This window comes from Sus scrofa, chromosome 8 (assembly GCF_000003025.6).
Source record: "Sus scrofa isolate TJ Tabasco breed Duroc chromosome 8, Sscrofa11.1, whole genome shotgun sequence".
Classification (NCBI taxonomy): Eukaryota; Metazoa; Chordata; class Mammalia; order Artiodactyla; family Suidae; genus Sus; species Sus scrofa.
The window spans coordinates 7,336,000-7,447,232 of NC_010450.4; the positions used below are offsets into that span (position 1 = coordinate 7,336,000).

General features: G+C 44.7%; 1 protein-coding gene and 1 long non-coding RNA gene across 2 annotated transcripts; both read right to left on the reverse strand.

The window, feature by feature from the left end:
• On the reverse strand, nt 16,208-39,950 carry LOC102164544. Its single transcript, XR_002346559.1, has 4 exons — nt 39,825-39,950; nt 36,780-36,819; nt 17,371-19,966; nt 16,208-17,260 (listed from the first exon to the last, which is right to left on the reverse strand). It is a non-coding gene; the product is annotated as an uncharacterized LOC102164544 (long non-coding RNA).
• On the reverse strand, nt 53,775-88,559 carry HS3ST1 (heparan sulfate-glucosamine 3-sulfotransferase 1). The gene is made up of 2 exons (XM_021101019.1): nt 86,989-88,559; nt 53,775-55,151 (listed from the first exon to the last, which is right to left on the reverse strand). Exon 2 carries the CDS (start codon nt 55,041-55,043, stop codon nt 54,108-54,110), a length of 936 nt encoding a protein of 311 aa, XP_020956678.1. The 5' UTR covers nt 55,044-55,151; nt 86,989-88,559; the 3' UTR covers nt 53,775-54,107.

Genomic DNA, 111,233 nt, shown 5'->3' on the forward strand with positions numbered 1-111,233 from the left:
TATTGCAGTAGGTGGCTTCTAAATTGACTCTCAGTGGTCCCCACCTTCCTGGTTTTCACTCTGTGTCTCGTCTCCCTTGAGCATGCTCTGCACTTGACCCAGTGACTCACTTCTAACCAATACAAGATGGCGACAGAGATGGGATGCCACTTCCCAGATGAAGGTATAAAAAAGCTGTCTTCCAACCTGCTGGCTTTCGCTATCCCTCTATGGATATTCTCATTCTTAGGAAGCAAGCTTTCCATGGAAAGGTCCAGGTTGCAACACACTGAGGGTAGCCACTACTTAACAGCCAGCAAGTGACTGAGGCCTTCAACCCAGCAGCCCACTGAGAAGAGAATCTTGACCAAAACCAAATGAGAGAGTCTAGAAAAGCTTCATCCTCCTGTCAAGCCTTAAGATGACTTAGACTGTCTTACCCAACATTTTGATATCATTCTGTGAGGGATTATAAGCCAGAAGACCCAACTCACCAAAAATGTGAGATAATAAATGTTGTCTAAAGCTACTCAGTTGGGGCTAGTTTGGCTAGTCAGCAAAAGATAATGAATATAGGAGTTCCCGTCGTGGCGCAGTGGTTAACGAATCCGACTAGGAACCATGAGGTTGCGGGTTAAGTCCCTGCCCTTGCTCAGTGGGTTAAGGATCCAGCATTGCCGTGAGCTGTGGTGTAGGTTGCAGACGCGGCTCGGATCCCGCGTTGCTGTGGCTCTGGCGTAGGCTGGCAGCTACAGCTCCGATTAGACCCCTAGCCTGGGAACCTCCATATGCTGCGGGAGCGGCCCAAGAAATGGCAAAAAAACACACACACACACACACACACACAAAAAAAAAAAAAAAAAAAAGGTAATGAATGTAGGCACTTTTGCCCAAAAGAATCACCTAAAGAATTCTTTATCAATGAAGAATTCAGCTGAAAGACTTAAATATATGACAGAACACCATCAAACTCCTAGAAGAAAACATAGGCAAAACACTCTCTGACATCAACATCATGAATATTTTCTCAGGTCAGTCTCCCAAAGCAATAGGAATTAGAGCAAAAATAAACCCATGGGACCTCATCAAACTGAAAAGCTTTTGCACGGCAAAGGAAACCAAAAAGAAAACAAAAAGACAACTTACAGAATGGGAGAAAATAGTTTCAAATGATGCAACCGACAAGGGCTTAATCTCTAGAATATATAACAACTTATACAACCCAACAGCAAAAAAGCCAATCAATCAATGGAAAAATGGGCAAAAGACCTGAATAGACATTTCTCCAAAGAAGATATACAGATGGCCAGCAAACACATGAAAAAATGCCCAATATTGCTGATTATAAGAGAAATGCAAATCAAAACTACCATGAGATACCACCTCACACCAGTCAGAACGGCCATCCTTCATAAATCCACAAATAACAAGTGCTGGAGGGGCTGTGGAGAAAAGGGAGCCCTCCTACACTGTTGGTGGGAATGTAAACTGGTACAGCCACTATGGAGAACAGTTTGTAGATAGATACCTTAGAAATCTATACATAGAACTTCCATATGACCCTGCAATCCCACTCTTGGGCATCTATCCGGACAAAACTCTACTTAAAAGAGACACATGCACCGCATGTTCATAGCAGCACTATTCACAATAGCCAGGACGTGGAAACAACCCAAATGTCCATCGACAGATGATTGGATTCGGAAGAAGTGGTATATATACACAAAGGAATACTACTCAGCCATAAAAAAGAATGACATAATGCCATTTGCAGCAACATGGATGGAACTAGAGACTCTCATGCTGAGTGAAATGAGCCAGAAAGACAAAGACAAATACCATATGATATCACTTATAACTGGAATCTAATATCCAGCACAAATGAACATCTCCTCAGAAAAGAAAATCATGGATTTGGAGAAAAGACTTATGGTTGCCTGATGGGAGGGGGAGGGAGTGGGAGGGATCGGGAGCTTGGGCTTATCAGACACAACGTAGAATAGATTTAAAAGGAGATCCTGCTGAATAGCATTGAGAACTATGTCTAGATACTCATGTTGCAACAGAAGAAAGGGTGGGGAAAAAATGTAATTGTAATGTATACATGTAAGGATAACTTGATCCCCTTGCTGTACAGTGGGAAAATAATAAAATTAAAAATAAATAAATAAATAAATGAAGAGTTCAGTAAACTGAATACCTGGTAAACATGTATTTGGCAAAAAAAATGGATTTAAAAATATTTAATCAGAAAATATCTCATTAACCATAGCCAAAGGAAAAAAATAATTCGAAGTAATTTCAGTAAGAAATACTCAGGGATATTTGTGACAAACAACAAAATATTATTGAAAACTATAAAATAATACTTGTGTCATCAGCAAATTGATTATATTTCTGGGTGATAAAACCAAAGATTCTAAACTACTATTTATTTTCAAGTAGCTTTAAAGTAGAAGGTATTTTCCATCGAAAGTCACGGCAGATTTCTACTTAACTAAGAAAAAGTACTCCAAATTTGTCTGGTAAAAATAAGTTTGTAAAAATAGCTGATAATTATTTTAGAAACAGAATCCCATTGTGGGAGAATTAATCTAATCAGAAACTAAAATTCTAAAAAGCTAAAAAAACTGGAAGAATGTGATTTTGACCCAGGCTTAATCAAATAAAATGAGGAAAAAATATTCATACCAGACACAAAATTCCAAATCATGATAATTTTGTAGTTATTAGATAAATTTATCTGAAAGATCAGATTGGAGTGCATATTAGTGAAACAGATTAATGAACAAATAAACTTAATGTATATAAAAAAACACTGTAAATTTATTACTGATAAATCACATTTTTAGGAAACAAGGAATAGTGTTGTTATCAATAATGAAGAGATAGCCCAAACAAATCAGTAAGAAAAGTACTTAGAAGTCTATAGATAAATGAGGAAATAATCTCTCTCCCTTAGTGGAAATCCATTTGTTTAAAAAGCAGTGGGAAATGTTCAAACTCACCAGTCAACCAAGTCATGCAAAATTGAAATTATATGAAATCCCATTGCTTAAATACCAAAATTGTAAAGATTTTTTTTCAAAATGACAAAATAGAATGCCTTAAGTGTATTAAAAGGAAGAAAAAGACGAGATCCCGTCGTGGTGCAGCAGAAATGAATCTGACTAGGAACCATGAGGTTGCGGGTTTGATCCCTGGCCTCACTCAGTGGGTTAAGGATGCAGCGTTGCCATGAGCTGTGGTGTAGGTAGAAGACGCGCCTGGGATCTGGCATTGCTGTGGCTCTGGAGTAGGTCAGCAGGCATAGCTCCAATTAGACCCTTAGCCTGGGAACCTCCATATGCCACAGTTGCAGCCCTAAGACAAAAGGCAAAAAGGAAAAAAAAAAAAAAGGTAGAAAAAGAAAACCTCATGCATTACTAATTTTGTGTAAATTAGTACAACACCTGGGAGAACAATCCAGGAAGATGTGTCATAAGTTTTACAAATATCCCTTGTATTTGATATGATAGTTCCATTTCTGAACTATATCCTTAAAAAGACTATACATATATTCATCACAGCATTATTTGTAATTGCAAAAATTTTGAAAGAACTTAAATGTCAACAAAGAGAGTTGTTTACACATATACTTTATTTTAAGCTAGAAAATGATATTTGAATGTGAGTTATATCATGGAAATTTCTTATCATAAATGGAAGCTTAAAGTAGAACATGCATCTACCCAAATTTGTTAGACATACATATTATTAAGATATAGATATTAACATATGCTATACTTTCAAACATAGATGTAAAGCAGATATTAAAATAGCAATAACTAGGAGCTCTACATGCTTGGCTCCTGGAATGGACCAAGGCTTCATGATTAAATACTCACAACCCCATATGGCAGGTGCCATAGATAGAGAAACCCCCATAAAGACATCAGAACACAGATCAAGGTCAGACAGCTGCTAGACAGAAGACTAGAGTTGCAGCTTATTCCCTCAAAGGAAAGCCAATAGTTTTAATTTATATCTTTGAATCTACATCTTCAGAAGAAACAAAAGAAAATACACACCCAAGTAATGATTATGTTTATCTTCAGGTGATAGGACTAGGAATGATTTTATTATTGCCGTTAATAATATCACTGTCATCGTTATCATTATCAGTGTACCATCACCACCTTAACATCATCCCATCCTGTTGTATCTTCTAAGTTGTATTTCATGACTATACATTCATCATTAACTGTTTTGTATTATGGGGAAATAAGAAAAAGTGAGTCTCATGGGATTATTTCTGGAGTGGATTTCCTTTCTACACATATGAGGAGATGTAACAAGAATGGATAATTTGCTTTAACAAGCTCATAGAAGAGGGGCAGGATCAGAGGTGGCGCAATAACTCTCTTTACACAGACTTCTCTTGCCTTTTCCATAAGTGTAAAATGAAGTGGTTGAATTGGATAATTTCTAGGCTACCTTCCAACTGCATTATTCCAGAATTCATATGTTGTCATTTAAACAGTAATATCTACCTTCCTTAATAGAAGCTCATTTTGTGCCTCAATAATCATGCATCTATTTTTCTACAACAAAAGTATACATTTTTAGAAAATATCTAGGTCTCCTATGCAAAAATATTTTCCCTTATGGTTCCTGTAAATTAAAAATTCCATCTAAGGAGTTCCCGTCGTGGTCAGTGGGAATTAATCTGACTAGTATCCATGAGGATGCAGGTTGGAGATCCTTGGCCTCACTCAGTGGGTTAAGGATCTGGCATTGCCATGAGCTGTGGTGTAGGTCGCAAACACAGCTCGGATCTGACCTTGCTGTGGCTCTGGTGTAGGCCAGTGTCTACAGCTCCAATTCGAAAGCAAAAAGTAAATAAATAAACTCCATCACCGAAAGAGCTGTACCGAGAGCTAATTCCTCTTTTCCTCCATCTCAAGTGCCAATCCAGAAGCTACCTTCAGGATCCTCCCTTTCTAGCCTCACTGATGGACTTCTGAGGCAGGGGCTTCCTATTTGGTCAATACACAAGCACTTAGCTCCTACGAAGGACCACATTCTGCTCTAGGTGCATGAGCTGGAGAACTTTTTCAAGTATCGGTTAGACATTTCTGTGAATTTTATGTTTCTGAAACTCCCTCACTTGTTTTGTTTGGCTTTGTTTCAGATACATCTCCCTTGTAATTGAATAGAGAGAGCTTTAAATCCCACTTTTGTTACATTATTAGCTGTTGCTTTATGTCCCTCAGCATCCCTGAGCATTCAGGAGCAATCTTCATTTATATAAGAATTTTCATAAAAACTTACATAGACAATATGTAAACACCTAGACTTCACATTTTCTATATTCACTTACGCTATCAGGCAACAACTCAACTTTGGAGAAACTAATCCACGTTAATCGCCTTAAATTAACTGTCTCTTTGACATTTGATAGGATCGTTTCCACTAAATTATTCCTGTGAGTTCAAGAAATTCCCTTATTTCTTTCTAGAATTACTATAAATGGAGCTTTCAATAAAATAGAAACCCTTATGTGGTCAGTTATGCTGGGTTATGCCTGTTTCTGAAGAGAGTGTACACAAAAATACCAAATGGTAGAATAATAGCTCAGAAGCCAATTTAAAAGGGAAGTTTTTGTGTTCTGCTTTGGACATGTTTAGTTCAAGATTCTTGGGAGAAAATCCAATGTAGAGTTTGAGTGGACATCTGGAGCTCTAGATATAAGTCTGAAGTCCACAGTTTATGGCTTTACAAACAATAGATGGGATCCCTAGAAGAAAATACACAAAGATAAAAGTACCCAGAAGAAAAGGCATGAAAAACTCTGATATTCAACTATGGAATGATGGAGGAGAATGCATAGAACACAGGCACAGAAAGGACAATGACAGAGTGAAAATGAAATGTGTTACGGTTTCCGAGAAAAGACAGTCTTTTGAGGGCATTTGGTTACTTGGGTCCACTACTGAGAAATCAAGCACAATGAAGACTAAAAACTGTTTCTTGGAGTTCCCGTGGTGGCGCAGTGGTTAACGAATCCGACTAGGAACCATGAGGTTGCGGGTTCGGTCCCTGCCCTTGCTCAGTGGGTTAACGATCCGGCGTTGCTGTGAGCTGTGGTGTAGATTGCAGACGCGGCTCGGATCCCGCGTTGCTGTGGCTCTGGCGTAGGCTGGTGGCTACAGCTCCGATTAGACCCCTAGCCTGGGAACCTCCATATGCCTCGGGAGCGGCCCAAGAAACAGCTAAAAAGACAAAATAAATAAATAAATAAAATTAAAAAAAAAAAGCCAAAAAAAAAAAAAACCATAAAAAAAAGGAGTAACTGCAAAAAAAAATCAAGGGAACAATAGGATAAATACTAAAAATTATAAAAAAAAAACCTGTTTCTTAGATTTTGGCACAAAGTTATTATCAGAGTCTAGTGTAGAAAACTACTGTTCTTTTCCTTACACTATACTCCGCTTTACTGGGAAATTCTCTTTACTGTTGCCCCTTTGCAAAAAATCTCCTTTCCTCCGCATTCAACCACCTGTAGTGGTTACTACAGGAGATGCCCACTGGCATAACTTCACCCCATCTCTTGACCATAGTCGCTTGAGTCAAGGATGGGCACCCGGCTCAAAACATGCCAATAAGAATACTCAGCAGACAACTGGGAATTAATATTCAAGCCAAGTATGACTGATATCTTAAATTGAGGAGAAGGAAACCAAGAGAATATTGACTGTGGCTTCTTTCGCTTCATCTGGACATAGACAAGAGAAATCTTTCTACAGCAAGACTGTAGGATGATATATGGCTTTATGTGTCCAACTTTTCCAAATTTCTAGCTTTATTCTGGCTTTAGTTTCCACATATTTATGTCATTTTTGCCTCAGTTATTTAAGCATGACTTTGTTATCTATGAAAGTAATAGTTCAAGCAAATAAGTGAATTTACACTGTGATAGTTAACACATATTATAAAAGGTCACACAGTATCTACGCTGCTTAAATCCTCACAATAACCCTGTTATCCACTTATCGTAACTGGGAAATTGGGGCATAGAAAGATCAAGTGATCAGTCTAAAGTCATGTAGCCAGGGGATCACAGAGCTAGGACCTACCCTGTACAGTCTATATCCACATTTCCTACTCTTAACCACGATATTATCCATTCACCACATGCAGTGTAATAAGTATCAGATGCTCATAACTGGCAGGGTAACGGGTAGTGACAACAAATTCCTTCTGGACTAGGAAGATGCCATTCTTAGGCTGTAGCAAACTAATTAGATAAACTATTACCTGATGATATTTGGTCTTGGATTGTGACTAAAGCTTAAAAGCATTTTATCAGGTCAGTGTACTGTGTGTGTGTGCGTGTGTAGTTATCGATGGTGTTCTGTAAGATACTGCAAGAGAAATATTCTCTGGTCCAAGCCGGTCCCACTTAAAGCCAAAAAAAAAAAAAAAAAAAAAAAAACAAGTATTAGGTCAGGAACATACTTTCATTAAGAAAAAGATTTTTCTACGCCTATAGATCTGAGACCCCAAGTAACTCTGTATGATAACGGAAACATATATTAGGGATATCTGGGAGGAGTCAAATGGCTTGAGACAACCTGAACCAGCATGCCTCACCAAAGAACTTCTGCTTCTGGCCTTCCTCCTGTGGAACTTATGTGTTAAAATCGTCTTTCTAAGTATGCTAAATACTCGGAATGTGGTTCAAAGAAGGGGCAACATTCCACAGCAGTTCATAAAGATTTCTAATAAAGGTTTATATGCAAAAGAAATCCTCCCAGTGGACAGAACTGGATGCAGCCATATGGCTGACCGTGAAGCTCACTTCTTAATCAAAGAGGTAACTCAGAAAATTAATCTCCGTGAGCTCCATTCATCGTCTCACTGACCCTACTATATTTGTCCAACAGAATGTGATTTATGGTCTGGATCAATGATCAGCATATGCTCCATCAACTTTCCTCCTTGTTTTTCCTGATGAATTTTATTGCCATTATCTATCCTTTTTTTCCCCTCCACTGCTGTTTATCAGTACGTTTGAGAGTCCATAGAGCAGAATGGGTAAAAGTGTGGATTCTGAAGCAGAGATGTAGAAACCAAAGTCTAGGGTCTACCACACATTAGCTGCATGAACTTAGGTGAATTTTCTAACATTCTGATGTCTTATTTTGCTCACCTGGCAATCAGGGTAACAAACATGCTGTGGACCAGAACAGAGTAGCCCATGACGTTATTTCTAGACATCAGATCTAAAAATTTATTGGTGTTTACTGAGTCATTCACAAACATCATGTTCCTACCATGGGCTAGACCCTGAGCTAAACAGCAAACTGGAACCTCCTTTAAGGCAGAAATAAGCTAGTGGGGAAGATGGATATGAATCCAATCATTGTACCGAAAAACAAAACAAAACAGCTACGAGTCTGAGAGCTTCTATTAAGACCATGGTGACAAGATTTTTGACATTGAAATAGTGTCTAGTATGATGATACAAAAATAACTTATTTAAAAAACAGAATCATCTGAGTTCTCATTGTGGCTCAGTGGGTTAAGAACCCGACTAGTGTCCATGAAGATGCAGGTTCAATCCCTGGCCTCGCTCAGTGGGTTAAGGATCGGGCATTGCCACAAATTTCAGTGGCGTTAACAGATGTGGCTCAGATCCTGCGTTGCTGTGGCTGGGGTGTAGGCTGGTAGCTGCAGATTTGATTTGACCCCTGGCCCTGGGAACTCCCATATGTGGCAGGTGAGGCCCTAAAAAATAAATTAAATAAATAAATAACCTAAACTATCTTACAGATTTCAAAACCAATCCAATGGTTATCATAGATGAAGCCATTGAGGGGAGGGAAGAATTTGGAGGGTGGGAATAACACTTCTCACTACTGTATGAAATAGGTGATTAATGAGAACCTACGGCATAGCACAGGAAAATCTACTCAGTAATTGTAATAACCTATATCTCTTGAAGGGGAGGGACATGCCCCAGAGGATTTTGTCTGCTACCATTTTTTGGTTTGTTTTGTTTCTTCTGTTTTACAGATTCAGGAGCAGAGACAATCACCTTGTGACAAGAGGGAAGAAAGTAAGAAACATGTGGAGACACACAAAGGTGAGACCCAAAAGAGCAAGATGTGGTTCTAGTGGTAGCTGAGGCATTGGTGGACTCCATTCTTAGGTTTTCTATATCCTAATATACTATATATCCTAATCACAACCTTCCATTCTAGTTCATGAGTGATTCAACTTGGGTTTCTATCGCCAGTCACTAAATTATACAGTCCTAACCAAATCCTTGGTAAGAATCATTTCAATGAAGTGGTAGGGGTGGAAGTCAGGCTGAAGTGAATGAAGAGTAACCTGAAAATGAAGAAGAATAACATAAGTAGGTCAAACAGTGAAGGACAAACATCAAATGATAGCACTTAAATGTGGAATCTAAAACATGCATACAAATGAACTTACTTGCAGAACAGAAATAGAGTCACAGGCTTTCAAAAACTTATGGTTACCAAAGGAACAGGTGCAGGCAGGGGGTGGGGATGGACTGGGGGTTTGGGGTTGGTATATGCACACTATTCTATACGGAATGACTGGCCAATGGGGACCTGCTGTGTAGCACAGAGAGCTCTTACCCAATATCCTGTGATCATCTATGTTGGAAAAGAATCTGAAACAGAATGGATGTGTGTATATGTCTAACTGAGTCACTTTGTTGTGCAGCAGAAGTCATCACAACCTTGTAAATCAACCATACATCAATAAAACTAAAAAAATGAAAAAAAAAAAGATTTAAAAAATAATATAAGTAGGCAACCTCTTCAAGAAATGTGCAAGTGAAGCTGTGCGAATGAAGGAAGGGCAGAGTCTTCCTGTAATAGAGTCAGCCAGTGACCCCTAAACATTCTGTTGCCTTTCAGTGGTGTACATTTGTTGCTGTAAAGTAGCTGCCTTGCAAGGATGAGCTGTGGGTTTGCTTTCCTTTGCTTATATTCTTTTATTGTCTTAATTTTAATAATGAAGACCCAAGAGCATGCTTGAATAGTGAAGAAAAGTGTATTAGTTTTGCTTTGCTGCATAACAAGCTGATCTCAAACTTAGTGGCTTAGAGAAATTTTTTTTTTTCATTCCTGATTCTGCAGATTGGCACTTTGGGTTGGGTTCAATCAGGGGATTCTGCTAGACTGGCCTGTCTTACTCGTATATCAATGGTCAGCAGCCAGCTGGGGTCCTTATAGTGGCCATGTTTTATGTGGGCCAGTGGCTTGCTGCCACCTAGGTTGATAAGACAATGGGACCACATGGCTTTTATCATCTATTAGGCTTGTCCAAGCTTGTCACATTGAGGATTCTAAGCAAGGGAAGAGGGCAAGCCCTAATGTACAAGCACCTTTCAAGTCTTGCCTCGTGTTTGCAACTACATTTGACCAAAGCAAGGCACATGGCCAAGACTGGAGTCAGAGTTGATGCTGAGGGCATTACCATGGGGTGTGCTCTCAGAGAGGCTCGAACAAATCAGACCATTATCGACCAATCCACCACAAGAGGAACGGAGAATAAATGTAGAAGAAGGAAATGGGATAACTGTTTGCCATGACTATACGTAGTCTTCAGGTCAATTATAGCCTTAAAATCGCAAGCAGTTTTGCTGGGTGTTACAATTTTAAAAGAATCATTTGGGGGATATTTCGAATGCAATGTTGGTGGCTGATGCAGTATTTCATTTTCTTGCACTTCAATCATGTATTTCTGGTGGAAGGATAATAGAGTTGCAAAAAGAGGACTTTCCCTTCAGAAATCAGGACAGCCCGCTGCCAGCAATGTGCTCTGCCCAGCTCTCTAATTACTGTCATGCTGACGGAGGTTAAATATTTATGAAGGATGTGCTTTTTATCGCCCCATCTAATTTTTAAACTCAGATTCTCTGATCTTGTGGAGATGTTAATAACCCGTGTTTCCTCCCTCTCCTTTAGGTTTTTTTGGCAGGAGCTAAAGGTCTCTCTGTTCTCATTTATTTGGTAAAGAATGACATATTGGTGGGTGTGTTAAGGGCATTGCCAAGAACGGGGAGTGAAAGAAATTGACAAAAAGCGGCTCTCAATTCAGGCAAAACACAGGTTTGTGCAGAGTAAGTGCCACTGGAGAGTGAATTTTGCAGTTTAAATAGGACACTAATTTTGCCTTTGCTTGGCCTTGTAACATTGGACAAATTAACCCTCTGAGTCATAGTTTCCTCCTCACTAAAATGAAGATGTCTTTTTTAATACCTGACTCCATGTATAAGCTTCCTACGGCTGCTGTAACAAATGACCATAAACTTCGTGGCTTAAAATAGCACAATTTTTTTATCTTATAGTTCCAGAGGTCAGAGGTCTAAAATGGATTGGCAGAGGGGGTTCTGAGATTCTAGGGGATAATCCATTTCCCTTCCTTTTCTGGCTTCTAGAGGCTTCCCACCTCCTTCGGCTCATGGCCACACTTCACTTCAGCCTGTTCCCATCATCATTTCTCCTTCTCTCTGACCCTCCTGCCGCCTAAGAACAATTGCCATTAGAGTGGACCCCCCTGGATAATCCAGAAAATATTCCTATCTTAAAATCTTTCACTTAATCACATCTGCAAAGCCCCTTTGGCCACATAGGTTAACATTCATAAATTTCAAGGATTAAGAAATAAACATCTTTAGAGGGCATTGTTCTGTCTGCCAGGCTCCATATGGCTGTTGTAAAGATGGCATAACCCTTATGAAAGACTTAAAACAAGTTCTTGGCACATGGTCAGTTTGAGGAGATGCTGCTTTTTCTGACTTGTCTCACTGCTGTTTACTGAATCCTTCTTTATCTGCAGCAAAAGGTCCCAGTTTCCTAGCACGGCCCAGAAAGTGCCTAGAGGCTTATTCTCACACTTTATGTCTTGAGTTAATGCTCCAGCCACTGAAAATTAACTATGTCTGATCCTACCTTCTTCCTTATGCACAAGACCTCCACACTTTTGTTCAAACTACCTCTCACCTCCATCCACAGAATAATCATTCTGCCCTTACTAGATGATTTAATTCCATTAATTCTATAAAACTCAATCCAGGCATTACCTTTTTGGTTTGTTTGTTTTATGGCCCAACCCACCCCATACGGAAATTACCGGGTCCAGGGCTTAAATCCAATCCTCAGCTGTGACCCAACCCTTTAACCCACTGCGCTGGGCTGGGGCTTAAACCTACCCCTACACAAAGACCCAAGACACTACGCCACAGCGGGAACTCCTAGGCATTACCTTCTTTAGAAAGTCACCCCTGAGCCCATGCCTGGCCTGTTTCCTCATCTCCAGTCTGGCTAGATGCTTCTTCTTTTCTCTACCAACTTTGATGCCTCCTGCTCTTCTCTTTATCATGGGACTTACCACACTGTCCTCTGACTATTTTATAGGTATTGATTTCCTCTCTGGACTGCATTTTGTTGAGGGCAAGGCCATCTCTGCAGCCTAGGAGCATTTCAATGTTTGGTGCACCGATTTGTGCTCAAGTTTGTTACTATAAACACCCTCCAGGCAGTGGATGAGCTGTGTTGCTCTCTAAGCTGCTGTTCTAGACAAGCAAACAGTAGCGATTCTTCAGGCTAATGGCAGAGACCACATCAGGGACCTATACTGACTTGCTGAGCTCTTTAGTATTGAGACAAAAAAAAACTGAACAGCTAAAATCAGCAATATATGATGTAGGGATCACAAGGAAGCTGGTTTAGAGGCAAACTCACCTTCAGAATCATCGTGACAATCAGGAGGGGGGATGACGGTTTCAAGACATAGTTTAAGTCAAAGTCAGAATTTTCCACAGGCAAAGCTTCCTCTGCAGACCAGCAGACTTTGCCTTCCAAATGCCTATAGCCCCATCGGGAAAAATAAATATGCACACATTAAAATGGCAAGGAATTGTCAAAGTGTATAAATTATACGGAATTGATGATCAATCATTGAGTCCCCAAGAGGAAAGCAAACACAGGGCTCAGCAGCGCCACTCAGCTTCCGAGTCTGAATCGTATTTCCACCACTTGCTCAGTATATGAGTTGAAACAAGTCTCTCTCTCTGTCTGAGCCATAGTGTAGCATTTTTGAATTGCTCACTTTCCATGTGCCAGGCACCACGGTAACCACCTCACCAGGGTTGATTTCCTTAATTCTCACTTCCACTCTATGGCTTCATATTCCTCTTCATTTATAGAAGAGGAAACTGAGGCACAACATAACTCAATTCATGTTCTCGAAGGGACAACACAAGGACAAGAGGAGCGGGGTTGTAACCTAAGCGCCCTGCGCCAGCCCCAGCCCTCTGCATTTGCATCTGCGCCCTGCTCATCTGACAACCTCTCAGAGCTGTTGCAGAGGCTAGGTGGTAAAATGGATGTGGGGGAATTTGGGAGTTCGGGACCCTCCCCAAGGCCGAGATTGACTCTGGTTCCCTCCCTCCACCCCTTACTCTCAACTTCACTTAGCTGGCTAGGCAGCTAACCTTGGGATTTGGTCTGATCTGAAGTAGACAGAATGATGTGGTGCACTATTTGTCAGCTTCCAAGAGTGGCTGTAAGAAATCAAGTGCCTCTGTTTCTGTTCTGCGTGTGAGTTTATCGTATCCTTGACTGTTTAGATTCTACTTATAAGTGGTATCATAGGATGTTTGTCTTTCACTGTCTGACTCACTTCACTTAGTACAGTGATCCCTAGGTCCATCCCATGTTGCTGCAAATGGCATTATTTCACTCTTTTTTATGGCTGAGTAATATTCCATTGTATATCTGTACCGTATCGTCTTTACCCATTCCTCTGTTGATGGACATTTAGGTTGCTTCCATGTCTTGGCTATTGTGAATCGTGCTGCAATGAACATGGTTTCTGAAGGTGACAGGTGCGGGGAGGGATGGACTGGGGTTTGGGACTGGCATATGCACACTAAGGTATATAGAATGATTGGCCAGCAGGGACCTGCTGTATAGCACAGAGAATTCTACCTAATATTTCTGTGATACTCTATGTGGAAAAAGAATCTGAAAGAGAATGGGTGTGTGTGTATGTATGACTGAATCACTTTGTTGTACCGCAGAAATTATCGCGACCTTGTCAATCAACACTATTTCTTTTTTTTTATTTTTTTTTGTTTTTTCTTTTTTTTTTTTTTTTGTCTTTTTGCCATTTCTTGGGCTGCTCCCACGGCACACGGAGGTTCCCAGGCTAGGGGTCAAATCGGAGCTGTAGCTGCCAGCCTACACCAGAGCCACAGCAACGCGGGATCCGAGCCGCATCTGCAACCTACACCACAGCTCACGGCAACGCCGGATCCTTAACCCACTGAGCAAGGGCAGGGACTGAACCTGCAATCTCATGGTTCCTAGTCGGATTCGCTAACCACTGCGCCACGACGGGAACTCCAATTTCAATAAAACTTAAAAAAAGAAATCAAGTGGGATCACAAAGATTAAATGACTCAGTTGTAGCAGCTGAACATGTTTTATGTACATAGTCAGCCATTTATGTTTGCACCAGTATTCTAGCTTCTCTTCTTTTATAAAGGCTCCCCAGATTTTTCCAGGCCATTCCAAAATCTTGTAGAACTGCTGAGTTATTTCACTCACTCATTCATTCACTCCACACGTGTTTATTGCCTACCTTCTGTGTTTCAGTCGCCGAGGATTTGGTGGAAATAAGACAGACGAGGTTCTGGTCCTCACAGAGCCTCCTTTATGATAGGGTGTCCACAGACAATATACAAGTTAGCACATAGAGAAACAGCGTGAGTCCAGATAGAGCCAATTGCTGGGAGGACAATACAATAAAGAAATGAGACAGAAAATGGCCTATGGGAGCTTCTTGATGTTAGATGCAGGGGCGAGCCCAGGTCTGTCGTGAGAAGTGACTCTGGAGTTGAAATCCAGATATTGAGAAAGATGCCTAAGGTCAGGGTATTTCAGGCACAGAGGAAAATTAAGGGGCCAGGGAGAGGGAGGTCATCGTAAGGTCAGCGAGGAGGGCAGGACCCAGATTAAGGAGGGCTTTGTGGCCAGGTCAGCGGAGGAGTGGGGGTGTGATCTGATGCGAAAGTTTACAAGCTCCCTCTGGCTGCTGCATAGATGGTGCATGAGGGCAATAGAGTAGGGGGAAGGGAGATGAAAGTGGTAAGACCAATTAGGAGGCTGTTTTTTTGATTTGGGTGTTTTTTTGTTTTTTTTTTTGGCTTCACCCAGGGCACATGGAAGTTCCAGGGCCAGGAATCAAACCCGACCCACAGCTATGACCTATGCCTCAGCTGCAGCAACGCCAGATTCTTAATGCACTGTGCCACAGCAGGACCTCCAGAAGGCTGTTCTTGTGCCCACATGATAAGTGAGTATAGCTAGGACAGCAACGCCTTCCACACACAGCATGGAGCTTTTGCAGGTGGTGATCTTTGGCTGTGTGGCCTGAGTCCCCACCAGGAGTATTGCGTCTGTACCATCCGAAACCACATCAGGTACTTCCTTTTGCCCTTCATACGAGCATGTGAGCCTCAGTCAAGAGTGAAAACTAAACATTTATTTCCAGGTGGATTTCATATTCCCACCCCAAAAGCTCAGCTTACTGCTTCAGACGTGTCAATGTTAGGCTTTGCCAGAGGCGCAAAAGCAGAAGCAAAAATGAACAAATCTAGTGTAAAATGGTTCTCCTTTCTCAGCTGAGCAGTTCATGCCACCCTCACTTTGGAGACGACCGGTTCATTTTTGGTGATTTTACCAAAGTGCATTAATTATTACAATTATCTCTCTCCCATCCATGGAAATAACTTGTAATGTGACATTTGGAGATCAGCTTCGCCCTCCCTTCCTAAATTATCTGCTACCCCTCTGTGCCTGTTATTGAAGCCCTGGGTATCACTGTGTAATTTGGCTATGTCATTCCTTCTGTGTGTTTCACCTCATTCCAAAATATGTTGGTCATTCCAGCTTTTACTTCGAGAGGCAAAGAAGGCAGATGTCCCTCTTTGATTTTTTTTTTTTTTTTTTTTTTTGGCATAATTCTCAACCTGCAGGCTCTGGGGATGGAGGCACAGAGTGACTGCAAGAGCTCTGAACCCTGTGTAGGCACCCTGCTTTATCTCTAGCCCCAGTAACATGCCCTGCCCTTTATAAGTTCTAAGATTTTTCCAAATGCATATTAAAGATGTTTTGTGGATTAAAATTCAGACACATTTTAAATTTTTATTAATACCCAACAGTCTTGTATTCTTTTCAATACTTGGATACTAAATAACAGACTTTTGAAAACACCCTTCACACTCGAAAAGGTGACTCTGCTCTGAGATACAGGCTGGGGAGTCAGGCACATGGCTTCTTGTGCCCAAGAATGGACCCCACAAGGACGGGGCTGTCCCTACTGCTGCTTCTTCATCCTTGAGCACTAGCTCTGGGACCCGTCCCCCCAGGAATGAATACACAATCACGTTGTTGAGTGTCCGAAAGCTGTTTGCACTAGACTCAGGTGCCGCCACACTGCATCCTCAGTAGAAGCCTGTAAAGGAGGTATTTTCAGGAGGATGCTGACATGACGATCTTCATTTTAGGGATGAAGAAACAGGTCCAGAGGAACCAGGAGCTCAGAGGGATGAAGGAACCTCCCCAGGTTCACAGCGACTAGGAGGCAGAGCCCAGACTTGAGCTCCAAAATGGGAGTCCAGAGCTCTCAGTAAAACCTCATGCTGTTTCAAAGAGTAATGTGTCGAATCAGTGAATGCGTGACTCATCTTACAAAACTGAGTCTCAGACATTTCAAAGATCTCTCCTTTCAGAGCTGGGATCCTGGGCCGCTGTGCAGGGCTCCACGCCAGCCTGAAGAAAGATGGAGATGCTGGAGGAGGGGGTGGCCATGAAGGGTGCGATGCTCTTTGTTGCTCTTATAGCCCTGTGACACCAATAGTTAATTTTCTCACTGAGGATATTTCCCATTATGTCAGCAGAGCCAAGGAAATTGCTCACGGCAGAGAAGGGCCATATTTACGCTTCTATTAGTGGAAGAGCAGAGCGATGTTATTCCCTGATAACTGTGAGGGCCCCTCTGCCAACAGCCAGCAGCGCGAATGTCAAGTGTCCACTCCCTCGTACACTGTCTGCCACCCTGCAGGTCAGGCAGCAGGTACTCCCCTGGCCCTGCTCTAACGGAGGCGCACAGAGCTAGTGATCCTGCACCTCCTCCTGTGTGTCCTTGTGCAAGTCACCTTCCTTCTCTGAGCTCCTTTTTCTTCCACCTGTTAAATAAGAAAAAAAAAGTAATCTTGTGGAACATGATAGTTTTGAGGATTAAATAAGGTGACAGGTAAAAATGTCAGGGAGAAAGGTTACCACACTAGGGCCGTACCTTGTCAATAGGACTGATTTTGTCATAGGCGTTGGTACATGGTGACAGGAAAGAAAAGGCTTGGAGCCAGTTCTGCCCAAGATCAAGTCCTGGATCTGGCCTTTACCAGATTTGTGACACTGTCAGGTCTCTGAAATGTCTCGTTGTCCCCTGGGGAGCCACTTCATGGACACTTCTCTTGCCTAGCGCCCTCCACGTCCTACTGTGAGAATTCCTCGTCTCTCCACCTGCAGGGCCAGCTCCCGGCGAGGTCACTACTTGGGGTTCAGCCTTAAGTCAGCCGGATGTGGGCCCGCTCAAGCTATGGGTCATTAGTCGGCGGAGTTGCTGCATTTTCTGTTTTGGTTGAGCCTCTGTCAAGCACAGCAGCCCCTGCCGCAGAGGTACTGACTGAGTGGCTAATGGGTACCAGTCACTGGGGGCACAAAGGCAGACAACACCCAGTGCCTGTCCTTGAGAAGATCGGACTTTACGGGAAAGTAAAAGAAAGGGAAATGGCAGCCACTTATTGGATGTTTACTGCAGGCCTGGGGCATCGAGTGCTTTCCTCACTGCCAGTTCTGATGCAAGACTTATTTTTACCACACGAATGTCTTCCAGCACAGTCGATAGATCACGGAACAGCTCGAGCATAACAGAGATTCTGGGTTTGCTTAGCGGAATTGTGTCCACAGGAAAGGCCATATAAACAAAGGAAACTGCATCCACATGAACAGAGATATACAGAAATATGCAAAATGCAATGAAACACACCTTAGGCATCTACCAGCTACCCAGCCCATGACCTGTGTCATGAGCCATACGCTCCCATCCACATGCTGCATTAGGACTTTGCATCCTGAACCCGCCTCTTGTTCCCCAGTTCTCCATCCCTCAGGATATACAAAATTCAGGTTTTTTTCAAGGTCAAAAGCCAGATGTATTAAAGTCCTTTATTTCTGAGTCACATTCGATGTGTAAAACTGCGCCACCGTTTTTATTAAGTTCCTATCTGTTTTTCTCTAAATGCGTCAGTGACGAAGGGTTTGAGGGTTGTACCAATAACTCTGTTTTTCCCTTGAGCTCTGTGGTTCTTATTACATGATTGTTCATAGCGTCATAATCTTTTAGGGACTCACATGTCACAGGAGAGAAAAATTGGGTGTACACAATCTCATGTCATTGAGCTTAATAATAGCAGGTGGGTATTATGTCAGTATTTGCAGGTGGATGTTACTTTCACCAATAACAGATGTGAGAGCCGGGCTCCTCTCCTTTGTCTAGGTCACCATCAACTACTTGGAGGAGCTGAGGTTAAAACCTTCTCCTCTGATTCCCAAGCGTGGCTCTTAGCCATGGCGCTTCCAGAATTGACGAAATCTACTTCCTATTACTCAGGAGAGTCACAGAACCAGGATCCGCTTTTCACAAAGCATTTTGAAGATTTCCAACTAAAATTTTAAGAGCTTGGATGCTGTCCAGGGGAATTTAAGGCATGACACAGTCCCCTGCTTCTGTTCAAAACGTTATCGCCTCTCAGAGAATGGAATCCAGGTCTTCCACCTGGAAGAATCTAGGTGTTCACTCGTTCCTTCCTCCAGGGGGTTTCACTATGATTCAGACACTGCCAGGTGCCATGAGTATTGAATGAAGACTGTTCTTCCTTGCTTCATGCAGCTGCAGGGTCTGATGGAGGGGGCTGCAGGGTCTGATGGAGGGGGCAGGCCCCAGAGGCAAGTATCACAGATGTTAAGAAAGTGAGCATTCTAAACTGGAAATATGGTGGGTAAGGTCAAAGACTGTGGGCACCTCCGGTAAGATATAGGTGTCAAAAAGCAGCAACCATGAAGGGGCGTGGGCTGGGGATAGAACCCAGGTATATTGTGAATTGAAGAAATAGAGGCAGGCGGTCCCAGGAAATCCTTTGGAAAAGTTTCACTGCAAAGCAAAGAAATGTTAAGAGGTGGGGGCATGAGATAACAGCATCTTTTATTAAAATGAAGATAAATGAGTCTGTGTAAAATCACAGCAAAGGAGAAGAGATTGAAGTCTACACTGTGGGAGGTGATGGCTGATACAGCCGAGTCCCCACACCCAGGAGCTCCCTTCCTATCCTCCTGTCCTTCCTGGGAGAGGGGCTTTGGGAGCAACTTCCCTCTGTACATGATGTGGCCAGCGCCCAGCAGCCAGCATCCTTTGGAATTAAGGGGCTTATCGGTGTGTGCACTGTGATTCCAGCAATCTGGTTGCCTGACCAGCCAGCTACGACTGGTCCACAGAAAGCCACTGGCCTCATACTTTCTTCCTTATCTATAATCTGCCTGACAATTATCCATCAGCACTTGAGACTGTGAAGGGCTGTCTGCACAGGCGACAACTGCTGCTGGAAGCCCTGTGTGCTATGCTGAATGTGCTGATGGTGCACATGACCTGTGGCTCTAGCAGGAGGCCAGCTTCCCTCGACTGGAACCAATTCTCCTTCTTTCTTTTCCCTCTCGATCGTCCATCTCTCTTCTTCTACACTTGTGGAAGCTGATGTCTGCAAACATTCCTCTGAGGTAAAAGCTGGGATTCCATCCAATCAGCTGGTGATGACATCAGGCAAATTGTGGCAAAGCTTTGGAGACAAAAACAAAAGTTTGAATCCTAGTTGCCCTGCATTGAGAGCAAAGAAAAGGACATGAAGCCTGTGTTTCCCAAAATATTTGCTTAATGCCTATGTGGATACAACTGGCAATTTTATAACACAGATATGACTTTTTTTTTTTTGTAGAAGCTGAAAATCACATAGTTAACCCTATTAAACAAATCAGTAGTTTTTAGTATATTAATCATGTTTCACCCTCTCTCTCTAGTTGCAAAATTTACATCATCACATAAAAACATGCTGTACCTGGCAAATAATCATTCCTCTTTCCTTCCATCCTCTGGTAAATACCTATCCATCTTCCGTCTCCATGGATTTGCTTCTTCTGGATGATTCATAGAAAAGGCATCACACAATATGTGACTTATCCTGGCCAGCTTCTTTTACTTAGCATAGTGTTTTAAGGTCCACCCAAGTTATAAAACATATCAGTTCTTCTTTTTGTGGCCTAATAACATTTCCTTTTATACATATGCCATGTGTTATTTATCCATTTATCACGGATGGGCATTTGAGTTGTTTCCATTTGTGGGCTATTACGAATAACGATGCCCTGAACATTCATATACAAGTATCTGCAGGGATGTATATTTTCATTCTTTTGGAGGGAATATACCTATGAGTGGAATCTGGGGCAATGATTTCATTTTTAATAATTACATACTTATTTTGATGTGCATTTTTGAATACACACTCATATATATACTATGCAGTCATATGTACTATATAATAGTATATATATACAACTATGTATATAAAGTAGAGGAGTTCCCATTGTGGCTCAGCTGAAATGAACCCAACTAGTATCCATGAGGATGTGGGTAAAATAATCCCTGGCCCCACTCAGTGGGTAAAGGATCCAGCATTGCTGTGAGCTGCGGTGTAGGTCACAGACATGGCTTGGAGCCTGCATTGCTATGGCTGTGGCGTCGGCCGGCAGCTGCAGCTCTGATTTGACCTCTAGCCTGGGAACTTCCATATGCTCTGACTGCAGCCCTAAAAAGATAAAAATAAAATAATAAAATAAAATAGATACAATATTATATATATTACACATATATACTAGTAAACCCTTGATTCTTGCTTCTCAAGACAACTCTAAGTAACATAAAATTAATTTAAAGAACATGTCAAGCACAAAAGAAGTATAAGTAGTGAGTACATGTGATCCAGAATGTATAGATGATGCAGGAATTATTTGGAAGATACTTAGATAGACAAATAGCTTATCCAAAGAGGGTGGGTATCTTCATTCTTAAAATGAGCACATAGTGACTACCCCAGGGTTCTTATAAGGTTGAAATTAGATAACAAATATGAAACTGCCCCACTCTTCCCAGCTAGGGGTACAGATGGAAGCCCATAAGCACATTGACCCGTAATCATATGCTCTCAGTTCCCTTCGAAGTGCCCCCTCCACTGCAGTGTCATGTATGATAATTTGTTGAGCTGCTGACATCCAGGATGGAAGTCACCCATGCCCACTCCTTCTTGGGTGTGTTCTACGGGACCTCACCCTGCTGACCCTGCAGGTAAAGCCTGCCCACCTCCGGAGACATCAACCAGGGCATCTCAAACATACAAAACCCTCAGGTGCCCAGGTGGGTTGGATGCAGACATCTGGAGCCCAGCACACTTCCAGACTCTTAAGAGTCCCCTTAGCTTCTGCTCCAGATTCTGCCATTTCTAAGGCTGTGACCATGACTGTGGTGAAGACCCCCCCAGTGCACACTCTTCTCCTCAGATTTAAGCCAAGAGAAGGAACAGTCCAATGTAAGTGAATCAGTGCTTGCAGCTCAGCCCTCTCAGCCCTTCTTGGACAGAGCCAGGCAAACCTGAATTCCCCGTAGGCAAACTAGAGTCAACCTGGCATAGAGTAAGGGCTTATCAGAAGTTGTTCACTTCCCTTACTAGGATTTAGAATGCAGGTGCCCTGACAATTCCCCCAGGCTCTCACAGGCATGTCCCACCACAGCCTGCTGACACCTCCCTGGTCTGATACCCATGGATAGCACTCGGCCAGTCAAAAACACCCTTCCATTTATCATCAGAAATTCTCACGTACTTCCTGGGAGGTGTGCAGTTTTTGCTTCCTCTCACAGTTGGGGCAACTGAGACTGAAGAAAGGTCAAACGGCTTTCCTAGAACCAGATCTAGTCACTGGAAATGCCAGATGTTATAAGCTGAACTGCGTCTCTCTTCCCCATAATTCCTATGTTGAAGCCCTGACTTTCAACATGTCAGAATGTGACTATACTTGGAAATAGAGTCTTCAGAGAGGTAGTTGGGTTAAAATGAGGTCATTAGAGTGGCTCTGATCCAATGGAACAGGTATCTTTATAAGAAGAAGAGATTTGGAGACAGGTATGCATGCAGAAAAAATGCCACATCAACGAACATAAAGACAGAGGTCAGGGTGATGCGTCCATAAGCCATGAGATGGAAAAGCCCCAGAAGCAGGAGTGGCCTTGGAACAGACTCTTTCTTATAATCCTCAGATGGAAGCAACCCTGCTGATGCCTTGATCTCGGCCTTCTGGCCTCCAGAACTGTGAGACAATACATTTCTGTTAAGTTACTTAGGTTGTAGGATTTTTGTTATGGACGCCCCAGCGAACTGATACAGCAGGATTCAATCCCAGGTCTCTCTTGAAGCATAACACTCATCATCCACCAGCAAGTAGACTGAAAATCAAGAAGGACACATGCACACACACAGAGACACACACATAGATGCACACACAAACACACACAAACAGCAGACAGACACACCCATACACACACACAAGCTTGAAACTGCCAGGAAATTTCAGAAAATAAGGCCCATGTAAAATTTTAAAAGACTACTACTCAGGCCATCATGTACCACTTGAGTTTTATTTTATTCAAAGTTCTAACTAGTTTGACAACGTATTTTCCAATCAGTTAGGAAAACGGTGAGCTAACATGTACCAGATAGTGTGATTGTAATTTATGATGACTATAGACCATTTGTAACTAACAAGACTCCTCTGATTTAAAATGTTTATTCCAATATATATGGCCTCTTCACTAACATAAGCTTCCTCTAATAAGCAATAGAAATGCCAAAAGAAAAAAAATACAAATGAACTTATTCACCAAACATAGAAAATAAACTTATGGTTACGAAAGAGGAAAGCAGGGTGAGGGATAAGTTAGGAGATTGGGATTAAAATATACACAGTACAGGAGGTCCCATCATGGCTCAGTGGAAACATATCTGACCAGCATCCATGAGGACACAGGTCCATCCCTGTGCTCGCTCAGTGGGTTAAGGATCTGGCATTGCTATGAGCTGTGGTGTAGGTCGCAGACGTAGCTCAGATCTGACACTGTTATGGCTGTGGCTTAGGCCAGTGGTTACACCTCCAATTTGACCCCTAGCCTGAGAATCTCCATATGCCATGGGTATGGCCCTAAAAAGACAAAACAAAAACAAAAACAAAAACAAAACAGCATATACACAGTACTATGAATAAAATAGATAAAACAACAAGAACCTACTGTATAGCACAGGGAAACTATACACAATATTTTATAATAACCTATAAAGGAAAATAATCTAAAAAATATTTTATATGTAAATATATGAATCACTGTGTTGAACACCTGAAGCCAAACACGTGACTTTGTAAATCAACTGTAATTCAATTAAAAATAAGTAAACATGATTTTTAGAAGAATAGCACCCCAGAGCAGTCAAAGGTAAGATCTTAATCACCAAAATACATCATGTATATCTCTGGGGAACCACCACATTTCAATGGCACTTAGTGATACATAGGATGATCTCACAAGTTATCTTGAACATGAAAATAATTTTCCAGAAAAGAGGTTTTCTGTCTTAGAATGCAGGAAAAAGTGCTCCATCGCTATGAAAGAATCCGTCAAGAAGAATATCATTCTTTTTTCTTTTTTTTTTTTTTTTTTTTTTATCTTTTTGTCTTTTCAGGGCTGTACCCACAGCATATGGAGGTTGCCGGACTAGGGGTCTAACAGAGCTACAGCTGCCAGCCTACACCAGGGCCACAGCAAGGCCAGATCGGAGCCACATCTGTGACCTACACCACAGCTCACGGCAACCCCGGATCCTTAACCCACTGAGAAAGGCCAGGGATTGAACCGCAAGGTTCCTGGTCAGATTCGTTTCCACTGTGCCATGATGGGAACTCCAAGAAGGGTATCATTCTAAATGTAAAAGTTTAAATGAGCTAAGTATTACCAATTCCCTCCCCCCCCCCAAAAAAAAATAAAATAAAAATAAAAAATCGGCCATTCTAGCAAAATAGTTCCCTGAGATTCAAGAAGGTGCGCCTTGTATGGACTCACCCCACCGTGCTCGCTCATACAAGTTTACTCAGACACAGACTCCTGGAGAACCGGGCCAAGTCTACAGCCAAACCACCCTGAACGTGCCCGATCTTGTCTGGAGAACAGGGCCAAGATCATTAGTTACGGTGGCGCAAGCAGTGCTCCCAGGAAGGTCTCATGTTCCAAGGTCTCCAAGAAACCAGAGAAGATGTTTCCAGCCCAGCTTGGTATTTGCAAGTAACATATAATCCCTGCAATCGTATTTCACAAATGTTCTCCATTTGAGGAATTATCAAGAACCAGTAGCAAATGCAAAATAAAATAGCAATGCCCATGTTGATGACTTTCCCCGGAGCTGCTTCTGATACTGCTCATAGGATGCAGAAGAGCTTATCCTATGCTGCTCCTGAGCAAACACACCCTTCTGAAGTGTGCTTTAGGCAGGGCCAGTTGACCTTTCCATGACTTTCTTGATTCCCTGCTCCCATCTGCACTCTTTGCAAGTGAAATCCATTTCCTAAGTATTTACTAAAAGCCTCCCTGGGGGCAAATGTTGTGCTGGGAGTGGCTGGCAGTGAGAGGCAGAGGACAAGGCCCATCGTGGGATAAACCTGGTGATTTGGCTTAGAGGAGGAGGAGGCTGGATCAGTGCAGAGAAGGATGGGCTGGGACAAGATACATAAGCTCTGCTGTATGAGTTTGCTAAGGCTTCTGTAAAAAAAGCACCACAAACTGAGTGCCAAAAGAGAACATTTTTGAGGCCAGAAGTCCAAAAGCAAGGTGTCAGCTGGGCTGGTTACTTCTGAGGGCTGAGCAGGAAGGGTCTGTTCCAGACCTTTCGCCTTGGCTTGCAGATAGGCCTCAACTACCGACATCTCCTCATGCAGCCTTTTCTCTATGCCTGCCTGACCCCAAACTTCCCCTCCCTATAAGGATTCCAGTCATATTGGGTCAGGCTCCCCCAGGGAACTCACTTTATCTTGATTTCTTCTATAATGACCCCTATTTCCCAGTGAGGTCACATCTCGAGGCAACGGGGGTTAGGACTTAAAAACAGTAATTTGAGGGACACAATTCAACCTATGACACATATTAAGGGGGGCAGAATTTGATGTAGGCTTGGCGGGGAGGCACTAATGAGTTGGAGCATATAATCACGTACCTGTCACTCAGGCTGAGGTGTGCAGGGCCCACAGGAGGACATACAGGAAGATGAGTGAAGAAAGGGGTGGGACTTCAAGGCCTCTTCAAGGAGATAGAACTCAAAGCCTCTGCCAGGACAGGAGTTGCCAGACCCTTATCATCATTCCAATGAGTCATCATCTCATTGTGATGCCCCCTCCCCCACCTTGAGCAACAGACACACGACGTCCTACCCCTACTGGGAAAGGTATGTGGCCTATTCCTCACTCCACTCCATGGGGGCCTTCTATGCCCCCAACCAACCAGCAAGGGTGTCTTAAGACCTTTCTTTCCCCAACCAATCAACAGGTCAGCAGGTGTATCCGGAGACCTCTCCTCTCTCTTTGGGCTATGAAAACAGACATGATCATGTGCTGGGGTTGGCGCTTCCTAATCACCAGGAAGTCATCCTGCTGCACTGGCAGTGTCTCTTATCTCAATAACCTTATCTTTCTTTTCACCCCGCTATGAGTCTGGAAAATTCTTCGTCTAACCCTGGTGCAAGGACCAAGAAAAAACTGTTGCCGCGTCTCATGATAAACACTTTTAGAGGATGGAGGAAATGTTCTCTGTGTTGCTGCTTTATGAGAACATTTATTTTTAGCATTTGTTCTTGTAAAAGTTTAATCCCCACGGAATTCCCATTGTGACTCAGCGGTAATAAACCCAGCTAGTATGCATGAGGTTGTAGGTTCAATCCCTGGCCTCACTCAGTGGGTTAAGGATCTGGCATTGCTGTGAGCTGTGGTGTAGGTCACACATGTGGTTCAGGTCCCATGTTGCTGTGGTAGTAGTGTAGGCTGGCAGCTGCAGCTCCCTCGGATTCAGACCCTAGCCTGGGAAACTTCATATGCTGTGGGTGCAGCCTCAAAAAAAAAAAAAGACAAAAGAAATTTTAATCCCCATGACTTTTGTCTGGGATACTTATCGCACTGACATGATATATATTATTTTCTCTCACATAAATTAACCCAACAGTGACCTATAGAAAGGACTGGAGTGAAATAACATGAGACAGAGACTTTTTTTTTTTTTTTAACAGGACATAAACTTGGGTGCAAAACCGGCAACTTGATTTTTCTAGAACTCAGTGAAATCTCAATACCTTTGCACCTAGTGGATGAAAATTCCAACCAGGCACTTCAAGTAAAGGTGTTAGTTTTCTGTGGCTGCTGTCAAGGTGACAGAAACTCCTTTCATTGTGGCATAGTTCTGGAGGCTAGAAGTCCAAGGTCAAGGCATCAGCAAAGCTGATCCCTTCTGTGGGCTCTAAGGCAAGTACCTGGCACAAGCCTCTGTCTTTGGCTTGTGGGTGTGTTAGGGGACTATTGACTGAAACTGCCCACTTTGGCCAGGAAGGATGATAGTCACTTGCGTGAGTTGTCTCACAGCAGGAGGCCTGGATAAGGAACAAGGAACATCGTGCTGCCCTAAAAACTAACTGGGAGAATTTGGGAGGGGCTGATAGGAGACAACCAACCTCCCAGGATCCCTGGTGCTGGAATCCTTTTTGGGTGGGGAGGAGAGCAGCCACCAAGAAAGACCCTGGGCCAGACCAAGCACGGCTCAAGCAAGATGACTGGCCAGAGACAACCTGGAAACTAACCTCATGCCCGTAAAACTAGAGACTATGCGCCACGTGGCGAAGACGTTCTCCTGGGTTCTATGACCCTCCTGCTCTCTTCCCACGCACCCCTTCCCAATAAAGTCTCTTGCTTTGTCAGCACCCCTGTCTCCTCAGACAATTCATTTCCAGGTGTTAAACAAGAATTCAGGCCCTGAAAGGGGTTCCCCTTCCCGCAACAGATGGGCCTTGTTTGGGGATCAACTGTGTCTCCCCAAAATGCATATGTTGAAGCCCTAACCCCAGACCCCAGAATATGACCACACTTGGAGATAAGGTCTTTAAAGAGGTGATTAAGTTAAAGTGAGTTCCTATGGGTGGGTTCTGATCCAATAATAAGACGGAAGGCGGGAAGTAAGGACACAGTCACAGAAGGGGAGATGATGTGAAGACACAGGAAGACGACAGCCTTGGATAGGCCAAGGGCAGAGGCCTCAGGAGAAACGCACCTGCTGACATGTTGATCTCAGACTTCTAACACAAAACGGTGGGAAAACACACGTCTGCCTTTCAGGTGGCCCAGGCTGCGGCACTTTTGTGATGGCTGCCCGAGAAGATACTGTCATCTTCTAATAAACATAGTTGCTTCTGCCTTTGTCCCTTTACACTGTCTCCTGCCATGGGTGTTTGTCTCTGCATCGAGAATCTTCCTTTTCCCTGGGACACCAGCCATATCGTATTAGGACCCACGAGGTTGGCCTCGCTTTAACCTCATGACCTCTGCCGAGACTCTTTCCAAACAAGGTCACCTTCAGAGGTGTTAGGCAGTGGGACTTTAACACGTGTATGTATATTGGGGATCACACTTCAACCCATAACAGTGGTTAGTTAGGCTCTAAACAGTGTCGAAGCATTCTTTGTTCCGAGCTACTTAAATTGCAAAAAAAAAAGAAAAACAAAACTTAAGAGAGAGGACTTCTCTTCTGTTTCCTCATCTGTGAGGAAGCGAAGGCTGTGAACATGTGACATTGAGCTCTGAATTTCTGTGACCCATGATCACCTTAATTTCCTTAAACGTTTGTATAGTTTCTCTTCAAGACAATGAACCTGTTTGATTCCAGCTAGATGGAAGGAGAACGGCCTCTGGGTTTCCCTTAGCTTTCATTTAGAGTGATTCCAGCGTGATAAACCTGCTGAGGGCTATGGGTACATCATGAAAGAAGGGCAGGAAAAGTGCCAAGAACAATATCACAGGAGGCAGGTTTGGGCAGCCAGTCTGTGAACAGAGGCAAAGTCCTGCAGGAGGGTTGTTTTGGAGCTTGGCTCATGTCCTGCTGTCAGTTAAGGCCATTACCAATGTTTATATTGCTGCTTGGCAGGGTGTCAGAGAAGGAAGCCTGGGCTTCAGAATCACAGCCTTTGGTCACATCCCTGCTTTGTGGCCTGTGACTCTGGCCAAGCCAACTCCCACCAAAATGGGTTAATGATGCCTTCCCCTCAAAGTCGCTTCTGAAGAGTAAAAGCGACACTCTCATTGACTTTTAGAAAATGTCAAAAACATAAAAACAAAACAGCAAAACCAAAAAAAAAAAAAAAAAAAAATGCTGTGTCCTTGTCCCATGGTACAATTTACCCCAGGGTCTTAGCTGAAAACTCTATATCTTTAGGGCAATTACACAGAAAAGGCAAACACTCTAGCTCTATTTGCCTTCCCTCCAGGTTCTCCGCCCTGTGTTAATAGTCTTCAATGAGCAAAGAGCAGCATAATAAGCCCTTCAATTATGAAATCATTTTTAAAGGAAGAGAGGCTGATTAATTTGTTAATGGATGAGTGTACTCACTGGTTAATGAATTTTATAACTTGGTTAAATTCTGTACCTGTTCAATGAGGTTTTATTGCACGCATATTCACTTACACAAAAATTCACTTTGTAAATGACTCTTTATGAATATTCATTTGGCAGAGTTTTACTTTTCAGCACAGTGATGTATTTAACGCTCTCTGAATTTCGATATTCTATGGCAAGCAGTAAGACCAGAGTAGTGATGCCTGTTCTGTTCCTATACTTTCCAAAAAGTAAGGGCTCTGCTTTTCAGAATAATGAACCATTTTTTAATAAAATAAAATAAGATAAAATGTAAATAAAATATAAAGTAATATAAAATAAAATAAAAGTAAAATAAAATAAAAAGCAAAAACAAAACAAAGTGCAGTGCCAGAGAATGAATTAGTAAGATGACTGTCATAGGCACAAAAGAATGAACATCAGCAGGTGCGGACAAAGGGAAGATTCTTAAAAGGGTAGACCCAAATACTGTTGATTCAATACTTTATATAACTCAGTTTTGCATACTTTTTTTGGGGGGGGTCTTTTTAGGGCCGCACCTGCAGCATATGGAAGTTCCCAGGCTAGGGGTCAAATCAGAGCTACAGCTGCCAGCCTATGCCACAACAACGCCAGATCTGAGCCTCATCTGAGACCTACATCTTAGCTCATGGCAACGCTGAATCCTTATCCCACTGAGCAAGGCCAGGGACCAAAACTGCAACCTCATGGTTCCTAGTCAGATTTGTTTCTGCTGCACCACGATGACGGGAACTCCAGTTTTGCATACATTTGGATGTAAATTATTGAGTAGCAATGCTGTTGGGGGATTTTGTTAGACACAACATGAATTTGCTCATGCAATCTTTTCACCACCGTTATTGATGATATGACATCCCTTTTACAGATGAGAAAAGCAAGTTGCAGATGAAATAAACGTGGTGGTGAGGCTGGGCCTGGCCCTGTGATGTCTGAGCCAGCGTGTTGGTCATTCTTTGAACAAGAATGGGGGCAGGCTTGGGGCAGAGTAGATGGGTTTTGACTCAGTAACATGGACCACCTGAGGGAAAGGATAAAACGATAATGATGACAGGTTACAGTTATTTAGGGTTCATTATGTGCAAGGCACTTCGCATGTAATACCCTGGTTAGCCCTCAAAGGAAGCCGCTGAAATGTGTGTCATAGTCTCCTTTTATAGAAGAGGAAACTGAGGCAAAGAGAAGTTAATAATTGGCTCAAGTTCAAAGAGCTAACAAGTGATGGAACCAGGATTCCAGGGTCACTTCCACTCGGCTGGATTCCCACAGGAGTCAGAGGCTCAGGCTACAGACATGTTTCCTGACCTGAGCAGACATAGCTCAGGCACAGGGACAAGTCTTGTTCTTAAAAGACATCCTGGGGCCCCTCTAGGAGTTGGAGTGTCACAAAGTCAAAGATAGGGCTTCCAGATTCTTCTTGAGACCCTCAAATAAATATTTTATTTACCTTTCAATTTATTCTCTATTGGAAGATGCATGTGGGAAGAATGTCTAAAATGGGATATTCCAGTATGTAGAAAGGCCATTAACACAAAGGGAAGGTTCATAAAAGGTGCTGATTATCACAGCAGTGCTTACCCCCCAGCCATGAGCCCATCTCTCTTTGAAGCAGGCACTCACTCAGGGGCCAAAAATCCCTATAAGTTTAGGATTATGAAGGAATGAGTGTACATCACAGGAATACATATGCTTGTCAGCATCAGAGCTTGTCATTCAGAAAGACATTAAGAAGTGGGCTAGAGAACAAAACATTTTTAAGATTTTGAGGAATGATGACATGTTCAACAAAATCCCTTTTAAGAAGATACTTCAGTGAGGTGCATTGTTCTTCAGAGAATAGTATAATTCTTCCAGAACTTATAGGGACAGGAAACAGTGCCTGCTGGGTACATTTAGCAATGCAGGTAATATCCTAAGGGACCCAATGGGAATTTCCAGGTGTTCTAGTATATTTCAAAGGGGCCCTTTAAGGACCAGATAAGCAAGGAAATAAACACAGCCAAAGGAGTATTGTATGGAAGCTAAAATTTGATTTCTCAATAAAACCTATATTTTATGCAGATAATTAGTAATTCTTTTGATTTAAAATAAACAAAGGAACAAAAAACTGTGATAATGTCTATTAATTATACTCATCATAAGTGGAACTTCCAAGTTCTAACAGGCCATCCTAGACTTTCTTGGAAATAAAAACAGTGGAAATTCTTTATTAGAAGTTATGAGAATCCCTGAAGAGCTTCGAACACTTAACAGTTTAGAAAGAGAAGAGATGGTGTGGGTACCAAATTAATGAAAATATCAGGCTCATGTGCATGCACTACTCATGCCCATTTATTCAGCTGCTTTTACCTGCCAGCCGGGAGGCAATTCGTTCATAATTTTGTTGACTCCTCACAAGAAGAAACCCCAAGAAAGGGAACTTATGCTCATTCTCCAGTTGCGGGAAGCAAACACAGAGACATTAAGGAAATTGTCTAAGGTAAGACGACTCAGCAGAAGCAGAGCCAAAATCTTACCTATGTTGCGCCAAAGGTCATTCCAGTCTCAGAATAGTGGACTCCTTCTCATTTTTAAGGTTCAAAATGGCTTAAAAATTTTTTTTTAACTTTTGAAGATGGATTCCAATAAAGAATGATTAGAAATAGTCAAAAGTATCATTTTTAATTTTTTTTATGGAACTTCAGATTACTTACAGTGTTGTGATGATTTCTGCTCTACCACAAATGATTCGGTCGCACATACACACATACCTCCATTCATTTTTGAATTGTTTTCCCATCTAGATTATCACAGAATATTAGGTAGAGTTTCCTGTACTATAGAGCAGGTCCCATTTGGCCAATCACTCTGTATACCTCAGTGTGCATATGCCACTTGTCTTTTTTGTTTGTGTTGTTTTGGTTTTTTTTTTTTTTTTTGGTCTTTTTAGGACTGCATACTTGGCATAAGGAGGTTCCCAGGCTATGGGTCAAATTGGAGCTGTAGCCACTGGCCTACACCACAGCCACAGCAATGCCAGATCCTTAACCCACTGAGTGAGGCCAGGGATCAAACCTGTGTCTTCGTGGATGCTAGTCAGATTCCTTTCGGCTGAGCCATGACAGGAACACCCAATCCTCTTTGTTGAAGATCAAATCCAAGTGATAAAAAAATGACTTCCCGCCTCCCTTGTTTTCATTGGAAAAAGGAACTTCTGACATAGGCTGTGATGGTGACTCAGATGCTAGTATAAATTTGATTATCATGTTCATAAAAAATCCTAGGTAGGAGAAAAGCAAGTTGGGAATTGAAGTGTTTTCTCTTGGTTCCCAGGAATATGAGGGCAAATGTCAAATCTAGACGAGCTTCTGTGTGGAAAGTCCCAAATCTCGAGAGGAGAAGAGCATTGCAAGTGCTAATCTTTTACGCACTCTTGGGCAGCAGAGTCAAAAGAGGTCAATTTAAATAAATCCAAAGGTGGGTCCAAACAGGGATGGAAGGTATTATGTGTGTATCAGTTGAATTCCTAGAGCCTTAATATTAACTCACTGAATCTTCCAAGAGACCCAGGAGTTAGGATAGATATTTTCATTTTTTCATAGAATTAAACAAAGCCTCAGGGTCGCCAGTGTGTCTGAAGTTTCACAGCTGGGGGAATATGAAGTTGTTACACTCCCATCTGCGTAAGTTGCCTTCAGGGAATGAGAGTGAAGAGTCGTCTGAAGGCAGACCCATCAGGAGGAATGAAAGAAAGTACGAGAGAGTTTCTCTTAAAGTGCACAATCCTCCGATCTAGATGAGCGGCCATCTGCTGCATATGTCCCAGGAGCAACAGATGCCAAACTTCAAGTCAGGAGAAATAGATAAAGCGATCAGAAATGCTTTGGTGAAATGAGGATAGACGATGCTCCAGAAAGGGTGTGCCTGGGCAAGTTATGCCAGTTGGTAACTCAAGAGGAGTGTAGCTTAGTGAGTAAGCAGGTCGACCCATGAGTTCAGCTGCCTGGGTTTGAGCCCCATCCTAGGTCTGTGAACTTAGGTAGACATCTGAAACTCCTGAGGGGAAATGGGTCAGTCTGGGTCCACCAAGATTCAGATGTCAAGATGGGATTACATGTGCAATAAATTTACTGGGAGAGGGGATTAGTATCAGGCAGGCTGCCATAACAAAAATACCACAGACCTGGTGGCTTCAGCATGGAAATTTATTTTCTCATGGTTCTGGAGGCTGGGAGGTCCAAGATCAAAGAACTGGGTGATTGGATTTCTTTCTTTCTTTCTTTCTTTTTTGATTTAATGTTAGGTGATTTTTATTTTATTACAAAAGAGAAATGTGCCCATTATAGAAAGTGTGTGAAATATAGGAAAGCATAAAGAAGAAAACTAGAGATAATTAAAAATACCACCACCTGAAGACCACCACTGTTTCCTCTTAGGTATCCAGGGGGAGTTTTTGGAGTTCCTGGCTCCAAGCTTTTGGTATGACAGATGAGGTAGGATGTGGAGATGCAGAATGTGAGAAGCCAAGGGCAGAGGTAAAATCGCTCCTCTTGGAGCTTCCTGGAAGAGAGAGCTAAAAAATACTAGGAGCGTGGAATGGACCTGAAGAAGTCTGACCCCAGACTGGGGGAGCTGTGAGGAGATAGTCCAAGGAGACTGGGAGGTGATTGGGTTTTTAGAGGGAACCTGCTTCCCAGCTTTCAGATGGCCACCTTCTGGCTGTAACCTCACATGGAAGAGAGAGATAAGGAGAGAGAGAGGGAGAGGGACTGGGACCAGGTGAGGGGGATACAACACAGTCCATAGCATGGAGAGAGCAGGAGAAGGTAGAAAGAGCTTTCTCCACTCTACCTAGATCCGTGAAAGAAGAAAAAGGAGGAAGAAGATTTGCATAGGAAGGATCATTGACTGCAGTACAGTTTCCAGAAATGTTTGGCCACATAAATCAGTGTTCTTGAGACAGTCACTCACTGGAGGAGTCTTGCCTCTCACCGGAAAGGGCACTGAGTGCCCCGATATTGGGCTGGGAGTAGCCCAAGAGAAGTGCGGTTTTGGCACCCTCGGCGATGAGGGCAAAGAAGCAGCAGCTGGGACCATCAGCAAATTAAGCTTCCTACAGCAAGAGATCTGAGGGGAACATTTCCATGGCTGCTTCTGGCCGTAAATAAGAAGATATCAGAGTTCCCATCATGGCTCAGCAGTTAGGGAACCTGGCTAGCATCGATGAGGACACAGGTTCAATCCCTGGCCCTGCTCAGTGGGTTAAGGATCTGGAGTTGCCTTGAGGCTGTAGTGTATGTCACAGATGAGGCTCAAATCACATGTTGCTGTGGCTGTGGTGTAGGCTGGCAGTTACAGATCGGATTGGACCCCTAGCCTGGGAACCTCCATATGCCACGGGTGTGGCCCTAAAAAGAGACAAAAAAAAAAAAAAAAAAAAAAGACCAATGATAATGCCTAGTTCAGACAAGCCTTGCCACGGTTAAATGAATTAATATGAAGTACCTGGTTCAATGCCTGGCACATGCTGAACACTGAGTTAATATAAAGGACCTGGTTCCATGCCTGGCATATGGTGAACACTAAATATTCATCAATTCTTATTAAAATGTCCTTCTCATACACTCTGGTCTTGGGCTGACAAATGTAGAGTTCTAATTTCATATTCATCCTGGGTTGTTTGTTGATCGTCAACACTGCACTTCAATTAAATATATCATTGGTTTTATTGCCTTGTTAAAACCTTCCAAAGATAATCAGTGTGGATGCTCAAAAAAGTTATTGCTCTGTAAAAAGGAATAAAGGGCTCAATTTTCCTGACTTGAAGCTGGTGATCAGAAGACACAATTGCAGCTGCATTGGTTTCGTATATGTTTCTAGTTCAGTTGAGGTACCTTAGAACTACAAATCTCAGAATTAAATGGAAAATTTCAAGCCAACTGGCCCAAACACCATACTCTGCTTGGATTTTCCAAAGAAATGATCCCTCAGCCACTCTTTCACCAATAGCAGTGATGAAAAAATCATGTTTTATGTGGTTGGCTGCCCCTTTTTTGGACTATGTTCAGACTATTTTGCATCTGACTCTAGATTCACTCTCTATTCTCCTTTACCCCGTACTTTTCTTCATGAGGGTCATCTCTGGGAACATATTCTTGTTTCTAGTTAGATTTAACCAATAAATTTAGCCAACATCCACCAGGATGTGGGTTGATGGATGGAGAGAAGTCAGGCTACTTTCTTTCCTTGGGTCCTGCCCCAAGGAAATGTTATTATATGTTTTCATGTTAGGAGATTAGTAAAAATTAGGGGTTGGGAAAAAAGGAGAAAAAGAGCAAAAAACAAACAAAAACCCAGAAAGACAGAAATCTGCAACCTCCCTAAACACACCACCCAGTTAGCATTTTACTGAATAATTCGTAGTCCTTCTAGTGTACAGAGTATTTTTTACATGTTGTAATCTGATATTTATTTTTATCTTGCTTTTTCCATTTAGCATTATTAGCATTTCTCCATATTTTCATGTAGCTTTGAAAAAATCCTACTCGAAAATTCCATACTACACCATTGCATGACTAGGCCACGAGTTAATCATATCCTGCCATTTGATATGCAGGTTGTTCCTCTTTGATATTTTAGAAGTTTTGACTATTATAAATTTTATTACAAAGCTTATCTTGGTTAAGCAAGACTTTCTATTGTTGCCCTTCATTTTATTTTCTTTCCTTGGGTTCCATTCTCAGGATTAGCCCTAAGTACCAAAACGTTTAATCAATCATCCATCTCTAGCTCCAGGAAAATAATTTCTGTATGACCATGTCTTGGCCAGCAAGATGTGGTCATCAATGCAAATCCAGCTAATATTTCAATTGCAAACTTTCTGGTATCGTTTATAATCTTGGCTAATACTGAACCAGTTACACAAATGACGACTGACCCAGAGACTTAGAAAATTTATAGTTAGAGGATATTTTTTCCATAGCAGGATTTGTGCCAGACCTTTATGCCACGTGGGTTGATGTTTGTAAAATATTCAAGCAAGAGCTCTCATTTTATATATTATTTTAGTAAGTACATTTTTAGGTTGATTGGTAACATACACATGTCTTAGTAGACAGCCTAGATGCTTTCAGTATCATTTTTACAGCATCACATCTATGCAATCTTTTTTTCACAGGTCTTTGCCTCAGGCATTGGTATTTTCTTAAAAGAGATTTATTGCAGCAGAATGAATCAGTAAAAGACTCTACTTATTATTAAGGACTTTGATATACATCATTCAATTGCTTTCCAGAATGTTTTTACCATTTGAACCCGAGATTGTATGAGTATGTCCTAATTTATCCATAGATTTTTACTAGTGCTACACATTATATCTACATAAATTATATATGTACCTATATATTTAAATATTTAATAATTTGATGGATGAAATAGTAATTTACTATTATCATAATTAATTTAAAAATATTACTGGAGTGTTGGAGCAATTAATCTATATTTTTGTTTAATAACCATTTTACCTCCTGCTTCTAGAATTACAGACTGGCCTTGTATAGGTGGTACATATATGCAATGGAATCTTACTCGGCCATGAAAAAGATCAGAATAATGCCATTTACAGCAACATGAATGGACATGGAGCACTAAATGAAGTAAGTCAGAGAAAGAAAAATATCATATGCTATATGAGGAATCTAATAAAAATGACACAAAAGAACTTACTTATAAAACAGAAACAAACTGAAAGATTTCAAAATAAAACTTATGGTTACCATAGAGGAACCCATGGGGGGAGGAATAAGGCAGAGGGGAATAACATATACACTACTGTATAAAATAGATAATTAACAAGGACCTACCTTATAGCACATGGAAATCTACTCAATAGTTTGTAATAACCTATATGGGAAAAAAAATATATATATATAATGATTCACTTTGCTGTACACCTGAAAGTAATACAACACTGGAAATCAGCTAGATTCCAATAAAATTTAAAGAAATTAATAAATACAAAATAATAAATAATAAATGAATGAACAAAATCTCTTACTCTATGCATAAGCTTCTTAAATTGGGCTGCAAAGCCCCTCAGTTTCCCACTTTTCAAAATGAAGAAGACAAATAGCATACATAGGAGCTGCAGAAAGGGAATAGCTAGCTTGCAGCTGCCTGGAGGTTATCAAGGCATGTCCTGCTAAGATTCCAAGGCCACCCTCTCTGGTGCCGTTTGTGGTTTTGGCTAGCCCTGGTTCACCAACACACATGGCTACTGACCCAGAGGCTCAGGGTTTCAAGTTTTGAAGTGCAGCCCACTGTGCCACACATTATACAGAGGAGTAGGATGCCTGCAAAATATTCAAGCAAAATCGAACATATCTCAGTAAAGGTCCCCAAAAGTGTCTTTGAAAAGTGGGCCTGTATATTTTGAAAGGCATGTGCATCTAGGAATCATGGGAGGGAGTTCCCTGGTGGCTCAGTGGATTAAAGATCTGGCACTGTCACTTCTGGGGTTCTAGTGGCTGCGGTGGTGCAGGTTCAGTCCCTGGCCTGGAAACCTCCACATGCTATAGGTGGGGCCCCTCCAAAAATAAGATAATAAAATAAAATAATAGAAACCATGTGAGATGTGAAAAGGAGAGAGGTCATCCTTTCAAAATCTCTATACAAAGCTGCCTAAGTTCCCTCCCTTCACTTTCTTTTCTCCAACATCTGCACTGTTGAGAAAAGACAGCCTATGCTAAGTGTCTTTCACACTGTCCAGCATTTCTTGGTGCTTGGGGAAGGGCAGTGCATGAATCAGCTCCAGTACTGTCACCGAATAGCTGTGGGACCACAAGTTAGCAACTCCACCTCTCTGGGCATTCGGGCTTCATGTATTGAATTAAGATGCCAGGTGAAGTGATGTCAGAGAGCTCATTGATCAAAAGGAACCAGAATAGGAGTTCCCATCGTAGCTCAGTGGTTAATGAACCCACCTGACTAGTATCCATGAGGATGCAGGTTCGATCCCTGGCCTTGCTCAGTGGGTTAAAGATCCAGCATTGCCATGAGCTGTGCTGTAGGTCACAGACGTGTTGCTGTGGCTGTGGTGTAAGCCAGCAGCGACAGCTCTGATTGAACCCCTAGCCTGGGAAACTCCATATGCCATGGGTGCAGCCCTAAAAAGACAAAAAGACTGAAAAAAAAAAAGGGAGTCAGGGTGTATACATCCCAGCTGTAGGAACGCTATGTAGACTGGAAGAGAAAGGGGTGCTATTGGAACCACATCAGATGATCATGTGATGGAGAGTAAGAGATGGAGGGGAGACACAGCACTCTTTGTCTGGGTTCACTTGCCCAGTTCTCCCACCCACAAGCCTTAGCCACAGAGAAATGCCCCTGACATTCTATTTCTTTGCCAGACTTTGCTCTGTGCCCATATAAAGATTCAGGAGTAGGTGCAGAGTACAGCTGAGCTGAAGAGATAGGCCTGAGTATGGGGATTGGAAGACAGCAGAGAAATCATCCCCTTGGCCCTTCCTAGGTGCTTCCATGTGTTGCTATGTAACACTTTTTTCCCCACACTTGCCCTTTTCTCTGCTACGAGCCCACCTCCCTGCACTTCCCATCTCCAGCCACTTCCCATCACTCAGATCTCAGTTCACTTTTTACTCCACCCTGTCCCCTGTCACTGAGAACCCTCTCTAAAGACACCCCGCCATCGTGGTCATGTCATTGTTGTCCTCAAAGTGAGGGCCACTCCTGAGAAGTGTGTGTGCGTGTGTGTGTGTGTGAGAGAGAGAGAGAGAGAGAGAACGCTGATTTCACTTTACGTCTCCTCCAAACAGAAACCAATCTCCAAGATATAAGGAGCGCCTCTTTCTCGTTCACTGTTTTGTACTGACGCCTTCCATGTGGTAATAGTGGTATAAGTATTTGGCAGATGAATAAATGAATGAAAGGACAAACAAATCCTGGGAGGAAGCCCTCCCAGGGGACATGGGACAAGCATTCTGCATAGGGCAGGAAGTCATGCGTGTCTTCAGGAGGACTCTTTTATCAGTGATATCATTTGGCATTGCCAGTACTCGGCAGTGATGAAAAGCAAGTCTGCTTCCTACTGCTTTCATTACGGTTTCAAATGCTTGACAGTATGAGCACCTGGGCAGGCCTCTCCCTCATGCCTGCCCTTGGGATACCCTTGGATTCCAAAGCAAGTCCTCCTCTCAAGGTGGAGAGAGAAATATATTAAATGAAAGTAGGTGGCAGAACACCAATATCTCTCAACTATCTATCAGCTATTCAAATATTCTTTTAACAAATCTTTTGTGAGCACCTGCTGTGAGGTCAGTGCTGTGTGAGATGCAAAGGAGACAAGATGACACAGGCATACTGATGGACATTGCAGCTGGTTGGGGACTTGGGCCCAAGAGTGACCATGATGCTGAATGGTAAAGTGCTTTGAAGATGCCAGGGAGATGCTAAGTCCTCCCAACCATGAGGACCAGGGGCAGTTAAATTCAAGGGATGGTAGGTCTGCAGAGCTCTGAAAGCCATGGAAGCCACTGCTGGGTAGCAAAGGTAGGAATGTGTTTTGTGCAAAGCATAGAGGCATGAAAAATGGTAGCCTGTTTGCAACCTAGGTAAGTGTGTCTGGCATCCTTATGTCTTAAAATGTGGCCAAGTAGAGGAGAAGAGAAAGAGAACAAGAAGATAATGTTGAACAAATCTTATAAAAGGCTTTGAATGACACATTTAAAACCCAAAAAGCAAACTTATGTTCCATAAATGGGCAGCTATCAAAGTATGCAATTGGAGAAGTTCTAACATCCCTAAGAAGATCACAGCTAATACAGATAACCTGAACTCCATGCAAATGCCAGCTAGCTACAGAAACAGAGCTCCCAACACCATCCACCTACCTCTTCCATATCTCCTCTTCTGCATTCAAGTCTCAGAAAACAAACTTTCAAGCACCACCTCCACTTCTACAATGACAAGGAACAGTGTGCATAACATTCTAAATCCACTTCTCTTCAGTCCCTTGCCAAGCTCCACCTCTAAACCAAGACAGTTCTGACTTAGCCACGCACACACCAGTGACTGGCCAACACGACATGTGAAATGGAAAATGGGTTTGCTTTTCCAAACCCGTGATGGACTCCCTTCCCTAAACTGTCAGGATGGAGGGGTGACTTTTCAAGAAGTAAAATTTGTAAATATTGGCTCTCAGGGCAGAGGCAGTTTTCTCTTCTCAGAGCATCACAGCAAAAGTTACAGCTTTTAAGAGATCATTTTTCAGCTTCTACCCAGAATGATCTCAAAAATTTCAGGTATTAATTTCAGACAGAGCCGGCTGTTACTGAAAATCTTGGCGAGACGAAGGAGGAGGAGGAGAAAAAAAAGGAGGAGGATAAGGGGGAAGGGAGAAGACGAAAAAAAGAAGCGAAAAGGAAAGTGAAGGAAGGAAAGAAGAGAAAGAAAAAACTTCCTTCTTTTTCTTACCTAAGAGAATTTACAACATTCTAGAACATGCCAGGAACATAAATATTATCCAGTTCTATGACCTTTTTCAAAGAAGGGAATCTGAAGCTCAGAGAGGTGAATATATATTGTCTAAACCCACAAAGCAAGCAAATGGATGGACTGAAACTTTGTGCAGCGCTTTCCACAGTCCCTCATTGTCCAGATAAACAACAGCTTAGGTGAAAGGAAAACTTGGTGATGCCTCCCCCCAACCCCAGATTTGAATGGGAGAATCCAGCCACCCATCTATATAAAGGTACTTCACTTTTGTGCTAAGAGAACCATGCTCTGGCATATTCATAGCATTCAAAATGACAACAACTAATGTTTGAAATACTGCGTGCTTGGTTCTGCTTCCTGTAAAAAATGCTTGGAGTTTGAAAACACTTAAGCCACTGGGCTCGGGAGAAGCATCAGGGGGACTTCAGGGACTGGAAGGAAGGGGCCCAGCTTGGAGGAGAATCCTGGCTCTCCACTGAGGAGCACATAGAAATCCTCCACCAGAAACTATTGAGAAATCCCTGTAGGATGGTGAATAATGTCAGGGGCAGAATTGTGGGCCAGGGTGAAAGACTAATGGGAGAAACGGCCAATGAAAAGCCCTTTTTTAGTCTCTTTCTTCTTCCTTCTCTTCTTCTTCCTCCTTCTAAGAGGCTTCCTTGAAGGGACTTTGCTGCTCTTACTTTTATCTTGTGTCCCAAAGCTTAGGACCTTCAAAGACCAAGAATCTGCATCTGGGGGCACATAAGCCTGAGATGACCTGAATAGTGGCCCCAAAGCTGTCCACACTCTACTCCTCTGAGTATATCACCCTCCATGGCAAAGGGACTATATGGATGTGATTAAGGTGAAAATCGTGGTATGAGGAGTTTAGCCTGGGTTATCCAGGTGGACAAAATGCCATCACAAGGAGCCTTATAAGAGGGAAGCAGAGATCAGACCTGGATAAAGATGAGATGATGGAGGTCTGCTTGCCATGGACAGTCTCTAGACGTTTGGAAAGACAATGAAACGAATTCTCCCCTAGAGCCTCCAAAAGGAGCCTTGCCAACAGTTTGATATCAGCTCACTGAGACTGATTTCAGACTTCCGAGTTCTAGAACTTTGAGCTGAGAAATCTGCATTGTCCTAAACATTAATGAAGCTTATGGTGATTTGTCACAGAACCCACAGGAAACCACCTAGCAAGCCCCCAGTGGTCTTCTGAGTTGACCAAAACCCACTTGTATGTAAACAAGCCAATCCTATACAAAGCAGACCCTCTGATGACATATATTACCCGCTTTTGCTTACTCAAGGAGCTGATCATTTTTTTCATCATTTATTTCTAACAGTTTGGTCAATTCAGTACTTTTAATTACATTCAAAATGTACATAGAGTTCTCATTGTGGCTCAGTGGTAATGAACCTGACCGGTATCCATGTGGACTAGTTTTCATGAGGATGGGGTACAATCTGTGGCCCCGCTCAGTTGGTTAAGTATCCCGCATTGCTGTGAGCTATGGTACAGGTTACAGACAAGGCTCGGATCTGGCATTGCTGTGGCTGTGGCTGTGGCCAGCAACTGCACCTCTGATTCAACCCCTGGCTCGAGAATTTCCATATGCCAAGGCTGTGGCCCTGAAAAGACAAAAGAAAAGTATATCGTCAACACTATTTCCAAAGCTGTATCATAACCCAGTAGAAACTTTATATTTATTAAGGAATAATTCTTCATTCCTCCCTCCCCCTCCAGCCCCTGATAACCTCTAATTTATTTTCTGTCTCTATGACTCTGCCCATTTCAGTGATTTCATATAACTGGAATCATGCAGTGCTTGTTCTTTTGTGTCTGGTTTATCTCAGTCAGCATAAAGCTTTCAAGTTTCATCCATGTTATAGCATGTATCAGAACTTCATTCCTTTTCACGGCTGAACAATTTTTCATTGTCTGGCTAAACCGCATGTATTTATCCAGTCATCAGTGTATGCACACTTGAGTCGAGCTCACCATTTGGTGATTGTGAATGAGAGTAAGATTGCATTTTAATAACTAGATGGGCATGGATAAAATATATCTTGATATTTTAAACCCTATCAAAGTGCCACGCCCCTGGGGTGAGGGGGAATGTTAAGGGGGACATTGCACATCAGGACATGGGAGAAACTGAATTTTAAAGGAGGGATTTTGGAGTTCCTGTTGTGGTTCTTAGAGTTAAGAGGATCAAACATATTGTCTGTGAGGACATGGGTTTGATCCCTGGCTTACTCAGTGGGTTAAAGATCTGGCAGTGCTGCAAGCTGTGGTATAGGTGGTGGATGGAGGATGCTGCCCCAATTCAACCCCTAGCCTGGGAACTTCCATGTGCCAGGGGTGCGGCCCTTAAAAAAAAAAAAGGAGAGAGAGAGAGATTTTGATACAGAGGAGAGAAACAACAGCTAATTGAAAACAGTCATTTTCTATCCTTGGAGAATAGTTAGAAACCTTCTCTACCAAAACAAGGAAATTTCCAAACTAGTAGAGGAGTTTTTTTTGGGGGGGGGGGCTGTTCCTGCAGCATGGAGAAATTCCCAGGTCAGGGATCAAACCTGCGCCATAGCAGCAACCCAAGCTTTAGCAGTGACAATGCCAGGTCCTTAACCTGCTGAGTCACTAGGGAACTCCTGGAAATCTTTTAAAAGATTTTCCTTTTCAATTCCCTTTAATCTACATCTGTCATGTATAGAGAAGAAAGGAACAATGAGGCCGTTGAAACTTATCTTCACTATGTGAACATTTCAGAAAAGCCAATAGACCTGATTTATTCAGAGAGTTGTCTCAAAAATTACATTTGCTTGTCCATGGCCGGGGTTTATGTGACTTTATATTTAGAGGGACAACAAGATCTCCTTGATTTGTGATGCACTGGCCTTCATGTTCACAACGGGCAGTGATGCTTAAAGGGCTCTTGTATTTCCAAGAGGCAATGCCTTCCTCACAGACTCTGTGGAGGGTCCCCACCAAGACTGTGTTCAAAGGACAGTGAATGCCCGTGTGTTGAATGCCCACTCGGTGCCTCGCTGTGTTCATGGCCTTCAAGATGCATGACAATTTCCGAAATAAAACCTTACTCCTACTTCGCATACGAGCACGCTGATCCTCTAAAACATTTCATCGCATGTGTCCAGCATTACCACAAATAATGTCAAGATTTAAAACCTGGTTTTCTTACTGGAAAGCGGGTAAACAGATACACAGAGGAAAAAAACAATGTAAATCACAGCTGAGTTGGATACTTGACATGCAAATCAGAACTAGGTATAGTCTTTAATTGTGTGGAAAATGTAAATTGCTACTAAAGATAGAACTTCCAAATTAAAGAAAGTGGCAATGGAGTCTGCTGTGCGCTCTTTCCTGAAGGCTGCGCACAGTGTCTGTTATGAAGTGTTAAATGTCTCAGCAACTTTCTTTTGTGTTTGACAAGGTATCCAAGAGGTCCTGTAGGTCTCCCTACCTAGAGGGTAGTTCCTCAGCTAAGACTAGTCCACAATTTGTTCTAAATGTATCTTTTTCTCAGGAGGTTTGGTGGAGCTATAACAAAATAGAGCATAAGCAACAGTGTGTATGTGGCTCCATTCTGCTTATGGGCCATATGATTTATGCATAGTCATTTAATCACCATCACACATGATCAAAAGATTGGCCTGGAAATAGGCAAATACTTTAGGTCAAAATGGTTAAAATTGCATCGTAGGCCTGAGGACTTATAATAATGATACTTCACATTTATGTAATGGACTCTAAGGCTCATGACAGCTCATACCTATATTAATCCCCCTTTTAAATATGACCAAAAAAAATACATTAAGTAGGTGTTCTGTCCATTTTATTGCCAAGGAACAACCAAGCACGGCAGCCAGTCTCCAAAGAGGTCCCCCCAGGAACCACACCTCCTATTATTCAGCTCCTGAATCTGGGCTGGCCCTAATGCAACAATACAATGTGGCAGTAGTTTCACTTTGAAACCCTGGCAACTTTTGTTTCCCCTTTTAGAACACTCACTCTGGGGAAAGTCAGTTGCTGGTAGAAAATGTTCCACCAAAGAACTTAAGTCTGTGATGCTGTGAGGAAGCCCAAGTTGGCCACATTGTGGGGGAATGAGAGAGAGAGGAACAAGAAGGACAAGAAGAAGGAGAGGGAGGGGAAGGGGAGGGGGAGGAGGAAGAAGAAAAGAAAGAAAGGAAGGAAGGAAGGAAGGAAAGAAAGGGAAAGAAAGAGAAAGGAAGAGAGAAAGAAAGAAAGAAAGAAAGAAAGAAAGAAAGAAAGAAAGAAAGAAAGAAAGAAAGAAAGAAGGAAGGAAGGAAGGAAGGAAGGAAGGAAGGAAAGAAAGAAAGAAAGAAAGAAAGAAAGAAAGAAAGAAAGAAAGAAAGAAAGAAAGAAGGAAAGAAGGAAAGAAAGGAAAGAAAGGGAAAGAAACAAAAAGAAAGAAGGAAAGAAAGAAAGAAAGAAAGAAAGAAAGAAAGAAAGAAAGGAAGGAAGGAAGGAAGGAAGGAAGGAAGGAAGGAAGGAAGGAAAGGAAGGAAGGAAGGAAAAGGAAAGAAAGAAAAAGGAGGGAGGGAAGGAGGAAGGAAAGAAGGAAAGAAAGGAAAGAGAAAAAGGGAGGGAGGGAGGAGAGAAGGGAAGGGAAGGGAAGGGAAGGGATGGGAAATGATGCCCAACCAGCCCCCAGGCATTTCAGTCCTTCCAACTGAGGCATAAAATACGTAGTTAAAGAAGCCATCGTGAACCCCCAAGCCTGCCCTGCCTTCAGGCCACTTCAGTCTTAGCCATCATCTGACTACAACTGGAGCACCCAAGGAAGGACTGACCAGCTGTTCCCAACCTGCTCACAGAACCATGAGAGATGATATGTTGCATTAGGCTACGAAGTTTTGGGGCAGTTTGTTACACAGCCACAGGTAACTTTAATACGACATCTACCTAGCTTTTATTGCTTTCCCCATAGCACTGAAAACACAGCTAAATGAGGACTACCACTTTAATCGGCCACTATGAACTGGTTATTGGCTACCTGAAAAACACCATGAGACTTCGGTGTCCTAGGAAATCTGGGGAAGATGGAGAGTTAGACATTGAACGTAAAGTGTGGCAGGTTTAGGAAGCAGTTCTGAGTTCTCCTCTCTGTTCTGCATCAACAGTGACTTGACTCCTCTAACCTTGCATCCTTCTTCCATAAAACAAGAGGACTAGCTCAAAAGACTTCTAAGATCTCTTCCAACTCCATCAATGGAGAGATAACAGCTGATTTTACCCTCAGGCATTTGAGTGAGTCATCAAAAAGATATACTTTATTTTGAATACACACACAGACACACATATGCATGTGTTGGAAAAACCTGAAATGACACAAATCAACATGTTGGCTGTGCTTATTTCTGAATAATCTTACTCAAAGGATCTGGTTTTCATTTAATGGACATGTATTCTTTGGGTAGCAAAAAGCCATGTATATTTTGTTTGTTTTTATGAGAGAGTATGGAAAAGTGAGTATAAACTGAGAAGAATGGCTAGAAAGTGGATTTGTAAAAGTGGATTTGTATAAGTGGATTTATATGTCTTTGTATAAGTTTCCTATTACATAGCAAAGTACTACAAATCTAGCAGCTTGAACCAGCAAACACCTCCTGTCTCAGTTTACATAAGGCAGGAGTCCAAGCAAGGCCCTCACCGGGTGGCAGTCAAGGTCTCAGCCAGAGTCGTTCTTACCTGGACCCTGGGACCCTCTTCCTGGCTCACAGCTTCTTGGAAAGCTTGAGTTCTTTGTAAATGTAAGATTGTGGCCTTTGTTTTCTTGCTGGCTGCTAGCTGGTGGGGGGAGTTTCGGTATTGCTGGCCACTGCTGTCCCTTGCTATGTCAGCCCTTCCTAGACTTCTCACATGGCAGGTGACCTCTTTAATAACTGTGGGAGAATTTCTCTCTCTGTCTCTCCAATCTGCTAAATTGGAGTCTTAGATAACATGATAGACTCACATCCCATTATCCTTGCCACGCAATGTAACCTAATAAAGAGAGTGAATATCCCATCTTCTTTACAAGTCTTGACATCTTATTTCAAGAGAGAAGATGACAGAGTATGTACACCAGGGGGTGGGGATCTCAGAAGGTATGTTGGGAAAAGGGTGGGTTATCTTTTGACTGAAAAGCAGGGCAGAGCAGAGGCTAAGCATGCTGCTATTTACTAGCCATGTGACTGGGAAAATTACTTTATATCTCTGTGCCTTGGATTCCCATCCAAAAAACGAGATTAATAGTAGTACCTGTTGGAGTTCCTGCTGTGATGCAGCAGGTTAAGGATCTGACATTGCAACAGTTGTGGCATGGGTCGCAGCTACAGCTCAGATTCCATCCCTGGCCCGGGGGACTATTGTGGGTGTGGCCAAAAAAAAAACCCCAGTAGTACCTGTTAAAGAGGTAGACCTGAAGATCAAATGAGATGATATGCAGCCAGTTTTTAGTTAATATTCAGCTATCATCCCATTAGCCTCTATTGGGGAGGACACCAGTCATGAGAGCTGAATTACTTATCAATATTAGGAGAGTTTTTATAGAATTATCATCTCATTTTGAGCATTGGCCTCTAAACATGAAATTCTCATAGAATATCTGTGAACAAATTATCATTTATCCTGTTTTGCAGAAAGATATCAGAAATTGAGAGATGTTAGGAACCATTGCCCAAAGTCACACAGCTATGAAAAATCTCTAAGTTCAGGCCTTCAGAATCCAAAGTCAGTGTTCATTCTAGTGTGCCAACATGAAAAAAAAGTGGAATGAGACTTATTCATGACAACTGGTGGCAAACCCATGCCCACTGGAGGAAGCCAGGGGAATAGAGACATAGTTACAGGAAGTGTGAATTTTAGCAGATAATTTGAAGAGGCAATGGGTTGCCATTGGGAGAATACTGGATTATGCACTTCTCCAAGATCCAGGAAGTGGTTATTTAAGATGGCATAGTGGAAAGAGCTTGGGCGTGGTAAAGATTCATTTAGTTAATAAATGCTTGTAACTCCTATGTCAAGCATTGTTCTGTTGGCCATTGATATGAAGGTAAGAAAAAACAACACACTTAGTTTGATTATCCCCCCAGAATTTTGTCAGGAGTAAATAATATGATGTATTGTGAAGTGTTAGCTGTACCTGGCCCAGAGAAGGTGTTCCCAGGAGTTCAGATTACGAAGCTGAGATATGGTAAAAAGGGTTTCACATCAGTCTGACAATTAGGCTAAAATTACAATTCAGTCCATACAAAAGGACTTCCTCCATGTGGCAGGATCTATGCTAAGTGTTGCAATGAAGAGAAAGAGATGTCCATGCACTAGCTCATTTATAAGTGTATATGAAATACCATTCATGTATAAGTATAAATGAAATACTCATCAAATAATAGAGAGACCACGTCTGGTATCATAAGTAAGATGGAGTGATGCCCTCATAGTTGTGGGAACCAGGAAGTTTTCATGAAGACGGAGTTTGATGTTGATGCATGAACACTCTGTTGATAGTCTGATACACCAAAGAAGAGGCTCTCACTTGGTAGGAATTTTGTCTTTTATTGTATTTAGCACTTTTATATGTCAGAGGATAAAATGGGCTCATTCTCTATTGCCTGTTGTTTAACTAGAAAAATAATAACAACCCTATGGGCTGGTCATATTATGTGTATGAAATACAGAGAGCATAAGACGTGTGCAAGTTTATTGTCTTAGATCAGACACCCTGGAAGCAAAGCCTGAAGTGGGGATTCCTATATTCTTGGGCAAGTCATTTACTAAGAATGGAATGAGAGAAGAAATAGGTAAGACGACGAGGGACACAGATTGAAGGAGGCAAAGAAACTAAGTAAAAGTGGGGTCTCAGCAGAAGTCTAGCTTCAGCCTGCCCCCATGAGGAGTTCTGGAGCAGAGGTTGTACCCTAGAGGTTGCCCTGCCCAGAGACCATGAGGCTGGGCTCCTTCCCCACAACTCAGCTCCTCACCCCACATTAGTCAATCACCAGGCAAGGCAACCCCAAGAAAGTCAAGGAAGTAGGGTGGACACAACTTCCTGGCACCTCCAGGAAGGCAGCAGCTGGCAACCAAGAGAAATGCTCTTAGTACAGGGCAAAGGCTCACAGGACAGGGCGAGCTTTTAGCAGCCAACTCTTCTTGCTGGTGGTGGGGAATGTGGACACTCCCCTGGCAAATGGGGTCTGGATGGGGCACCAACAGCCAGGGCTATAGTCCTAAAGCTGGCAAACAGATGGGAAAACCAAGGCAGTGGGCACCTGCTGACTATTTTAAAACCAGTTTGGGTCTACTTGCCAACATTCTAAATGCTCTTAACCACTAAGCAATGCATCTACCGAGTTTATGGTTTTTTTTGCTTCTTTTATCTCGTTGAATACTCCCCCAGGCAAAGCTCAGGAAATGCCAGCCCATTTATGTTGAGAAGGACAATGAGGTTCTGGGCATTTGAAGCTAATCGCAGATAGAGTCAGATCACCCAGAGCTCCTGGCTCCACTTGCTTGTTCTCTCAGGTCACCTAACTGGGGAAATTGGGGGGAATGGAGAAAAGATCTGGATATGGGGTGAGCTGAAGACCCAAGGCCATTTCTTACATCAAAACACTTCAGCCAAGCATCTCAATTAGGGAGATTCTACAGTGTTGATCCTCACCCTGTCTGCCACTTGAAGAGCTCTGCTGGGTTGCTCTGCTCTTTGTCTCAAGCTCAGACTTCCTAAATGAACACCTGCTGGTAAGGAACACGTATCACATGCCCCTTTATCAGGTCCCCAACACACTTTGCTTGAAGATGATCAATCTGGTAACAGTCTCTCTTTGCATCCTCCCATTCCAGATGCTCATCATTTCTACCTGACAGACACACACTTGTGCTTAATTTCTTCTCCCCATTACCCACAACTACGTGGACTGAAGCCCAGTAAATCATGGACATTGGGCGCTGAACTCAAGTCGTAACAATCAGTCAATGGCTCTGGCATTTTGGGCAGGTCCTTTAGCCTGTGAGTTTGTTTCCCCCACTGTACAATTAGGAGTACTGTGCCATTTCCTAATTTGCAGAACTGCCATATGGAATAGAACATATTTAGAATACCAAGCACATAGCAGGTAGGCAAAACATGGTAGTTATTTTTATACGGCAGACACACCTGCACAGGGAGTCAGAGAGACATGGGTTCCTGCTAAGTAAGCTTTCCCCACTTGGAAAGCAGTTGTCAAGGCCACTGTGTCTGACACAGAGTGAGTTCCCAATAGGTTGAATCCAGCCCCATGCACAGTGAACAGTGTCTTGCCTGCATCTCTCTACCTCTTTCCCCTTCCCCGGCACCACTGTCTTGATTCCTCAGGGGACCCTTGTACTGAATGCTCTGCTCATACCCGTTGCCTCCTGTCCTGTGCTCCAGCCCTATGGCCATTCCTCCAGTAAGACTTCCTGTGGAAAGACCAGGATCCTGTGGCCCACAGGCTAAGTGACCTGTGTCACAGCTCTGCCATGCAACCTTTGGGGAAAATTTCTCACCTCTTACAACTCTGGAGTAATGGCATAATGAAAGACGTCTCTGTCATCTCTCATCTTCTGTTTATGACCCTGAACTCCAACAATCCCCATCTCGAGGACAACAGCCCCCGCTCCCCGCCCCAGAGTGAGCGGTCTTCATCTCTTTCTTCTAAAACAATGATGGCAGGTCCATTTCCTATGGACCAGCACTCTCCTCTCTATAATGGGGCTAGTTGATTCCTCCCAGGATGTTCTTGAATTCAGTGAGAAAGAACCAAACACACCACACTGGCTGATCTGTACACAGTTAAAGCCACCTCCTTTCCTAGCCTTTCCGTGCTTTTTTTCTTTTTTTTTTTTTTAAATTTAAATACAGAGCAGCCTTCCTAGCCCGTCCATGTTGTTGTTAATTTAAACACAGAACAGTTAATGTCCTTTGCTCTTGCATTAATCTTCTCCCACCCTTGAGAGCTTAATACCATGCTAAGCACAGAGTAGGGGCTCTAAAGAAAAAATACAGTCTTAGTAAATACCCGAACCCTTGGCAGGGATCTCGGTTTCCGGTCCTGTGAGCAGCAGGCACCCGGTGCATTGTCCTCTTCTGCCCTCTATCTCCCTCCCGCTGAGTAAAGCCTCCCAGCATAGAAAGAGCAAGGCACCCCGTGCTCTGAGGCACACCATCATTTTTGCTAAAATAGAAAATGTGCAGGCTGTGAGTTGATAGCCAAAGAGTGTTGACAGGATTTCAGCACTATCTGATTTCTGGAGGAAGGAAAGAGACCACTGTGACTCAGAAGCCTACAGGGAAATGAAGAGTCCAAATACAACAGCAGAGGCTCTACTCCAAGGCTCTCAGCCACCCCTCTGGAGGGCTGGCACCCAAAGGCCCCTAGGTCCTAGGCTACTCTGGAGCCTGGGCCAATCATGGAGGCAACCTCATTCCCTCCCATCAGCACATCTTTCTCTTTGTTATAGGCTTAGTATCAGGCCTGTCTGGAGAGAGATCAGGTGCTCATGTGACTCCTAAGTTATTGCATCTGGGCCTCCATGAAGGAGCACCCTGGCCCCCTGCAGGGCCTCCTCTGAATTTGACAGTGCCCAGCTGAGATGCAAGGGCCTGGGCTAGGTGTGAAGCAATGGCTTCATACAGCCCGTGCTTTCCAAACGGCTGGGTGCCATAAATGGATGAAAACAGCCATAAGGACCCCTGAGCCCTTGCCCAGGGTAGACCTCCATGAACACATCTTTAGTTAAGACCCACGCCCCAAACCAGCAATTATTGAATTTATACCTACTGATCATTTAAAACTAGCCCAGCCCCTACCGCCAGCTGTGTCTTCCCTGGCAGCTGGATCTTGTCTCCTGTGCTTGTCCTCCCCTCCTCCACTGCCACCTGCCACCTCCTGACCCCACAGAGCAGGCTTTGAGCACACCATCCCCATGAGGGCACAGACGTGCATAGGTATTTTGCAAAGAGCATCCTATTAGGAGTCAGAGAACTCTCCCTGGAATCTCCACTCTGTCACCTATCTCCTGGGCAACATTGATAACTCAATTTCAGCTTTGTGGGTCCCCCAGCTTTTTTTTTTTTTTTTTTTTGGTCACACCTGCAGCATGTAGAAGTTCCCCAGCGGCCAGGGATCAAACCCAAGCCGCAGCTGTGGCCATGCTGAATCCTTAGCCTCTAGGCCACCAGGGAACTCCTCACATACTCAGTCTTGAGTGGGTGAGATAAAAGTAAGAGCCAATGATGTGCTACAGCGGGGGGAATGCTCTGCAGGTGACAAAGTACTGCATGAACAGGGAGCTGGCTGTATCTGGCAGCTCTCTCTGCTGTCTGTGAAAGGCCCAGGGTGGGGCATGGGCCAGGCCAAGGGCAGGCCAGGCTGCAGCTGCAAAAGCATAACCCAAATGACTCACTTGATAACACGGCTGAGCAAGCCTCAGGCTCATTCTCGCCCCTTCCCTCTGTTTCAGGCACACCTCCTGGGATGGGAGACATCTGGCACCAGGGAAGGAATATGCCAGGAAGACTGGCTCTGAGGCTGGGTCTTTCCATTTGTGTTCAGAAAAAGTTGGGTAGAAAAAAACCAAACCTACAGAAAACCCGTGTTTTGGCCCTAAGTGCACTTACAGCTCTGACTAAGAGTCACTATGAACTTGGGCAAGATCCTTAACTTCTTTGTGCTCATTTCTTCCTCTTTGAACTTGGGCTGAACATTCCTTCATTCCTGGGGTTCCTTGGGGGAAATTTCAATGAGTTCTTATCTCTCATGTCTAGTTCGATCCTCTGCCTTAAGCAGCAACTATGTCAGGAGATGGGTTTACTTTGCTTGCTTGCATTTTTTGTTTCACTGTAATGAATATAGTGTGCATTCATAATAAGAAAAAAAATCTGATTTATTTCATTCTGTAAAAGGCTGACTGAATGAAGAATGCATGAGAAACCTGAGGCTCAGAGGGGCGGATGTGGCCACTTTTAACAGCTCTGCAGTTCAGGGCAGAAGTGAAACTGAAAAGAGGCTTCATGAGGGTATTTCTTATCCTCTGTCCCCTGCCTGACACTTCTCTCTTTTCAATTTCAACCCATGGGAATTTAAATTTCCTTTCACCTTCAGGACTCCAAATTGGGAACTCATTTTTATGTTTATTATTATTAATTTCCTTTTTGAGGGCCACACCTGTGGCATATGGAAGTTCCCAGGCTAGCAGTCCAATCAAAGCTACAGCTGCCAGCCTACACCACAGCCCCAGCAATGCCTGATACAAGCTGGGACTGCTCCCTATACCACAGCTCATGGCAATGCCAGAACCTTAACACATTGAGTGAGGTCAGGGATCGAACCCACATCCTCCTGGATACTAGTCTGGTTCGTTACTGCTGAACCACAGTGGGAACTCCTGGGAGTTAATTTTTAAACATTTACCTGCCTATGTTTCAAAGCATATGGAGTCTATGCTTATAACTGCCTATTGATCTTTTGGGAAATAGATTAATAGACTCCAAACCCAACCAAATGGTTGTGCCTTTAGCTAGCTGTTCACAGAATCTGAAAGATGGGGACAGACATGGATTTTGCAATTTCTCTTTTCTTTCCTTTTTTTTTTTTTTTGGTCTTTTGTCTTTTTAGGCCTGCGCCCGCGGCATATGGAAGTTCCCAGGCTAAGGGTCGAATCAGAGCTATAGCTGCTGGCCTACACCAGAGCCACAGCAACACCAGATCCAAGCCGCATCTTCGACCTACACCATAGCTCACGGCAATGTCGGACCCTTCATCCACTGAGCAAGGCCGGGGATCGAACCCACAACATCATGGTTCCTAGTCAAATTCATTTCCGCTGAGCTAAGGTGAGAACTCCTCTCTTTTCTGTTCTTAGTGGCTTTTTGGAGACCCACTGCCACCTCAGGCAAAGTGCACAGCCTCAAGATCATTCTGAAGGTCAACGGTTTGATTCCCTTTATTGTAGTTTCTGCTATTGCTGCAGCTGGAAGTAAGTGCATGCACTCTTTGAAGCAAGCTGGTTACTACTTCTCCAGCCTAAATTGCTCTGTCCACTTGGAGTTTACACAGAATTAAAATCCACACTCAAGTGCCTGCTGAAGTTGGGAACAGATGAAACTGTCACCTCCACGAATACGAGGGGTTCTCAGTGAAGATAAATCTCACAATGCAAGTAAAAAGTAAATCTGATGACCCCAGTGAGACACTAAAATTTTAAAAAGGCAATGAAAAAAAAGGAGAGCAGCGGAGAGGAACATAATAGCTATGAAAAAGTTTTTCTAAGTAACCGTGATTATGCAATGAGTGAACACAGACAGCTCTTTTGAGTTGGGGGCAAGTTCATTATATTCAAAAAAGACAGCGTCTCCAGAATTTTTTTTTCTCTGCAGTGAAATATTTTAGTTCCTTCATATAGACATATTACACAATGTTAACAACCATGAAAAACAATACAAAATGCCCTCAATTTAACAAGTAGAAAAATATAACTAGTATATATGGCAATTGTGAATCTAATACTGTACAGAAGTACTTTATGGATTTTACAAATAAATTATAGCTTAAATGTCCTCTTAAAATTCTTTTCTTTTTTCTCCACCTAGTGTACACCACAATTTACAACTGGAAAAGTTCTGAGCCTAGCTTATCACAAATTAGTGCCAGTCAAATGTTCTGCCCACAAGCTCGAAAAATTTCTTATTTGGCTCATGAAAATATTCGTGCAGTTTATTGAGGAGTTTGGGGTCGATCTGGGGGTGCGCCCGGCCTTTGGACTCATGTAAGCAGCGGTCCCGGCCGCCGTCCCGCAGGCAGTAAAAGCCCTTGGTTTTGTTAAAGTAGAAGTTCGAGGCGTTGATCTGCGGCGACAGCATCAGGAACCTCTCGACCTTCTGGATCTCAGGAAAAGGGTCCCTGATGAGGCGGTCGCCATCCACGATGTGGATGCGGCGCAGCGGGAAGAAGCGCAGCCAGTTCTGCATGTGCACGTGGTACAGGCTTCGGTTGAGGGCCTTGTAGTCCACGTTGAGGCGGCCGTCGCGCACCAGGAACTCCTCGATGGACGGGTAGGGCTTGTGCTTCTGCACGTGGTTGTAGAACACTTGGGTGTAGTCGGACAGCACGCGCTCCGACGGGTCCCGCAGGATGAGCAGCAGCCGGATGGACGGGTTCATGCGGTGGACCCGCTCAGGCACTTTGGGCGACGTGAAGTACGCGGGGGTCTTTTCAACCGTGAGCTGGTGCGGGTAGGAGAAGGGCATCTGGCTGAGGTACCAGTCCAGGCCTTGGCTGTAATGCTCCTCCCAGTCGAAGAAGTGCACCTCGTTCTCCGCAGCAGCCACGTCGGGATGCAGGCTGAGCATCTCCAGCAGCGCGCGGGTCCCGCCCTTGCGCACGCCGATGATGATGGTCTGCGGCAGCTGCTGGACGGAGCCGTTGGGGGCCGCGCTGTCCCGGACCTCATCCTGGAGGGTCGCCGCTTTCCGCACAAGCTCCTGCTGGCTCGGCCCGGCCCCGGGCATGGCGGGGCGGCAAGGCACCAGCTGGAGCTGAAGGACCAGCATCACCGCGCCCAGGAGCAGCGCGGCCATGCTGGACACCACCGTGGCTTCACTGGGCCGGGCGCCGCTGGCTCATGAAGCGCTGCGCAGGGGATGCCTCCAGATCAGTGACTCATGGGTGTCACGGGCCTCTGATTACTAGGAAACAAAGGGGGACATTATTAACTCAAATAAATATTGGGCTCAATCAGGCTGACAATTCTGTTGTCTTGGGCACTACAATCACTTCCTTGGGGCTTTCTCTGTTGCTTTATCCTGTGGAGCAGGGGTGGCAAGGAGTTTTTGTACAAGACAAGATAGTTTTAGGCTTCTGGAGACGGATACGCTGTCTCCATGGCAACTCCAGCTATGCTGTTTTGCGCTACATCACCCATAGACAATACACAGAGAAATGGGTGTGGCTGTGTTCCAATAAAACTTTATGGATATTGAAATCCGAATTTCATATAACTTTCATGAGTCATTCAATATTACTCTTCTTTGGATTTTTTTTTTCCCCCAAACATTTGTATGTTTTGCATTCTGTTGGCACAAAAACAAGGCCAGTGAAATATCTGTGAGCCGCCAGCCCTGGGCAGAGGAGATAGTATAGATAGAGAAGCAGGTGTTGATCTGCTTCTCCAACCTCAGGGTCTCCTGATCTAACAGGGCAGAAAAACCTATTTGAAAGACTGACTGGTTAGTTCTGATTCTCTCTCTTCCTTGCACCCAGTTCTTGCTATGGCCTCATTGCGAGGGGAGTGTGCTCCCCAGGGATCTGACAAGGGTTTGGCCGATGGCATGTGGGCAGAAACAAGGCGCCAGCCCCCAGCCGAGGCCTCATCAGGGCTGTATGTTTCCACAGGTGCTCCTGCGCTTCTGCCATTGCCATGGGAAGATGGTGCCCTGGCCAGCTAGTCCCAGGAGGAAGAAGGGAGACCTGTGCAATAGAGCCACCCCATCTGTCCGCTGTGTGCAAACCAGCCCCCTCCCTCGTGAATAAGAATGAGATTTTAAGCTCAATAGCTTGTGATTTTTAAGCTCTGAGTTTTGAGGTGTTTGTATGACAGCACATATTTAGCAACGGTTAACCGATCCAACCTGACTGCAGGCCTCAGGGCTGTCTATGCTATGATTATAGTTTAGAAAGGCTACTGCGAGCACCTACGTTCATTCATTTTGCCTGAAACCTTTAGGGGTGGCTTCCGAGCAAGGGAAATGTTTGAAGTGGGCCTAGAGGGATAAACAGGTGAGGTTACTGGAAAGAGCAGAAAACCTTCATGCAGGCGACACGGTTCTCTTAATAAAGTGGTCTGGCAGAGTATAAGGCAGAAGGGCAGGACAGAGATGAGAGTCTTGCCCACGGACACGAAAATGCAGTCCATTTCCAAAGTCGCGGCCCACATTTCACACTCTGAATGCAGAACCCTTCCCATGAACTGTCCCCTTTATGCCTTCTCCTCTTCTTTACCGACCTGAGCTTGATCACCTTGAGGCATTCAAGTCCCTCAGGGACACAGACACCGCTGGGCTGGACAGCATGGGATTCCCAGAGACAGACAAGCCATGGCCCATGCTCTTAGGGGGCTGATAGACAGCAACCTGTGCTCAACCCTCTCCCAGAAAGTGAGATTGGAAAGTCTCTTTTAAGTCATCTCTGGCCAGACAGGGTTTGGGAAGAGTTGGAGCCAGGCCCAGTTTGGGGACCATGGGATTTACAGAGCCTGAAAAAGGTTTTCTACCAAGTGGGCCCATCATCCTCTTTATGCCAGCTTTAAAATTCACCTGATTAGCTTAAAACATGTCCAGAAGGTACAAACGAGGCACAACAAGCAGGGCGTTCATGTTTACCATCAAGCCAGTTGACCCCTCCCTCAGATGCCAGCAGGATCAGCTGCCTTGAAAAATCTATATTCGAGACCCAGCAATTAAAAAGCTGGAAACCTATGGAAAATCACAGAACACTGGAAGAGGGACTTGCAAAGTCACCTGTCATAATTATTCAGGAGAAAGAAAGAAAAAAATTTTAAGGAGGTCGGGCCGAGGTAGGTAGAGCTCAAGGTTGGTCCTACTGACTGGATGAGCTCAAGTTAATGGGTCCTGCTTTGGTCAAAGGAATGCTTTCATGTGTTTCGGGGAAGTTCCATAGCCTTCTCCACTGCTCAAGTGGATGGACCAAAGGGACCGGCTGCACTTGCCTTCTACGTAAGTGTTTGCAGTATGCATGTGTGCCTGCGTGCTTGTGTGTGTGCATGTGTGTTCGTGAGCAGGGGGTGGGGGATGAAATGAGGGAGAGAAAAGCTTCTCTCCACTAAGCACCTGCGCTCCTTGCGGTGGGCCTGGTCCTCCCTCCCAGCTCCCAGCTCTGCATCTAGACTCAGGAAACCATCCCATCAGGCAAACACCTAAGGGATGGAGTCCGAGGCCGGATCTAAAATTCATCCTGACTCTTCATGCTCTTTCCACCCTGGTAGCAGGCCTCTCGGTTAGCACCGTGCACATCTGAGATCTTGGTCCTAAAGGGGAATGACCAGCAGGCAGCAGGGAGGAGAAAGGAAATATATTTTGTCCTTTACAAAAACAAAGCAAAAAATAAAAACAGCCCCCGCCCCGCCGCGAAACAACCGAAAACCTGGCCTGTTTGTAGTTTGAAAGCTCCTCATTTCTCATTTAATAGTTTTTCAAAATGTGTATTTGCTTATTCTAAGCAATCTACATTCCATTTCAAAAATAGTTGCGGTATATGGAAAAAAGTAGCTTAAGTCCCATATGTGCACATGCTATATATATATATTTATATATATATGCACACACACATATAATATATACATATGTATATACACATAAAATATAGCTAAAGTTTTCATATGTATGTGTATATATGTCTGTGTTTATATACATACTTTTACATCTAAATATATACACACACATATATTTGTACATCTAAATAGATTTAAGATGCATTACACACACATAGTGGTCATTGGAGAGTCAAGTTTTTCCTGCTGTAGTTTAATAAAGTGAATTTGTCAGTGGAACAGTCAGAATTGCTGTGCCTTTTAGTAACACTCTTAGCAAAGGAAAGACCCCCGAGCTCAGGTGAACCTGTGAGCCAGGACGTCTGGGCCACCATGACCTTGACAGTGGAATTATGAGCAACAGAGAAGAAGGGTGTCATTTTAAGTGCCTGCTTTCTAGTTTATGGGTGAGGAGGCCCAGCGGTGACCAGCCAAGGTCACATAGAAAATCTGAGTCTAGAATTTGTGGTTCCTGAGCGCCCATTCTGTACTCTCTCCGCTATTATTGCTGTCTTCCCAGCATGTGGTCTTAAAATAATAATGGTATTTTGGGGGTCCTGAAGCAGAGAACGCCCCTACAACTCTACCCAGCAATGACAAGTCCCAGCCACCAATCCGGAATAATCAGCTGATACAGAGAATCAGCTGATACACAGAGCACGGGGTCAAGCTCATTCCTTAGTTCTACTCAGTAAGAGTCTGAAAGAATTACACAGGCTATGGCGTCAAGACTTCAGTCTCTAGTCAAAGGGACTGAACCTCTCTCAGCCTCGGTTTCCTCATCCACACAGTGGTAAATAATTCCACTGGCCTCAAATGGTTATTTAGGGATTGAAATGAGATGGGTTATCCACATTTTCCGACAAAAAAGTTATATGAATCACATATGCCGTTTTCTTCATTTATCCAACAAATACTTACTGAGTTTATGCGACACATCCAGCATTCTAGCTAAGTTATGAGATGAATTCCGCACTTTCACCAATACCTTCTTCCCCCCCACAATATCAATCAAGGTGCCTTCCCCATAGGAGTTATGCAGCAGCAAATGAGGTGTAGAAATAAAAGTATAACCCGCAGTTTTGCTGCATTCTCAGAAAAACTTAAATCTCCACAGGCAATCAAGAGATGCTCGGGAAAGCAACAGTAACCATTTTCCAAGGTGGTAAGAACCACTATTTACTTATGCCTCTGACACTTAGCCATATCTCGTCTTGTGACAAATAACACCGTATTGTTACCCCCCCTTTTTTTGGCCATGCCTGAAGCATGTAGAAGTTCATGGGCCAGGTATTGAACCTGTGCCACAGCAGTGACCAGAGCCACAACAGTGACAAAGCCAGCTCCCTAACCCCCTGCACCACACGGGAACTCCCTTCTTGAAAATGACACACATATGCACTTGTACATTTCCCAGGAAGCCCATGAGAAAGGGGATATTTTCTGTAACCCAGTTTGTCCAAAAGGCTATCATTTCAACACCTATTTACTGTATAAAATTGAGATATTTTGCATTTTTTTTTGTTTGAGGTATTCAGAATCCAGTGTGTATACATGTACTTTTAAAGGACATCTCAAGGACAACAGTGGCTGCTAGCGACTCAGGTGGACAGCACAGAAGCCTGAGCAGTTGCCATTCTTACTCTGAAAGCTCTTTAATTGTGGGAAGTGCCTTCTTAAGAATAAAATTCTCCAAGTAAACTAGGTACTAACCAAGGGAATCTTCTGGAAGTCTGTCTAGGTCCCTGAGCTGGCCCTGGCACAAAGACTGTGCAACAGCACCTGGGGCCTGGGCCACATTTTCCCCAAAAGCAATAAGGGCAGCTGCCACCTGCGGCATTTGCTACAAGGCAGATGCTAGGCTGGGGACTTTGTACAGAGTGCAATTTCTCCAGAGAAGTGGGATCCTTACAAGAAAGTGAGGGCTCAGGGGAACGGAGCCGTTTGAATGGAATGTTCGAAGCAGAATTAGGATTCAAATTCAGCCTGAGCAGGCAAAGCCAGTAATCCCCCTGCCCAGGACACAGGTGGTCACACCCAGAATCAGTGTAGGAGCAGTTTAGTTACTGGGCTCCTTGCTGTGCCTCTCAGGTCTGGACCATCATGCTTGGCACTGGTTCTGTGATGAGGAACAGGAGTGCATGGAAGGGCCCAGACTTGGTAGAATGAGCATCACAAGCCCTTCCCTTTGTACATGGGTTAAAAGTTCCCCAAGAGAGATCCAGCCCCCTCTCTGTTCACTCCCTTTTATCAGGGAAGCTGTTTGCTTCCCCCTGCAGTGATAAATCAAGTCTGGAGTTTCAAGAATTCCAAACATCAGAGTCTTCCCCATTAGCAGCAATAGGCTTCCTTGGGACCCACTGTGAAGATGCTGACTGCATGCCAGGCACAAGGAACCCTCGCGAGAGGACACAGGATTTTCCAGATGGTGGTTCCCTTGCACTAGGAATTAAATCAAAGTCCTTTTCAGGCCAGGGAGGAACTAGGATGGGTCTGGTCCGCCCTTCCCGCCTCATCCACTCCTTTAAGCCAAACCCTGACCTTTCTGTTCATTTGAACACACCAAGCTCACACCAGCTCTGGGCCTTAGCATTGGCTGCCCCCTTTCCAGGATGCTTGCCCCAGGCTTTCCGGGGCTGGCTCTCTCTTGTTAGTTAGATTTTATTTCAGATGCAGGCTTTCCCCACAACATCAGACTGCCTGGTCTCCTTTAATCACTTTCTTTCCCATCTTTTTTTATATTCCTCATGTACTATCCAAAATTATATTTGCTTGTTTACAGGCTGCCTCTCCACCCAACAATGTCAATTCTGAGCTTCCTTATCTGTCCTGCCTCCCTCGGCTGCGTCCTCCGGGGCTTGGCGTGATTGCTGGTGCACAGAAGGGGCCAGAGATTCTGTTTGCTGAATGAACACATTGAGTGCAGTGGAACATTAGGCAAAGGACCGAAGGCACGGAGAAAGGCTTTTAATTCAATAGAAAGACAAACTTAACAGTTGGTCTTGCTATGAAAAAGACTGGGTCTCTTTGCTGTACAGTAGAAATTGTCAGAACGTTGTCAATCGATTATACTTTAATAAAAAAAGTAAAAAATAATTTAAGAAAAGATTTGGTGTATGTATTTAAAAAAAAGAAAAAAGAAAAAAGAAAAAAAAAAGAAAAAAAAAAACCAGGGTCAAAAGGGCCAAAAGGTAGTGAGGTTTTCCTCGCTAGAGATCAAGCAGAATCCGGATGTTGAAAGAAGAACACAAAACTTCTAATAGCGATTGGACAAGATCACCTGAGAGTCTAAAATATTACTTTCATGAAAAAAGGAGGGGCAGCAGTGAAATAACCCTTCAAAAATATTTGAATTTTCTCGAGTCTTCTTACATAATTCACATCATGACCTAGATTTTAACTGTAATTAATACCTTTTTTTTTTTTTTTTGCCTTTTAGGGCTGCACCTGCAGCATATGGAAGTTGCCAGGCTATGGATCAAATTAGACCTGCAGCTGTCGGCCCACACCACGGCCACAGCAATGCGGGATCCCAGCTGCATCTGTGACCGACACCAAGGCCGGATCCCCAACCACTGAGCGAGTCCTGGGACTGAAACTGCATCCTCATGGATACTAGTCAGATTCATTTCCGCTGCACCACAGCAGGAACTCCAACACAAGAAATCTGATCTAAGTCCCAACACCTGAACATACCTGTGTATAAAATGAAATCACTAGCATCGTTTCACAAGAGGGAAATTCTATGCATCAGGCACACGATGCCTGTGGTCCCTCCGTCTGCAGGGAAAACTTCCCAGCCCCTCAAGAGAAGACAGTGACCCCACTGGCACAGGCAATCATCTCCTTGGATAAAGGGAGACTCTACACAAGGAACGACTGGCCAGCGGGGACCTGCTGTGTGGCATAGAGAATTCTCCACCCAGTGCTGGGTGATCATGAACCTGAAGGAGAATGGATGTGTTTACGTGCAGAACTGAATCACTCTCATGTACAGCGGAAGCGATCACGCCCTTGTAAACCAATTCTCCTTCAATAAAACTTCAAAGAGTGGGGAAAAACCGCGGGACACAAGTCATCTAAGGGATCTGACAAAACGGACAGAAAGGGAGAGACTATTTTGTGATCGTCCACTGTGTGTCGGGCGGTTGGTAGGAATGATTCCTTCTAATACTTGTAACAATGCAAAGAGGTGGTTCTTCCTCTTTATGTATTTTTTTATCATTTTATCTATCTTATATATATATGATGATTTTACACTGGACAGCTCCAGGCTAGACTTTTTTTTTTTTTTTTTTTTTTTGCAGGGGGACGCCCATGGCATGCAGAACTTCTGGGCCAAGGATGAAATCCATGCCACGGCTGCAACCAGAGCCATAGCCGTGGCAATGCCAGATCCTTAAACCACCAGGAACTCTCAGGCTAGATTTCTCATAGCTAACTGACCTCAGATTAAGTTTCTCACTTCTCTGGGGCTCAGTGCCATTCTGTAAAATGGACTAAAACCTACTTCCTATGGATGCTATCGTGGCGAAATAAGATTACCCAAGCCAAAGAGATAGTGCAGAGCCTGGCACTCCATAGGCAATCAACAAATGATGATGGCTTTTCCCCTCTCAACAGACATGGAAACAGGCTACCTTTAAATAACCTTCTCAGGGTCACAGAACCAGGAAGTGTGATAACTACAATTCTCACAGGCCATCGCTAAAGCTCGCCGTGCTGCTTCTCCTTTGGCTGGCCATGACTTCAGTGGGCAGTGGAGACAGCTTATGCAAGAGCATTATAAAATCACTTATATGTGGTCTCAAATAGGGCACGAACGGACCTGCCTACGAAACAAAAATAGACTCACAGACATAGAGCACAGACTTGTGGCTGCCAAGGGGGAGAGGGGTGGGAGTGGGATGGATGGGGAGCTTCGGGTTGGTGCATGCAAACTATTAGATTTGGAATGGATAAGCAATGAGGCCCTACTGCATAGCACAGGGAACTAACTATATCCAATCTCTTGGTATAGAACATGATGGAAGTTGGTATGAGAAAAAAATGTACGTATATGTATGACTGGGTCACTATGCTGTACAGTAGAAATTGACACAACATTGCAAATTAACTATAATACTTAGAAAAACAGCAGAAAGGATGCAAGCCCTTGTGTGGCTATATACAAACGGTTTCTCTCCAAGCATCCCTGGGTGTTGAGCGATTTAATTTTCTGGAAGGTACTGACCCCCGTAGACAGCTGGACCAGAACTGTCATTTCCGGAGCCAACCAAACTTCTGAGCAATCAACAGTCTATCATTTTTTGTTGTTGTTGATCTTAAGGAGACAAAAATGTCTTCACTTTCACCTCTGCCTAGCACCTTAAAGCATGTTGCCGTGGTGTCAAATTTCCCTCCTTGGCAGATCATCTTGGAAACCCAGAAAGAGGAAACAGATTTAGCTCTTGTGCCTGTCAGTCTGCGGAAGGAGAGTGATATATCAAGATTCACATAAATATTTATTTTCTTGAAACTACACATGACACGCGTCAGCCAAGGTCGACATTCGCTTTTGTTTGGATTTACTTACGGTAATTGCTGTGAGGTAGGATGGCGTGGGAAGAAAGAGTGCAGGGCGGAAGGGCCCCAAGGTCAGCCCAGAAGGTTCTCTGGGCCACACTGACCGCCTGGGAAAAGGAAGCGTAGCTGGCCCTGTCTTCCCCTTGAAAAAAGATCAGGGCTCTTCAAACGCTCCTTGCTCCAGACTTTCTATGCTTCGCTGCATCCATGGCACCATGTATACAAAAGGTTACCTGGATAATAGATGCTATTCTCCAGGATGGAAGGGAGGAGGTACCTGGGCAAACGAGGGAGGGTGGCAGGGTGGGGACTTGGGGCCAGAAGGTGTCAATCACAGGGCTTTCCTGAGATTCTGAGAATTCCAGGAGACAAGGAGGATGATAAATGCAGGCCGAGCCCGGGTAGTCTGAAGTCAGTCCACACAGTGATTCTTCTCCCAGTCACATGAGGGATTAGGGTCGAAGCACCTGGATAAGTAGCTGCAAGTGGAAGGGGACTGAAGCTCCCCTTGCGGGAGCTCTGGCAGCCCCTTTACAACGGCCAGGCACAGTATTTTCCAAACTCACACGTGCACGCCAACCCCCTGGAGAGCTAGTTCAGCATGTGGATCTGGATCCGAGAGTTCTGGGGCGAGGCCTGAGAATCTGCCTTTCTAACATGCTCCCAGGAGAACTGTCGGCCCACCTACAGCCCTGGCCATGGCAAGAACTCAGCAAGTTCTGAACAGCCTCGTCCATTCAGACTCAGATTCTGATGCCCCTGGCCTTGGGATGGCTCACGTGACTTTGGGTTTGGTTTCTTACAGTTGTTCAGGGGCAGTTTGCTTTTAAATCCAGGATTAGAAACAACTGCGGTAGACAAAATAGAGGGTCATCCGTCTGGCCCCAGAGCTGGTGTTGGCTGAGGAAGGGCGCCAAGGAGAGATGCTGGGATTCAGAGGCTCTGGAGCCAAAACCCCAGGCTCGACGCTCAGCTCCAGACCTGAAAATCGACCAGACAGCATGGAAAACTCTGAGCCTCACATGCAACACATCAACTCAATACACAGACTGTGAGGATGAAAGAGTCTACACGGATGCTGCCATACTGCCTGGCCCGTGGCAAGCCCTTCAATCGTGGGAGCTATTTTTGTCCCTGAAAATAAATAAATAAATGAAAGGAAGCCTGTGCAGTAAAAACGGGCTTCAAGGATGGTAATTAGTCAAACGGATTTGTGCATGCTCCAAAGTGCGGCAGTGACTCAACCAGATGGAGGCTCAAAGAAGAAAGGGCAGTGACACACAGGGACGATCCCGGCTCTCTGCCTGGGAAGGGGCCCACAGAGGGTCCTTCAAGAAATGTCCCCTGCCTGGGGGAAGGGCAGCCAGGTGTGAGCAGCTCTGAAGCCCTGGGAGGGGAAAGGAGAGGGAACTCCTTCTCCCCAACATGTTTAATCTGCGGCGCTGTGCACGGAAGGCAGAGGTGACCTAAATAAATCCTTCATTAGATGCAGAAACGCACTGGCACAGGCAGAGCTTGGTGACAGGAGGGTGGACAGGGCCTCTCCCTACTGCTTGTGGTTGTGGCTGAGTGGAAAAGGGAGCCTGGCCTGCGGAGGGGAGGTGGGAGGGAGCTGGGCTGTCACAGCGCATCCCCCTGTGCCTGGCTAGGTCCCCCTCCAGGTGTGACCCGACCTCTGAACAGGCACCCCTCAGACTGGAGGCACCTGCCTGGCCAAGGTGGATGGTCGTCTTTGCCCCACAGGTGGCCAGCACCCAGAGTCCTTGTGTTTCCCCAGAAATGGCCGGGAAGGTCACACAGAGCATCAGAGGTCACAGAATCCTGTGCCATCATCTCATCCTGTCCTTATCTCTTTGGATAGGGCAGCAAGTAGGCAGAGCACAGGAATCCCACAGTTAAGTGTGCAAGGGCTGCACTGAATCAGAAACCAAGGTCTCCTGGAGTTCCTGCCATAGCAAAATGGAATCGGGGGCTTCTTGGGAGCGCTGGGACACGGGTTCGATCCCCGGCCCAGCACAATGGGTTAAGGATTCGATGTTGCTGCAGTTTTGGCTCAGGTCATGACCTTGGCTCGGATCTGATCCCTGGCCCTGGAACTCCATATGCCAGGGGGCAGCCAACAATGAAAACAAAAACAAGAACAAAACCAAGGTCTCCTGAGTCCCAGGTCACTGGACCTCAAACACAGGGAAAGCTGTGGTTCTTTTAGGTTGAGGCAGGAAATATTATAATAGTTTGTAGCTGAAAATAAATATATACTAACCAGAGTAAGTTCTTCCCCTGGGTGAGCTAAGGTGGGGGCAGGGGGCGACTTTGTCTCATTTCTTGAACTAAATTTTGTTTCCCCCACAAAAATCATGGGTTGAAGCCCTTACCCCAGCGTGGCGGACATCTGGGGATGGGGCCTTGGGGAGGTAATTAGATTTAGATAAAGTCCCCGGCTAAGACCCATAATGGGGTGAGTGTCCTTATGAAAGGAGGAAGAGAGGGGGGCGTTCTCTCTCTGCCACCCACGTGAGCACGCTAGGAGAGGCCGGCCACCTGCAGCCAAGAAAAAGCTCTCCCCAGGGACTGGATTGGGTGGCATCAGCTGCCTGAGCAGACTAAGGTACAGCCTTGAGAAGCAGAGTAGAGGAAAGCTGTCGGCCAGGGACTTCTTCCCCCGTGGAAGTCTTTCCAGGGGCAGCACAGGACAGTCTCCTGGGCCCGGGCCCAGGGCAGCAACCTAGGAAGCCTGCTGGCAGTGGGGACCGCAGCAAGCTGCGGTGTGTGTACCTGGGCTGTCTAAAGAGCCAGCCGCGGCCACTCCACAAGATGTTGGAGTTAAGAGACCAGTAGCATCTGATCTTTGGATTTTTCAAGATTCACCTATGGAGAGTCATGTGAAAACTCCTGCTTGGTTGTTTTGTTTTTTTGCCTTCTAGGGCCACACCTGCAGCATATGGAAGTTCCCAGCTAGGGGTTGAATCAGAGCTGCAGCTGCCAGCCGCGGCCACAGCCACAGCCACTCAGGATCCAAGCCATGTCTGTGCCCTACGGGACAGTTCATGGCCACACTGGATCCTTAACCCACTGAGTGAAGCCAGGGATCAAACCCACATTCTCAAGGATACTAGCTGGGTTCTTAACCTGCTGAGCCACAACAGGAACTCTGAAAATTCCTGATTTTTATGAATGTAATAAATGGATAAAAGCTGTCCAGAGAGATGAGAGAAAAAAAAAAAAAAAAAAGATTGGACAGCAAATCTGCAAAGACTGATGCCTCAGGTCTGTTCTTTGCCCAAAGGTGATGACTCAAACTTTTACAAGGCAGGTTGACGTTCCTAAGATCAAACTGAGTTCCTGGGGACAGAGAAATACCCCGAGTCACTATCTTCAGAGCACCCTGTAAAGTCGAAGATGCACATGGGAAGAAACTTAACAATGTGTTCGCTGTGAGCTGGGATCAGGCAGAGCTGCATCAAATCCCAGAAGAGAGAGGACACACAGGCAGAAGCTGGGGGGTGGGGGTGGGGCTGCAGCCATTTCATCGAAAGTCAAAAGATGCCTGGGTGTCATCCAGAGGAGGCTTGGGGTCGGCTCAGTAGAAAGTCCTCCGGGACAGTCATCCCAGATAGAGTGTGTAGCAGAATCAGGGCTGGGCAGGTTGCAGGCACTCACCCCTTGCCCGGGTGGGCTGTGGAGGTACAGTTTATGGGGGAGGGTGGCAGGTATGAGGCTGTAGGAGCCAGCAGGGGCCTCAACTAGATTCAGAACCACAGTGGCGGGACAAAGTCATGGCAACAGAACACAGCATAAGGTCCTGAGCTTGGAGACCGGTAGGTCCACTTACAGACTCCACGTTGAGACCAGTCAATGGAACATCTTGGAAACCACTGCTCATTTTTGGCCCAAGAGCTTATTTTTGTCTTTCCTTTGGGGCATGCGTGTTCTTGGTTTATGTGATCATTTAAAAACAGGCATTTAAGTGAGGGCTTAGGACTGAGCACATCAGGGGTAGAACAAAGACCAGGGGTGGAGCAAAGACCAAGACATCCCTTCCTGCAAGTTGCTGACGGGGAGGCAGTATGGACAGAACTAAAGCACAGGCGTGGTACCATAGCTGGCTTTGATTTTACAGGGTCTGCCCTTTTTTTCCTTTTTTGAATTAAATTGCTGCTGTTCATGTAACAGCACTGAATAAAAGCCATGGTGCCTGGCTTTTTCCTCCAATCCCTGCATACACACACAGCTCTGATTTCTGTTCATCTCTTACTTGAAAAATCTTTTAAAACACTATTTTTTTCTTTTTTGGGGGGGGGGCGCACTTGCGGCATATGGAAGTTCCCAGGCTAGGGGTCAAATTGGAGCTACACCTGCCAGTCTACACCACAGCCATGGCCACACTGGATCTGAGCCTCATCTGCAACCTACACAACTTGGGGTCCTTAACCCACTGAGTGGGGCCAGGGGTCAAACCCACATCCTTATGGATACTAGTCGGGTTTGTTTCCACTGAGCCACAACAGGAACTCCCTTTTTATTTTTCAGTTTTTTTTTTTTTTATTTTTATGGTGGCACCCACAGCCCATGGAAGTTCCAGGGCCAGGGACAGAATGTGAACTGCAGCTGTGACCTACACTGTAGCTGTTGCAACCTTCTGTGCTGGGCCAAAGATTGAACCCACACTTCCATAGCAACCTTTGCAGCTGCAGTCGGATTCTCCACCTCCAGTGCCACAGTGAGATTCCAATATCCTTTATCCTTATCTTTCAGTTTTACAAAATGAATTAGTGTCTCATTTGCCTCTGATGCGAGCTTGAAATTATCTATAATGAATTTAGACAGGAAACAACTGCCTTATTATCTTAGTCATCTTCAAATTCATTAATGCCATTTAATCTGTCCAGAAGAACACCAGCTGGATCTTGCCCTCGACACAGGCTTCTTTGTGATCTCGTATAATCTCTTGCTATCACTTCAGTATCTTCAAATGAACTATAATACTCTGCACTAAGTTCAATCATCACCGGCCTGATCATTTATTCTTCCTGAGTGTTGATGCAAACTGATTTATACTTAATATCTTAAATGAGTACTTAAATAACATATTTGAAACGATCTGGCATCTGGGGAAGACACCGAGGAATCCTTGAGATGAATTGCAAGAGCTCGGAGGAGGCAGGCTGGTGGTTAAGAGTGTGGGTTTGAATCCCAGCTCCATCCCTCACTCCCTCTGGGGACCAGGAGGAAGTCCCGTGACCTCTGGGTGCTTCATGGTTTTTTTTTTTACCTGAAATGTAGGGATGGTAACAGTATGAATGGTTTTAGGGTTGTGCTGAGGACCGGAGGAAGGATTACTAAAGAGCTCAGATGGCCCGGCCTAGAGCAAATTCTCAACAAATGTCACCATCGGCACTGTCAGAACTCTGGTTTCCATTCTAGCAGCTGATAAATGCCACACAGACGTAATCAATATTGCTAACACCAATCATTTCAGACACATACCCTGCATCTCCACAAAGCCGTCTTTGCTTGGAAAGACCAAGTGTACGAAAGTGAACGGGGTGCTGAGCTGGGGTCAGGAGCCGGAGTCTAGTTCCAAGTTCTGTCCTGACTTCTGGGTGACCTTGGCCCAGACAAAGATATACGCTAAGCCTCTTACAAAAGGCAGCAAATGGACCCTACATTCTAAGCTCATCTGCCCTCTTACACCTACCTGAAATGTGAAGGCTTTAGGGAATTAATATCGGTGTTTGTCAAGGCAAGACACTATTATCCAAAATTCCAAACAAAACAATCACTGTTAAAATCAAATCATAAAATTTTGTCACTTGGGCTGGCATCAGCCTAACATTTCACGGGTGAAAGGTAGCAATAGACACTGAATTTCTACACTGCTGTGGTCCTTTTGATAAGGGAAAATAATAGAGCTTCTAGCAGGACAGATTGTCCCCTTGGGTAGGGCCCCCCCCCAAACTACCTGCTGCTCTGGTTCAATTCAGATCATGTTCAGCATTCATTCAATAAATATTAATGGAACCCAGGATCTGATGAAGAGGTAGGTCAGCCAGATTAGGGAACCCTCTCTGAAGGATGCTTAGTCATCACTGAAACAAAACAAGATGAAGAAAAATAGCACCAGAGAAAGGGCTTCTTAGTGATGAGAAAATATACAATCAGACCAACCCCTTCAGGCTGCGGGGGAGGCAGAGGGTTTACATGTGATGGGATGAGACTTCCTTGCACCTGACCCAAAAGGTCAGCTCCAGGACTTTCTGGGCTGGAGGGAGGCAGCTGACTCTAGGCTTGTGCTTGTGTACGTGAGGAATCTAAGTCTGGGAGGGAGCAGAACCGCTGAAGACAACAGAAAAGGACTGAGGGCTGCCGCGGGGGTCCAGCTTCTTGGTTCTGATCACATAGAATGCTCCGTCTCTCCCTAAATAAATGAAGAGACAACCTCTGAACAACAGTAGGATGCTGGGCACAATAGGTGAGGGTTCTGGGAGTCACCCAGGACCTAAATAGACTAGCTGTGTCCAAGGCACTGGGAAACTGGAGATGCTCTTTGCATCCTGTTCCCTCCCTCGAATAACTCAGGTACATGCAGGCGTGTAGGAGTGTTGGCAGGGAGGAATGGAGAGAGAGGGGGCAAACATACATGGTGATGACACTAAGGTTAGGGCTGTGAGATGGTCAAGGAAATGCTGCCTATTCGCGGGAATGAGTTTTCATGTCCCAGTAAATTTCTTCCTGCAACTCTTGGAAAAAAGCAAAGGCCTTGGAAGAGAGCGTAAAGAAACAGACGTGTACACCCCATTTTCTACATGGCTACTTTCTCTGTGCCGTCAGCTGGATGTGATGGGACTTGAGTGGGGTTTACCCATGGGATTCCGTATTCCAGCTCCTTCTGAAAGGAATTTGCCGCATCATACCTATGTGCGTGTGTGTGATAGAGAGAGGGAGAGAGTGTGCTCTGATGATGAACTGTTTTTAAGACGTCCTGCAACTTTCACACCCTCTCAAGGCCATAAATACACAGGCCCCCAGGCCCTGCCCGTGTGATGCTTCTATGACCATGAGTTTCCAAAAGCAAGTTTCCAAAGGTGTCAAAAGAAGAAATCTGACCACAGCCAACTGGGTCATTGAGCCGCACTGCTTTCCTGGTCTGACAGCCCCCCACTTTCATTTCCTCATCAGCTGATATGAGCACGCAAGCCTGGCTTTGTACTCCAGACTGGGAGCAAACCCAAAACAGTATTAGGTTCCAACATGCAGGAAAAGAGAGGGGCTGGACCAAAGAACAAGGGTTCAGATTAACTGAGGTTTGGGGGAGTTCCCACTGTGGCTCAGGGATAATGGACCCCACTAATATCCATGAGAATGAGGGTTTGATCCCTGGCCTTGCTCAGTGGGTTAAGGATCCAGCCTTGCCGAGAGCTGTGATGAGACCAGCAGCTGTAGCTTGGATTTGCCCCCTGGCCCGGGACCTTCCATGTGCTGCAGGTGCGGCCCTAAAAAGCAATAACTAACTAACTAACTAAATAAATAGAGTTTTGAAGATGGTGCTGAAATTTCTGGTCTGGCTTCGCACAAGTTTCCTTCACATGTTTAGAGGCACAAGGAGAAAGACATTTAATAATGTGAGTCACCAAGTTAGGTTTCCAGAAGATTCCTTCTCACACATATTACCCTCCTTCCTCCCTCAGACACCACCCAAGAGTTGATGTCATTTGCTCAGGACACAGATACCAGGCCTCCGGAGGGTAGGTCCCTTCCGGGCACTGCCCAGGGACACAGGGAGGAGACAGGTCCCCTCTTAACCCTCAGGAACCCACTGAGGAAGTGGGCAGATGGATATGGGAATACATGCTTCCAGCCCAGTAAGACAGAGGGGGCTCTGGGATAGACACACTTTTGGCAACTTAAAGGTGATCATAATAGAATTATATTAATATGTATATGAATAAATTACAGTAATAACTGGGCTTTAGAAGTTTATAATAAAGATTAAATATTATAACATACACACACACAAAGGAGGCCAGGAAAAGACGATTGGGGCAAGCATCATGAAAAAACACCTGAGAAACAGATCTGGGAAGCAGAGAAAACAAGTTCAAGGCTTTTGACTGAAATCCAGGCTAAAGTAGATCAACAGGGAAATAGAGAAATAAATAGAATGGTTTGGGACGATCAAAGCAAGTGAGTTCATACCTGCTGGGATTTAAATCCCTGGCTTAGTTATTTGATCACAGAAAAGCTACATGCCTCTCTGGGTCTTACTTTTCCCATCCAAAGAAAGGGGGAGCCTCCTACTATGTTGAGTGGCTCTAAGAATTAAGTGAGATATTGTAGAAAAATACCTTAGCCCACCTGACCCAGGGTAGACCCCCCCATCCATAGCAGCTCAATAATATGCATCACGTAAAACAAGGGGAGCGTGATGACATTAGCCCAAAGAGAAAAAAACAGGACAATAATAGCAATACTTTAGATTTTATAACAACTAGCCTGCTTAACTAATCGTCTAAGAAAGGAATTGCAACATTCCAAAAACCGACAAGTAAGAAAATGCATTCTTCTACAATACAACACAAATGGACCCATCTATGAAACAGAAACCTCAAAGATAAGAACAGGCTTGTAGGTGCCAAGGCGGAGGAAGCTGGCAGAAGGAAGGAGTGAGCTTGGGGTTAGCAGATGTAAACAATTATATCTGCAGGGGATAAACAACTAGGTCCCACTACACAGCACGAAGAAAGAACTGCATCCCATGTCCCAGGATAAACTACAACAGAAAAGAATGTGTGTGTGTAACTGAACCACGTTGCTGTACAGCAGAAATTAACACAGCATTGTAAATCAACTATACTTCAACAAATTGTTTTAAAACATGAAAAAGCATTTTTCAAGGAAAGTGGACAAGTGAGTATTGAGAACGATGCAGAGAGAGAGATGACAAAACGGCAGAAGGAAAAGCACAAAGTGACTCTTAATCTGATGTTTTTAAGGGACAACTATTATGAGATAATTGTCATCTGTGTCATCTTTTGCAGAGGATCGTAAAGAGCTGGTCAAGGCAGGAAAGGCGGGAGGAGAAGGCGATTCTGAACATGCGACATTGTTGAAAGCAGCAGAGCTGGGTGGCCGATGTAATCGGAGTCCTGACAAAGGGCTCCGTGCCAGCCCAGAGCCTTGTGCCGTTTCTGCTGGAATCTGCGTGGCCGGGAAGTGGAGGAAGTGGAGGAAGCAAGGCTGGGATCAGAGGAAGGCCAGGCAGGCTTCACGTTCAAGACTAAACAGTATAAAGCAGTACCTGGAATGGGGACCTGCCAGGCTGGGCGCAGGCTGATGCCCTCAAGGCTGCGGTGGTGACAAGAGGGCTCCGGAAAGGACGGAGCACTGAGTGGCACTGATTTAACCCAGAGGACATTTTCTCGGGCAGCTTTCGTTCCTTTGTGGGCCACCAAGGACAGCTGCCGCATCGGAGCTAAGACGTCTGAACTAAGACATCCGGCTTCTGGCAGAGACGGATGCTCCTGTTGATGATAGCGGTCCTTTCACTTCCCAGCCGCTGTGACCCGAGGCCCTTCCCTCCCTTCTCCCCGCCTAAATCCACATTCCATGGAGCAATCCTGCATCTAGATTGCAGACCAGGCACGAGTGTGCCCACGCACAGCTCTCCACAGCTCTCCGGGGGCAGCTGTTTCCCGAGGGAGGCAGCTGAGCCCACAGCGATCAGGGCAATGTCACAGAGCCAGAAGGGGTGCTCAGGGAGAACCGGGCCCGCCTCACTCACTAGGGAGTGACCCAGCACCTCACCGCCTCCTCCCCTCGCTGCTCGCCTCACTCAGGTTAGTAGCAGGGCTCTGCCCACTCACGGCTCAGAGAACAAGAAAGCTGGGCACCCCCTGCCTTGGCAGAGAGGGGAGAAAAGGCACAGGCCTGAGCTGGCCCTTCAAGCTCCAGGCCAGTTGCAATGGGTCACTTCCCTTCACTTCCACGGCTTGTAGCCAGTCACAGGGCCACGTTGACCTTCAGACAGGAAAAGTATAGCCCTACTATGTGCCTGGAAGTGAGTGGGCCAAGGTGCAGCCACATGCACATTTTTTGTTATGGAATTGGTGGGGGGGGCGGGGAGAGCATCCAGGACAGACCTGAGAAGAGGACAGAGTCTGGAGCTAATGTGGGGTGGGGGGTGGTGGCAGAGGGAACAGGGTGGGAAATGTCCACGTCCCTGATTTATCTGGGGGAAGTGTGGGCAGTCCTGTGGTCAGCACACCAGGTGGGTGTCAGAGCAAGGATGAGTCTTGAAAGGTTAGAATGCAGACGCCAAGCTGTGGGACTTGAAATGCTTCATTACTTACATTATTAAAAAAAAAAAAAACAAAACCAACAGCAAAAGAAAAGCTCAGTCTTGAGCACCCACTATGTGTATGCAATATCCTATATGCACCACTGCATTTAATCCTGACAAATCAGAGTATATTGGGGGTCCTTGTTTTTTTTTTTTTTTAATTAAGCAATTACCTCTTGAGTGCCATCTGCCTGTCAGGCATTGGTTCAGGATGGATCCAAGTTTGCAGGGTCCAGACAAAGCCCTCATTCTCTATGATTTAATCTACTAGAACAGATTAAACATTAAATAAATGTGTGAAAAAATACATAATTGAACATCATGACGAGTATGTGAGGTTTAGAGAGATGATTTCCTTGCAAAACAAAGGATACTGCTGTGTAGCAAGTGGCTGGGCCCAGATCTCATCTGTGTAAATGCCTGGAACTCAAACACTAATACTGTAAATCGTGGGAATCTATGGGACCTTTTGCATCAAGGGACAGAGCAGGGGCCTGATTATATTTGTGTTTGGCAAAGATTGCTCAGGTCAGGGCTGGAGAAATTGACGTAGAGAAATACTGCAGGTTGCCAACGGTTGTAAACGTGATGGAGCTGGGGAGGGGAAGAAAAGCCAAACCAGAAGAAAACCAGACGTGCATTTCAGCTGAAGGCAGCAATTAACGAGGTGCTACAAAGGGGAGCAGGAGCCATCACTGACTGCAAAATACAGACATGAATGTAACAGTTGCTCAAAGACAAGGGGGATCCCTTCAGGATGACCTTGTTCAATTAACTGGCCTCGCCCAGAGTTCCACATGTCTGGGCCTCCATCTCTTCTTGCGTAATTCTCGCCTGTGGACGTGGGACCAAGACTTTGGCCAATGGGACCTACAGGGGACTCTTTGGCAGGCTTTTGAGAAAGGCATCTTTCTCAGATTAGAAAATGGTCCCCCAACCATCTTGCTCTCTTCCTACTTCAGAGCAGATGACAAGGGACGCTGGCACGGATACTGGGACCTTCTCGCCACCTAAACAGGGATCAGCAGAAGAAGGAGATTTGAAAGGCAATATGCAGCCAGAGCCTTAATGACATTCTTGGTCTGCTTTGCACACAGCATCAGGCTGACCAGTTAAAAAAAACTAATGATAGCCACTGAGTACTTACTCAGTACCAGACTCTCAAGCAGGTGTTTTCATACCTTATCAATTGTGATTCTAGCAGCAAAAGAACCATGAGGAAGTATAAGTCCATTTAACAGATGAGGCAGCCAAGGTTCAAGAACAACAAAATCATGTTCCCCAAGGTCAAATCCCTCAAATAATGCACCGCCTTCTGGAGCAGGGGCTGTTCCCTTGTGCCTTGAACATCCGAGGGCTCTGGCCCCAAAGATGCTCTCGTCTCACCAAATGACCGAGGAGGATGAACACATCCCGCCAGAAAAGGTCAGTTCCTGGGATGTGTGTGTGTGTGTGTGTGTGTGTGTGTGTGTGTGGACAGGGTTTGGAGATCAGGAGGAAGTGACTGTGTCAAGGAGACACACCGCCCTGAAACCCTCTCCTAAGAGCCCACATGTAATGAGTGGAAAGGCAAAGCCCAAGCAAAAGTCACAAACCCACCCCTGGCAGCGAGAGGACCTCGAGGTCACTGTGGCCGGCCCTTCCATTGGATGGACGGCACTGGGTCCCCCTGGGTGCACTTGTCAGCTGGGACTCTGTGTGGTCGCAGAGCTGGGAGAAAGGCCAGCTTCTCTCTTTCTCTCACGTTCCACATTCTCTCCAGTTTCAACCATTGTGGTTTCTGTGCCCTCCCCTCAAGGTCATGGGCATTCAGCTGGGGTCCTGAGAAGCCTTGGGGAGGGAGAGGGAGTGACATTTACTTAAATGATCACACTGTGATTGAACAAGATATCCGTGTACCTCCCTGGGCTTCCAGTCCTTGGTCTGCTTGTAATCCTTCTCTGCCCTGGCTTCTCCTGCCATCCTCCTCTTCTCTTTCCTCCCTCTTCCTCTTCTCGTTTTTTTTTTTTTTTTTTTTTTGGGAGGGGGGGCTTCAGCACCTGGAGTTCCTGACCAGGGATCCAATCTGAGTCACAACCTATGCAGCGGCAGCAAAGCGGGATCCTTAATCCATTGGGCTGGGCCGGGGATCGAACCTGCGTCACTGATCCCACTGCACCACAGTGGGAACTCCACCCCTAACCCCCCCCTTTCTTTCTATGTACTTAGTCTGTGTCTTCCCCTAACAGCCATACCTTCTCTACATTGCTGCTTCTAAGTTGTTAGCCTGGAAAATGAAATCATAAGGTTTGCTTCAATTATATAAATTAAGACTAAAGAAACAGGGGAAAAGATTCAGTCAGTCTCCCATGAATACGATGCATGAGATTCAGGCCATGGTCTCTGTGACATGATATTGAGTTTGCAATCAAGAGGTCTATACTGCTTCCTTTTGTCGTCTTATTAATAGCATCTATTTTTTTTTTTTTTATGCTGACCATGAGCCAGGCACCATGTAAATGCTTAACATTCCTAATTTTTTTTTTTTTTTTAAGATCTGCATCTGCAGCATATGGAAGTTCTCAGGCTAGGAGTCGAAGTCGATTTGGAGCTGCAGCTTTTAGCCTATACCACAGCCACAACAACTGGGGATCCAAGCCGCGTCTGGGACCTACCCTGGCACTCACAACAATGCTGTATCCTTAACCCACTGAGAGAGGCAAGAGATCAAACCCTCGTCCTCATGGATACTAGCTGGATTCATTACCACAGAGCCACAATGGGAACTCCTAATTCAGTTTAATGTGAACTAAGAGATCTTCTGCTATAATTTTAATTACGCCCATTTCGAAGGTGTGGAGACTGAGGCTTAGAGGTGAGCAGTAACGCACCTCCTACCGGACGGCTGTAAAGTAGGAAAGTGGATTGAACCAGACCTCTCTGGCTGATGAAGTTTACATGCCAACTGCCCTGCAACTTTGGTGTCTTTCTGGCTTGTACTTAATATAAATACACTGCAGGTAAGCAGCTCCAGCTAAATGAGGAGGCAGTCATATCTGATGCCACGGAAACCGAGGGTTTTGGCAAGAGTAAGCTCTCCCTATGGAAGGAAGCTTACGAGCCTGCTCCAGAAAGTCCACGCACGACCAGAGCCTTGCTTATTTAGCTCCCCACACATTTTCCAACAGTCTTGGTGAGACCTTGGACTCGAGTCATAGCCTGAGGTCATCAACATGGGAGAAGCGAGTCTGAAAGGCCCTCTCACTGTCTTATTAGCTTTGGGTTCATCTGATGAGGGAGCAACGGCAGGTGTGAGTTTTCAAAGCACAGAGAACTCCTTCAGTGAACTCAGAGGAGCCCCTGTGTGCGCCTGGTCCTTCCAACTCCAGCCCTGCAGTAACGAGCCTGGAGCAATATGTGTGTTGAATAACGTGCTGTGTTAGTGGACGGAATGCTCCCCGGTGACCTCATGGGCCCAAGGGTATTGGGAACAATCTGGTACATGCGTAGGAGAGAATCTGACTCATTAAAGGCACTGAGAGTTCTGGCTTGGTCCGCAATTCTATTGCTTCTTTTAGCAAACAGGTAAGCTTGCCTTGGGTTGTTCTGTTGCTTAGCTCATCAGAGATCATACCTATTTTTTCCTTGAACCCATACCCTGCCTGGTTAAGTCCTTTCACCTCCAAATGACCATACTCTCATCTTTCTGCCTGCAGTTCTAGAACTTTCACCAAGGGCATCACCCCAAACTGTCACTGCAAGAATAGAGATGCTTAATAAAAGAGAGGACTTCCAGTCAAATTTAAATTTCAGAAAAAGACAATGAATCATGTCTTTTTTACTTATTTATTTATTTATTTTAGGGCCATACCCACAGCATATAGAGGTTCCTAGGCTAGGGGTCAAATCGGAGGTGTAGCCGCTGGCCTATGACACAGCAATGCCAGATCTGAGCTGCGTCGGCAACCTACACCACAGTTCAGAGCAACACTGGATCCTTAACTCGCTGAGCGAGGCGACGGATGGAACCCGAGTCCTCAGGGATACTACATGGGTTTATTAACCGCTGAGCCAGGACAGAAACTCCTGAATCATGCCTTAAGATCGAGCAACTGAGATATCCTATACTAAAATATGATAAGAAACAATTATATGCTATTCATCGGAAACTCAAACTGAACTGGATGTCCTGTGTTTTTGTTTGTTAAATCAGGCAACTCTGAATAAGAAGAGTATCAGTTTTCTCCAGCACGATGCGAGGCATTTTATGTTGACAATCTCTCTCTTTTATTACTATTTTTTTTTTTTTTGTCTTTTTGCCTTTTCTAGGGCTGCTCCCATGGCATATGGATGTTCCCAGGCTAGAGGTCTAATCAGAGCTGAAGCTGCTGGCCTACGCCCCAGCCACAGCAACACAGGATCCGAGCTGCATCTGCGACCTGCACCACAGCTCATGGCAACAACGGAACCTTAACCCACTGAGCAAGATCAGGGATTGAACCTACAACCTTGTGGTTCCTAGTCAGATTCGTTAACCACTGCGCCACGACGGGAACTCCTTGACAATCTCTCTCTCTCTTTTTTTTTTTCTTTGGGCTGCTCCTGCAGCATATGGAGGTTCCCAGGCTAGGGGTCGAATCGGAGCTGCAGCCACCGGCCTACGCCAGAGCCACAGCAACATGGGATCTGAGCCGCGTCTGCAACCTACACCACAGCTCACGGCAACGCCGGATCGTTAACCCACTGAGCAAGGGCAGGGACCGAACCCGCAACCTCATGGTTCCTAGTCGGATTCGTTAACCACTGCGCCACGACGGGAACTCCGACAATCTCTTTTAATCATCATCAGAAAGTTGAAAAATCTGAGACCCCAAAAAAACCTGTCTATTTCTCAGGGCAATACAGTCAGGAAGGAGGAGATCAAAAATTCAAACGAGTGTGACTTCAAAAGCCACACTCCCATAACTTGCAAAGATACATGAATCCTATGTTCACAGCAGCACTATTTGCAACAGCCAAGACATGGAAACAACCTAAATGTCCACTGACAGAGGAATGGATTAAGAAGATGTGGTACATATATACAATAGAATATTACTGAATAGAATAAAAAAGAATGAAAGAATGGCATTTGCAGCGACATGGACGCACCTAGAAATTATGGTGCTAAGTGAAGTTAGAGAGAAAGGCAAACATCATATGATATCACTTATATGTGGAATCTTTAAAAAAGGACAGAAATGAACTTATTTGCAGAACAGAAGCAGACTCACAAACTTTGAAAAACTTATGGTTACCAAAGGGGACAGATTGGTGGGGGGAGAGGAGGGGAGACTGGGGGTTTGGGATGGAAATGTTCTAAAATTAGGTTGTGATGATAGTTGCACAACTAGAAATACAGTAAAATTCATCAAAGTACATACAAAAACTCCAAAATTCTAATCTCAGAAATTTGTATCCAACACCTTCTCCATCCATCCTATCCAGGACCCTGGGAAAAATCTGGCTGAAGACATCATTTCCATCAAGGGTGAGTTTTCCAGAGGTGGTGCCAGCCTGCTTCCACCCCTTGCCACTAAGTATTTATTTTTGCGAGCACAGCTAGAAGAGCATGCCTTTTCATTTCAGCTGCATCTGCAATCACCTTTCTCCCACGGTACTCTAACTGCTGATACAGGACTCTGATTGACTCTCCTAAACCAAAGAGTGAAGGCATTTGCATAAAACCACCCTACAGAGGGGTGTACCTAATCTGCAGAAATTCTAGGGGAAATTCAACAAGACACAAAACGCAATCTCCAAAAGTGCTGAAAAGGGAGTTCTCGACAAATAAAAGGAGCTGCGAATGTTTTAAAACCTCAATACATTTCTTCACTTATAGACAACACGGGCCACTCGGGCCTCCAGGCATATACCAGGTTCCACTTTGAAATTTGCTCACTGCAAGTGGAGAAGCACAGCCTGAGATCCGGGGTCTACAGCTTTTCTGCTGAAGAGCCAAGAGAAGCTGCCTTACTTTTGGAGCCAGTTTCCTTAAATGTGACATGCAGATGCTAAGAGCTCCCTGCCCCTCTTAAAGGACTGGGAACAGGAGGAAACAAAGACAGTGGGTATTAACGTGCTTGATGGAAGTAAAAAGTTATCGTTTTCATTCTTTTCTCTTTTTTCCCCCACTTTTTTTCATTCTTTTTAAATTGTTTTCATTCTTTTCATGCCAGAATACTCTTGCCCTGCCAGAGACTACTCAGGAAAGGGTTCGTGTTTAACATGCCAGCTGACCACGTTTGGGAATCCCTAAAACAGACAAATGAGGCCACAGCCAGGGCTTGGGCCATCTTTTGACTATCTTGTATCATAACTGTTGCGGCTTTTCTTTCCCAGCCTCTCTTTCCTTAAATATCTCTTCCTCCTTGAAGCCTTTCCCCGGTTCCCCCAGACAGAAATGTCACCACTAGTTTCTTTCCTGGTGGTAAGAAACTACTTGGAACAAGACACTCCTGTTCTGGAAACTGGTGAGAGAAGCAGACCTGCACTTCCAGACACCTGCTCACACAGGCTGAATATTCTTTTTTTTTTTTTTTTTTTTTTTGCTATTTCTTTGGGCTGCTCCCGCGGCACATGGAGGTTCCCAGGCTAGGGGTCTACGCCAGAGCCACAGCAACGCGGGATCCGAGCCGCGTCTGCAACCTACACCACAGCTCACGGCAACCCTGGATCCTTAACCCACTGAGCAAGGGCAGGGACCGAACCCGCAACCTCATGGTTCCTAGTCGGATTCGTTAACCACTGCGGCACGATGGGAACTCCCAGGCTGAATATTCTGATGGGGGAGTGAGAGGCGGTGAGCAGGTGAACTCCTGCAGTGACAAGGGGACTCCAGATAAACATCATGGCTACAAAATCATGCTGTGGGTGAGAGGCTAGCAATGAAAGAAATAAATAGGGTGACCGGACCTAAAGTGTTCTCAAGGACAGGCCTACCTGGGGACACAGGCAAAGGTCCAAACAGGATGCATTTCTCAGCTTATATACAAAACACTGCTCATTTATCTGACTGCCATACTAAATTGTAAGTTCCACAAAAACAAGAACTATTATTTTGAATCTTCTGCACAACTGTCATAGCAACAACAGTCACTGTCAAAGGCTAGGCCGATTTGGGAGTCAGTGTTTCAAAGAGTTTCAAAGAGCATAAGTACCTTTCACACTTAGAGTGGACTTTGTAATTATTTATTTATCTGTTTGTTTATTTATTGTCCTTTTAGGGTCGCACCCACAGCATATGGAGGTTCCTGGGCCACGGGTCAGAACGGAGCCATAGCTACCAGCCTGCGCCACAACCACAGCAACACCAGATCCGAGCTGTGGCTGCGACCTACACCACAGCTCCCGGCGACTCTGGAATCTTAAACCACTGAGCACAGCCAGGGATCGAACCTAAGCCATCATGGATACTAGTCAGACTTGTTTCCACTAAACCACGACGGGAACTCCTGGAGTGGATTTTTAAAATCCATCACTGTCATGAGACAAAATGAAATTTGGTAACAGTGGAAAGTGTCACTGCCAGGTTAAAAAAAAACCTTCAAAAAATTTTCACCAATGATGGGGTCTGGGCTTCAGAGAGGTCAAGAAGCACAGATCTAAATTGTTCCTGGCACACGTTCAACGCTCGAGTAAAAAGATGCTGAATGTCAACATTCCGAGGGTCAAAACTCAATGGTCAGGACACTGTTTCCACCCTCCTCACTCACTGTAGTCACCAACTCTCTCCTGATTGTTTATTCTTGTTTCCCATACGGGTCCACAATTTCCATAAGTGCTGCCCCTTGATTGGTTTTGTCTTTTAATGTATTCGTGCACCTAATCCAGTGCCTGGCACCTGATGGACCTTCAGTGAATGTGCTGGACAGTTGATTTCATTAAAATTAAGAGAATAGTCTGTTATTAGGGGATTACCCACAACAGCAACGCCCAGCATATAATCCAGGGTCCAAACTCTCATAGCCCCAAGTCTTTTATGGTGGATGACGAAACCTGACTTTGGGGATGCTGAGTCAGAGACTGAACGTGGAGATTCCCGGCCACCTGCCTAAGGTTTAACCTGGCACCCCGACATTTTATACGGCCTTCCCCTGATTTATTTTTATTCTGAGCACATCAGGATCTGGTGATCTAGACTAGATTAGCCCTACCCATCTTTTACCTGCATCCTCTGCTATAGAAGACAAGGAGAAGAGCAAGGATTTCCATCCCTTTTATTTCCTATTGTCACCAGTGAGCACAACTGATACATGACTGGAACTCAATAAACACGTGTTAAAGGATATATGTAGCTGATGCAACTGCTTACAGAACAAGGAAAAGGAACACTAGAAACTTCTTGTATTTACCCTTGCCTGAATATTCTGCCTAACTGTTTTTCCTGGTCCTCATATTCTAACCAATTTCTTTTTATCTCCAGAGACCATAAATTGGAGGCCTCCTGGATATAGATGAGGAGGCCTAACTCTCGAAGTGTTTTGTTTGGCTCACATGATATTAGTTTAAAAACATTGATTTAGCCGCTAGTACTTAAAAGTCAGTAGATGCTACATAAAATTGCGAACTTATAGCCTATCATGGAAAAAAAAAAAAAGCAGATGTGGCAAGACAGGGCCTGAGGTCCCCACTGGCGTGCTGGGTCAGAGCTGCAGCCTTACCAAGCAGGCCCAGCCCCAGGCCTGTTTTGCTCAGGCAGTTACTTGCCTGGCTGCTGAAGGCATTTGAGTGAGCGACCCCTGCTGGAAAATTACCAAAAAACATGCACATAGAAAAGAAAAAAAAAAAAAAAAAATGGAAATAGGCCCGTTGGGATCTATTTCCGTTATGTTCAGGCTATTTCGCGGAAGAATAATGTATTCATTTTTCTAGAACTCGGGTGGTACCACATAACTATTGACAAACGATGGCACAGTAAATATTATTCTAACGGCCTGAAAAAGCTATGAGCTTAATTCCCTGTGGGTCTAGGAAGCTGAGAATGCTTCATGCCGGAGGCAGGTCTGAAGACGAATTGTGAGAGGCAGTTACAATTCTGGCTAAATCAGAGGGAGAAGGGATTCACTTGACGACTATGTGTTACCTCTAGGAATTAATGAGAAGCTCAAAAGCCAGGCTTGGAAGGGAACTTAGCACCAGCGGGGGGCATCAGGATCATGCCAAGGCGACTGCATCTTTGGGGCATCCCTGGGCATTTAGGCTGCTGCTGCTGTCACTTTTACTTGTGACCCATGGTGATGAATAAATGCTCAATTGTCCTTTTGTCCTTTAGCTAGTCCCTTGAGATTCCAGATTCCAAGTCTGGCAGGGGGGGGTGGTCATCCAACTGAGACTTAGTTCAGGGCTAGAGAAGGAGCCCTACCCCCCAAGGAAAAGTCCCTCCGTGAGAGGAAGGTGGTACCCTCTGAATAGGAAGGGCTTTTGGTTGCTAAGGGCCTTCCAAAATACAAAACTCCACTGGAGTCAGGAGGATTTCAAGTGGTGATTGAAAGCAGAGGGCCACACAGGCAGTACAGAGGAATGGAATGAGAACAGACAGACCTGAACTCCAATCTGGAAGCCTCTGTACCTTCAGAAAACTAATTAACTTTCCTAATCAGCAGATTCCCAAACTTTAAAATAGAAATGATGCCATCTGCCCGTGTACAGCAGTGTTGCTGTGAGAATTCGGTCATTCATTCACTTATTTCAAAAATACTTATTGCGCATCTATTAAGCCACTTAGCTAGGTCCTGGAGACACATTTGGAACTTAAAAAATGCAACAGAGAAACAGTGCTTTATGTTGATGACAGCTTTAGACAAAGGAGACCTGGGGGGGGGGGGGGCAGGTGGTCAGCTCCTGAAACTGATCAGGTATTACTTTTCCCCACTCATCTGCAACATTCTTCCTTTTTTAGTTAATCCGTATCAGGGCCCTTCCTGAAATGAGTATTTCACTAATGCACTAAGCTAAAAAGAAAAATTTAACCCTGACATTACAGATAAGAAAATAATTGTTCCCAGAAGCAGTGAGGCCTGGCTGGTGAATTTCAGGTGGCCCTGATCACAAGGAGATACTGGCCCATTATTGGAAATCCTCCCCCATCATTAAATGTTTAGCATATGTAACTCACACAGACATTCACAAACTATAGTTGAAATCAGCATTAAAATAGACTGAATGAAATTTGCCAGGAAAGCAAATTAAGTAACCCTCTACCTTTTTCACCACAGTTTTAGAAAGGCCCAAATGCTCTTCAAATGCATTGCCTCACTTTTTGTCATAATAATCTTTCAATCTCAGTTTGGCAGAGGAAGAATCTGAGGCTCAGAGAGAAAAAATTATTTGCTTGGGGTCCTGGGGCAAAAAGCTGGCTCCAAATCCAGCAAGCACTCTTGCTGTTCCCCACCAGAAAAGGCTGGCCTGGCTAGGAAGCACTGGGCTATTAGTGGGGTTGAAGAAAGGTACACAAAAGTGATTGAGGAATGACCCAGATCTTTTCCAATACCAGCTGGAAAGTTACAGCTTTCGGCCAGAGCTGGAAAGTTACTGCACTTCCCACAGAACAGCTAGACGGTTGCTGGTCTCCAAAGTGGCTATTGGCCTTCACTCCTCCGAGACCGTCTCTCACACAAGGATCTTGGCTTAGAAGCATGCCCTGTACCCTGGATTCTCTGCCCTGACCCTAAATACAGGCTCGGTTCCATTCAGACATCAGTACTTCTTCCTGTCCCTGTCTCCAAACTGGCCTCAATAGAGAGAACGACTCCGTACTCACTGTGGGTATGTGCCATCCTGGGTAGATGCCCGGTTCTGGGAAAGGCACTGTGCACCCCATCAATCAATTTTCCAGCAGCCAGTGCATAGCCCTGACCCCGTTCAAGATAAGAACAGCCTCTGGGTTGTGTTTTTCTCCAAGGAGCTCCCAGCACCTTTCCCAGAAGATAACTGCTTCTTTTGACCAAAAAAAAAAAAAAAAAAAAAAAATCCCCGATTACATGGTGGGGTTCAACTAAAGCGTTCTTGAAAATCTACAAAGCAGAGGACTTAGGTTTCACACCGGGCATATGCCAACCACATATGCCCTGGGCTTTTCCGGATCCCCTTTGCAAGTTCAAGGTATGTACTTTCTCACCAGTTTCTCAAGCAGACTCTCCCATCTTAAAGCTACAATGCACTGAACAGCAAGCAGCTTCAGCCTGGGTAACTTAGCCCAGAAACACTGCTCAAGATGCCCCAGTCAGGGATCCTCAGTGGATGCTACTGCTGTAATTAACTGCTTGGGCTTAAGAGTGCTTAGTCACGAAGTTGCCCAACCCAGTCAAATTCGGCCCAAGAGTTAAAGGTACCCACTGAAGCCCCGAAAGCCTCCTTGAGAAGCTGATCTTTCTCTGCCTAGCGTTGAAGAAAATCTTATGTAACACAATGCTCCATTTAGATATGTTATTTCTGCAATCCTATGGGAGGAAAAAAAAAATCTAAGCACTGGAAATACAAAACGTAACGCGGGGATATGCCGTTGAAGCATCCATCTCCTGGAATCTCACTAGGTCAGGCTTAATCAAATCGTCCCCAGTCGTTACGAAGAAAGCAGGAAGCAAGAATAATTCTGAACCCAAAAGATGAGCTTTAGAAATGTAGGAAGACAGAAGTTGGGTTATCTCCCCTTTCTTTTTTAAATTTTTTTTTAACGTGAGAATCCTGAAATTAACCCTTGAGTGGGAGTTGGTAATTACATTTCAACAAAATTAGGTAAGATTTGGCCTTAAAGCGAGAACGCCTGAAAAGGACTCAAAGGATCCTGAGTGTAAACGGGCTGCGGCCGCAAAACCCAGCCAAGTACCAGTGCCCGGGCGCTCAGGGACTCTGCCGATTTGCTCCCAAAGCGAGGGGCGGCGACGGAGCATCTGAGCCGAGGGTGCCGGGGTTTCGAGGGAGCTCTGGCAGCGGGAGGAGGAGCGGGCGCACTCCCTCTTCATCCCGTGGCTGCTCCTCGCCTTTGCTCCCTGCTAGCAGGGGACTGCTTCTGTGAGCGCAGCGAGAAGACGGTAAATTTGGAATTGCCTCCCCAGAATCACCCCCAAAGCATCTCAGTGTAAGTAGTGGATAAAAATAGCTAGCGGTCAACGCTGGGGGGAGGAGCGAGACTAGCGCAAGGCGAGGCGAGGATACGACTGGTCTTGCAAAGTGTTGGGCGGAGGAACAGGGATGCAATGTCCCCTCCCGAGAGAGGGGCCTGGGTGTGCGAGGCAACGCGGACGTCCGCCGGGTGAAGGGGATGAGGTGGAAGATGCACCGAGCCGGCGAACAACCGCGGAGCAGAGCACACTTCACGCCCCACAGCGTGCATCCCAGCTCTTGCACACGGCTGCTTCTCCATCCCTTTTTTCCTTTTTTCTTTTGGCCGGCTCAGGAAGCGGCTCTCCGGCTCCCGGGACAGGCTGGGGCCAGAAGGGGGAGCAGCGCACTGTCCGCAGCCTAGCTGGGAGAGCGCACCTGGGGACCCAGGCTGCTCCAGTGTGCCCGCGGTTCTGAGCAGGGGTCTACGCGCTCGCACCGCGGGTGAACGCCCCTCCTCCCTCACCCTCTGCCGTCACCACCCAAGGTGCTCCAAATAGAAATGGTCACAGGGGATAGGGGGAAAAAAAAGGTTAAAAGTAACCTAAAAAATCAGAACTGTGCATAATTGGCATTAGGTAAAGAGGCTACTTTGAGTCCTCTGTCGCATCGATCTCTCTCCTTCCAGCCTCCCCAACCCTTGGGAAATGCCTCATCTCTTCTCCACTTTATAAGCAAGCCAGAAGAAGGCTTCCCCATCCTGGATGCTCCCTCCACAGACTGACTTTTTGCTGACTGTATCACTGCCCCAGTTCCCAGCCAGAGTGGTACCCACTCTCCGCCGCGCTTTGCGCTCCTCCTGACCCGCACGGTCGGTCCTAGGGAAGAGCGCTGGGGAGGAGCAAGCCTCCTGACTCTGCTAGAGGGTATGAAGAAAGAAAAAAAAAAAAAAAAAAAAAAAAAAAACCGATGCACTAAGTCAGAAACCTGGATACCAGCTTGTAAAAACCAGCCCCTGAAGACTTGCAGAGATGAGGGCAAGGCAGGAGGTGAGGAGGATGGGAAAACCTCTGATCTTCGCTTCTTTTTTTCTCGCTATGTCCATTCCACTTGTTCCAGCCTCAACTCACCTTGGGCTCTGCGCTTGCCCTAAGTGCGGGATGACAGGTCAGGGCACCTCGACGGCCCGGTGTCTGGCTGCTCCCCAGACTGGCGGCCCCCGCCCCGCACTCACCTGAGCGGCGCTACGATCCAGCCGGTCAGGCACCCGAAGTCGCCTCTCGGGCTGGGCCATGGGCAGTGCCTTGGAGCACCAGCGGCCGGCGGAGCAAGCCTCGGGACAACCCCGGGCAGGCGGGTGAGGCAGCGGTGCAGGCACCCACTGAGACCCGGCAGTGGCAGTGGCGGCGGTTCTTGGCTGCCGGCGCGCCGGGGACTTTGCAGGCTGGAGACTAGGCGATCAGACCCGCTGAGGGGAGGAGCGGGAGGAGGAGCAGGAGCAGGAGGAGGGGACGGAGGAGGCCGGGCCCTGAGGGAGTGCGCGTTGGGCAGAGGAGGATCGCGAGCGCCCACTGCTGCCCGGCCCGCCCTGGTGCTGCCCGGAGTTGGGTCGGGTCGTTGCCGGGCTGGCTACTCAGAGCTCCCGCCAGCGGGGCAGGACTCTGGACTCTCGCCGACAGGTACTGAATGAGTCGGTCCCGCCCACCTGGCAGGGCAGTTCCTTGGGTTTCAGTGGGGGTGGGGAGGGGAGGTTGGGGAAAGGACCAGCGCGGCTTGGGAGGCTGGGGTGGGTTGTGGATTGGGTGATTCTGCCGTCGCAGCAAACCTGGGATGTCCGGTCTCCTGTCTCTGTCTTGTTAGGGCAGGGTAGGTCCGAACCCGGAGCCCACGTCTTCCTCCACTTTCCCGCATCTCAAGGTCCGCTGGACCTGCGCCCCTCCCACGTGCGTTAGCGCCTCTTTCCTTCCGGGCAGGTGCTACCTTAGGCATCAGTGATCCCCGCACCGCCTAAGAAGCAGGCGGAGCCATCCTCACGCATCGGCGCTGGGCCCCGACGCCAGCGGCCAGGCAGCCCTGGCCGGGATCCGCGCGAGGAGCCCGCTCTCCATCGCTCCGTGTCGCCCTTGAACACGTCCTCCCTCTTTGGTTTCCCGTCCGCGAGCGTACGCGGTTTCACCAGGAGAGCGCAGAGTAGTCAGCTCTGCCTCTGCTCTTGCGCCAGGATTGCAAAGGCCAGCTCCTAAAAGAAGCGAGTCTCCCTCTCACCTCCCCGCGCCCCGGTTCCTGCAGCTGGGAAGTTTTGTGTGAGAACTACACAGGCATTCTGCAGCTCTGTTTCAGATTTAGGATTTCGGGGAGGGGGGGGGTATGGGGTTGGAATCTCGTTGGAGAAACTGGGCTGCCTGCCTACCCTAGCCAAAGCAAGTCGCCCTCAAAGGCAGAGCAGCAAACACTTAAAAAAGGAAAAAAGTAAAAGAAAGAAAGAAAGCCAGGTGAACATCAATTTATTTTAGATGAAATTTCAATAGATCGATCGTATTTTAAATATTGAACGATAAATGTTTGGAAGGATTCGAATTTGTTCTTTAAATTAAACAAACAAACAAAAACCCTTTCATTAACTTTGCTTAGATTAAAAATACTTTCCCATCTAGATAAAGGATCCTGTAGGAAATTGACCCCTTTGTCATGTGATGCTGCCCACTGCCCTTTTAGAAAGCAAAACACAGACCAGCATTTTCTGGCTAATAAGCCAGTAGCATCTGGAAAGCCAAGACCCAGTCTTATTTTGGAAAATAAGCTTTTTTTTTTTTTTTTTTTGTAGGGCTGCACCACACACCCACCCAGGGCATATGGAAGTTACCAGGCTAGGGATTGAATTAATTGGAGCTATAGCTCCCGGGGCTACACCACAGCCACTACATCCAAACCATGAGTGTGGGACCTATACCACAGTTCTAGGCCACCCAGAATCCTTAACCCACTGAGCAAGGCCAGGGATAGACCGTGCCTCCTCATGGACACTCGTCAGGTTCCTTACTCTTGAGATGGGGGGGGTGCTCCAACTTTGAGGGTTTAATGACCCTGCTAACTTCTTTGAGTCAGAGATACTTATTTTATTTTTTTTTTTATGATTTTTTTTTTTCCTTTTTATGGCCAAACCTGTGGCATATGGAAGTTCCCAGGCTATGGGTCCAATCAGAGCTGCAGCTGCAGGCCTAAGCCACAGCCACCTCCTCTGTAACCTATGCTGCAGCTTGTGGCAACGCTGGATCCTTAACTCCCTGAGCTTTGTCAGGGATCGAACTCACATCCTCATGTGCTAGTCGGGTTCTTAACCCGCTGAAGCACAACGGGAACTCTGATGTGCCTATTTTAGATGGAAAAAAGAAAAAAAGAAGGAAGAAAAGAAAAATACAAAAAAAAGTGAAAGAAAGAAAAACTATATTTCTGTTTTAAATAGTCACTTTAATCAGACTTGTGGTTGCCCCAAGGGTCAGATTGGAGGAAGGTGGTCAGAAAGGACAAACTCCTTGGAGTTCCCCTCGTGGCGCAGTGGTTAAGGAATCCGACTAGGAACCATGAGGTTTCGGGTTCGGTCCCTGGCCTTGCTCAGTGGGTTGGGGATCCGGCGTTGCCATGAGCTGTGGTGTAGGTTGCAGACAGGGCTCGGATCTGGAGTTGGTGTGGCTCTGGTGTAGGCCGGTGGCTACAGCTCCAATTAGACCCCTAGCCTGGGAACCTCCATATGCCGCCGGAGCGGTCCAAGAAATGGGAGAAAGACAAAAAAAAAAAAAAAAAAAAAAAAAAAGAAAGGACAAACTCCTGGTTTTATGATAAATAAGTAGCAGAGACACACTGTACAACCCCATGGCGTGGTTAGCACTGCTGTATGGTATAAAGGAAAATTGTTAAGAGAGTAAGTCCTAAGAGTTCTGATCACAAAAAATATTTTTTTCCTTTATCCTTTTCTTCTTTTTATAGTCTAAATGAGAAGCTAGATATTAGCTGAACCTGTTGTGGCCATCATTTCACAGTGTATGTAAATCAACCTCTCATGCCATCTGCCTTAAACATATACAGTGATATAGGTCAATTATTTCTCACGCTGGAAAAAACAAAGTCAGTTTAAAACCTCATTTTGAAAAGGCTGAACATTCAAATTTACATTAGCTTTAAAAGAAGTGCTTTTTCCTCCTATTCTATGAAGCTTCGTAAATCATGTGTGAGGTGGCGCGGGTCAAATGGTAGTTTAAGATATCCCCTTGCCAATTACTGGTGTCCTTAAGCTCCTACCAGCAGCTAAGCTCAGCACAGATCATGAGTTCTTCAAAATAGGGAGCAGCTTTGATGTTCTAAGTTGGCATGATTACTTTTCCTTAAGAGTTCAAAGTGCTTTTGTGCCCATAGTCTGAATTTCACAACTCATTTGTGAGATGCAAAGGGAGGCTGGCAGTGATTCCGTTTGCACCCCAGGAACCAAAGTTAGGTTAACTGATCTGCTTAGTTCCCTGCTAGGAATCCTAAAAGGGAATAAGAACCACAGGCCCCAGCCTGGAGTCTCTGTGACAAGCTTCACTTGCACCAGGTGACTCCAAGCAGATCTGGTAACTGGCAAGAAGAGGAGGACTGGAATTTCAGCTCCTCTTATTTTTTATATTAAGTAACATTCACTGATCAATGATCAGTATTCTCATGCTTAGATAAATAAAGTATTCCTTGGTTATCGCGTTCTTATTTAGCATTCTATCTCCGCCAAAACATTTGTCATTTCTCTTCAACAGCCTTCTCGGACCCCCTTCTGGGCCAGACTCACGTTTCCCTTTCCGTATCCCCAGAGCTCAGCTCTGTTCCAACAACACAAACACTGTACTGACAATATCTGCTTAGAGATCTGTCTTCCCCACCAGAGTAGAAATGCCTTGAACATGGGGAATTCCCTTATCTCTTCCAGAACCTTCCATGGTGTCTGAAACATTGGACACTCAAAAATAGTTTGTAAACTGAACTCCCCTGAAGGAGTCATGGCGTAGGTCAGACATGGTTCCATTTCAAAGTTGGCAGTGGAAGAACGGAGCCCAGGAGTTGCTGTTGTGCCTCAGCAGGTTAAGAATGAGACATTGTGTCCACGAGGATGCGGATTCAATCCCTGGCCTCGCTCAGTGGGTTAAGGGTCTGGTATTGCAGCAGGCTGCAGTGTAGGTCACAGATGAGGCTCAGATCCAGTGTTGGTGTGGCTGTGGTGTAGGCCTCAGCTGCAGCCCCGATTCAGCTCCTAGCCCAGGAACTTGCATAAGCCACAGGTGTAGCCATAAAAAGAAAAGAAAAGAAAAGAAAAAAAAAAAAAAAATGGAGCCCAGGAGACACAGTGGCAGTCAACTAGAAAAGGCAGTGTCATTCTCAGATGGGTGACCTAAGATCCTTGACTCAGGGTCATCAACTAGGAAATGAAAGGGTTTTAAGAGGTGATTTTTTAGCACCGCATATTTTAAGATGCCAAAGTCTTTACTGAGCACCTTGTGCGTGTGTGTTTGCCATCATGCCTGCCGAGGAAGAGATGGAAAGATAAGACATCGCCACTGCCCTAGGAAAGCAGAAAAATCTTATCTCAAGGAGAATCAAGATGGACATCCGCAATCCATCTTTACCGAACCTCATTAGCATCAGTTAAGTTGTAAATAGAATCAGTGAAGTTGGACACTGTGTCCTGCAGAAGATAATGTCTGCAGGAGAGAAATGGGAGCAAAAGTAACTGGCCTGTGTATTGTTGGGGCAGTGGGCAGGAATATCTTCAGCCGAGACCCATGCAAGGCTTTTGCGCCAGGTGCTGTACCAAAGAGCTGCACCTTCTTGGGTTCTTGCATTGGCCTTCGGAGGAGCTATGATTTCCATGTTTTACAAAAAAAACAAAGGCACAGAAGTTTAAAGTCATGACCTGAGTGAGTGGAGTCAGGAGGGCACCAGAGGGGGAAGTGAACCATCCACGGCAGCTACCCTTCCAGTCAATAGACTCCTGGTCCAGTGCTCTCTGTAACTGAATACCTGGTGTAAGTTTGATTTTGGTATCTTTTGCTAATTTACTTTCTCTCAAATGTATGATGGAAGAGAGCGGTCAGGAGATGGGAAGGAGAGAGAGAGAGAGGGAGAGAGAGAGATTGTTTCCTCGGATGATGTGCAGGATCTGTGGTTACTCTCCCTGCCTGGGCTCAGCCTGATGGTATCTGTAATGCTACCCTGCACAGCCTCAGCCTTCCTTCCCTTAATGGCTGCTTGAATGTTTCAGGTTAATAGCATGAATATTAAGGAGTCCAGTGGGATTCTTTATAAGCAGAGGAAATTGGGATCAGGTTAAAAATCCAATTTTAATAAACTTTCCAAGTCTTGATTTAGATGGTTGCACTAATGGCCCTTCCTGCTGAATCATCTCCGAAGTTGATGTATTTTTAAAAGGTCCTTGTTGCGTGGGAAGCTGGATGGGCACGGTTTAATTGCACACTGGGCATTCCTGTCTTCATAGAGACGGCCTTGTGGACACCGAGGAGAGCAGGTGTGAAATGCCGCTGTCCACAGAGCTGCTTGGGTAGAGGAGCGGGCGTTGGATGTGAAAAGGAAAGTTTCACTCATTGGACGAAAAGGAAGCGTGATTACCCTTGTGTGGAAACTGTATCCTCAAATAACTCCTCTAATTTGATTGTGCTGAGGTCTAGAATTGTTTCTCTTTCTTTTGATTTGCTAATTAGCTGGAGCAGACAGCTTGTGAGAGAGAAAAGGAGGGCCATATCCAGAAAACACGTGGGGCTGTGGTTCCTTCCTGTTCACGCGCCCTTCACACGCCTCCCCCACCAGCCCACCCAGTTCCCCACTCTGTCTGTCCTCGGGGAAAACCATCCCTCCCCCTGTGATTAATGGATTAGTGGATGTTTTTCTGAAAACAGGACTTTTATCCCCTGCGTGACACCAGATGGAATCTCGCCACATGCGGTTACAGGGTTCAGTTCTAACTTTTGCCTTTGCAGGGCCTATCCTTCACCAAAATTAAATTATAGCCATGATTACATTGGTGTAAAAGTGAATAGATTTTTCAGTTTCTTTACCTATTTTCTGAGCCCTCTTCCAATTTTATTTTATTTTATTTTTATTTTTTAAATTTTTTGTCTTTTGAGGGCTGCACCCACAGCATATGGAAGCTCCCTGTTCGAATCGGAGCTGCAGCTGCTGGCCTGCACCAGAACCATAGCAACTCAGGATCCAAGCTGCATCTTCGACCTACACCACAGCTCATGGCAATGCCAAATTGAACCTGTGACCTCATGGATACTAGTCAGGTTCGTTACCACTGAGCCATAATGGGAACTCCCTGATTGTATTTATTTTATTTTAATTTATTTTGTATTTTATTTTATGGCCTCACCAGTGGCATATGAAAGTTCCCAGGCCAGGAACTGAACCCACACCGCCACAACAACTCAAGTAGTTGGATTCTTAATCCATTGCACCACAGCAGGAACTCCTTTTTGATTTTAAAAGAAGTTAAAACACTTTTGAGAGGCCCGAAAGTATCTCAGGCGCTTATGTCTTCTTCATGGTGATGCTGGCTGTGTAAATGATGCTCTTGAGGGGATGAATTCTTAATTGATTTGGGCAAAGTGTGTATGATAAGCACAATTTCATACTCAAACCGTATGGTCCATTTGCCGTGTTTGGTAAACCACTGTAGACAACATACTGCTTGTATTTCTGATCCTGTGTCAAACGTGGCCTCAAATTACACACATCAGGGCTGCAAAAATTGCAGTATCGCAGGCCTGAAGTGGTCCCCTTGTTCAAATGATTAGACCCTGCTGAGTGCTGGCAAACCTTCAGGGCCCTGCGAAATTGTGGCACTCTCTTTGATTTCAAGTTTGCTGGGACCAAAGCTGATGGATGCTTTGATGAGCGGGTCTTGCAGATTCTCTCTTTTAGGCCTTATTCAAGGATCCTGAGAGGTTCAAACGCTTCAGGGAAAAAAAAAAAAAAAAAAAAAGTACATATACCTTTTCCTCTCCCTCCAACCTTATCTGTTCCATGGAAACATTTACTGGTCCATCCTACAGAGCAGCCCACGGTAGGTACCTGGGCCCAGATTTATAGAGAAGGATAAAATGTACTCCCTAACCCCAAGCAGCTCAGAGAGGTGCAGAACAGAAGAACTACAATCCAATCTGATAATTGTCACGAGCTCTTGGTTCTCTGTATATTAGGAAGGTCAGAGGAACATTTGCGCCGTGATTCTCAGATGCTTACCTCCTACCCTGAACTCTCAGCTTCAAGCAGCACATGCTATTTCTAGCCGCTGCTCTCTCCTCCCAGAGTCCCCCGACGGCCCCCAGAGCGTGGCCTGATCGTCCCTGAAAACCGGCAGGGCTGCCTTCTCCCTTCTAAGCCGTGTTTTGATCCCAGATTTAAAATAGAGCCAAAGCTATGAGAAGAGTCTTGAAAGATGCTAGTGTTCGCTTTTGGATTTTGGCTCTGCTTTTCTTATGAAAGCGTGTGCAATGACACTCATAAGAGCAAGCTATATATATATATATATATATATATATATATATATATATATATACACTTTTTTTTTATTTCTCCTTTATGGGAGTAATAGGTATGTCATAGGATGCTTTGGAGCTAAGACAACAGATCTCATGAAAAAAATAGTACTTTATATTTAAAACCCTCAAGTTGGCATATCTCAATATATTTGTAACAGTGTTTATTGAAAACTAATGTAAAAATGTCTAACTTATACGAAGTTAGCAAATACCATCAGACAGTGTGGGAAACAAGAAGGGAGTAGGTAGAGGTGAATAAAAGTCTTGCCAGTTATCAATAAGCTTAATGCTGGGATATTTGAATACAACCTTCTTTTATCCCCATTTTAGACGTGGACATAGAGAAGTGAAGTAACTTCTTGAAGGGCAGATAATGAGCAGTGCTGGATTTAGAACCAGGTCAGCAGCAGGTCCTTCTGTGTGTGTGTGTGTGTTTCCTGTCTCATGATACATTTTTCTATGTCCTCTCTTAACTGCGTGTATTCACTTTATAAAAGTGGAGTGCAGTGGATTTTTATGTCCTATCTCCAAATGAAGAAGAAGAGACCTGGGACTCTCTTCATGCCTTGAAAATGTACTTGCATTTCTAGGAATTTATGCATAAGGTGTTTAAATCCAGTTTTTGCGATATTGTTACAATGGCATTTAGTAAACGAATACTAGGCTTAAAAGCTCAGTGTACATTGTAATTGTTTTTCTCTCCGCACATACAATCAGCCCTTAAGTATAGCAGCTGTTATGAAGATGTATTTCCAGCTACCTTTATCTCACATTGGGGCAGCTTGATTTCATGGGGTGCTTCGGTGCTCAGCTCTGGTGTCCAGGGTCACTGGTTCACTTCTTCCAGCATCGGGTAGGTTTCTAGCTGGTCCTCTGTGCCAGGCACAGGTGGGCTCTGGAGACAGAGGTGTGAACTGGAGACAGGGCCCCCTGTCGTCTGAGAGCTGAAAATCAAGAATGTGCTCCTACATTCTTTGGAAGATTGAATGCCCTTTGCAGCTCTTGTTCCTTATTTAAATCAGACTGCCTTTCTGGATTCGCCTCTTCCTAGAAGCTGTTCTGGTTAGCAGGGACACTCTGCCCGCTTATAGGTAAATAGATGGACTTATTTGCTAGCAATTTGGGAAAAATAACTTCAGTTGCTCCATCAGCTCTGCCTGCAGGAAGCCTCCAACCTGCTGGACTTCTCTGCTTCTTCTCTGGGGTCCTGCCCCGTGGGAGAGAGGTCTGCTCTGGCCTGGCCTGGTCTCGTGTGGTTACCTCCTCCGAATAATCTTCCCTCCTTAATAAAGGTCTTATTTAGCGCTCATCTTTCTTGGTCTTTATTGCACAGCAGGAAGAGGGGTGCTACTTAGGGTGGTCAGTTTAAAATCCCCAAACTGATTAACTCCCCTGATCCCTTTCTTTCCTGGTTCATAATTCGCTTATTCCTTGTCCACAGTTAGCACTCATTATATCCTGTCCTGCTCTCTAATTGTTGCCGTGGGCTTCCTGGGGTAATTTTAGGTCTATTGTGTTCACAGGCTATGCCTTTTAAGTCCTATTCATACTTAGAAAGAGAACATGAAGTGAACTCCCCCAAAATAAACATTCAGGAGATATACACCCCAAGAAGGTGGGTTCTAAAACCAGATTGCTGGGGTTTAGACCCAATTAGGCAGTAGGAGTTCTGTGACGCTGTCCAAGTTACTTAGCCTCAGTTTCTTCGTCTCTAAAATGGTGAAAATATGGTGTTCCCATTGGGGCTCAGCGATAATGAACTCAAGTAGTATCCATGAGGATTCAGGTTCGATCCCTGGCCCCATTCACTGGGCTGCAGTGTGAGCTGTGGTGTAGGTCCCAGATGCAGCTTGGATTTGGCATTGCTAAGCCTGTGGCATTGGCCAGCAGCTGCAGCTCAGATTCAACCCCTAGCCTGGGTAATTACATATGTTGCAGGTGCACCTCTAAAAAGGCAGAGAGCAAGACAGAAGGAAAGAAAGAAAGAGAGAAAGAAAGAAAGGAAGGAGGGAAGGAAAGAAGGAAGGAAGAAAGAAAGGAAGGAAGGAAAGAAGGAAGGGGGAGAGAAGTAGAGAGGAAGAAAATAAAGGAAAATTAAAAAAAAACAGAGCTTGGATGCTGCCTGAGTTGACTTGTACTCACTTGAAAGGCAAGTGACACTGAAGAGGCAGAAGGAACAAGAAGAGCCCCAAGCCCGTGGAAAGTCAAACTGGGCCATTAGCTCTGAACAGGTGAGAATGGAGGTGTTCCTTGTGCAGAGCACATCACTCTAAGCTTGCCAGCTCCGCTCCACTCACAGGTGTGACCTGCTCGGGCATGAAGGGAACTCTCCACACTTCCTCTTTCAGCACCATGGCCCTCAAAGACACCCCAATACCCAGAACCTGTGAGTATATTATCTTCTATCACTTATCAGATTTTATATGTATATAAAATGAGCTAATATATACATATATGTTTTATACATATAATGAGCCAATATAATATTTTATATACATAATGAGTTAATATGTTAATATTAATATATGTATTATATATATCATATATATTTTATATATAAAGAGCTAATGTATATCTACACATATATATGTATATATATAATCTTATTTATGAGCCAAATTGTGTCTGCCCTCAAATTCAGATGTTAAGTCTTAACTGCCAGTGGAGTTTCCATCATGCCTCAGTGGAAATGAATCTGACTAGTAGCCATGAAGACACAAGTTCGATCCCTGGCCCTGCTTAGTGGGTTAAGGATCTGGCATTGCTGTGAGCTGTGGTGTAGGTCTCAGACATCTCTTGGGTCTGGTGTTGCTGTGGTTGTGGTGCAAGCCAGCTGACTACTGCTCTGATTCAACATCTAGCCTGGGCATCTCCATATGCCATGGGTGTGGCCTGAAACAAACAAACAAAAAAGGGCAAAAATAAATAAATAAATAAATGAAGTCTTAACGCCCAGGATTTCAGAAGATATTTGGAGATAGGTCTTTACAGAGGGAATTAAATGCAAATGAGTTCATTGGAGGGGGCCCTAATCTCATACGACTAGCATCTTTATATGAAGAGGGGACTCAGCCACAGACTTGCAGGCAGGGACCCCCGTATGATGTCACAGGCCAAGGAGAGAGGCCTGCAGAAGAATCAACCTTCCAACACTGTGATCTCAGACTTCTAGCTTCCAGAACCATGAAGAAATCGGTTTTATTCATTTATTTATTTTTGTGCTGCACCCGAGACATACAGAATTCCTGGGCTAGAGATTGAATCTGAGCTGCAGCTGCGCCCTGCACCATGGCTGCAGCAATGCTGGATCCTTAACCTACTGCACCACAGCACGAGCTCCCAGGAAATAAGTTTCTGCTGTTTATGTCATCCAGTGTGTGGTACTGAGTTATGGCAGTCCTAAAAAATGAATATAGCCACATAGACATATGGTGGTTGGTTGGAAGAGAACAGAGAATTCCTGGTCATTACTGCAAATAAGGACACTGACTTTGCAAGGTCATGTTTATGCCACAGGGCCCAGATTCTTTTCTCTTTGCATATATACTATCGAAATAGCCAATGAATATTCTTAGTATATTTTGAAAACATATTATAAAACAATATACTCACCACATGCCCTTCAAGTAATGCTAATACCTCAGTTGAAGTGATAGCCGTTGGGTGTATTAGTTATATACTGCTGCATAACAAATTAACCCTAAAGTTAGTACCTTAACACGCATTTATTATTTCAGTGTCTGTGGGTCAGGAATCCAAGCACAGCTAAGCTGGGGCCTCTGGCTCAGAGTAGCTCAGGTTCTAATCAAGGTATTGGCCTGGACTGCAGTCGTGTCTGGGCTCGGTGTTGGGGGAATCTGCTTCCAAGCTCTCTTCCATGGCTGTTGGCAGGATTTAGTTCCCTGCAGATTGCTGGCCTGAGGGCCTGGTTCCTTGTTAGCCATTCTGAAGCCTCTCTCAGTGCCTTGTCACATGGCCTCTCCATAGGGTACTGGGCCTTGTCTTCGAGCAAGTGAGATAGCAAAAAATGCAGCCCAGGTGGAAGGCAGAATCTTTATATAACCTAACCTCGGAAGTGACATCCTGTCACATTTATCATATGTCACGTTATTTGGTATAAATAAGTCGCTAGGGTCCAGCCCAAACTATGGGATGAAGTTACTGAAAAATAAGAAGTCCAGGAGGTAGGGAGGCAGTTTAGAAGCTGCCTGCAGCAACAGCCAAGTCCACCCATGAGCAGGCAGTGACATCAGCCTCATAATGGCTGTTTGGCTGACCATGGTGTAAGATGCCATTAAGTGAGAGATAATCCCAATTTCATAAATATTAAAATGTAAAAAAATAATCTTAAAGTTGGTGAAATATAATGTTATTTTTTAAAAAATCCTTGAAATGACACCCTTAAGTGATGTTTTATAAAATTTTTCTCGTAATTTTCACATTAGCTCTGTAATTATATGTTATACTAGAGAATAAAGAAAGCCAAAACCATGGAATCAAATGTTGAGCCACTTAATTAGTAAATCATTCAATCAGTCAAGAGATGGATACTACTGTGTTCTATGCATATAAACCAACCCTTAAAATGTTTGACGTGGAGTTCCTGCTGTGGCTCAGTGGATTAAGAACCTGACTAATATCCATGAGGATGTGGGTTTGATCCCTGGCCTCGCTCAGTGGGTTAAGGATCCATTGTTGTGGTGTAAGCTGGCAACTGAAACTCTGATTCAACCCCTACCCAGGAACTTCTACATGCTGCAAGTGTGGCCCGAAAAAAAAAAATTATTTTTTGATGTATTCAGAGAAAAAGATCATTTTAACTTAGCCATCAAGGGGGCCCTCCTTCCAAGTGGTTGGTCAGGGAACAGAAGGCTTCAAAAAAGTAAGGGGTCTGGGCCACATCCAGGAGTTATGGGCTTGGCTTCAAAAGAAGAGTTTCAATGCCAAAATTCTCTATTGAGTTTACTGAAAATATCAGAGGGGAAAGAAGCATTTACAGGCCCCAAGTGATACATGAGCAAGGGCTGCCTGTCACTTTTAAACTTCCACATCTCAGTACTAAAGGTTAAGCTAAATTTTAAAGTTTACTTTTGCCATTATTTTATTCCAAAGTAATACTTGCTTATTATAGCTAACTTGGAAAATCACCGAAAATTAGAAAGAGGGGGGTAAAAACCAATGAAACCAGTAATTCCACTACCCAAAAGCAATTCCAGGATTAAGACTGAGTAGATAAGAACTGAAATAAAAAACAAAATTGAAATTGCCCATTTGTTGTACTGGAGTGTTTTTAAGTCTGTGGCATTTAAAGCTGTTTATGTTTAGCTTTATTAAACATGACGTTTCTTGTATATTTGGATTTCTAATTTCATAGGAACAGGGTCAAGCAGGGGCCAGGTTTTTGATTTCAAATGATCAATTGGTGTGTAAACTTCAATATTTTCTTTTGCATAGAAAGTGAATAAAGAAATCCTTATCTGATGCCTGAGGTCTAAAGAAGGGCAAATACTCAAACAATCAACTTTCAACGCAACTCTTGAGCCAGGAAAAGAGGAAGTGGGTTGGAGACGTAGGGAGGGGTCCTTGCTCGCCTCCGCAAGGCTCCTGCACCTCTTCCCCATCACCCCCCTCCTTTCCCAAGTCACCCACTCTCCTGACTTTTAATATTAGAGATTAAATTTGCAACTTGGAACATTATTTAAATGCCACTGTCCAGTATTCTTCTGTGACTCAGTCCTTTTTTCAGCATTGCTTATGAAGTTCATCCACCATTGCTTGGAGATGAAGTTCATTGCTACTCCTGGATCACATTACATGTATGAGTATCACAAGGTTGTTAGTTCTACATTGGAGGTGTTCAGATTGCTTCCAGTTTTGCACTTTCCCAAATCATTCCTACGTAAGCATTCTTTTTTGGGGGGTAGGGGGTGCCACGCCCAAGGCATGTGCACATTCCCCGGGCCAGGGATCAAACTTGCACCACAACAATGACCTGAGATGCTGCAGTGACAAAGATCCTTAACCCAATACACCACAAGGGAACTCTCATATGTAAATATTCTGATATATGACTTTTTTTTTTGGTGCACTCTTGTAAGTGGGGATTGCTACATCAGAGGACTTGCAAAAGTCCAGCTTGAGTGGTTAAAACGCACCATTGTCCAAGGAAGGGAGGTGGACTCATTCTGCACAGGTAGTGTTTGAGTTTCCATGGCTTTTCTGTTTCTTCTCCAGCACTTTGTAGCCTTAGTCTGTTTACTACCAGGAACTCTCCCTGGCATGGGGTCATCTTGGTTTTAATTTGGACTTCTGTGATTATGAATAAAGTTGATCACTTTTTTCCTAGGCTAATGACTCTTTGGATATCTTCTTTTATGAAGTGCCTATTTGTGTCTTTTGCCTTTTTTGTTGCTGTTGTTGCTGTCATTGCTTTGTAGAAGACCTTTATATGTTTGGGAAAAGTTATTGTATTGTCTTTTGAGGGCAGTACCTGCAGCGTATGGAAGTTCCCAGGCTAGGGGTTGATTCAGTGCAGTAGCTGCCAGCCTACACCACAGCCACAGCAATGCCAGATCCAAGCTGCATCTGGAACCTACACTACAGCTCACGGCAATGTAGATCCTTAGCCCACTGAGCAAGGCCAGGAGTCAAACCCACATCCTCACGCATACTAGTTGGCTTCATTTCTGCTAAGCCACAATGGGAACTCCTGTATCTCTGTTTTCTTGTCTATAAAAGGGCAATAATAAGAATGCCTGCATCTCATGATGTTGTTGTAAGGATTATATGAGTTAATACATGTAAAACTTAGAACCATAAGTAGTACACAGTAAGTGCTCAATAAATGGTTAGTGTTGCTATCAGCCAGGTTCACATGACTAGCAGCTCGTAGACACAGAACTCCAAAGAGGGCTTCTACCTTCTATTTACCAGACATTGCCTTGCAAACAGCAACTTACACGTCAAGAAAGATAGGAACTCACCATATTCACCCCAATTGTGCCCACCCAAGGCCCCAGTGGTGGCTTTAGAGAGAAATGCTAGTTGTGATTTTATTACCATCGCCACGATATTTTTAAAATATTAAGGAGTTCCCATTGCAGTGCAGCGGAAATGAATCCGACTGGTATCCAGGAGGATGCGTATTTGATCCCTGGTCTTGCTCAGTGGGTCAGGGATCTGGCGTTGCTGTGGCTGTGGCATAGGCCAGTGGCTGCAGCTCCGATTCGATCCCGAGCCTGGGAACTTCCACATACTGCTGGTATGGGCCTGAAATAATAATAAATAAATAAAACTGAATTCTTCCTCTAAAGAGAACAAGGTAGTTTTTTAATTGAAAATTACTGCATGGTGCAGGTGGCATTTGGCACGTTGATTCCAAAAGTTTTAACGGAATGATTTTGTACCAGAAGGTTTAAAAAAACAAAAACAAAAACAAAACACCTCCTCCCCCAATACAGGAATTAAATGTATTAAAAATTAAAGGATGTGCAATGAAGTATTTTAGGCTAAGGGCCCATCCCTGCCTTACCCAACCTCCCTCGGTTCACCAGCCACACTTAGGAAAAAAGTGACATTTTTTTCTCTTCTACTCTATTGGGAATTACTTTGCTTGTGGTGGCAGGGCACTAATAATTTCTTATAAACACATGAATAAACAAACTGTTATCAGCCTGCCTTTGCTCCCTCCAACTGTGAGATTTTTTCCTAAATAGATTAAGTAAACTCTTTTTTGAGGAGGGACACGTGCAGAGGACCATAATTTAGGCCTTTACAACCCGAAATGACAATCTTTCGTTTATTATTCCTCACGGAGAACAACTACAAATATCTCCCTTCTAGGTCCCTTAATTAAATTCAGCTTCTTATATATTTTTTTTTTCTTGATGCACTCTCTTTCATTCCTGGATTAAGCTAGTTCTTCATACTGTCATTTCTCAGCTATTTCTCAGCTCATTTAAATTTCTGGAAATTTCTTTCCTGAGTGGGAAGTTTATTTTTTCACTTTTCTCCCCAGGAAAGAAAACCTTTTCACTTAGACCAGAGCTAACTAATTTATAAACAATCACTCTGAAATGTATTATCCTATATAGTAAGTCTATGTTTGAATACACAGTGATTTTGGAAATTGGGAGTGACTGCCTCAAGACTGTCAAGAAAACAGTCTCGGAGTTCTCTGGTGGCTCAACAGGTTAAGGATCCAGCGTTGTCCTGCTGTGGCTGGGGTTCGATCCCTAGCCCAGAAACTTCTGCATATTAGGAGTGCAGGAAAGAAAGAAAGGAAGAAAGGAAGAAAGAAAGGGGAAGAAAAGAGTCTTCTCCATTCTCGAAGTTTCTTCTAAAGACTTATCTTCCACCGAATTTTGTCCCCTCAACTCCCACAGACTGTCTCTGAAGACGCCGAAGTAAACTATTTTATTTTCATGATGTGTTCTCCCTGGCTCCCTACATTGAGTTAAACATACTTGCGTGTTGCCGTGCCTTACAGCGCCCCCCGGTGGCAAGACTGATTTTCTGTCAATGGACATTGGTATTGGCCATGTGACTTGCTTTAGCCAATGGGATATGAGCAGATCAGCCTCTTCCGAGCTTAAGATTTCAAAGGCATCCTGAGGACCCACCAACACTCTTGCTTATCTCCTGCCTTCAGTTCTTTCATCCTGGTTCCAGAATGAGAAGGCACCCAGAGCCCTAGGAACATAGCTGTGATTTCCTCTATGGCACAGGAGCAAGAACTGCATGTCTGAGGCTTGGAGATTGTTGGTTACTTCCAGTCACAGAAAGTTTGTCTTATTCAAAGTACCTTCCTGGAAGACACGGAACGCATCTCCTTTTTGAGGTATCTTCCTAGTTTGGTGTGTGGCTGTCAATAGGAGCTAATGAAAGTAACTGGATGACTCAATGACAATCTCCAGTGAGAAGCATCTACTCTCTTCTATGGCAGCTGTGCTTTGGGAAAGTATTTCTCAGCCTGAGCAGAAATCTGATTCTTCAGGACTTCAGAGAAGGGTATCGGTTCTATCCTTCGGGCTCCCATAAAACCATCTGATAACACGTGGAGAAGACAGCCCTCTAATGTTTGAAAACAGAGCTATTCTCCACTCAGGTATTTGCAGGTTAAATAGTCCGAGTCCTCATTTTGTTATATTCCCTGCCTTCCTCCTCAGCCTCCTGGGGGCGCTCCTTTGTCCCCTCTAGAATGTGAGATGTGGAAAGAGCAGCGGCCTCCGTTGTGGTCAGAGCAGCACAAAGTGAGAAAGGCTTGTCTCCTCTGGAGTAATCCTCCCTCTGGACAAGGACTGAGTCTAAAACAGCCTTTGCTGTTCTTGGCAGCCACATACAAGGCTGACTCAGACTGAGTCAATCAAATCCCTTAAGCCTTATTCACAAGTCCTTATGACCCAGCTCTGTCCCAACTTGTGAAGTAGGTTGAGGGGACCCACATGTCAATCCCTAATACTTTTCCTTGTGAAATGCTTTCCCCCATTTCATTTGGTTTGTGTTTTCTGTCTATTTGGGAAAAGGGAAGTGTTGATTTCTGGGAATGGGAGCTCAGCAATTAGCCAACAGAAAGGAGAAGTAACCTTGTCCCATCAACTCCGGCATGAATAGAGAGCCCCCATTATCTGGTCCAGGAGCCTGTACTTAACTATGTGGTGCAGTTCATTGCCGAGCCTATGGCGTCTTTGCTGAATATCTCAAGGAGAACAGAAGAGTATCGAGACCCAGGACCAAGCAGCTTTGTTGATGTGTGACAGATTCAAAGTTGCTGCCGTGATCTCACCCTGTAGCAGTCAACACCTTTGTATAATTTCCTCTGAAGAGTGTGTGTGCACATCCTCTAACTTGCTTCAAACCATAGAATATGACAAAGGGTATTGAATATACGTAATTATATTACATGAGATTGTACATTGTCTTTCTAGCAGATTCTCCCTGGCTAGCAATGGAGAAGCCACGCGTGTTGTGAGCTGCCCTGTGGAGGATGTCACATGGCACGGAACTGAGAGTAGCTTCTGACAGTCAGCAAGAAACTGAGGTCTTCTGTCCCACAGCCTGGATGGAATGGATGCTGCCAACAGTCACGTGACCCTGGAGGAGGATCTTTTTGAGGCTTGCAGTGAGATTGTAGCCCTGGCCAACACCTCGATCGCAGCTTTTAGATGAAGCTCTGAAGTGGAGAATCTAGCAAAGAAAACCCTGGACCCCTGAGCCATAGAAACTGTGTTATAATAAATATATGTTGTTCTGTGCTTCTAAGATTCTTGTAAATTGTTTCTCAGGGATATGTAACTAATAAAGCATGAACTTAGGTGATAGAAACCAAATTCAGTTGGAAGCCAAGGACATCATGAAGCCCAGAAAGGACGTACCATCGTCTTTGTTTTGGTGAGTTGGACTGAGTTACAGAATCTTTGATGGGACCCATGTAACCTGACACCTTGATGTTAAAAGGTCACCTTAATATCTAACTTCAGACAATAGAGCTGTTTTCTGTTGTTTTCCAGAGTGACCTGCTCATTCATCTCACTCAATGGCCTCAGCTCTCCCTTTTTCCTACCTTTGGAGTCTTTGGTTCTGTACCCAAGTCTGAATGTTTTCTTCCTGCCCTTTAGTCTCTTAACTTTTTTTTTTTGGTCTTTTTAGGGCAGCACCCATGGCATACAGAAGTTCCCAGGTTAGGGGTCAAATTGGAGCTGCAGCTGCCGGCCTACACCACAGCAACAGCAATGCAGGATCCAAGCTGCATCTGCAACTACATCGCGGCTCTCCGCAATGCTGGACCCTCAGTCCACTGAGTATGGCCAGGGATCGAACCCGCATCCTCATGGATACTAGTCTGGTTCATTACCACTGAGCCACAATGGGAACTCCTCTAGTCTCTTAACTTTGATTCTCCACTGGAGCAGGGGTCCTAGTTTTGATGTCTTCTGTACTTTTACTGAGTGGCATTTCGATCTTGGTTCTGTTCTGTCTACACCTTCCAGATCTGGTCTCTCAGACCTCCCACCAAATGAAGGGCCTCTGAGGTTCTAGACCCTTCAGTGGTGACAAGCCTCCAGCCAACAGTGTGACATTCACCACAATGACAGATATCGCTGATGTCTATGGGGTCACCTCGAGCCATGTTGTTATTCCCACTGGGGTTGTTTTCTTTTCTTTTTTGAGCATGAGCTTTGCCATTATCTTCCTAACATTAAAATTCTGTGTATATCTTCACATAATAAAAGGAACTTGTGAGTACCAGGGGTTGGCTAAGAGTCGTTTGCATATGCGTACTGATGGCCCATTGGCAGGACCCAGCCATCACAGTTGGTATGTTCCTGGGAAAGTGCTCCTTGCCATGAGTCTAGCTTGAATCCTTCTTGTCGTCTCAGAGACTGGTCAGTCTGCGGGGCCCGAGGGGAAAGCTGATGACTGGGCCTTCGTGTTGGTGTCAGCCAAGCTGTTTTTACATGCAGTTGAGCTCGCCAGAGATAGAAGGGCTCCTGGATTTCCTTGGTCCTAATACGTCTTAAATACTGTGTGTATAGAGATAGAGAATCTACTCGCTCAGGCTTGTTCCTTAAAAGCAAAGGGATCTTGAACTTGACCTTTCACGTTCTCTTAATATGTGACTGTGGAGGAAAACCATATGCTATGAACAACTTGAGTCATGCCCATGGACAGCCTTAGAATAAGAGAGAGATCAGAAGTGGGACTGGACTAACCACTAATGCCAACCTGTAATTCTGCCAACAGCAAAAGAGAAACTCAGAAAGGTCCACTGCCTGGATGGAATTTATGCAGTTAATTCATGACAGCGTCCAGACCTGATTTCAGACAAGGTAGATGTGCTGTTCTTTAAAAGACATTAAAGCCCAGAGGAGAAAGTCAATCACTTTCTAATTACTCAGAGGAGAGGTGAGATCAAACACACAAGGCCGGACCTGAGAGGACCGGCACCAGACCCAAGGCAGATCCCTCTCCTGTCTAGACTTTGAGGAGTCCAGGCAACACGCAGAGATGAAAATAGTATCTGCTGAGTTGGGGGAGAGCAGGGTCTAGGAAGGGAAGGCATCAGGCACGGTGCCCTTTCCCCAGGGATGCCGTGTGGAAGGAGCAGGCCCTTGGACAAAGTTTTGATATTATAGGACTGTTTACGTCCTCGTTTCTGCTCCTGAGCCTTTAGTGCAAGGCCTATTGATTTTCATTATTTTTAATTCCAGCCTGGCCTCGGCTGTACAGTGGGAGTTAATGGAAAGGTCTTTGCTGTCTGGGTTAGAGTTCTTAAAGATGATGGCTACCCTCTGAGGCCAGCAGGGTGGTGATAACGGGAACCAGAACAGATGCAAAGCAAAGGAGAATCTGAAAAATGAGGTCAGAACCTCAGAAGCAGGTGCTTCTTCCTCTACCATATTCTCTTTTAATGGCCCACTTTGGGAGAACTGTTTCATTGTTGTTTGTTTGTTTTTGTTTTAATTTTTTGGCTTATAATCCATCTAGGGCCGAGGCTAAAGGCTCTGCTATCATCAGTTCTTCAAGATTTGCCATCTACGTGCTCAGTTCTCTCCTCTGCTTCTCTGTAGCCTTTACAGTACAAAGATGCCAGCACTTAGAATCTGCCTCATCAGCTGCAAGTGGGTCTGTCTATCCTACCAAATGGCAACCTTTCTCAAGGAAGAAGAAGAATCCTTTTATTTTCTCTTTACCTCTTCTAGCCCCCCCTGCTCCCCGAAGTGGCAAAAATAGTGACCTGATGTGTCCTGTTAAGGAGAACGAGAGGCACATTGAGGTTACACTGAGAGCCTCTGAGATCACATGGCCTGAATTCAACATGTGGCTTCCACCAGCATCTTTGGCTTTTCTGTGCCCAAGTTTCTCAGTCAGGAAAGGTTATGTTAGTGGTACCTGCTTTTCGGGGTTGGTGTGTGTTAAGGAAGATGTTTTATGAAAACACTGCATTGTCTGACATTTACAAAAGCTTCCAAAGGTAGACGGTGCTCGCTGGATTTTGTGGTGCAACTCTACACATGGTGGTGTCCTACCGGGTCATGGCCAAGTTGATTTCTAAGCTCTGGTCTGGCTCTCTTAACTCTCCCAGTTCCTCAGCCCTGGCGGTTCCAGCAAAACCTCCCCTACACCTCAGCTGTCATCTTCCTGACACAATAGGATGTGCCCCAAGCCTCAGTGTCCTTGCTTTGACTCTGCCATGGGTATCCCAAGGCTGCACTGTGGAAACATCACCTCTGTCCAAGCATTCACCTCCCCCCGCCTCCCACTTTATCCAGTTTAAGGAGGGTTAGGATTCAGGTTGCATCTTCGACTCTGCTTGATGACCACATCATTGATTCTAGATTTTTTTGCTGAATATATTGCAGAGGAGGGGGAATCTTGGTGGTTGGTGGCTCAGGGTATGTAATATTGAGCTGTGAATCTCTGGTCCTTTTCTGACAATTTGTTTATTTACTTATTTATCTGTTTATTTATTTCTCACTTTTTTAGGGCTGTACCTGTGGCATATGGAAATTACCAGGCTAGGGGTTAAGTCAGAGCTGCAGCTGCTGGCCTATGCCACAGGCACAGCAGCTCAGGATCCAAGATGTTTTTGAGACCTACACCACAGCTAATGACACCTTAACCCAATGAGTGAGGCCAGGGATTGAACCCACTTCCTTGTGGGTACTAGTCAGTTTGTAACCTGCTGAGCCAAAATGGGAACATTCTGACAGTTTATTGATTGAGAGACGGGTTTCCTTTGGGAGAATCTGTGAGTAGTAATTACTACAGTCTAATCTCCAATATGAGCACCTGTAGGCATCGTGTTCCTTCTAGTTCAGTCATTCTCAAAGTGTGGTCCAGGACCAGAAGCTTCAGCATCATCCAATCACTTATGATAGAACAATTTTTGATAGACAATAATATGAGGAAAAGAATGTATATGTCTGTATACCTGGGTCGCTTTGCTGTATAGCAGAAATTGACAGAATATTGTAAATCAACTATAATAAAAATTTTAAAAAAAGAAAAAAAAAATTCTCAGACCTCAACCAGGACCTTCTGAGTCAGAAACTTTGAGTTGGGATATTGTCGTAAGCCCTCCAGGAGATGTGTGTGTGTGTGTGTGTGTGTGTGTGTGTGTGCGCAATATCAAGAATCACTATTCTTGGGAGTTCCTATCATGGCCCAGTGAGTTGAGAATCTGACTGCAGCATCTTGGGTCACTGTGGGGGCACAGGTTTGATTCCTAGTCCGGCACAGTAGGTTAAAGGATCCAGCGTTGCTGCAGCTGTGGCATAGGTCTAGCCTACTGGGTGTCTCTTCCATAAATTTATCAAGTAAGAGACTCCACAGAGGTGCTTCTCAACCTCCCATGAGGACAAGAATCATATGGCAGAGCATGTTAAAAAATCATTCTCAGCTTTCACTGCAACCGTCTGAATCATAGCCTCGGGGCAGCACTTGGAAAGCTACGTTTTTGAACAGTATTCAAGTGAATCTTATCAAAGAAGTTTAGGAATTTTTTTTTAAATCTCTCTTTAGGGCTGCATCTGAGGCATGTGGAAGTTCCCAGGCTGGGGGGCGAATCAGAGCTTCAGCTGCAGGCCTACACCACAGCCATGGCAACACCAGATCCAAGACATATTCGTGCCCTACACCACAGCTTGTGGCAAGGCTGGATCTTTAACCTACTGAGTGAGCCCAGGGATTGAACCCGCATTGTTGTGGAGACTGCTTTATTCCTTACCTGCTGAGCCACAATGGGAACTTCCAGGAAACTCTTCCTGAAGGTGGGAGTGGTGGCTGTATGCTGGGTGGACTATTCCCATTGGACATGTTGGGCAAGAGTATTGAGGCGTCAGGAGCTGTCAGAAGAACAGATTATTATCAAATTGTTCATTCTTTTTGGCCTCATGAACTGGACAAGACATAGCTCTGGAGTGGATACAGGAGCCACGTGAAATGTCTCTCCCAGCATTCTCATTTGTCCCCAGAAAGTCCAGACAGGTACAGTGCAGCCTCTGTGTCCTTGTCTTTACTTCCCTAGTGTTCTGAGCCTCTGCATGACGTGGAAATGAGAAGTCCCTCTTCCCAGGGTGTCAGCCACTCCAAGTAGCTGTCTTCCTCCTCCTTGCCATCTGGGAGCTTTCACCTCTGTCTGCTCTTTTGTTCTGATTCCCACTCTATGTCAGGGAGGCCTCCATCCTCCCTGGATAATGTCTTGTGCTGGAAGAATTTTTAGTAGCTTCCCATTGCTCTAAAATCCAAAATCCTACAGCCTGGCCCTGCCCACTGGGCTCAGGCAGAGATTTCTTTATCAGCACCAAAGACTAGCTTGTGGCAACTTAGGGCAAAGGGGCAGATATTAAGTGCTTTCTGAGCTCATAGAAACCACAAGAAGAGGAAGAGCAGGTGTAGAAACAGCCAGGGAGAGCTGACCATCAAAAATTGCAGCACGGGTCACAATGGAAGCTGTGGGCTGGCCCGCTTAGGCCACCACAGGAATGACAATGACCTCTGCACCCACGTTGATGCGTCATTCTCTCAAGAACCAAATCTCGGAAAGGATTACCAACTTGCTGAGCCCAATCCATGAGTCAGCCTCCTGCTGAGCCAAGAAAGGGCAAGAACAGTGTTGCTGCTCCTTTGACGGGGCCAGTGTTTCTCACTAGGACTCCAGATAATAGAGGCTCCCCAGAGGGGAGATGGGAGGGTAGGAAGAGGGGGCTGGTTGCCCCAGAAGCTGAGAATGATATGAGTCTGCTATGCAGATGCTCCAGCTTTTGATAATTCAAAGATTTGGAGAAAAATGTAAGTTACATAGTTTCAAAGGCTTTCTTGAAATTAATGGTAGCAAAGAGCCTTCTCTTCCCTTCCCTACCCTTCCCTTTCCATTTCTCTCTCGGCCCCAACCCACCTCCCTCTCCCTTTTTTTTTATTGGCAGTAATGTCCTATTGCTCAGATTTGGAAAAGTTCAAGTTCTTGGGGGTAAAGGTAGAAAAGCAATATTCTGAACTGTGAGAAAGGAAATTAGATATTCGTGGAAGTTGCTGAATTAAAAGAGCCAAGAGGTTATTGTCACGTTTTGGTTTGATTTGGGGTCCTATTTGTCATTTCACAGCATGCCAATAATCACGTAAAAAAATACGTCCTTTGAGTTTGAAAGTGCTTCTAAAGTTTAATCTGGAAATTTCACTATGGATATTCCTCAGTTTTAAAAAACTGCAAAATAATTAGAGAGAAGGCTTATGCAGAAAAGATGCTCATTTCAGTTTAATTTGTTAACAGTCTTCAAATTGGCAACAATCTAAATAAGATGAATATCTATATGACATGCACACTTTATAGTATATTGTGCTTACAAAGCATTTAAAGTTTGCTAAAAAGTGAAGTGAAGGAGTTACCTTGTGGTACAATGGGTTAAGGATCCAACATTGTCACTGCATTGGCTTGGGTTGCTGCTGTGGTGAAGCATTCTCCCTGGCCTGGGAATTTCCACATGTCGCATGTGATCCTTAAAAGAAAAAACAAAAAAGAAAAAGTGAAACAAAAATAGTGCAGAAAATCTAATCACAAGTATATGGAGTAAATTAAAGAAACAAAACCTACTAAATGGGATAACACAGGAGCTGGACAAACATCCCGTTATTACAGGGCTTGCCTTTCAATGATAGGATTATGGGTGATTCAATTAAAACATGTTTTTGTCTATCTCCTCTTATATTTCTTTAAATCCCCTGAATTTCACTCAGAACATTCATGATTTTCATCCTTTCTTCCTTCCTTCCTTCCTTTCCCTTTCTTTCTTTCTTTCTTTCTTTCTTTCTTTCTTTCTTTCTTTCTTTCTTTCTTTCTTTCTTCCTTCCTTCCTTCCTTCCTTCCTTCCTTCCTTCCTTCCTCCCTCCCTCCCTCCCT

Bases quoted from the DNA above. Each gene is read 5' to 3' on its own strand.
- HS3ST1 (XM_021101019.1), bottom strand. From the start codon at position 55,043: ATGGCCGCGCTGCTCCTGGGCGCGGTGATGCTGGTCCTTCAGCTCCAG.